The 116662-nt window shown below is 39.2% G+C and overlaps 11 protein-coding genes across 21 annotated transcripts; 3 read left to right on the forward strand and 8 right to left on the reverse strand.

The window, feature by feature from the left end:
- Positions 1 to 1568: 1568 nt before the first annotated feature.
- On the forward strand, positions 1569 to 4130 carry dynll1 (dynein, light chain, LC8-type 1). Of its 2 annotated transcripts, none has more exons than XM_031306014.2 (3): positions 1569 to 1712; positions 2480 to 2618; positions 3748 to 4130. In XM_031306014.2, the coding sequence occupies exons 2-3, from the start codon at positions 2487 to 2489 to the stop codon at positions 3883 to 3885; spliced, it is 270 nt and encodes an 89-aa protein (XP_031161874.1). In that variant the 5' UTR covers positions 1569 to 1712; positions 2480 to 2486; the 3' UTR covers positions 3886 to 4130. The 2 variants fall into 2 exon arrangements, with proteins under 2 accessions (XP_031161874.1, XP_031161873.1); XM_031306013.2 differs by having other exon boundaries at positions 1571 to 1716.
- Positions 4131 to 5037: 907 nt separating this feature from the next.
- Positions 5038 to 11440, reverse strand: rpl6 (ribosomal protein L6). Its single transcript, XM_031306010.2, has 6 exons — positions 11152 to 11440; positions 10958 to 11056; positions 9887 to 10030; positions 5642 to 5690; positions 5348 to 5532; positions 5038 to 5228 (listed from the first exon to the last, which is right to left on the reverse strand). The coding sequence occupies exons 1-6, from the start codon at positions 11320 to 11322 to the stop codon at positions 5076 to 5078; spliced, it is 801 nt and encodes a 266-aa protein (XP_031161870.1). The 5' UTR covers positions 11323 to 11440; the 3' UTR covers positions 5038 to 5075.
- Positions 11441 to 13705: 2265 nt separating this feature from the next.
- On the reverse strand, positions 13706 to 19539 carry acaa2 (acetyl-CoA acyltransferase 2). Its single transcript, XM_031306008.2, has 10 exons — positions 19281 to 19539; positions 17419 to 17585; positions 17169 to 17297; positions 16839 to 16955; positions 16550 to 16697; positions 16222 to 16397; positions 15623 to 15752; positions 15423 to 15493; positions 14121 to 14275; positions 13706 to 14021 (listed from the first exon to the last, which is right to left on the reverse strand). The coding sequence occupies exons 1-10, from the start codon at positions 19294 to 19296 to the stop codon at positions 13940 to 13942; spliced, it is 1191 nt and encodes a 396-aa protein (XP_031161868.1). The 5' UTR covers positions 19297 to 19539; the 3' UTR covers positions 13706 to 13939.
- A 111-nt stretch (positions 19540 to 19650) lies between these two features.
- On the forward strand, positions 19651 to 22770 carry mrpl40 (mitochondrial ribosomal protein L40). 2 transcript variants are annotated; one of them, XM_035991149.1, is made up of 5 exons: positions 19651 to 19823; positions 20022 to 20108; positions 21292 to 21447; positions 22049 to 22130; positions 22259 to 22770. In XM_035991149.1, the coding sequence occupies exons 1-5, from the start codon at positions 19762 to 19764 to the stop codon at positions 22484 to 22486; spliced, it is 615 nt and encodes a 204-aa protein (XP_035847042.1). In that variant the 5' UTR covers positions 19651 to 19761; the 3' UTR covers positions 22487 to 22770. The 2 variants fall into 2 exon arrangements, with proteins under 2 accessions (XP_035847042.1, XP_031161871.1); XM_031306011.2 differs by having other exon boundaries at positions 19652 to 19823; positions 20025 to 20108.
- Positions 22771 to 23013: 243 nt separating this feature from the next.
- c2h22orf39 (chromosome 2 C22orf39 homolog) lies at positions 23014 to 24930 on the reverse strand. Its single transcript, XM_031306012.2, has 3 exons — positions 24754 to 24930; positions 23755 to 23922; positions 23014 to 23641 (listed from the first exon to the last, which is right to left on the reverse strand). The coding sequence occupies exons 1-3, from the start codon at positions 24781 to 24783 to the stop codon at positions 23510 to 23512; spliced, it is 330 nt and encodes a 109-aa protein (XP_031161872.1). The 5' UTR covers positions 24784 to 24930; the 3' UTR covers positions 23014 to 23509.
- A 503-nt stretch (positions 24931 to 25433) lies between these two features.
- Positions 25434 to 29507, reverse strand: ufd1l (ubiquitin recognition factor in ER associated degradation 1). Of its 2 annotated transcripts, XM_031306009.2 has the most exons (12): positions 29334 to 29507; positions 28974 to 29106; positions 28560 to 28592; positions 28345 to 28466; positions 28089 to 28219; positions 27792 to 27864; positions 27615 to 27683; positions 27463 to 27531; positions 27339 to 27389; positions 27144 to 27232; positions 26142 to 26226; positions 25434 to 25895 (listed from the first exon to the last, which is right to left on the reverse strand). In XM_031306009.2, the coding sequence occupies exons 1-12, from the start codon at positions 29334 to 29336 to the stop codon at positions 25821 to 25823; spliced, it is 933 nt and encodes a 310-aa protein (XP_031161869.1). In that variant the 5' UTR covers positions 29337 to 29507; the 3' UTR covers positions 25434 to 25820. The 2 variants fall into 2 exon arrangements, with proteins under 2 accessions (XP_031161869.1, XP_035847026.1); XM_035991133.1 differs by having other exon boundaries at positions 27463 to 27683.
- A 717-nt stretch (positions 29508 to 30224) lies between these two features.
- On the reverse strand, positions 30225 to 42065 carry dhx37 (DEAH (Asp-Glu-Ala-His) box polypeptide 37). Of its 4 annotated transcripts, none has more exons than XM_031306015.1 (27): positions 41959 to 42065; positions 41569 to 41684; positions 41304 to 41473; positions 40172 to 40284; positions 39706 to 40045; positions 39473 to 39621; positions 39262 to 39354; positions 38989 to 39085; positions 38305 to 38418; positions 37958 to 38174; positions 37433 to 37531; positions 37282 to 37352; positions 36633 to 36768; positions 36453 to 36529; positions 35404 to 35636; positions 35206 to 35317; positions 34999 to 35105; positions 34439 to 34627; positions 33872 to 33996; positions 32694 to 32810; positions 32439 to 32611; positions 32234 to 32348; positions 31788 to 31925; positions 31602 to 31696; positions 30938 to 31011; positions 30717 to 30814; positions 30225 to 30629 (listed from the first exon to the last, which is right to left on the reverse strand). In XM_031306015.1, the coding sequence occupies exons 1-27, from the start codon at positions 42048 to 42050 to the stop codon at positions 30553 to 30555; spliced, it is 3537 nt and encodes a 1178-aa protein (XP_031161875.1). In that variant the 5' UTR covers positions 42051 to 42065; the 3' UTR covers positions 30225 to 30552. The 4 variants fall into 4 exon arrangements, with proteins under 4 accessions (XP_031161875.1, XP_031161877.1, XP_031161878.1 ...); XM_031306017.2 differs by having other exon boundaries at positions 41569 to 41691; positions 41954 to 42048; XM_031306018.1 differs by having other exon boundaries at positions 41954 to 42029.
- Positions 42066 to 42784: 719 nt separating this feature from the next.
- Positions 42785 to 45338, reverse strand: gp1bb (glycoprotein Ib platelet subunit beta). Of its 2 annotated transcripts, none has more exons than XM_031306026.2 (2): positions 45174 to 45338; positions 42785 to 44290 (listed from the first exon to the last, which is right to left on the reverse strand). In XM_031306026.2, exon 2 carries the CDS (start codon positions 44276 to 44278, stop codon positions 43655 to 43657), a length of 624 nt encoding a protein of 207 aa, XP_031161886.1. In that variant the 5' UTR covers positions 44279 to 44290; positions 45174 to 45338; the 3' UTR covers positions 42785 to 43654. The 2 variants fall into 2 exon arrangements, with proteins under 2 accessions (XP_031161886.1, XP_031161885.1); XM_031306025.2 differs by having other exon boundaries at positions 42785 to 44294; positions 45174 to 45265.
- Positions 45339 to 46499: 1161 nt separating this feature from the next.
- On the reverse strand, positions 46500 to 66207 carry sept5a (septin 5a). Of its 3 annotated transcripts, XM_031306021.2 has the most exons (12): positions 66063 to 66207; positions 65904 to 65917; positions 52586 to 52676; positions 52322 to 52408; positions 51151 to 51274; positions 50880 to 51014; positions 50593 to 50710; positions 50399 to 50500; positions 49192 to 49288; positions 48947 to 49082; positions 48708 to 48810; positions 46500 to 47550 (listed from the first exon to the last, which is right to left on the reverse strand). In XM_031306021.2, the coding sequence occupies exons 1-12, from the start codon at positions 66106 to 66108 to the stop codon at positions 47491 to 47493; spliced, it is 1113 nt and encodes a 370-aa protein (XP_031161881.1). In that variant the 5' UTR covers positions 66109 to 66207; the 3' UTR covers positions 46500 to 47490. The 3 variants fall into 3 exon arrangements, with proteins under 3 accessions (XP_031161881.1, XP_031161880.1, XP_031161882.1); XM_031306020.2 differs by lacking the exons at positions 65904 to 65917; positions 66063 to 66207 and adding an exon at positions 54553 to 54949; XM_031306022.2 differs by lacking the exons at positions 65904 to 65917; positions 66063 to 66207 and adding an exon at positions 53923 to 54110.
- Positions 66208 to 67074: 867 nt separating this feature from the next.
- Positions 67075 to 101641, reverse strand: zgc:63587 (uncharacterized protein LOC393431 homolog). Of its 2 annotated transcripts, none has more exons than XM_031306024.2 (13): positions 101407 to 101641; positions 88659 to 88714; positions 88144 to 88243; positions 87971 to 88057; positions 87401 to 87524; positions 86112 to 86246; positions 84944 to 85061; positions 73426 to 73527; positions 73138 to 73283; positions 72869 to 72952; positions 72725 to 72782; positions 68859 to 69018; positions 67075 to 68816 (listed from the first exon to the last, which is right to left on the reverse strand). In XM_031306024.2, exons 2-12 carry the CDS (start codon positions 88683 to 88685, stop codon positions 68953 to 68955), a joined length of 1047 nt encoding a protein of 348 aa, XP_031161884.1. In that variant the 5' UTR covers positions 88686 to 88714; positions 101407 to 101641; the 3' UTR covers positions 67075 to 68816; positions 68859 to 68952. The 2 variants fall into 2 exon arrangements, with proteins under 2 accessions (XP_031161884.1, XP_031161883.1); XM_031306023.2 differs by having other exon boundaries at positions 88659 to 88717; positions 101407 to 101591.
- Positions 101642 to 102971: 1330 nt separating this feature from the next.
- cldn5a (claudin 5a) lies at positions 102972 to 104776 on the forward strand. Its single transcript, XM_031305667.2, has one exon. It carries the CDS (start codon positions 103236 to 103238, stop codon positions 103881 to 103883), a length of 648 nt encoding a protein of 215 aa, XP_031161527.1. The 5' UTR covers positions 102972 to 103235; the 3' UTR covers positions 103884 to 104776.
- The last annotated feature ends 11886 nt before the right edge of the window (positions 104777 to 116662 follow it).

Raw genomic sequence — 116662 nt, forward strand, 5'->3', positions numbered from 1 at the left:
TGTACTATGATTTTTGAGGGCATACTTAACTATGACTTATTTGTCAGATGTTTAATGACATACTATACTATGACATTTAATGACATGCTATACTATGACATTTTTATTGCATACTATACTACGACTTGTTATGGCATACTATACTATGACTTTTTTTATGACATACTATAGCCTACTATGACTTTTTTATGGTATACTATACAATTACTTTGATTTTTGAGGGCATACTTAACTATGACTTTTTTATCAGATGTTTAATGACATACTATGACTTTTATCACATTTCTTATGACATACTATGCTTTGACTTTTTTTATCAAATGTTTAATGACATGCTATACTATGACTTGTTATGGCATACTATACTATGACTTTTTTGTATGGCATACTATGTATACTATAACTTTTTATGACATACTATACTATGACTTTTTTTATGAAATACTATACTATGACTTTTTTATGACATACTATACTATGACTTTTTGACACTACATACTATACTGACTTTTTTATAATTTTTTTTATGACTACTATGACTTTTTTAATAACTTTTTTAGACATAGTATACTATGACTTTTTATGACATTTTCTATAACATACTATACTATGACCTTTTCTTAATCACATTTCTTATGACAAACCTTTGGGGTCTGCTTAGCAAATGGAGTAATATTGAAATGTCTAAATACTGTAATTTAATAGTTTTGCCAATTTGTCATTTTTGAGTTTTAAGTTCTCTAAAGCTGTCAGATATGTTTTAAATTCGGAATCTTTAACAATAAGCCAAATCATTTTTTATAATTTTTTCATTGTAGACATTTTGCTAAGATAATTTTTGTGACAACTCAATCTCCCTGGACTGGAGCCAGTTCCGCATCTCGCTCCAGAAAGATTGCACTGATTGTTTTATATATTTTTATTGATCATATTTGAAATATTACAATATAAGAAGACAAATGTCAGTTAATCACATTGAAATTTTTTCACTTTAAAAATTAAAATTATTTGTCTGTTAAGTCACTATCTGAAGCAGGTAACACACTAGTGATTGAGCCCACTGATGAAAGTATTGCAATATATATTTGCAGTATTATGAATGGATGTCTGGCGTGCTGCTTGGCATCTCCCCAAAAAAATCCTGTATTAGTTTTTCTACATTGCATATACACATAAAAATAAACTATGCACACAATTCTGAAAACTTGAAGCTCATGTATCAGGCCATGCTTTTTATTTTCTCCAAACTGCTTAACCATTGATTTCACTCAAATATAAATTATAAATCAACCACTGACTGAAATCTTGCCACTTTAACATCTAATAACAACAATATCAGGCATAACAAAAGAAAACATGAAACAAAAAGCAATACAGACAACATCGAACTGTAAGAGGGAGATGTAAACATATTAGACATATACACGTTATTTATTTTTGCACTGAAGATTCGTAATTTCGCGCCCCGACAACAATCGTGTCGCAAGGCATGATGGTTTGAAATAAAATGCAGGCAGAAATACCAGAAAGATACTCCTGAATCCGCCAATGACAGCGCCCTGTGCATTAATACCAGCCAATGGGAACCCGTCAAGGCAGCAGTCTCTTACACTACACACCCACATTACTTTTGTGTCAGCCACTTCGCGGGAGTTGTCACAACAGGAGCGGTCGTCTCTTTAAAACCTAGCCTAACACTATACGGGAGACTAGTAGGTAAATGTAAACATTTCGCATGTTGAAAATTATCGGTTGGTTAATTGATTCAGTTTTTAAGTATTGTCGAACGGTAACATCTGTGCTTCTTGTTTAACGTTAACTGTTATTCCTTTTGCGGGATGAATGAGCAGCTAACATTAGTTAACAGGCTTTAACGTTAGCAAATCAACAGCTCGCTGAATATGCCTGTGGCAAAACCCTTCTCCCTTTAACATCTGATAATGTTAGCTAGCTAAGTCCTATTTATACCAAACGTTATATTATTGTAAGAATGTGATGTTTATTTTGATATCCTGATGTTGAAGCAAAGCTTGCTTTTTTGCTGCTTGCTTACGTTAATGTTTTTAATACGTTAGTTGGAGAACGTACTTTCATTTTGCAGTCTCAAATTACTGGTATTTTTGTTGAAACCTCGGGTAAAATTGAGACGATAATCTCAAATGTCTTGCGTATCCATAGAAACTACGCAGAGCGCGCATCCACCGAGCTGATGGAAGTTGTTATGCAACACTTGTAGAAATGGCTAGTTTAAATGTTAACGTTATGTGTCAGTTATTATGTAATAACTTCGTCACTAACTAGCTAGCCGTTTTTTTCCCTTGGACGATGAGACCCTGTATCTTCTCCATACAGTATCGTTTTAATCAATTGATGATGAGGACTGTTGAGATGCTCATGCGCTAGAGTGTATTGCATTGTTTGTGTGCCAATGCGCCTATGAAGATGATGATAAATCCTCCGCTGTGTTTTGGTTTCCCAGGGCAACCATGTCTGAAAGAAAGGCAGTGATAAAAAATGCCGACATGTCGGAGGACATGCAGCAGGACGCCGTTGAGTGTGCCACACAGGCCCTGGAGAAGTACAACATCGAGAAAGATATCGCTGCATACATCAAAAAGGTAAAACTACTGCTGAGGCATCTTCCATTTAGTTCAATTCCTTATTGAGTACGTTCACACGGTGTAACTTTAACCTACTGACTTGTAAGCAAAATGTAGTACTTCTATTCAATTGAAAGCAACTAGTGATGTAAAGCTATTTTGCACTCACAGACCAACAACCCTGTGCATAATTAATGTTAACCCAGCCTGGTATTTGTAATTGTTTCCCCTCTTCCTGAGTAAACCAGTTGCCCTAGGACTGACTGTCCTGCAGAAGCCAAATACCACCTTGTATCTCCATTGTCGCATTCCTGATCAGTTTAGTGAGGGACACTGTTAAAAACTTGGGTATAGCTGTATATTATCTTTCATAGTCATGGCAAGTGTACACATTCTAGTTTTACTGGAGGAGTTTTTACACCTAGGGCATGTTTATATAATTGTCATGTTTCTATTTTTGCAAAATTGGCAATATAAGATACAGTATTTTAAACAGAAGATAATTGAAAGAAGAAAAAAATGTATCAAACAAATGTGTTAATTTAAAGTCTTACAAAATGAATAAGCTAGCAAACAGTACCATGTAATTGTATTTTAGCTGTTAAAATCTAAAAGGACATTTTAGAATGATCATAATGGCCAAATTCCCAGACTTGTCAAGATAAATCACCAAGCCTAAGTTGGGGGGTACATACTTTTAAAAATGTAGTGACTAGCTTATATAATATATACAATATAAAACATATTTCCAGTCAGTAACATCATTAAATTTGATTCAATTTTATTTAGTGTCAAATCATTTCCAGATAGAGTAGATCTAGACCATACTCTATATTTTACCGAGACCCAAAAATTGTGTGTTATTGGGAATATTAGTTTAAAAAAAATTAAGTGTGATCATTAGTGATATTATGTAGTAGTATTTAGTCTAAGCTTTGAGGTTGAGGTGAAACAAGTATACTTTCTTCATTTCTCCCAGCAACAACAATCTAGTTCAATCTAGGTATTGTTAGTTGTGATTAAAATCATAAATCTGTGATTTGTCACTTGTTTTTGGCAATAAGCAATGTATTGTTGTCTCTTTTCTTCACACCTCCCAACATGTTGGTTCACAAACATTTGAACACAATGTGTCTTTGTACCACAGGAGTTTGACAAGAAATATAACCCGACCTGGCACTGCATCGTTGGGAGGAACTTTGGCAGCTACGTGACTCATGAGACCAAGCATTTCATATACTTCTACTTGGGTCAGGTGGCCATTCTGCTGTTCAAGTCTGGCTGAGGGAACGCATTTTCTTGACATCAGATGACCACATATACAGTACTGACTGATTTGACAAAGGCACTTATCATTCCTTGGCAAGGGGCCGCTGCCTTTTTCTGTGCTGCTTTCTACTTTGTTCTGTTTTTGAGGATAAAAAACGTGGCCATGTTAAAGAGATGAAACACTTGTATTTATTTTTGTCTTGTTAAATTAGACATGTCTTTTTTAATTAAAGCGTAGCTGTTAAGCTGTCTGGGTCCAAATGTCTGGTGAAGTCATTTCATTGCACTGCCTCATTATACACTAATTGAACCAGGATATTTATAATCCAATATGACCAGATACATCATGTTTTGATATGTATAGATTACCTTGTATTGACAAATGTGCAGTGCATTCAACAAGAGGGATGGAATTATCAATTTGCAGTAGCCAGGCTGGTGTATGCATATGACATTTCTCAGCAATCTTGGAAAGGCATATCACTGGGAAAATAACGGACATATCAAGGAAGTGTCTTCAACACAATGTTAAGGTCTAATTCAATATGATTCAAGTCACTTGCATTATGCGGGCGGCTGTGAGCTTTTTCAGAACAGCATTAGCCTTTGAATTTCGGATGCTCATTTATAGTTAAAGCTCAACTGAGCAAACATCCAGGCAAAAATACTGAACATACATGGTACTTACAAATAGTTTGCATCAGTTTAATCTACAATCTGCATTTAATTTAGTTGCCAGGGATAGTTTTACCTGCAGAAGACAAAACCTGATAATGGTAAATTCATAGATCATAACTAGAAGTTGAACAGGGTTTCCTCCCCAGTGTATTGCATGCCTGGTGGCCCACTGGGCCTAAGTTGACCCCCACCAGGCCTAAGCCACTGGAAATTGTTATGTATTAAGATTTTTATCTAGTTACAGTAGGGCACCTCTGTTAGAAACAGTACATTTTTTTTAACCTCCAGTTATCTTTTAGCACTGACTATATAGGGCCCTAAGATACTGTTTTTGCTTCTTTTTTTTTAAATTCTTAATTTGCAGTTCTGTCCAAGATTCCGTTATCACAGAAACTATTGGGCTCTACATGAATGCTGCCAGGCTAAGCATATTTTCTGGGGGAAACCCTGCCCCCCACACACACACACACTTTCAGAACAAACGAGACAAGAGGGTATTAGACGATGGTACTCTTTATTACAACACATTTAGAAAACCAGCTTGTGTGGGAAGACACCATTAGACAAGCTGAAGGAAGAGCGCAAGTACCCTTTGAGCTGAGGTACTTTCTTGATGAGGGGCAAGAGCTGAGCATCAACAGCCTTCTGGTCCTCCTTCCTCTGCTCTGTCAGCTGGTACTTCTGCAGATGGAGATAAAAGAAAACCAGTGACTCAGGTATCATAAATCCAGAAGTCAATGACCCATAGAAATGGCCAAAATATGCACAGTAGTGTAATATAAGATAATCAGTTAGTTCACCTCTTTCTCTGTATCAAAGATCTCTCCCTCCTGGTGACGTGGCCTCCTCAGCTTCTTCTTCTTGAAGTAAGCATCGTTGAGAGTTTTGGGGATCTTCATGCCAGAGATGTCGATTTTGGTGTTGGTGGCAATGGAAAACTTCTGGTGAGCCCTGCGCAGGGGTACTCTGTTCAAGGCAAGAGGGCCTACAAGTATGCAAGAAACAAGAAAACACTGTTAGAAAAGGAGTATAAAGATGTCCAGCATCTTGCTGTACGACCTGTACAATCTTTACCACCAAAAAGTCATCCTTACCAGTGACGAGCAGGAGACCACTTGAGAGCTGCTTTAGGAACACCACACGCTAAAACACACAAAAACAACTCTTTAGTATTAAGCTATTGTATTGGGGTTTTGCACACTATTCAACTCCAGTAGTGAGCTCATAAACATTCATATTTGTGCCATTTGGATAAGACAGTTCAATAGCGGCAATCCACTTTCATGCCAAGCTATTTAGACGAGGAAAAATAAATCTACTTGACACACTCCTAATTTTATAAGGATGGCGCTCTGCCTGTCAGATTCACTGCTGAAACATTATTTAGGTCAGCTACTGCTCAAAGTGTGTGTGGGCACTAGCATGCCTCCATAACTTGCCAATGTATCGTTTGAGTGTGGGAGGGAGGGACAATGTCTGTGGTACCGAGGGTGTGTGATTATAGTGATGTGTCAAGCATGCTTGTTGTAGAAAATACATTTTTCATGCACAATAAGGACGAACCACGTATTTGTTTTAGGGCCAATATCTTTAAGCACCCTGTCCTATGAGTCTATGAAAGCTGGACTGCACTGCCATCATGTTGTCAATTTAAGACATTTGTGACAGTTCGAGAAAAGTCTGTCTCTAGTCCACCTCTATTACAATTTGTAAAAATACTGCCTTCTACTGTCCGTGTTAAGTGAGATGGTGTACAGTGACGTGTCACAACTGGACATTGGACTAAATAGGCATTTCCATTAGTCCCTCATTTTCTGCATTAGTCCCCTATGGAGGTTATAACTTGTCGATTGTAAAATCGAAATTGTCCAAAAATCGTTTTGTGCCATTTTGGGTTTAATTTAACTGCCAGTACAACCATAAAACTGTATCAGTATTGATGCTATGATTGTCTACTCGATAACTATTGTTGACAAACTATGTTTGAGGTGTTCGACATTTGATTTTAATTGCTTCTACAAGACAATGGAAATCTTTCGCCATGATTAAATTTCATAGTCCCAACAGTAACCATTTTGACAACCTAAAATTTTCAGTTAGATAAAATTGCACATTTTGTTCCACAACTTATAAATAGATTGACTTCTGTTACATACATTGTATGTAAACAAACCTTTTAACTATATTTAACAGATCATGTGTGTTGTCTAGGGACAAGCTTACATTAAAAAACCTGTCAGTCAACGGGAATAAATGCAGGATCATATCCTCAGCTTCAACATTTTGATAGATGTTTTGTTTACATCTGGATTAATTGAACGGGTGAATCGAGATTGCGATTTAATAACAATTTAATTTATAAATGATTTTTATTCTCATTTAATTTTACGAGCCGACTGCATCACAAAACGCTACTACTTTCTTCTGTGAGTTTTAAACAGACGTATAAAATAGGTTTTAAAGCGCTCCCAAGCGCTGCAATGCTCTCCCTTCTAGGTTCTCACAAAGTTCAGGCCTTCACCCTCAGCCAATGACAAAGCGCCTTTTAGTCATGCGTTTCACTTGGCGAGTGAGCGCAGTAGTTCGGAAAGGCTGCAGCATAGTCTAACTAGTGCGACAGGAAATGAACAAAATCAATATTGACGAAAACCCAGGTAATAGGGACGAGAATCAGCCAACCACTCCGTCTCAAACCGAACTTGTTCCGAAAAAAGGTTCGCATTCGGTGGTGTGGAAGTATTTTGGATTCAAGCAAGACGACGGTCAGTCTGATGTGATTTGCAAGGCATGCTTTGCCCTCGCTGCAGCACCGCAAGGTAAAGGTTGGGACACACCGACCAGACGGCCGACCCTCTGCAGTAGGGCTGCACGATATGAGGAAAAGCTGCGATGTGCGATAACATTGCGATGACGATATGACTTGCAATAAATATTCAAATGTGAACGTTAGCTATACTGTTCCCATGTCTTAGTGCTTTAATAGGTTCTTTGCGAACCTAAACATTGAATAGCCTATTCCCACTGAATAAAGAAATCAAATAGATAATTTTTGACATGCTTTTATTGAACAAATTACACATAAATGAGGCATTATAACTATAAGAAATTAACGTTCGACGAAAGTCTTTTAAACTGACCTTTGTTGATCTGAAATGAAGACAGATTCAGCAACTGCACGGCCTATTTCTCTTAAAATGTTTTCAGAAACACGTTTCGGTGAACTATTTTAGTACAATATGAGCTCGTATTCTGAACGAGACGCCATGACAGTCTGGCTGTGAATTTCCGGAGAAAAAAGAACCACGTGACGCGTTCGTCCAATCAGCTGCTGGTTTTCATTTTCTGTGAAATCAGACTGTTAATGGAAACAATACAGAGCAGCGCCGCCTGCTGCTATGGAGACGTATTACACTTCGCGTCGTCTCAGTGTGTAAACCGTTTTCCCTTATTCATCGTGTCAGGCTGTCTGTTGCGATGCGTTCATCGCACTAGTTCATATCGCGATGACGATGAAAATTCGATGCATCGTTCAGCCCTACTCTGCAGAAAAGGCAGTCTCCGCGAGTTGGTCAAAAAAGTGCCTCGGAACACACCAAAGTGACGTAATACTTCTCCATAACAGCAGGTGGTGCTAAGCTGTAGGGCTGCCACCTCTTAGTCGATTAGTCGACTAATCGGTCGTTTTGGTCTTAGTCGACTAAGATTTCTTTAGTTGAGTCATTTTTTTTATGCTTAATTACTCATTTCCAAGAAACTTATGAGCACATTTCTGGTAAACACAAGATTTAAAGTGGTGCTTTTGCAGGATTAATTGTGGAGAAAGTCAGTTTTACAGATGGTTCATTAACTACATTTATATTGTGCTTTTCTAGTCTTAACCACCTCTCAAAGAGCATAGCTCTGTCGATTACATCAACTAAGACAAAATCATATATGTGTTAGTCGACTAAGAATTTCTTTAGTCGAGGACAGCCCTACTAAGCTGTATTGTCGCCCAAAAATGAAAACTGGCAGCTGATTGGACGAACGTGTCACATGGGCCTGGTTTCTCCAGAAATTCACAGCCAGACTGTCATGGCAGCTTGTTCAGAATACGATCACATATTTTACTAAAATAGTTCACTGAAACGTGTTTCTGAAAACATTTTAAGTGAGAAATAGGCCATGCAGTTGCTGAATCTGTCTTCATTTCAGATCGACAAAGGTCAGTTTAAAAGAATTGTCAGATTTTGAGAGACTCTAGTTACGCTCATTCGGCTCCTGTTTCCGGGTTAGCACTCTACCAATCAGATGGCTCATTTGAGTCTGACTGCCGGCAGTGCGCCCCGCCGATTATACATGTCAAATCGGCCAAAATAAAGGACGACGGCACGGAACACACCGAACAGACTCGAGTCACTGACCTCGCCAGACTGTCCGACAGACGATCATCAGCTTTGTGTGTCTGGATCTTAAAACCACAAATCTTTACCAGCACCTCAAACGTCACCACAAAGTGTAATATGATGAAGCCGTACAAGGCAAGAGGTCCGAAAGTCATCCAACAACGCAGGCAGACAGTTCGAGTGTGCTAAGAAATACTGTTTGAAACTGTACTTAAATTGGCAATTGACAAACTCCATTTCTCTAGAGACTGAAGCTGTAGCATGTTGATTGATGTTTTAATTATGTAAAGACATGTTCAACGAGTTCAGATAGAGCCTGTATCAGGGCCAGATTTAGTTCAATGTGTTACGTCACTATTTCTGGTAGCCTACTGTACTTAAATGGCCAGTATGTACTTTATTTTCTTTATTCATTGAAGCCTCCATGTTTACAGGCTTGTGGTGATGTGCAATGTGCTATAGGTGCGCAAAAAAAAAAAAAAAAAAGTCTTATGTTTGGTACTGCCAATTTGTTTTGTCATGGTTCATGTGTGCAAAAAACATGACACTTCGTGAGAAAAAAAAAATCATGGCAGAGAATCGTGACACCAATTCTAAGCTAAAAAATTGTGATTCATATTTTTCCGAATCGTGCCGGCCTAATCTGGATCATAGATTGTGTCTTCAGATTATAATTACCAATACTTGTATGTGATTATGACATCAGTCAAACAAGTTCTGTAAAATATAGAGATGATCCTGTTTAACAAATAAACCCTAACATTGGACTCTAATCTTTATCACTGCTGCGTCATGTATGGCATTTAATGGCTGCTCTGTCATACATGGGGTAGTGCATATTCACCTGTTAAGCTTTTTTCCAACGCACTAGAAGCATTGTGTGTGCCAATCATTTCTACTAATCTGTAAGAACATCAGAAATCCTTGTCAAGACATGCCACAATTGGTTCTCACCTTTCCACGGTGGCGACCAGTGAGCAGAATGAGGACAGTTCCTGGGGTGATGGAGCTGCGCAGCTTCCGCTTGTGCTGGCTGAAGGGTTTCTTCCCATGGCTCTTCAGTTTACGGGGAACATCCTCTGTGGGGTAGTAGCGAGGCTACAATAGCAGCACATGAAAATATATATTAACATTTTAAATCTAGGTTTGCTGCAAAAACCCAGTGGAGACAAGCACAAACAAAACAGGTTCATTCATTTTCACTTAAGGCCCTGACACACCAAGCTGATGGCCGAGAACTAGCGGTGATGAAGGCCGACCGTGGCGTTGCCTAATGTCGGTCCACTTCAACTTTGTCTTGGCCAAAAATTTGTACTGGAACACACTGCTCAGACTACAGCCGATGGCCAAGTATCACGTACGTTGTGGGCATGCATGCAAAGAAATAACTCCATACCAGCAGGCGGCAGTCATCTATTCATCATTCAAAAAGGGAAACCGGATACAAACATTGCTATGCTACCCACAACAATCAACGTTTTGCTCTAATCAGCAGCGGCAGAACCACACAAAGCCTACAGTCCCTCTGCTTCACTGTCCACCGGGAAAACAGCAGACACCGGGAGATGGCTAACCAGACTGTCATCCGTTCTCTAAGCAAAGAACTCTCCCTACGGTGGAAGAGGAGGGACCAAACCCAATACTTTCCCCATTTAACTTTTCATTCAGAACAGAAGACTATAAGTACTTGCAAAACGTAATGTGCAAAATAATCGTTTTGATTCCATTTTAGTGATGATTAAAATTCAATTAATTGCACAGCCCTAAGTTTTTTTTCTTTTACAACATCTTAGTTCTGATAGTACAGTAGAATCGTCTTAATATTGGCATGAGAAAAAAAAAAGTTCATCCCTTTAACCGTTGATATACGATCCTATCGCTAGTCGGCACACAGTTATTTCTCAGTCAGGCACACATCCTAGACGGTTCTCCATGTGTGCTAATTCCATTACTCTGTCAGCACAATGACAGTTACAGTTCCAACTCAAACAATAAGGGGAAAAAAGTAATTCACACATTACTCACCATCTTGCGCAGCTTGACGACACGAGTGCCTCCATTCTTGTCTCCACCAACTGTCTTGACAACAGTTGCCTGGGGTTTCACCTTAAGCTTTTTCTCCATCTGAAACCAAAGCAAATTATCAATACAAGACACCGTCAACAAGTTTGATGTGTATTTATCATTCATTTTGTTGGATATCAGAGATCTGTCCGCACCTTGGTCTCAGTGGTCTTGGTCTTCCTCTTGTACATGGCCCTGCGGGCGTACATAGCGGACCGGGAGTAACGGCCGATGCCCCGGACCAGAACCGGGTTACGGCTCCCGTGCTTCTTCTTGGCAGCCTTTTTGTCTCCCTCTGCCATCTGACACAAAGCAAAGTAAGACATGTTAGTATACCAATTGCAACAATACTGTGTGTAGTGTCAATCTCAAAGGATTTTATTTGTTGTGGTTAATTTTTTAATAATCCTCAGACCACAAACCATATTCCATCTTTGATTGGACAGTTCATTGTATACTGTTTAATAGTACTATGGTTCTGGTATCAACTACAGACGACTAGCACTGTATCAATACTACGTTACAGCCTTCAAGTAACGATAAATCATGTTCTCAATCGAAATTACATACTGCATTTGTAAACAGAAGAATATCCCAACCATATTACACAATTAATTGGTAAACGGCAGAAAACATCACAACCATACCACAAAACAAAATACAAAATAATGTGTTCGGTGGAGCGCTAACACCACAACCACCACCAATGCAGAACAGGCATGACAAGTAACGTAAGCTAGACATTAGCAACATAACACAGAAGAGTCGCTTTACTGGCTAGCCAGCCACTTGTCTTCTCAAACGGACTATTTAATGTTTTAAAAGGAAAATGTAAGTATGTGACAGCGGAATCGCATGGTAACACAGTACAGAAGACTGACGAAGGACAACACGTTTCTATTAGCCAGCTAGCTAACGTTATGGACAGCACGAAGGCTAACCGGCGGCCTAGGACTGCAGATAGAACAAACTTAATTATTATACACATGATGGATGAATCATAGTAATAACGATGTCTAACGCATCGTCTAAATACAAGGATTCGTCTCCTGATATTTGGAGACCATAGTTTTTATTCTGTAACACAGATGCAAACAGATTTTATTCCAACAGAAACACGAAGGCAATGGTGTCTTACCTTTGCTATGAAAAAAAGACCGACATCCGGGGATGTGACGTATATAAGGACGCTGCACGATGACGTTTACGTAATTGCGTCGAGTTTTAAGGATTTGGTGGTCCTTGTTGTCCTAAATATAATTCCCCTTTATCCTCACTGTACATTTTAAAGATTATCAACATTGCAATTGTTTTTAACGAAGAACAACATTTTCACACTTTTCTTTTTTGGTTTGTTTACTAAACAAATGTATTTCTATGTATTATTGTTTTATCTGCTCATACAAACAAAAACACAATTAATGCTTGTATAGAGCTTATTTTTCTTTAAGGAAAATATCATTTTCATAAATAAAGAACAACAAACAATGTTCCTAACTTTGTACTTTTCTTAATGTAAAAAACTAAAGAAAAAAAATTCAACAATCCTTAATCTCTGTTACAGCAGAGCATTAAATATATTTTCTGCATATTCTTTTATTTTTTCAAACTGTACACATCAATTCCAGACTTTTGTTTACTTTTTAGAAAGTTTTAAGGGGGTTGTTACGAGTACATGAATCTCTGATATCAAATATCATTCAGTACATTCAGTAATCCATTATCTATGGTTATGGTTTTGAGCATATGTAACAAAACAATCAAATCTAACTTTCCTAAAGAGATAAAAAAAAAGAAAAAAAAGACACAATTAAAAATATATTTGTAAATAAAAACAACCATTACAACTAAAACAAGAAGTAGTAGTGGTTATCTGGTAAATCTTAATTCCCTGCTAATCTAGGAAAAATACCATTGGCTGCTGTCAAGGGCAGGTCACGGAAGAAAAAAACTTCACTTATTTTTTGAAAAATGTATTTATTGAGATTCTTTGACACAGAAATACAAGATCACCTTTTGCTGGAGCCATCACAAATCAGACAAATACTGATTCCTATGTATGATAATGGACTGATAGAGAACATTTAATGGCAAACATTAGAGTTCAGAGTTCCTTTAAACCTTACAATAACCCAACACAAACTGTACTTTATGAGTTAATGCTATGCTACACAAGTTAATGTGACCAAGGACCTAGCAATGCATCTCAGGCACATCCATAAACAGTCTGGTGCAACAACCACAGAAACATGAGTTAGCTCTTTATCTTCACATGGCTTCCAAGGCAAAACTGGACTGAAACGTTTGTTGTCCATTTTTTTATATAGTGTTGAAGCTATCCTATAAGCCTCGGTATGGATGGCATGGTGTTCTCAACGCGTAGCAAAAAGATCTTAGGTCCAGAGATTAGTTGGTGGTGTTCCCGTTTATTATAAAGGTAGAAAAAGGGTATTTCACATAAAATAGTACTTCACCCAGTGGTGATTACTAAAATGCTGTGGCTTATTGTCGGTGGAGTGGGTACTCGCTCGGCTACGGTAAGAACCGTGTGTTCCCCGCCATCCACACCTTGCCCTCACTGATTGCCACACCTGTAGATATACCTAATTCACAGTGACATACCACACCCAATGCAATACTCCCCCAAGTGGCTAAAATAAGTATTAACTAAATTAATCTAAACAAAAAAGTGGATAGAAATGGCTCTACATATAGGCTGAAAGAAGTTACAAGAGTTACAGCAAAAAATTAATGTTGAGTTTTCTTTGTGTGCCAGGGAAAAACAGACCAGCAGTACCTCATGTTAAGATAATTTTGCCATTGATCTGTACGTGAAGGAAATCTCTTTTTAGCAGGTATGACCTGAGTTTTATTTTATGCGAGTAGACGGTGGGACAAGACATTCTTCTACAGGAATTCCTCTGATATTGGCACCTATTTTAGTCAGTACTTTTCAAGGATGATGGCGATGCCCTGACCACCACCGATGCAGGCAGAGCCAACAGCATACTTGCCTCCTCGTCGCCTACCAAAAACAAAGTTCATTATTCAAAGTTACTTAAACTTAATGTGCAGACATCTTGCCTGATATACTGTACATGTTATAACTAAAGGACAAAATTACCTGAGCTCATGAACCAGGTGGGCAGTGATACGTGCTCCAGAAGCACCGAGAGGATGTCCAATGGCAATAGCTCCACCATTAACGTTGCTTTTTGCTGGATCAAGTCCAAGAGACTTAGCAACAGCCAGGTACTGAGCACCAAAAGCCTCGTTCACCTGTGCAAACCAAATTACATCAATGACACAACTGAGTAATAGCTACCTAAATAAATCAAAACATATGAAATGCAGTTTTCAAAAATAACAATAATAATTTGTAAGTAAAGTACGTAAAAATTGGACTTGGGTATTCCATTGTAAGCTACTCTATACTTCTACTCCACTACATTTCAGAGGATTGAAATGTAGATTTATCTTACGGCTACAGTTACAAGTTACATGTCAGATCAAGACTAAACTACAAAACTGTATATAAAGTATTTAAAACCACCTCAACCAGTTACAACAGTTAATCTAATAATGTCATATATAAATAATTTATCAGTTACAGGGGACATTTTTCTTAAAAGAGAATACTTTTACTTTTGATATTTTAAGTACATTTCACTAACAATACTTCGGTACTTTTGTATAAAAGTACCGAAGTACTTAAAAAACATTTAAGTTTACTTTTGTATAAGTAAACTTTTAAATGCAGGACATTAACTTGTAATGCAGTATTTTGTTTTGATTGCTGTATTGGTGCTTTTAAGTACAGGACCTGAGTACTTCTTCCACCACTAATAAAATGTATGACACAATCTAAGACCAAAGAGATCAACCAACGGCGCTATCTCCCTGGCCCTCTACACTGCCCTCTCTCACCTGGAACCAGACGAACACATATGTGAGAATGCTGTTCATAGACTATAGTTCTGCATTCAACTTGTGCCCTCCAAGCTCATCGCCAAGCTCAGAGACATGGGACTCAACACCACTCTCTGTGATTATATATATTTTTATATATATGCACATACTTCTTATTATGCATATATACATTACATTTCTTTTTACATTCAGTCTTATTCATTTGCAACACTGTCTACACAAATTATATTACTTTATTCACATTTTGTTTATATTTTAACCCCATATCTTAAGAGGCACTATATTTTCTATTGTCTTGGAGTCAGATTTTGCTTTTACTTGTGTTTTTTTCTTCTTCTTTTAGTTATTTAATGAGCATTGTTGGAGGTGCCTGAGGCCAAAGATTGTCATTGCCATCGACTACCTCGGTTATTGTTGTGCACATGACATAAAGAACATTGAACCTTGAACCTTGAGGGATGAAGTCACAGATATTGGCGTTTCACTGAAAACAAACCTCCACAAGATCCATGTCGTTGAGAGTCAGTCCGGCTTTTTTAAGAGCTCCTGTGATTGCTGGAACGGGACCTAAAATGATTTAGGGAAACCAGAAATTCTTACTATAAAGAAACCAATGTCAAATACCACAACTGTTTATTTAGTCATTCATTCCTTTTTATTTCAAAGGGATTAAACTCATCCAAGTTTGTCACTTACCAATTCCCATAATGCTCGGGTCACAGCCTGACACATGATAGGCCACAATTCTGGCCAGTGGAGTGAGCTTGTGTTCATTCAGCGCATCTTCACTCGCAATCACCACACAGGCAGCACCATCAGATACACCCTGGAGATCAAGAAGAGTGTTAGATTTAATAAGAGTAGAAGTAACATTAGTTGCATGATATTGGGGATTGAGATGAGGGTCGCTGGTTCAAATCCCAGTACGGACCAAAGTACAGAGTGTGGATTGGTAGCTGGAGAGATGCCAGTTCAACTCCTGGGCACTGCCAGGTGCTCTTGAGCAAGGCACCGTACCCCCCCAACCGCTCAGGGTGCTGGTCTAGCACTGGCAGCCCACTCACTCTGACATCTCTCCATTTGTGCATGAATAGGTCCTGAGCATGTGTGTGTATTTCAGGCCTGTGTGTAGTGATTTCTAACAAACAGAGTGTAAATTGTAATTTCCCCACTGGGGAGCAATAAACAGTTTAAAATAATAAACATTTTTTTTGATTAAAGTAGAACTGACCACAAAAAATAAACTGACCACCTGAGAACCTCAAGTTAAGTGAACATCGTAGGCGTAAACTCACTGAAGCATTGGCAGCAGTAACAGTCCCTCCCTTCTTGAAGACAGGAGGCAGTTTGGCTAACTGTTCTAGTGTTGTCTGTGGACGAGGGTGTTCATCCTGAGCCATGGACACCTTGCCTTTTCTAGCTTTCACATCGATGGGAGCAATTTCTGCTGTGTAGTAACCAGCCTCATGAGCTGTAAATAGAAAATAGTTACAATTGAACTTTTAAGAATGAGCATAGTTAACTTCTTCACTCCAGCCTTTCTTTTTCAAAAGCAATATCAGTGTTACTATGTGGAAGGTGAGCAGACCATGAAAATATTGAAAAGAATGAAACCCATCTTACCGGCCTTCCACTTTTGTTGCGTCTGGTATGCATAGTTGTCAACTTCTTCTCGTGTGATCTGGTATTTCTCTGCCAGGTTTTCTGCTGTGATGCCCATTGGGATTTTGACATGCAGGTCAGTCAGACCCGCCCACAAGGTGTCCTCTAGCTGTCAGGCAGACCAGCAGAGGTTTTATCTTTGCGTCAAAAGCTTTTGGAGTTTAATAACAAGCTGTCTTTATGGCCACATGTAAATGTATGTGAAATATTCAAAAATAATTTTTTTTTTTAAATAAATAATAATAATAACCTTGAGATCGACTCCAAACTTTGTACCAAATCGTATGTTGCGAACAGCATACGGAGCCTGGCTCATGCTCTCTGAGCCTCCGCACAGGACCACCTCTGACTCCCTAAGGCAAATCTCCTACAAACACACCAAGGAAACAGGGTTTTGTAAGACACATTATGTTGAATTGATATATGTGAAATATTATACTTTTATTATCGTATGGACCATGCTCTTGTTTGACATATCTCCAGTCTTTTACACACACATATACAGTACAGTACAATAGTATGGATAATTCTACATTTGTATTTCCACCAGAATGTTTTTTGTTCTTGGTGGAGTGCTTACTTGAGCGCCATTGATGATGGACTGGAAGCCAGATCCACACAGTCTGTTCACAGTAAGAGCAGGCACTGGGATGGGAACACCACACCTCAAACCCACATGACGAGCAATGTAGGGTGCATCAGCTGAGCTCTGAAATTAGGGGCGTAGATAAAGACAAATGAAAAGGTAGGGACCAAACTGAGGGCACTAGATTCACTTTCATGTGATGGTAGTTGTGATCTGTTAAATATGGCTGTTGGATTTTAAGTACCTGCATGACATTTCCCATGATGACACTGTTCACAAGTTCTGGTGCCACGCTCCCTGCGGCAAGGGCGGCTTTGGCTGCATGCTCAGCCAAGTCTGTTGCACTGTGATCCTTCAGCACGCCACCATAGGTACCAAACGGAGTGCGCTTGGCAGCTACAACAAATACACCTGCAGAGGAACAGAGTATTTTAGTACAGCGACAAAGACTTCAAACCACCCACCACTGAGCCACAGCCAGATCACAGCACCTGTACTGGGCGGTACATACTACAGAGATGGCCGGCATAGCCAGTGCATTGAGATGCAGGAGATAAATATACAGTATAGGGAAACTAACATCAGATGGCTCAAACTGAACTGGAGGGACAAGAGGAGTAACTACTTCTGGATTTTCAATCTTCAAGGTAGACCGGGAATATACAACCAATTCATGTTCAGGGATTATGGAGTTTATTTATATATATATATATATATATATATATATATATATATATATATATATATATATATAATTAGAAATTATGCCTATGGATTAAAGAAATGTATACAAATCTAATTACAACAGTGACCCATGATGTTTTTAATCGGCAAGTTACACAAAATTGTGGTGCCTTCTTTGAAAGAACATACTGTTTAATAGACAACAATGAAAACACTTTTTATTTATACATACTTTTCATTACCCTGGTCAGTTAACTTGATCTAAACCAGAATTGCCTAGAATGGCTTTGAGAAATATGCACACCTCATGCAAAATGTCATCAACACGTGCGCAGTATTTTTATAATAAACAAGTCAATAGTGGTACGTAGCTAGTAGGTATGATAGTTATCTTAATATTCTGTGTTGACATGCCTTTTAGTTTCTAATCAGACATTAAACTATTGGCTATCCTACGATATGTGCCAAAAGTCACTGGATGCCTTAACGTGCCATGACATTTGTCAATAACCTATAGCACCTGACTTGTGCAGGAGGGGTGTTTAGTGTTGTGCAATTTTTCCTGTGTAAACATTGAGTTAAACATTTAGTTTTACTTAAGTAAAACTCAAGTAAAACTTTTTTTAAAACTAAAAAAGTTTTTAGGTATTTGTATTTTACTCTAGTTTTCCCCTTTTATGTTACTTTATAGTTCCACTCCACTAAATGTCAGAGGGTAATATTGTACTTTTTACTTCACTGCACTTATCTGAGATCTGTTGTTACAACTATTTACTTTTTTTTCAAAATGTGTTTTTTCATTCAAATCGTATAATCCAATTTGATAGATTGATAGATAGATAGATACTTAACACTTTTAATGCCTTACATAACTTAATGCCAATTAATTTTAAAGAATAAAATGACAAAAGATTAAGTGGATTAAACTGTGCCTTATTTTCTACAGAAATAGGTCACTTCGTAGCCTAATTAATTTTTTTTTTTTTTTTACTTTTGATAGATTTTTCTGATATTTTTACTTGAATAAACATTACATGAAATGTTTTAAATGCTGTACTTTTACACACATTTTTTTTTTTAAGTAAGGAGTCTTTCCCTCCACCACTAAGAGTATTATTATTTGCACTTAAATGGATCGAAACCACGGACAAACAGCTGTTAATGACTTGACACCATGTTGTCACCTTTCACCTACTTTGCAGTAACATTGTGATCAGAAAACCTTTTTAAACTCTGTTAACATTTACATAAAGTCAACTTTAAATCGATGCCATTCATTTAGCTACACTGCGACAAAAAAAGAAGGAGCAATGTAAAGTTACCCCTAACATTAAACCATAGACTGTTAATATACAGTCTATATGCATTAAACCCACTTGCTTTTTGTTTTGCTTCCTGCTGAATTGAAACGTGTTTGTTTACCTCTGAGAAGCGCCATAATGCAGAATCAACAAACCAGCAGGATCAAACTTGGGCTGATGTCTTCTTGTGGCACTCTGAATCAGTCCGTGATTATTATAAACCTGATTACTGCGACCTTTCCCCTAAATGATGAGAGAGAACACAGTACAGTGCAGCCGCTAACTTTCCACTCGTCCAGCAAGATTCGACAGAAAAGTTACACGTAAATTCAAACTTAGACATTATTAAAATCTTTAAAAAAACAACATTAATGTTACGCATTGTTTTATTATTGATTATATGTACGAAGTATTCTATATTTAACGACTTTAATTTCATTATATGCACAAACAAAATACTCGAAAGTGCGACCTTCAAATTGTGAGCGTAACTGTTCGACAACGTCATCCTCCCGCGTCACGTCAGCTCTGTCACTCAGAAAGCGACGGGCGATACTGTGAGCAATTTTGACCCCGAGTGTGAAAAAACACCCAGTGGCAACATGTCTGTGACTTTATCGCGCTGTCTCTGCAGGGTTTTCTCCCGACAGACCGCTCCGTCAAGGTGAGTGTTTGTAGCACGATGTGAACAGTTAACAAGGCGCATTTACCTGCAGCTAACATAGCTAAAGTTATTCACTAGAGAAATGCTGCTGAATCAGTTCTGTGGGTGCCAAACACTCGGGGTCCAGCATGTGGCTTCTGGTTCTGACCTCTTTATATGCAGTCTATGGGTTTGACCTGTATTCTGTTTGTTGTTTTGCAGCTTCCTGTTGGGAGAACATCACCATACTGTCCAGAGTCCTTGGTTTGCACCAGTGATGACACTGAAGACATCTGCTCCACTGAGGTATGTTCAGGACCCACAGTGAACCCTCAAAAGTTCCAGGTTCACTGCATGTCAATATTTTTTTTATTTTGATTAATTAATCATTTGTTGGGGAACATGCACTACTAAAACGCAGTAGTAACTAAAACAGATCATGCATTAAACTGCTAATCTAGTGGCCCCGTCTTACATAGCCAAAATCTACTTTTAACACCTTTTATTATTTTTGCACTCACTTTATTACTTTTGTATCTCATTTGATGAATATTCTTTGTTTATTAATTATTGCTTAAAAACTGTCTATCATGTGAACATCACATTTCAAGAATCCAAAGTCTACATATTGCCGAAATGTAATTTACAATGATATAAAATGGAGATAAAGCAAAGCAGTCTTCATATTTGAGATGCTGAAACCAGAGAATGACAATGTCATTGTTGCTTCCTGATGATCCAAACAGCTGACTATCAAAATGGTTGGCACTTGAGTTTCTGTTGAACAAATTATCGATTACTCGCCTAAAATTTCAACACCAGTTCAACAAACTAAGTGTGACACAGCAAATCAGGGGCCAGTGTTATTTCAGCAGTAGATGGTTTCTGGATCTCTGTGTGCACTGCACTTAATGGAAATTGGAGGTGGTAGGGTACTGTTCACAATGCAGTGGGCTGGAGGTAGGGGTGGATGGTCAGTGGAACTCCTTACAAGTTAATCCACCAATGGTTTAATGATTTTTAGTCCAGATTGTACAGTTAAGGTGTATTCATACTTCTTAGCAAAACAAAAAAAGCTCTAAATCAGAGTTGATGATACTTATAAAGTCACAGAGGTGTGTCCAACCTTGCTTAACACACAGTTTAGTTTCAAGTCAACTCAGTAATGTAATGTTACTCATGTCTAACTATAGAACTGTTGAGAGAAAAGTCCCGCACACTGACCATTACGCAAGCAATAATTTATTTAGAAAAATACGTTTCACATCCTACGCACCTGCCCGACAAGAGTGCAAAAAAGTTTTATGTAACTATAGAACTGTAAAATGATATCAATATGGCATTTGTTGATTTTTAGAATATTGTGAAAAAAAGTTTAATTTTAATAGTTGTTTTTTTAATATATCATATAAATTATATTTTTATTTCCCAGAATTGTTTCAAAATATATCTTGCGTATGCTCACAAAGAGCTGTGCTTTGTGTTTAAGAGCGGAGCCGAAAAAGAAGAAGAAAGTGGACCCAAGAAGGGAGCAGATGTTGAGAGAGAGGATGAGAAAAAAGCTGAAGAAGCTGGAGAAGGTTCCACCTGAGCTTATCCCCATAGAAGACCTCATCACTCCAGCCAAATGCTTGGATGAAACAAGGTACAGCTCATTTCACTGTTGTCCATATGGCCATTTGCAGGTAACTAGGTTAGATTTGAGTTCAGGCACACCTGGAGGCTGGTAACATACATTAAAGAACAAAGCTGGCGTTATTCAATGTTTTTCTTATTGTCAACAAATGCTGGAAATCCAAACACAGCAAATAGACTGACTCTCGATCTGTTCTCCAGAGATTCAGTCGCATCAGAGTTCGAAATTCTCATGAGTTTGGTTTTAATCTGATGTGTACAAAAATCTATTTTTTGGGGTTCCTAGACTCATGCCAAAATCCTAGCCATCTGAATTGTTATTCTGTCAAGTTTTACATTTCTATTGATCATCTCTAGGATAGGGGTTTTCGGATGGATTTGACATAAATTGTACCGTAACTCGTTGAACAAGATCGCAGAAAGCCCCCTATTGGCTGTTCCAAACATTCATTTGGCATTAACACCCGCAGACATAAACATGTTTTTATGGATATGCTTTTATACATCATTCGTCTTTCTTTGACTTACTGTACCTTTGTTCTTTCCTTGCTAGTGTGGTGCTTGCTGACTTTGAAGTGCTATAAATTGGTGTTTCTTACTCTCTTACAAAGGGAACGCTCTGCGCCAAGGCTGTCATTTGAAGAAAGCGAGGGTCGAGCCCTGCTGCTTAAGGAGTGGTGTCGATACAAACAGGTCACCACTTACTTATAACACCCCCATCACTTAAGCTTTTATTGAAAATCTTGCCTCTGACCTCTGCCCTTCATCATGTACACTTAATGGGCTATATTTGATGTGCTCTTCGGTCTTTGTTCTTGCAGGAGCAGCACTTTGCTGAAGTGGAGGCTGTTGAACTTGCTCTAGAGGCACAGAGGGAGGCACTGGAGGAGCTGAAGTTAGAGTCTGAGGAGCTGTACCAGGCAGCACTGAAGCCAGACCCCCTTCTGTTTCCCTTCACTCATAAAGGTCCTGCCTACACTCCGCCAAAGACCAAGTATGAAGCTCCTGATGGGAAATACAACAACATCACTAAAGTCTACACACAGTGATTGACAGGGAAGGGCTGCGGGGGCAGCCTGCGTTTGTCATGATCCAGTAAGGCAAGATGCAGCCTTTTAAAAGCCTGCATGTGTAGGTGTGAAGGACACTTTGCTACAAATGTTTGTTTTTTTTCTTGAATTGTATAGTCCCCTCAGTGTTTCTCTGTATCAAATGCAAAAACATTCATGGAAATTATGAATTGAATTCCCCCCCACCCCCCCCCAACATTCACATCTCTATATAAAACATAATGGAAGAAAGATGAAAATAAAAATTTACTTTTTTTTTTTTTTTAATTGATCCAATTTGTTTAGAATAATTTAAACCTTTTTGTGTTAAGGTTAAAGCCATAATCAATTACATAAGGCAGAAAACTACTAATGCACAACTCTGTATGGGTTGAAACTGTAAAACCATTTTTGTCTTTATTGCATCAATAACATATTTAATATATTCATTAACAGCACAGGTTAAAGATAAGGTTTTTACAGTCCTAGGGCCAACTCTCCTGTTTGCCATCAAAGGTGTTAGAACGTTCTTGTGCAGCAGCAATTTTTAATTTAACCCTTATCAAAACAATGCATGACAGGTCCTTCATTACTTAGATGGAATACATGAAATGTTTCCTTTGCATATTTTAAACCAATATTCCTTTTCTTACACTAAACAAAAAAAAAACAAGGCATTTAATCTTAAAACTCATTTACAGTGAGTCTGTATGTGCAGTCAGCCTTTGTGCTTCAGTTCACACAAACTTTGAAGAACCAATTTATGACGGGAAAAACAACACTGCCTTTGCACAGATCCAATTGTAATTCTCTGGTTGAATAGATGCTGTCATACTCATCATTGGCCACTAGAGGCTGCCACTAACATCTATTTTCAAACAGAAGCTCACTAAATACAATTTGAGATGGCAATTAGTGATGCCCTGTCTCTCCAGCAAGTGGCTCTCAACGATTTCGTTAAATTCTCAAATTTTCATTTTACTTTGGCCACCATGGAACAGACAGCTGATTAATAGTGACAGTTCAGGAGTCCTGAGGCTTTTCCTGGTTCAAGGGCATGTGCCAGTCTCTGGGAGGGTCTCGCCTCAGTTCCCATACTGGGGTGAAGTTTCTCTGCTCTGCCACTCTGTTCCTCTCACTCTTCTGCAAGGCATCCTGCAATACACATACATTATGTATAAAATGGCTGATTTAACTTTCAAGTGTATTTTTTTTAGACGCCATGAATATTGTCAGAAAGATCACAATGTGACTTCCTGCTGCTGTACCTTAGCCTCGGCGCCTCTGTGTTTCTCCCACTCTTTGCAGTTATGGTAGTCCTCTTTCCACTGCTTGCAAGATGGGGAGGTACCATAAGTGTAATAGTTGTGAAAACAATTCCTCAAGCTTTTGCAATGTCTGAATTCACTCCAATAGTCATCACAGGCCCGGGGTGGCTGTACGAACAGACAAAGGCAGAAATCACCACCAAACCAAGTTGTAAACATATTTTATATATAATGGGTCAACTTGGGGTGTGCTAAACGTGTGCAGCTGGCTGTTATTTGCTTCAGAAAGGTTTAAATTCCAACCTCATTCAAGGCTGTCTTGAATAACTTAATTGGAAATAAATGAGTATTATTAGATAAAACTTATTGGGGGGAAAGTGGCACTGTTAAGACTAGAAAAAGTCCATTCTGAAAATACAAATCGTGGAAATAAAGAAAGAATTGCAATAGTTATTGTAAAAATAAGCAGGATTCAATAATGTCATACCAATGATCCGAATTATTTTACAATTTCTAGCATGTATTTAGTCTATGATTCATAGGAGTATTTATTTCATTATGTCTTATTTATTTAAAACTTTGGGTTTCCAGATACATTATAATGAATGAATCATCCACTAACAAGCGATAGTGTTGACTTAAAGGAGAAAAAGAAAACAAAGCAAAATGTCTAGCGTTACATCTATATTTATATTTACATTTAGTTTTAAATTTGATTAGCAAAGCTAATTTTCAAAGCAAGTTTAGATAAGTAACAGAGCTTCTGACATAAAATTGCTTTCTGATAAAAGCTCCTCGTCTAATAACATTGCTTATTGCTAGCTAACGTTAAGGTTACTTCGGCAATTTAGCAACGATAGCTAATCACCTTGCCAACTATTTGGGTCAGATTTGGCACTTTTTACTCATTATCCGGACTATCAAAAACCAGGCAGATTAAATGAAATCAGGACTTTTAGTCAAGAACGTTTTTTACAGTATAATGTTACGATAAATTACCCTCCACGCTGCTTCTCCAGACCTGTCCATTGCTAGCTGCGCTAGCAATACTTCCGGTTAATTTCATTTCACAATAAAAGCGCTACCACACAGTTTTACAACTATTACTTTGAAAATACCTACTTAAGGCTATAAAGCACTTTCAGCAAACATAAAAAATAAAACAATATGAGTAAGTAATACTACTAGTCCAAAAGTAATGACTAGCAAAATATCCCATAATTTTGACCAATTTCTAATAATCTGCATTTGATAAATCCAAAACCTACTTTCGACAAATATGTACATTTATTGTTTGTGGTTTTTCTATCATCTATTGGTGTTAGAAAGCACTTATTACTTGTGATTTTATCCTGCTATTATCTAACTAAAACTGGACAATCAAACATAAAGCATCTGCGTATTCCTAAATAAATGTGTCTAATTTGAGTTGGGAAAAATGCCATGAATATAGAAACATCCTATCACATAACCAGTTTCATTTGGTAGTTCATATACATGCTTATACATTACGAAAATAACTATTAGCCACAATTAATTAACGTCAAACAGTCCTTTATTAGTCTATAAATAAACCAAGAAAAAAAATGTGAAAATTACTCCTATAACTAAAAACTAAAAAACCCCAAACATAAAATGTTCATTATTTTTCAAAACAAAAGTATTGAGCTATTATTGCACACAAGTATGGGACTCTGGCTTATAATATATTTAAAGTAAATTGTAAAAATGCAACAATTATGGAAAAAGGGGAGAAAAGCTCTAATATCACAACCATACTCCACAAGTTATTCTTTGTGTTGGTGGTGTGGTGATATTATTTATTTTTATTTATCCCACAAACTACAGACAGCATTTTATGGAGCTCAGCTTCTGCTGATCAAGATATTACTGTCAGAGTTTAAATTACATATAATCCCAACTCAACAGCAAAAATCCTATTTCAAAGAGACAGCGAGACAAAATCCCAATGCATCTGAAGGCCAGTTTTTTTTACTTTGCTGTTGAATGTGACAATAGATACGGTGAGTCTGTGTACACTAGCCAGTCTCTGCACTTGAAATCCTTCAAGGCTTTCTGCCCTTCTTGCGTAGTGATTGTCCTTCTCCAGAGAAAGCGATGAATCTGTTCATTGCATCATCCTGGGAGGATTAAGAGATTTAAAAGTAGTTATAATTGGAAAGTATTAGCACAAGTGCTATATGAGAAAATATACTTAGAAATTCAATAAAAACAAATAGAATGAATCACATAATGAAATTGTTTAGTTTAAGTGATATTAACAAAAAGGTTGTATGGGAAAATAATATGAAAAACTGCACTAATACTGTAAATACAGGCTAGTTAAATATGTACAAACGTATGATAAAATCCGTTACACTTCTTACGTCATCTAAAGTTTTCCTGGGCAGAGGCCTCGAGTTTCTGATGAAGGTGATCCTGCCAACTTTGAATTCGTAGTTGGGAATACCTCTGTGAGATGAAAGATTTGAGTTGAAGGTTAGGAATTTACACTCAAGGTTAAAACACTGGTGGAATACTTCAATGTTCACTGATGAGTAGTTAAATAAAGATTTAACAGGTGCAAAAATGACTATCTCAGACTAGCTGACAAATTCTGCAAGTCAAGGTGTGCCTATTGTTACATCTTGCAGTTTGTTGAATGGCCATACTATAAATTACGTCTGCAAGCTGACCATGAAATGTGACACCAAAACAAGATGACATGGGGACACAAGTGAGCAACAGACAGCAGAGAGTTTAATGCCCGGAGAAACCCAAGATATAAAATTAGAAGTGTGTGGACAAAGTCTTGGTTTAGCAGTGACAGACAATAGGCGTTACACTTTAGTATTTACAGCTGTGTGTCACAAACATCATAACCATTTCCTGCCATGCTCTACTGTACCATAGTGGTCACTCATACATAATTATAGCAATAGGTAGCAGCAGCAGCAACAAAGCGAGAAAATGATACAAAATTGCTCACACTTCCAGAACTTTGTCAGAGTCTACACAATTTGCTGTGCCTCCTGTAACATTGTATGTCCAAATTCAGCTCACCACCCGACCTACAACCAACCTATAAAAAAACATGGTCCTATCTGAGAAATCTTGTCTAAGATAGCCAAAGGGCCAAAAATATATAGTGTGGGAGGCCTGTTGGCTTAGAGCTTAAACTGCAACATCCTCAGATCGAGATCACAGTTCTTCTCTCCCCCCTCATTTCCTGTCATCTCTCTACTGTCTGCTGTCTGATAAAGGCATACAATGCCAACAACCTTAGAGGAGGGACATTATAATGTTGCAAAGTTATCATGATGAATAGTTAAACCATTGTGTTACAATATTTAATTTAATTAATGAATTAATGAAATACTGAGCATCACCTTTTGATGTCACTTGGGCCAAGAGGGGCAGGGCTGGGCTCAATTCCTTTTGTTTTACCATCCAAACGATTGCCAGAGCCAGTGAAAGCCTGAGGATAAGAAACAGATTAGAAGTGACATTAGCTCCAATTATTATGGTTATTAGTAGTGGTAAGGGAATTTATTTGTCTCCAACCCACAGAAACATTTACTCACTCTGAATCCCAGGTCCATGTCTTCGTAACTGGGGGGATCTGCTTCTTCCTCCTGTGAAGAAATTAGTTTTAGCAAACTGTTCAGAGCACAAATTGTACAGCTACCTTTATGGTTTGGTCCTTACTGTTGGTTCTTCCTGGTGCTGAGGTCGTCGTTCAGGCTCTTTGTAACCCAAAGGAGCATCAAAATCCACCTGAGAAACAAAGTCACAACACATTTAAATTGGAGAACAACAGAATAATTCACTGTTGTCTGTGATAATGTAGAGGATCTTACGTTCATATCACACTCGATGATGGACACTGCTTTATCTGGCTTGGTCTCCATTACTCGCAGCTCATATATCTGAAACAATAACACAGATTCTATTAGCAGTGGTAATCAGTAGAAAATAATAAAGACAAAAACATTCTTACATATTAATCCAACACCAATTTGAATAAGTTGGTTTACCTTTTCATTGTAGTTGATAGCTACGACATCACCAGTTGTCAAGCAGGCAAAGTTTCTCAATGCATTCTCCAGTCTGTAATAAAGTGACAACTTTGTTAATCACTATAGTTAAACACAATGGGAAAAGGTCAATTTAAAGCAACACTATGTAACTTTTCCCTCTTTGGTCCCCCTACAGGTTGTCTCATTGGAACTACAGCCGTGCGAGCTGTAGTTCCAATGAGACAACCTGTAGGGGGACCAAAGTGGGAAAAGTTACATAGTGTTGCTTTAATGTTCCCAACTGATATTTCTTACACTGCCTTGGGGTTTGTAATGTCTAGGAAGTCGGGGCTCTGTGGCTGGAACTTTGAGTAGGTGGCCACCATAAGGTTAACACTTTCCACTTGGACCAGGCCACCTTCCTCCAGCAGGAGATTCTGCATCATCTGCAGCAAACAAAATAAAGCAAATACCAGTGCTACCTTGATGGATACTTACAAAGCGGCTTTAAAATCATTTAATTAGCAGAGAACATTTGGATTCTGACATTAAACTTCTTTCTGTTTCTCACCCAGTGTGGCAGGTAGCAGATTCCCTCATCTGCCACAAACTCCAGAACACCACAGTGGGTCATTCTGTCTGAGTTCTTGTTGGTCAACTTGAACAGCATTGGATAGGTGATGTTAAGCCTGCCTGTACAATGAAAATGAGTAGAAAGGTAAGATTCATGGAAGGTTCATACAGGACTTTTATGATAAAGAGCTGTTTGATTTAACTTTGACTTACTGAGCTGGTCGAGAGCTGAAGGTGGCATTATTACTGAAAAAGAAACCGTTTATTAGTTGAGACCAACAACAACAAAAAAGAGATCACGTAAAAACCTTTGCTTCCAATTAAAAAAACATTTAAGATACAGGTATGATACCAGTATGCTACCTTAAAATAATTATTCTGGGAAATTACAGAGGAACTGCTGAAAACGTAATGTATCTTTCACCACTGTGGCTTATTGTATCAAAAGGCATCTAGAAATGGGAAAGAGCATGAACTGACAAAACTTTAACAAACCTAGATCCACAGACATGTTCAGGACCCAAACACATTTCTGTATTCACAACACGTTTACAGTATAATTCTCGAGATTTTACTGGCAGTGTCGAAAGTACACGGACATCTTATACGTATGACAATAACGCTTACTTTTGCCTCCTTTCTCCACGTCGGAGCGGTCGTTGGGACCTGCCAGCATGGACACCGAGTAGCAGCGGTACTGAGTGGAGAAGCGGTTCTGAAACCCCCGGGACATCGGGTGGTCAAATACGTGGAAGGAAAACTGTGGAATAAACAAAGTCCTATTAGTAAAACACATGTTTTCGATATTTTAACGTGAGTTTGTTACATCCACGTATGACTTTAATTTCATCATGACAGGGCAGCTTTCTGCTGCTGTCGTGTTGTTGTTAGCCGCTCGCTCGATAGCGTTAGCTAAACTGCTCTTAGTACGATCTGTTTTGATATAAATGTATCGTCAACGTTGAACAAAATCGGAGTGTTACTCACCATGGCGACAGTTTAGGTCTCTTGTTGTCAAAAGACTGAAATAAAAATGTCTGTTTCTGTTTTGTTATTTGAAAACGTTGCATATAAGCTGTGAGTTTTCACTGTTGTCTTCCGCTTCTTCCGGAAGTGTACGAGGTGACTGTAGGAAATGACGGCACGACATACGTTCGCCAATCACAGCAGCCTAATTGAAATATTTATTTGATTCCTGTAAAATCATGCACGATTCTGCATTTTGAGGTGAAAACTTTCATTTAAGCTTCCCATAAGAACATAAAAAATTGCATCATGCTAAGCTATAAAGTTTGATTTAAAAAAAAAAAATTAAAATCGAAGAGGCAACAGAGGCTGTATTCTGACTTTTAGTCTTGAATGAATCTAACTGAGGTCCATTTAGTAGTAATTAAGGAACTTTCAGCTGTTTTGTCAAATGGCTGTCTAAACTTGCAGTCTCAACTTCTAAGAAAACATGGATGTGAAGTCTGTGAAGTGTTAAAAAAAATGAAATGTTAACATCTATATATATTCTGACAACAGGGCAAAATCCATCTGCTGAGGAAGATCACGTGAAACAATCGAAAGCTCCAGGACAGCTACTTAATGGACTAAGTGGAGAGTATTAAAAAATTAACATTCAATCTCAACCAATACCATTTTCTCATTAGTTTGTTTCTCCACCAGTTTGTAACACAGGCTTTCTGTTAAACTATTTATATCTCCATACCCAAGACAAGATTATGTCTCAACCGTCTGTGTACACAGGATGATGAAGACTCCTCATGGCCATTAAACTGAAATTGATGTGTAAAATCAGTGGAGCTGCCCTTTAATATTTACCAACCACAGTTTACATACATACATACATACATAATGAATAAATCACACAGCAGCCTTAATCAGAGCCAGTTTTAATGAGTCTTATGAAGACCAAATCAGACATAACTGACAGCAGCAAACTGATAAGTTAAGTCATTTTAGAGCTCTAGTTGAAAATTTTTTTTACAAGTCACAGATACAGTATTTAAAATACAAAACTGAGAAAAGGCAGTGTTGTGATTTTGTAGTTGCACTTTGAGAGAACATTATAAAAATCCTAAGGTCTGAAGAAGCCATTTGATGTTAAATAGTAGGGGTTGATGATGGAAGGGAGTTTGATGGATCTGTAGATCAACATAAGTCTCTGATCAAGTGTCTTTTTTGTTGTTGTTGATGTAAGCCTTCATATCGGAGGCCAACTTTTGGCTACTTCTTGATGCATAGCTTCAGGTAACCACTGGCAGTATGCAGACAACAGAACTGTAAGAGGAGAAAAATACACAATCACACAACAAAATAAAATGACAAGAACTCATACAAGTCATGCCAAGCACATTAAATCCTCACATTTATCTTCAGTTTTCCAGACAGAGAGGAGGGCATCCCTGCAGTCAACCCTCTTTGACAACAGCACTCCCAGCAAAGCCTCGGTCCTGGGCTGCAGCCTAAAGCAGCAAAGACACAATAGCAAGAGAAAAGTCCTTCTTTAAAACAGTCAATTTGCTGATTGACAAAAACAGAAATGCCTCAAAGAAGGCATATCAGTGTGTGTGAGAGTACCAACTTACTTTGCCCAGGTTTTCTGCATGATGGAGGGGTTTGAGAGAAGGCATCCACTGTGTTTCTTTAGTTTAGGACAAACCTGCAAACCATACAAAGCCAACATTACTACACAGACTTTTTCAAGCTTTTGTGTTTGTGTCAGGATTGAATTTCAGATTTTAGGTTTTTAATATTCTTTTTCCTACTTATAATTTACCTTAAGTGCACATTTATTTGGACTGGCACACAGAGAACAATGCAGATGGAACAACACATCAGTATATAAAGTTTATTCAGACTAAAATGTCTCCAAAGGTATGGACTAGTTAATATGTTTAAAAATGTAAACTTCATTTTTGACATTTGTGGATTGATTTGATTAATACTGATGCTTATTTATGGTTTTGATGTAATTTTATTGGGTTGGGTGTAGCGGTGTAAACTGTTGTATTTACAGTCTGGAATGTAAATGTAAATATTTGCTTATTATACTGTATAGTGTAATATGAACCCCAGAAAGAATAGTTTTTTGCCAATGCAAGGCTACCAACACTGAGGAATATCAGAATTATTTTGGCCTCTAACATTGATCAGGACTGTCAGAATTGTCAGGTTCAAGCTTTCACGCCTAACTGAAACTTGAATGAAGACTGAGCAGAGATGGATAACTTTCAGGTTTTGCTGCAGTACCTGTCCCTCAAGCAGAAACCTGGCAAACAGTTTATAACGCTCGATGTCGTCTGGATATTCCATCTCCACTGCTGGCAGCTGCCAACCTACACGGACTGCAGGACAAACAAAACACTTACACAAATGTAGGCAGAGACACCTTTTTAGCACAAACAGAGCCATGGTGCTCAGCTGTAGAAAACTTACAGAAGGTGCTTGAGCGGTGACATTTGATGGTGCCGGTAGACGAACAGAGCCACGGTGAGGGCGACTCCAGAGGGGAGCCGAAATGACAATACTGAGGCAGAAGTTCAGGGATCCACTCTGCTTCTATTGCTGACACACCTGATGGAGACAGAAATGAAGGCATTTCACCAGGTGAGACAAGCAGCCTGCAAATTTAGACTTCTCAATTCATACAATACAAGAAGTACTTTGTTGTCCTGAAATACGACAGTTTAGAAATTCAGCTTGTCGACAGAATTTACAGGAGATACACAATAAGAAAAAAGGTACAAATACATAACATCCACACAGGCAGTCACTCGAGAAAAAAAAAAAAATGTGTGCATTATAAAAGCCACACCTGCAAAAAGTCTGAGTTATGACTGGCTGGTGGAAATCGATTCCCGGTTTTCACAAAGCTCATTTACCTCTCATGTACATCTTGGTGGTCTCCATGATCTCCTGGTAGACAATGAAGTCCGGCAGCGTTTTGAACAGTGCGGAGGTGGGATGAATGTACACCGGGTCGTCCAGAAGAGGCGTCTATGAACAAAAACGGATAAAGGTGAGACAGTGAAGCAGAGCGATAGTAGAGCCTCCTTAATCACAATTACAGTGTTCAGACCAACTTGCCTTGTATCCATTCTTCCATTTTGGATCCAGTATATCTTCTGCCTGTACACGCCTTGCAAGATGGTCTCCCAGTCCGGCCAGAACAATCTGCCGCAAGCAAACCACCTGGTGCTCTGTCGGCGGAGTCATCTTGGGATTCACAAATACTCCCACCTCTGGACACACTGCATTTACTGGGATGAGAGAAGACGAATGATTTCCCGTTTTGTTTCTGCAGCACATTATGTGTTAGGTTTTCTGTGTGCGTTTGTGTACCTGCGTTGGTAAGTTGTCCTCTGAGCCTCCTGATCTCCACCATGGCTTTATACCTCAGGCCGTTCTCCTCGCAAAACTTAGGAGTACAGCCAGCAAATTCACAAGCACCAACAGCACCTGTTGTCAAATGTGTACAGAAATATAGTATAACCCTATTAATGTGTTAATACAAACATTCTGTACAATAAAAAATGCTTTTATATCTTTCAAAAATTCCACCTTTTACTCTGTAAAGTTTCATTATTTTTTGTTGACACATCTTGTCACAAAATGTGGTTGTAGAATTTTATGGCACCATAACCGGTCGCGGCAATGGCTGCCCACCATATGGCCTGTTTGTTGTTATCAACAGCCCAGTTTGATAGCCAGGCCGGATTGCCAGATATACCTGTAAACACGTAAACCCAGCGCGCTACAGCTGTAACGTTAGTACAGCCATGAAAGCAGCAAACAAACGAACGGGATCAACGGAGATAGATTCTACCCGACATTAAAAAAACAGCATGTTTCTAACAGTTGCGTGACGAGTAAAAATTGGAGATGTATTTGAAAGATGGAGACAGCTTAGAATCGGGAAGAGAGGACCTTGAGTTTGCAGTGTGTTTAGCGATTGTTGCCGTAATTCCAAGGCCAATAAAGTGTGTTCAGTCGGGTGGAAAAGGACGACAAGGTAGTGGTATTTTTAGCGGCTCCTATCGTAATTCTAAGCCGAGGAAGTGTCTGTCTGGCGTGCGGAGAGGACCGCGAGGTTGTGGTATTTTTAGCAGTTCCTACTGTTATTCTAAGCCAAAAAGTGTGTCTGTCAGTTGGGTACAGAGCTCCACGTGAGCACGGGCTTTTATGACGTTAGCTACTCCGCTGTGCTGTGGAGTGATGTCTGGCTATGTGAGACAAGCGTCTAGCAACATTGTTGGATTCTCCGGTCTCAGCCTGGCAACCAACGTGAGCTTTGAGTCTGGGGAGGTGGGGCGGGTAGACGACTCTCTCCAGTATTTTGAATTTGTACTGCAGTAACTATTTTAAACACTAGCTGTCAGTGTTACATATTGCACCTTTAAGTCTCACCCTGAAATCCTGCTTTGAAAATGTTGTTCTTTTTAAGACATGTCTTGGGGACTTTATAAATGTCAACAGTCAAACTGTCCAGTATAGAACCTTAACAAAATCAGCAAGTTTACCCAGCATGACCATGAGGTCTCCCAGCAGGAGCGATGCTCCTTGCCCAGCCCACAACCTCCTCATTTGGGTCAGCCGAGCTCGACGCTGGATGAGTTTGGAGCTCTCATCTTCACTACACGCAGGTCTAAGGAGACACAAAAACGGGTTAAGAAAATAAAAACAAAAGGAAGTATGCAGCATGAGAAGCCAACATCTGTGTCAGTTAGTCTACAAGCAAGACCCTGGAAGCCCCTATTCCAGTTTTCAACATGTTCTATAAAAAACAGATTATAAACAGATATTAAGGCAAATGGAAAATGGACCACTGAAAGCGCTCTACACTACAGGCACCCTTCTCCCCATTCAGATTCATACACTGGTGGCCAAGGCTACCATACAAGGTGCCACCTGCTCATCAGATAAACATTCACACACATTCACACAGCAATGGCACAGCCAACAGGAGTAATTTGGGGTTCAGTATCTTGCCTAAAGACACTTCGACACCACCATCCTTCCGATTGGTAGACGGCCGCTACCAATCGGTGTGCCACAGACGGCCCATAAGAGCAAACGTGTGTCCTCACCTGTCAAGGTCTTCGAAGATCTCCCGAACTGTCATGGCTGCTACCACAGCAATGACGTAAGGCAGGCAATCCTGCTGCCTACCGAGAGCTAACATTTTAGCGTAACGCGGAGCCACAGGGAATGAAGCCATTGCTCTGCCCAGGGGAGTGATGGGACAGCTCAGCCTCGCTTGCTCCATCTCTTTCACCCTTATTAAAAATTAAATAAATAAACCGTTCAAGACACATGATATGACCACTAATTAGCTCAATTTGTAATGTATAAAATATAAAAGGCTGTGTTAATCTCTTAAATGTCCACATAAAAGGGAATTAAATTTTTTTTATATATATATATATATATATATATATATATATATATATATATATATACACACACACACACACAATTATATTAAAATAACCCCTTTTTTCATTGATGTCACTTTAATTTTTAAGACTTCCTTGTAAAAATCAGAGTGTAAGCAGAAACAAATACCCCTCAACACTACCAATACTGTTCTAATAGTTTTATTGGTCAAGGCAGGTAAAGACAGGGACACCCATCAACAGGCAGTTACCTTCCTGTGCGAGGCGGCTCTTTCAGAGCTCCCAACGAGACTAATAACTGCTCTGCTGCAACAAGAGCCTCGGCAGAGGGAGACGTGGGAAAGGGAAAATTGACCACCTGCACAAACAGAAAATATTAAGCGTTTATTTTTTTGGAGGGACGTAGGATTTCACTCAGAAGCCTACTGGTAAGTTTGAGTTGTTCACTTTTTACTGACCTTATCTATGTTGAGGTCCTTCATCTGTAAAACCAGGTCTTCCACAGGCCGGCGAGTGATCTCTGCCTCTGAGAACAAACTGAAGTCTCCAAATACTGCAGACGAGTACAACCTGCAGAAACATCATAGAAACATTTGTGAAGCCTCAAGTACAGAAAACAACCATGTGATGACACATCACAGTTTAGAAGTCCTGACCTATAGCAGTGTCCCGGCTCCGTTCGTCCCGCTCTACCTGCCCTCTGATTGGCTGAGGCCTGTGAAGTCCATGTGACCCTGAAGGACGACACTCCGGTTACTCTGTCGTAGAAACGTTTCTTAACTCGACCGCAGTCGACCACGTACTTGATGCCAGGGATGGTCAGAGAGGTCTCGGCCACGTTAGTGGCTACCACACACGCACGAGTTCCATGTGGAGATGGCCTAAACACCTGCAGCCATGAGACACCAACACATACAGGATATCATAGTAAAAGTTATATTACTGTATTTTACTGCATTATATGGACTCAAACTCAGCTATTGTCTAAAACTACAATCTGTACAGAATAGAATCTGCCATTTTGACTGGGAACTGATTATTTCACCTTTGATCTTATTATCATTTTAGATTATCAAACCACCACTGTCTTTTTTAATAAATCTGATTTACACAATGGCTAATAAAACAGATGGTAGTGGTAGTTACATGATAAAATCACTCTTTCACACCACAACTTAAACCTTACCAACACGTAATGCCAATATATCTATCTTCTTTGTATTTTTGGATCAAATTGTTTTGTTTTCTGGAAAATAGTGGATCTTTAATTCCTCCTTCCTGTAAGACTCATCAAATAAAACTGCCTGTCATCATTCAAAGTTTTATTCCATTTGTTTATATCCTGTTCCAACATTAAGTCAAGATATAATATGTTGAATATTCTCAAAATCCTGTTTCATTATGGATTTAACAGTTACTTCACTTAATTAGTTTATGGACTTGTGAAGTTGTTACAAACATAGCCAAACACCTGAGCTGTTTCCTCTTAATTTACACCTCAATGTGCTTTGGGCTACAAACTAGAACCATTCAGGGGAACAGCATAAATCTTAAATATATTATGTAATAAAGTGGACCCACATCCACACCATGGACACCTTTTCAAGACATTCCCTTTTTCTAGCCCAGCTCATAAATATTTAGCTAGCTAGTTTATTTTTTAGCAGTTTTGTGACATAATGCTGACATAAGATATATATCTCACCTTAGCCTGCTGCTCTGGGGCCAACAGAGAGTACAGAGGGAGAACATAGAGAGGAATAGAGGGGTCAGCCTTCTCCTCTACAGAAACAAAACGGGGCAGAATTAGTAAAAGCACTTATCTGAAATACATTCAACTTGATTTAAAGAATTATTCATGTATTATTCATTTGGAGTAGCTTGCCTATACTGGCGGGATCGTCTCCAATATCCAGGTCAGAGCCTTCATCCTCCTCGTCTCCGATTCCCGCCTCTCTGTCCTCGTCCCCTTCATCCACCGGGAGGGCGGAGTAGTTATCCAGGTCGATTCGGGGCAGAGACTGGAGACAGAGATAACGCTTTTAAAATATGAACACAAGAAATACACTACTGGTCAAAAGATTTGGGGTCACTTAGAAATTTCCATTCCACTCCATTACAGACAGAATACCAGCTGAGATCAGTTGCATTGTTTTTTTTAATCAGGGTAGCAGTTTTCAGATTACATTATGTGCTTACATAATTGCAAAAGGGTTCTCGATTCTGTTTACTAATCTGATATCATTTTAAAAGGCTAACTGAGAAAACATTGGAGAACCCTTTTGCAATTATGTAAGCGCATAATGTAATCTGAAAACTGCTGCCCTGGTTAAAAAAAACAACGCAACTGATCTCAGCTGGTATTCTGTCTATAATGGAGTGGAATGGAAATTTCTAAGTGACCACAAACTTTTGACCGGTAGTGTATCTGTTGAGGTTGGAATTAGCTTTAATGATGTCTCAAAAACACACACAGAAAAGGCTTTTTTAAGTTACAGAAGCTTTTAAGGGCATTTTACTAAAAGTGGACTTACGACAGTCTTCTTCTGTTTGGCCTTCTTAAACTTCCTCATCGTCTCTGAGGTCTCTTCGTCCTCGTCTTCACCTGAACACAAAACATGTAAATATACAAACACAGAGATGTGCCAGAGTGTGAGGGGGGGGAAACGTGTGTGTTAGACTCACCAGTGGTTGTGTTACCCTTTCTGTAGGGGAAAGCTTTTCTCAGTTTTCGACACAGATTGTGAACCTCTGCCTGACCGGTCAGGAACACCAGGATACCACCTGAAGGACAGAGGCATGGCATCAGGTTGGTGGTGGGGTGTGTGTGTGTGTGTGTGTGTGTGTGTGTGTGTGTGTGTGTAAGTTTATCTCCATCAACTGCAGTTTGTCCTGCTTACTTACTGCAAATTACTCCGTATGATATTATTGATCAATGTGCAATTCTTCATGCATTCCACCACAATATCTCAACAAACGCAAAAAGGTCTCCTTGAATCTGTATGAATTAAAAATATTTAACCATTTCCCCCACATTTTCCTAAATTAATAAAAGTCCATCTTTTAAGTCATGTAATAGCCAAAACTGACCATAAAAAGTTGTGTTGAGTTGTTATTATCTTTGATTTCAACCCTATAGGTCAATTTAGTTTTGTAGTAAACAAATCTACAAAGTACAAAATCTGAAAAATGGGTCATGCAAATGTGCACCTGGAGGCAGCATCCGGTGGATCTTGCAGATTTTGTGGAAAACTTCTCCGGTGTAATCCTCCATCGGGGTGCGTTTGTTGAAATGTATAGTGACTGGGAACTGGCGAGCGTCCACTTTGATGACGGGCGGTGGGGTCCGAAAAAGCTTTGTGTTGTCTGTGAAGTCCTCCACTCGCAGAGTAGCCGACATGACCAGCAGCTTCATTGGCATACCTTTCTGCAGAGACGTGAAGAGTGGGAGCATGGTAGTGAAAAAAGAGATTAGATAATATCATGCATGTGCTCTGTAATTCAGGATTTAAAAAGTCAAAGTTTTTACACCAAAAACATGAAGAGCAGTCTCTTACCTTGTTTCTGAGCGGGACGATACGAGATAACAGCCCAATGAGGATGTCAGTGTACACGCTCCTTTCATGCGCCTCGTCTATGATTATCACACTGTATCTCTGGAGCAGGAAATCCTACGAGACAAGACAGAGGCACTGAATAAATTGCAGAAACATTACGGTAATTAAAGGAAATTTAATAAAATGTATATTGAAAACACTTTCAAATCCTCATATGAGGGTGTTTAATCTCTCACATCATCCTTCAAAAGATTAAAGCGGACTATTAATATGGTAGTACTATTATATGAGCAGGATTTGTTTTGTTACAAACATTTATTAGTGAGCAACAATACGAGCACTCCTAGGAACCTTAAAAAAAATTGTTTTATCAAAAAGGAAAAATGTTTCAGGTTAAACCCACTGAGCTGAAATTGAAAAAGTGGATGCAAATCATTTACTTTTTTGAAAGATCTGGTTCCTCTTACATAGACAGACTAAACATAAAACGTTATCACACATTCAACACTCTCCCTGTTGATATCTGTCTGTCTCTCAGTAGTCACAAAGGAAAGCAGTAGTGAACTGGATGTTTCTCCACTGCCTAGCTCCATGGTAAAAATGAAATCAGAAATACCAGTAGGCCAAAGTCTGTCATGTTTATTATATTTTATTAAATGACTCAATTGAGAGTAACAATTATACCTTCTGAATCTCCTTCAGTAGCACACCATCTGTCATGAACTTGATCTTAGTATCGCTGGTCACGTTCCCTTCGTATCGAATCTGGTATGACACCACCCTAAACGCAAACGCACAAACATGTACAATAAAGTTTACAAAATGTTTCCATTATCAGCATAACTTCCCTTCCCAAGCTTGTCATAAGGAGGTTTCAAAAACAAAGTAGTCTTTATACTCTGTCTGTGGAAGTCTGTGGATTTGAAATTGTCTACTGTGAAATTCTTTGAATGTTACCGTGTGGACAGGTTCATCTCTTTGGCCACTCTGTGGGACATGCTGACAGCTGCCACTCTTCTTGGCTCTGTGATTCCTATTATTTCACTGCCACTGAAGGAAATCAGAACGAAGAAGACAACAGTAACCACATGATATCATTTATGAATGCACATCCACATGCAAGCCATTTTTCTAGGTAAATATCAGCACTATAAGGAGGGTGACCTACCTGGCATAGCCGGCTTCATACAGGAACTGAGGCACTTGAGTGGTCTTTCCACTTCCTGTCTCACCACAGATTACGACACAGGGATTTTCTCTCACAGCCTCCATGATGACCTGCTCCTCTGCTAGCACGGGCAGCTTCAGGCGAGCCTCCTGCAGCAACAGATTGAAATACGCTTAAAGCAAGCTCACAAAAAACACATCTGTCTGAATGGAACACCTGTCGTTTTCACACACCTGTATTTCAGGTGATCTGTCAACAGGAATGAAGACAGCCGGCTGTGACGGTGTCTTGTTTTCGACTTTCTCCTGATCTGAAATCTTCTCATTCTGTCCATTTTGTTCCGTTTTGTGTTGTTCTTTCTTCACCTCCTGTTTGTCCTCCTTCTCTGTGGTCTCATCAACTTCTTCTTGATCCTCCTCCTCCTCCTCCTCATCAGAAGAGGTGTCCAGATCACTGCTTTCTTCTGCCTTTTGTTCCTCTTCTTCATCCTCTTTCCATTTTCTTTTTCTGTTCGCTCCACTGACACTGCTGATCTTTGCTCCTGAGTCTCCATCTGTTAATTCCTCTGGTAAACTAAAAATAACCCAAACATATTAAGACCACTGACTCTACCTTCTCCATATCTTCCAATGAGAAATATATACATATATCTATATACCTTTGCTTTTCTTAGCTTATATGTTGCATATGAGCACTTACTGTTTGGTCTGATAAAGTTTTTCTCCTGTTCCCAGTTTGGACGTGGTGTACAGCAGCTTCAGTTCAGACTCTGGAAGCTGCACCTCAGCTAGTTTGGTCAGGATGTCTGCTCTCTGGACGGGACAGACAGCAGGACAGGTGAGTGGGTTACTAAATGTTTAACAATTTATATCCAGTATACCTGATGATCCTATGCAGGAAGAGTTACTGTGAATAACTAAGTAGGAATAAATTAGTTCAATCTTGTGTCTAGGGCTAGGTGTCATATAATAAAATTTCAGTTTTAGCGCCAATAATAACACTTGAGTTTCAGTACCGATCCCAAAACCACTACTTTTTTTTGTCAAGGTCTTCTTTTTTCTCTCTCCCTCATTTACTGTCATCGCTCTACTGTCTGTAATAAAGACATAAAAATGCCCCAAAAGAACATCTTATGTCAACATGTCATAAAAAACATGTTTCTTAATAAATCTTAAATATCTTATATCTAAATATAAACCAAAGTTAAATGATGTATTATCACAAGCAGCTGCACAACACATTCTAAATAAAGTGTTTACATTTTCATGTAAATCAGGAACTATCTGATTAAAGTCTGGATACCTTTTAGCAGATTTCAAAAGACGTGGTATTTTAGGCATCACTATTTTACCATTAAATCCAGATATATGCATATTTAATAATGCTCAAGACTATGGCTTTAACTAACATTTTTTTGATTTTCAATTAATCTCTCAGCTGTTTTTGATGAAAGAAAAACAAACCTTTATTTTACCTTTATATATTTAATCATAAAGTCTATAACATCTTAGAAAAGGTTAAAATAGCCATCACAAGCTCCCAGAGCCAAAGATGAAGTCTTAAAAAACTTGTTTTGCCCGACTGAACGTCCAAGACCCAAAGATATTCAATTTACAGAGAAAAGCAGCAACAATACGTTTTTGACAAATACATTTCTCATTGTTGTCAATCAACTAAACCATTAATCGACCATAAATCTCAGCACTAGTAAAGACATTATTGTGGTCATAACTGTACATGAAGTGGAAAGTTGTGTTATCCCGGATGAACAGATTGTTTTCTTCTTAAAGCTTTACAGCTTTGTGTGAACCTGCATCAAACTGTGTCTCACCTGAGCCTTCTTTTCTTTGCGCTCCAGGACCTTCTGCAGCTCTTTCCTCTGCTTCTTGGTGAGGGGCTTCTTGGTAGAGACAGGTGTCACTGAGGCCTTCTTCTTCTTGGCTTTGCTGGCTGGGAGGACCAAAGCGTTGCTCTGGTCTACACCTTTTAGCCTGGCCCCATCTGATGAAAACAAGTGTTACAACCCAAACAGACAAGACGTTTAAGAGGCAATATAGACCCACTCATTTCACCAGTTTATGGATCCCATTTCTTACCCTGAAGTTCCACAACAATGTTTGTCTTCTCTTCCTCTGCTGGTTGTTGGGTGTCACTTTGCTGTCTTCCCTTCCAGTTGTGTTTCTTCCTTTGTTTTCCCATTTTGAACTGAGGTCTGGAAATTAATAAATAACAATGTATATTCAAAACCACCATCTGATAACTTGTAACGGTAGACACCACGAAACAGCTAAACGTAACAAGAGCTAACTAGCTAACTGTAGATTAACCACTACGGTAAAAATAAATAAAAATAAACGTAATTTACACAACAAACTACATCTTTATGAATATTATAAAATACAAACCTTTTATTTTAATTGTTTAAAGAACGGCATGTGAGATTTAAACACTTTAAGTTGCAAAATACAGCCCCGCACAAACCTCACGTGTAAACATACGAGGGCCCATCAGTTAAAACTGCCCCGCGCTGAACTTTGTCTCCACAGAAAGGTTCCGCTACAAAGACGCATGAAAACATATTCCCCAATACCTACCAACTAGTATTTGGTGTTCTATACACGTTGTGTTGTTTGTTGATACTAATTTATAAACAAATGTGTTTTGTAAGCTGTTGAAAAGAACAATATACCCGATAAAGTGTGTCTGTTTAAATAAATCATTAAAGTTATGCCGCGTTCTATTCACCTCGGAACTCGGTTTTAACGAGGTCAAAGTCGGAAACACGCCCCCTGACCTCGGATTTACGAGCTCGGAACTCGGACAACCTCGCAGTAGCCCGAGAAACTCAAATATCAACTCACTCACAAAAAAGTGCATAGTATCATCTTTTCATTACATTTATTTTTTAATTTCATCCATAGGCCTAATGCATGAATTTAAATAATGTTTTAAACAAAGAAAAGAAATGCACAACTTTGCCATACAGTGTGAATACATTTTAATTTAATCTGTAACATTTGGTGTGGGTTTATAAAATCAGAATACAGTTCCAAACAAATGTCTAAAATTGTATGTGGGACAAACACAAAAAAAAATTCTGATTAACACACACACACACACAGACACACACACACACACACACACACACACACACACACATACATATATATATATATATATATATATATATATATATATATATATATAAACACCCTATCAGCATAAGTACTTCAGACATAACCATTTCTCATTCAGTATTCAGTAAAGATTATTTTTGATTGCTCACAATTACAAACAAAGCATGTCGAGGTGCTAAAACAAATTTTTATTTATTAGTTTTCAACCACATGAGCTTTGGAAATAGAAAATTTAAATTGGATATTTCAACCACATGGCAGAAAGGATCTGTGTTGTCAAACTATACATAGAAATTTGGCGTTTCTTCATGTGATCATTATTATCATGTCCATAAGAAGAGGTTATTGTGAGCAAGTGTAATGAGTACAAATGTGCAGTGCAGGCTAACCAATTTGCAATATTATCATCTGATGTGAAAATAGATAAATCTGTATGAACGTATGGCTGATAAGTAACAAAGTGATATGTTCATAGAAGTTTACAGAGTTTTACACAACACATTACTGGCAAGTTCATTTTTCAATAGCTCAGTACATATTTTGGGTCACAATTGTTTAATAACCACATTGAAAGGATTCTTACCAAAACTGTCAATGTTATTAAAATTAATATCATCCATTATATTGTTACTGGAAATTTTATTCTCAAATAACTACAATGGCATCAGCCTCAAAACTCCAATATCGGACAGGCTCTAGTGCATGTTACGTTTAATCTATCGTTTCATTTTCATTTCATTCTACAGTGTTAAACAGATGGCTGACAAATTAAAGGAAAAACCAACATAAACTGTCTTAGTGAGGTGTTGGGCCATCACAAATCTCCCATAGGTGCTCAGTTTGTAGCATTTGATACATTATTACTTACATACTTCTCAAACCTTTCCACTGGTTCCCTGTTTGTAAGCATTTGCATTTGTTCTTTCTCTACTCATTTATTCAGGGTTTTCCTTTAATTTGTCACCTGATTGTGCATACAAACTAACCTTTATGGTATAGTCTGAAACATAAATGCACGTGAGAGACAAATCATTACAGCTCCATCTCAGATGTTGCTGTCCTTCAAAGGAGCGTACTCGTTCTCCCTCAGACTCTCCCCTGCTGTGAAGCTCTCCTCCGTGGTTCTCTTTGCCTCTTTGGACAGCCTCTCGAACCTCCTCAGGAATACGATGAGAGCCACCAGCAGAGCCGCCTGCACCACAACAAACACAAACAGACACACCTGCGAGGCCAGAGCCAAGTCACAGTACCAGTAATGGCAGGTATCCAGGACCTCCTTCTCTGTTAAGTACACCACCAGCCGCCCTCTCAGGCCAGGAGGGAAGCTGCAGTTGACGCCCAGGTGTGATGTGATTGTTGCAGGCTGACGCAGTAGCCAGGCTCGCAGGTAGAGGATGCCACAGTCACAATCCCAGGGGTTACCATGAAGGGAGACAGAGCGGAGGGAGGTCAAGTCATCCAGGAGCCCATTGGGGAGGCTCGTCAGCCGGTTGTTGTGGAGAAGGAGGGAGGTGGTTCCTGTAGGGAAACTGGTGGGCAGTGAGGAGGAGGTGAGAGACTTGCTGCTGCAGTCCACCTGACTGCCATGACAGGAGCAAAGGTGGGGGCACGCTGATGTCCTTTGAGCTCCAAACAAGAAGAGCAGATACAGGAACAGAAGCCCCTTCATGGTTACCAATCACTGACTTGAGAGGAGAGGAGAGGAGAGGAGAGGAGAGGAGAGGAGAGGAGAGGAGAGGAGAACAAAAAAAGAAGAAAAATAAAGAAAAGAAAAGAACAGAAAAGAGAAGAGAAGAAAAGAAAAGAGACAACTGTGTTGTAACCAATTGAATTATATATTTTCAAGAGCTGTTTGGATTTAAAATGATCAGAAAATAAAAATGAATGCAATCCAAAAAGAGTGCTGCAGTAATTAGCATCTTTATGCAACTTCAGTTTTTAATTTGATACACTTTTAAGTGTTGTTGGAGTGTGCACTTTGTGTACTTTGTATATGATCAGACATTGTTTGTTCAATTTCTCTTAAATTAATATAATAGCCTATGTATGGTGAATTTCATACACATTTAAACAATTAAATATGTGGTACTATACATGTGATGTACTGAGTAATCTAAAACAGTTCGGAACACGTTAGTACCGAACACGTAGCCTACATGTTACAATTTACTAATGTACCACATACAAAACATAGTATTAACATGATATTGTGTTCATATAACTAAGAAGTAATACATTTTGTACATTTTACAATGTTTTGTTATCCAGTGCACTGACATCAAAAAACTCTTCTCCTTTCCATCATGTCTGCTAGTTTGATACTACATTAAAATAATAAAACAAGTTTGAAATGTATCTTTTACAAGCTTCTTTTATGCTTTTAAAAACAGAGTACTTCTGCCAAACTGAACATCACACACCAACTTGATAGCTTTCTATTTGCTTTGATATTTTGAGAGCAAGAAACTGAGCGATGGGCCAGGAATCAATGTCTAAATGTCAATAATGTAAAAGAGAGCTACAGAACAAAAAAAGTCTAATAATGTCTGAGGAGAGTCATTTACCTTCAATGTTGCGTGTCTTTAGGAGAAGGCGTATGTTTCTCTTCTCTGAGAGGCCGAGTGTGTGTTACTACCAGCTGGCCCTCACTGATAAAGACCACTTACAAATATGACACACACGCACAAGCACAGATGTCTAACAGGACATGAAGTATTTCAGTAACTCTTTATCTTAGGGATCCTTCACTTCTAATACATTTCTACTGTAGGAAGTTCTCTGGAAAGAATTGTTTACTAACTAAAAGTAAAATAAATACAGAAAGTGTTCAATTTTTACGCTTACAAAATATATATACTTTTTAATTAATTGATAGTTTACTCTACCACAATTCAGAGGCAACATTTTTACTTTTTACTCCACTACATTTTTTTTTTTAAGATTATTTTTTTGGGCTTTTCCGCCTTTTTTAATGGATAGGACAGCTAGGTGAGAAAGGGGAGAGAGAGAGAGGGGGAAGACATGCAGGAAATCGTCACAGGTCGGACTCAAACCCTGGACCTCTGTGTCGAGGCATAAACCTCTAAGTACATGTACACCTGCTCTACCAACTGAGCCAACCCGGCCACACGCTCCACTACATTTATTTGATAACTTTAGTTACTTTGCATATTCAGATTAATAATATACAATTAATAAATGAATTATGAGGTAATAGAATAATATACGTTTATTGATCCCAGAGGGGGAATTCACAAGCTACCCAGCAGTATATAAAGTACTTAAAATTAGCCCCACATTTACTTGCTGCAACATTAGTGATGTAGTGATACATCAGTTAGTATAATCCAGTGATACAATCTATATTAGATACATTTTGAAATTGCCCATCTTGCATAATGAGTACTTTACTTTTAGTATTTTAAGTATATTTGGACGGTTTTGATGCTTTGTACTTTTACTTAAGTAAGATGTAAGTAAGATTTTGAATGCAGGACTTTTACTTGTAACAGAGTATTTCAACACTGTGGCATTACTAATTTTACTAAGTAAAAGATGTGAGTGCTCGTCCACCAATGAATCTTACATATAAAACAAACATGGATGTGTCAAAGTCCTCATAAAGAAAATACAGATATTTCTATCATTCATACTAATGTTATGTTGGCTTGTGTCTGCTCTGACTGGCAGGGAGAAAACACTGTGTGCAGTGCAGAGGAAGAATGGCTGCAGGAGATAAACATGAATCAGCAGATAATGTTTTCCTGCAGCAGCTCCAGCTCTGAGCGCTGCCGTTGAGAGTGACAGCCAGAAGTGACGGAGGAAGTCAAAGCTGCGCTCACTGGACCTTAATGTACAACTCTGTAATATTCAGAGAAATTATGCAGAGCGACGAGAAACAAGAGTTTATTTGTCACACTTTTATAAATGGGGCACAGGCTGAGCTCAGCTTTCAGGCAAAATAAGTATGTTCCTCAGCACGCACGCACATGCACACACACACACACACACACACACACACACACACACACACCAGCAGCAACAAAGCATACTGTAGGTCATGATGCATTTAATACAAGCAGAGGGCATCAGCTATAAAGCAGTAAAAATAGGCCCACAGCATTTAGCGTATATGAGTAATGGCAGCATGCCTGCACATGCACCCTGCACGCACTGACCCTCGCATTATGTCAAAGGATCGCCATTCACAGTTATAGCCACTGGCAATAAGTGCATTTTCAGCTCAGCCAGCAAATATACAATTGCTGGGAGAGAATATTTTGACTTGCCATATGTGAAAAAAATGACACATGAAGGTATTTATGAGGATCAGAGAGCAAATTAATAAGAGCAAAAGTTGGATAAAAAAAGTAAAGTCACTGTGGATAAAATGGAGTTTTATGGACGGATACCTGTAGGAAATGTCATGAAATACAAACACTCACACACCCAAACACAAACTCACAAACACATAATAAAAAACAATATCCATCAAATCTTAACATTACCAACAAACTAAATTTCTTTACAAAACATCTTGTACACATCATACCCTGACAAAATATCCAAAAAGTTTAGCATTGCATTTATAAATTAGACACACTGAGTAGTAATTTAAATTACGCATTTATATTATATATGTTAAGACTGTTAAACCACAGCGAGGGGCTCAAATTGGGCAAACGGATGGTTTCAGAGACAAAAAAAGCTCTGACAAACAACCGTCCAGGCAGACAAACTATACAAAGCACCAAACTGAGGATAAATGTACAGCCAGAGTTGCCACTAACACGTGATATCCATGTTCAATGTCTGAAGGTCTCACTGTCGGTCAGGGAAGAAACAGCAGGTGGCGCTGCAGCCCAGCTCTGCTCCAGGAGACTAGTCTTTGTCGTGCATCTGCTGCTGCATCTTATTCAGCATCTCCTGCATCCTCTTCAGCTGTAGACAGAGAGGATGTTTGGTTAAACTCATAAATAAATCCTGAATCTAATGCCAGTGTGTGTTCAATTCTAAAATAGATTAAAGATCATACAGACTGGCTTAAAGATAATAATCACTGCTGTGGATTCTAAATATATGGCAGGGACACATATTGTGGGGCTGACCAATAATTCAGAAATACTGGCACTAAATACATAATTTCAGTCAGGATTTTATTGATGAAAGGTTGGATTTTAGTCCCAAATTATACATATTAAGTAACTCCAAAGACGTAGCAGAATCTGTTGTTTCAGACTGGATTCACAAGGGTATAATAATAGGTAGAGAAAAGAACAATATACTTTGAAATGGAGAAACAATTTGATATATATCAATATATAGAGGTATTGTATGTGTACTGTAAAAACACATGCACAAGACTGACTTTGATGTTGTTGACATTTCAGATTGAGTAATTGTTTTGAGTTGTTCAGGTTAATGACTGACAGGGTGTATTTCTTTCATTGTTTTTTAACATTGAACACTACTTTGATAATAGTTGTATGTGAATTTACAAGTATTTGCCATGCCAGGCTGTTCATTGTTAGTAGATGTTCTTACTGGTATTGCAACATATTTGTAGTTTTAGCCACACTAATCAGTTCTGTAAGCCCTACTACGCCCTACTAAGCCCTACTACGCCTTGCTGTGTCCTGCTACGCCCTGAACTGCTACAACTATTATTTTCTCATAGTTCCATTATCTTTATTGTTACTATAATTGCCAGAGCCTGGGTCTGTCGAAGTACTGAATAAGTAATTGATGTAGCACTGAATAGTTTACTTATTAGCGGTTCTAATTTAAAATGATGAGGTGATATGGCTTTTTAAGTTTAATGAACTTAAGTCATTAATTTCAAGTAACAGCTTTTTAGTCACATAACATGTTACTAGTTGGATCTTTAAATAGCTTTCAAGTTACATGAAATATTCCCTCAGTCGGGAATGAGTTTCATGCAATCATTTCACAGTTAAGTTAGCGGCCATCTTGTACTGAGACAGGGAAATCATATTACCCCTCCAGTGAGACCTGTAACTCATCTGGGATACATTCATGAAAAATAGAACATCTTCAAACAGAAATCAAAACATTAAAAATCAAAGTTTGCTTCATACCTCTTCATCTTTCATTTTGATTAGTTTCTCAGTCTCCGCATCTGGGGTGGACAGCGGCAGGATGGGGATGGGACTCTCCATACGGTTGTCCTGAGCCAGTTTACTGGGAAGAAGAAGAAGAAGAAGAAGAAGAAGAAGAAGAAGAAGAAGTGAAGCAGACAAAACTGTACTAAAATCTGTAACATCAGCAGTTATCTGAGATGCTTACAAAACATCCTCTCTCTCACGTCTCCACATACCTGGTCATCTCCTGTATGCACTGCGCTCTGTAGTTTTCGTAGTGGACGTCGCAGGTCACGTCTTTGAGGTCGTGCATGTGTGAACGAATCAGCATGTTCCTCAATTTCACAAAGTCACAGTGCGACTGGTTCTCCACTGAGAAAAGAAATACGTAAAAACAATTAATAATCTCTAAAATGTTATGCCATTCAAACTGTCATGGAGGCTGATGACAGCTGCACAGAGAGTGAACATACAAACATACCTTCAACAATTCCCCAGGGGTACAGTCTCCCTCTCACTCTCTGCCCTCGAGCCTCCACCACTGTGTTACTGCCGATCACAGCGAACGGGGTGCACTCCTGCACACAGAGACATGAGGGTGGGTTTGTTTTTCTTACCCTGATCTATCCAGGGAGAGCTGGCTGAGCAAGCTGCGCCCTGGTTCATATTCACAGAGTTATACACATTCACAAAAGCCTACTTAGCGGCTTCAGAGAGGCGTGACTGTAATTGTTGAGACACGTAAAAAAAAACAACAGTTTGTTGTTTATTTTTCTTGCACATATTTTCCCAGCTGATCAGTGGATTCATGTCACAACATTAACAATGGCTCAGTTGCTGCAGTTATCACAATGCAAAGCAGCAGGCAATAATGTCACCTGTTACACCTGTTTGACAAATTAACGTGTATTTAGCCATGCAGATAGTTTTAGTTTTATGTGCCCACTGCCCAGGTTATGAGGTATGTGTATGTGTATGTATCTTTTTACCAAAATTCAGTCCACAGACCTCTCCTGTTGTTACAAAGTAATTCCTGAGAAAACTGTTTCTGGACAGATATGTTGCTGTTAGGTCTCTCAATGGGACGTTTCAGTGCTTTGAGGGCTAAACTTTATTCACTTCCACTGTAAGTGAAGATTAAGGCAGACCTCTCAAAACCTTGGCACATAAAACTGATATTATCTGGACTGCTGGACATCCCACGAGGAGGTAAGTGAGGACAGGGCTGTAGCTTCCATTGAGAACAGTGAGGTTTTAGCTACCAGCAGAAGTGTGTTTAATCAGCTGATTTTTTTTAGACTCAATATATTTATTTTTAACTACTCTTTAGCCAACAAAATAAAGAAATGTACTATTTCCACAACAGAATTGTATTCCTGGTAGTGAAATTATGACGTTATAACAGCATTTAGACCTGTATGTTGGGAAATAAAACGTAGAAGAAAATATGACCACACAGCTGAACAAATAACATTTGAAAAAATATTTCTTTTGGTGTCTTGTCAGTATTTTCAGAGAGGTTGTGTTCTTTTAATCCTGGTTAGGACCCTGAGTGAGAAAATATGTTTTCCGGCACCCCAGAGAAGTGAAAAGACCTAAATCTGTGTTCATCAAAGTTACAGTGACTTCCACTTAACAGTGAACCAGTTAATTAACTGGACTCTGCCACAGGTCTCTGACTGACTCACCTTCAGCTCTTTGTCAAGTTGTTTAAACTCTTCATCCTCATCTGAGTCACATTCGGGGAACTGGTACACTTTGATCCCAAACTTGTCTATTTCCTCTCGTATCTGAAGATACATCCGATTAATGGTTACAGTGAACAATCTGCATACAGTAAAACATGCTGAATTCACTGTGGGGCTGCTGTCATGGAACTCACTCTGTCTTTGAGCTTTTTTATCTCGTTGGGCGTGAGGCAGTCGGCTTTTGCAATGAGAGGAATTATGTTCACTTTTTCATGCAGAGCCTTCATGAACTCAACATCCACCGGACGCAGCCTGTGGAGAGAAATCCAGAGTGAGAATGAGAGTGAAGTAAGAGTAAAGTCTTTCAAATTAAAACAGGTAGAAAATGTTTTTGAATTGTCATGATACATTATTCCACTTGGTCACTGACTTTAAACATTGTTTTGTGTGTGTGTGTGTGTGTGTGTGTGTTTGTTTTTACCCGTGCCCAAATGGAGGGATGAAGTAAAGGCAGCAGTGGACTCGGTTGTCTTGAATGTTCTTTCTGTTCAGCCCGCTCTCATCCCTGAAGTACTGCTCAAATTGCTGATCTATGTAGTCTGTGATCGGCTTCCAGCTAGGACACACACACACACACACACACACACACACACACATACCACTGACTACATTAACAGCTCCTCTAGGCATTGTGAATTCAAGCGAGCAGGCTAAATCGGGCACATGTCAGAGCAGCAGGTCTTTCAGCTCACCACTCGTTGTTGTTGACTGCGTCTCCGAACCCCGGCGTGTCGACGATGGTCAGCTTGAGCTTGACTCCTTTCTCCTCAATGTCTACAGTGTGTTTGATGATCTCCACAGTTTGGTTGATACGCTCTGCAAAGCACCGACACAGAAGGAGATGGGGAGAAAATGAGGTGAAGCAGCTGAAACAGCATGTCAGGGATAAAGTAGAACAAGACAGTGAATGGTGCAACATAAGCCCTGATGGAGTAATTGAGGGGTGTGCCCTCAGCGATAGTGACACGATTGATAGACATTATTAAACTTATTACAAAGCTGCTTTACAAATGCATCTGGCATAAAGGATAAGGGTTTTGAACAAATCCCACGAAAAGACCAAAATCAACAATGTTTCTCAATATTACACTACAAATCTTTACCAAACAGGTAGTGAATATATTTAATTTTTTAAAGGACTAAATAGTGCATTTGTTGGGGACTATTTTCAGCGAGGAATTGATAGACATTTGGTACTCTAGAGCTGGTTGCACCAGCTGATCCTGAGTTGAAACCTGTTACACTTAACTAAATTAAAATGGGTTGCACCACACAAACTACCTCTTATGTAGCGATTAGGTGTCACTAAATATTTACACCCAGGAAGTGCCTGGTGTAACTGTTGCGTAGCTAACTGAACTAACTGATAAAACCAACGTTATCTTGCTAACACATCTGATCTGTTATTATAATGTAAACGGTGAAAATTTGAAATTACATTTCCCAAAGATCACACAATATATTACAAAATAGTTAGCTAGAAATGTCAGACTAAATAACTGAGTAGCTTTGGTTACATTGGATAATCGGATATTTCCCTCACTCTAAACTGCATGAATATTACTACCTCTATAAAAACAAAGCCATAGCTACATTCACAAAGGATTGGCCACAGATGTATCCTAGTAACAGGTTTACTAAAGGCTTTACTAACTGACACATTTATGATGGTTATGGTGCAGGTTGTCTGCAGATTAATTGCCAGTTAATCAATTAGAAAATGTACAAACTAAACTGGACTTCTTCAGTGCTGCTGCATGACAAAGTAAAATTGTATTATGAACGGTGGTCTGGTTTACTATAATACTAGAGCAGTGCATTCATTACTGGTGCAGAGAGATAATAAATAGCATAAAGACTCACCTTCAGCATTTAGTAACTTCCTGTCTTTGTAGAGGTCTGTGAGGAACAGGCTGTTGACCAGGGTGGATTTACCCATACCAGACTCTCCTGCACAGACAGACGGACGGATGGACAGACAGACGGACAGACAGACAGACAGACAGACAGACAGAAGGTCACAATGTTTACAATTTACAAATAAACTAAGAAGATGATTTATTAGGTAAATTAGCTAGGTGTACAAGTAGGTTTTCTGTCCGTTTGTATCTTTGACTACAAACTGACCTGCCACCATCAGCGTGAAATCGAAGCCTTTCTTCACCGACTTCCTGTGGACCTGGTTGGGCAGAGTTGCAAAACCCACATACTGTTTCTCCTGGGACAGAAAAAGAACAGACACAATAGAAGAAGGAGGTGTTTAGTTTAAAGTCATGCTTTGAGGAAGAAAGTATCAAATCATAGTGCTCCAACTATTTCAATTATCAATGTATTTGAAAATCATTGTAGAGCTAAAGCAACTAGTCAAACGATCAGTAGATAGAACAATAATTGGCAGCTAATTTGATAATCGATTAATTGTTTCATTTTACAATCAAAATGTTCTTGTTACAGCTTCTAATCTGTGACGATCAGATGCTTTTCTTTATAACGTGATAGTTAATTGAACATCTTTGGGTTTGGGACTGTTGGTCGGATGAAACAAGTCATTAGAGGACATTTTTCATTATTTTCTGAAATTTTTAGTCAAAACAGTTAATCCTTGAACAGAAAAAATATTCAACAGATGAATCAGTAATGAATATAATTGTTAATTGCAGCCACGTTGCAGTCACATTTCCTGATTAGGTGAACAGCGAATGGGATGAGAGATGATCGCTGTTAAATAATTCTTGCAGCTTGTGTGTTAGTGCTATCCTGCGGTGTTTAGAGAACACGGCGCTGAAGGACTACACAGTGTTGTTAACAAGATATTCTGATTTTCTTTTTTCTCTTTTTATTTAGGGCATTAATTTACAACTGTGAACAGACAGTTTGACCACAACTAGCCTACTTAGTAGGTGTCCTATACGTATAACCCTTTATTGTATAAATTTGCACAATGCAATATTATAATATATATTATTCTGATATGGGCCATTCTGAATAATGAGTACTTTTACTTAAGGTAGTTTAAGTATTTTTTGCAGCTAATGCACTTTTACTATAACTATAACTATAACTTGTAAATGAGTATTTCTGAACTGTGGTATTGCTTCTTTTACGTCTTACAGTAAAAGTAAAAGATCAAAAAAGTTACTAATACATTTCCACTAATTTAATAATCGATTAATTTTTCCAGCTCTACAATAAAACATCAAAAGCCAACATCTTAAAAATCATAAGCAAAGCACCAGATAATTGTAAGAGTGCTAAGTAAATGTATCTATCAGCTCCTGATGTAATAAAAATGACCTCACCAGACATTCAGAAATATAATACAATACAGAAAATCTATAACTGCATGGAAAAACATGTGCACAGCATTCCACTGCGAGCAGCTGAGAATAAGCCAGTGTCTCAGATTTTCCACTAAAACTCTCACATAAACACACAAAGAGAGCCACAGGATACCAGTCGCTCACTGTGTCACACAGTAGCTCTCAGTCCTGCAGGTTTTCTCTGCTGCATCTGGCAGAACGTCATCTTTACCCGACAGTACGTGTTGACATGTGTAGATATAAATACGCACTCGAGGCCCGTCGAGAGCATTCACACACAGACAGAAGCTACATTCAACAGACCTGAAAAGCTCTTTTTTCACTCTGCAAACACAGAGCCAAACAAACAGTCAGAGCCCTTATAAGCTGTCATAACTTGTCATAGGCATTTCCGACAGCCCTCTCGGGTGAGGATCGGATTTACAAAAACACACACAAAAACCACAGGCAGTGCAATCAGTGCTTGGCAGACACACTTGTCAGAAAGCCAGATATGTGAGAATGAGAAAAGCTGTAGATAAATCAGTGAGTAATCATAAAAAACACTTCACCTCAGCAGTAAATCTGTCACTGGGGATATCACACATCTCCACAGAAAAGCAGAGATAGCACCAAAAGATGCTGGCAGTGAGTCCACAGGTGATAGGGCTTCTTGTTTATGTATTTGTAAAGTAATCCTGAAATCTGTGTCTATATTCTTCATTATTTTGAAATTTTCCTGATCATTTTCCACTCTTTTTGTCTATTTTACCCAAATAAATGCAACTATTTTACCTTCTGCCTGGCTGTTCTCACTCGTGGGCACAGCAGCCGTTCCACCAGTTTTTCTTGCAGCATGATGGCATCCATCCCAAACCACTCCGACACTGACGGACCAAAATAGCCACGGGTCTCAGAAAGTTGAAAAACAGCCCAGCAGGGAGCAGGAAAAAAAAAAGCAAATGCGAAGCCTCGAGACCTTGATAAACTCGTCTCTCGCTCTGTGCCCGTTCCGAAATTGTCTCTAACACACCTCTTTTCCGTTTGTGCTCTTTAAATATGTGCCTTTTGTTCCTCCTACTTTCCTTCTCCTGATTTCCTTTCTTTTCTTTCTATTTCTTTCTTTCCTCTGCCCTACAGCGGTCCGACTCTCCCTGTTCAGACAGGTATGGAGGAATTCTCACTGAGAGGGAGGGAAACGGAGAGAGGGAGTAAGAAAGAGGTGGCAATTTGAGGGAGGAAACAAGGGAGGGATGGAAGTAGCGAACCTCTAAAAGAAACTCATTCATTCAGCCTGTATTCCCTCCCCCAGCTCTAAAACTCTACACCGAGAGAAATGACAACCAGCTCGCAAAGAAATGCAGAACGAGAAGAAACAGACAGAAAGTTTAGATGCAAAAAATAACTTGTTTGAACTTGACTGTGACAAAAGCAGCAAAACAAACAACAGATAAAGACACAAACGCAGCAAGTAAAGGCCTGTAGAGTGAGCGTATCAGATTAACAAGTAAATTAACTTGTCAATCAACGTGTACTCAAATACTGTACTTTTCTTAGTAAAAGTACCAATAAAACAAGTGAGTACAGAATTGACAGCAAAATGTACTTAACAAAAGTAAAAAATAAAGTCTTGTTCTGCAAACAAATGGCCCCTGTGCATGATATCTTATATAAAGTAAGGACATTTAATTCTTCCTAACATAGGGCTCCAACGATTCACAATATAAAACTAATGGAAGAGGAATGATAAATACACTGATACACTAATCTGTATTAATTTTACTTTACTAATTAGCATACATTTTGTATTCATTGTTTATTTTAGGTCTAATATTTATCAGAGAAATCCACACAACAACACAGCCTAAAACTGCTTTTTGTTTGCGTTTTGTTTCTTAGGCATGTATTTGATTAAAAGTAATAGTTTAATATTTTAAAAAACATTTCTTATTCCCTTTTTTGCTGTGAGTTAGATGAGAAATTGATACCACTTTCATCTGTGTACAATAATTATGATGCTACAGCCAGCAGCCGGTTAGCTTAGCACAAAAAGTGGAAATGGCGAAACCTGGCTCTGTCCGGAGGTAACCAAATTAACCTACTATCACGTCTTAATCTTCTCATCACACACAAATAAACATATTTCCCCAAATTCAGTCAAACTATTCCTATTATATTGATATTAATTCACATATGTCACGTTTTTTATTAATCAATCACTCCGGTCTAGACTGTATTGAAAAGGATGTACAGTAAAGGAGCTCACTGTGTGTGTGTGTGTGTGTGTGTGTGTGTGCGCGCGCGCGTGTGTGTGTGTGTGTGTACGAGGTACATTTCATGGCAAAGGTTGCAACTTGCAGCCGATTGCTTCCAGATGTGTCAGTGGTGTGTGTGTGTGTGTGTGTGTATGTGTGGGTGTGTCTGGCTCATACATGATGTTGGGCCGCAGAGCTTAAATGTTCTTTGAAATAAATGACCTGTTTTTTCTCTTTTTTCTTTCCCTAAAGTTAGCACACCCCGCAGTGATGCCACGTACAGGATGTGACAGCCCCACTCCACACCACTGGAGGGCGACACAGGAATCAACTCAGATTAAAAAGAAAGTTTATGGTTTAAGCTTGCTGATGCCTCTATTAAAGGAAACAAACAATCTCAGCCATGGTGGTGCTGATGCAAACATTAGAAAAGATGCTAGATGAAGAGTTGAGGTCATTGTTGACATTAAAGAGTGTGTGAGTGTGTGTGGAGGGGAGTGGGAGGGTCAATCTGAATAAAAGAAAAGAACAGATGTCTTGAAATGGTATTACAATAGCCCCCCGGCTAAACCCCCCACCTTCAGTCTTTTTTAGTGGCCAGCTGTCCCTTTCTCCCATATATCACCAGCCAGACAAACTAAATATAATCTTTGCCAGTCACACGTATTTTGTTACTTTCAAATTCGACATTATGTTCAATTAAACATTTCTCATTGCTAAGTGAAGCCAAAAAATGGTGTCTTGTATAATCCTTTGCATTCATACCCTAATTTCAGACACTTGTCATGTTTTGTTGCTGCTTTCAGCTCTTGGACAGGGCTTCTGTAATAAGGGGTTATTTAGATCACAGAGGTGGATTTAAAATCTGTAGATACAAATTAATCTGATGACAGATGTGGACTACCTGAGGCGTCATTCTCTCATTTATTTTTGTTTTTATTAGCTAAATATACTTGGATGGTATTCTAAAGGGGCTTAATAAAGAGATACAACCAAATGTATTGGTTATTCTGTAACCCATTTCACTTTATTATCTCCTTCTTCTTGGGAAATGGAAATACTGAAAATAAAATGTACAAAAAACTAATGAACAAACAGATCCTCACACACGCACACAGGCAAGCACGCACGCACACACACACACACACACACACACACACACACACACACACACACACACACACACACACACACACACACACACACACACACAGACAAGTTATCCACCTCAGTCTATCATTGCCTAACCATTTGGATAAAAAAGGCTAAAAACTTGCAAGAAATGGTCATAGTTGCTGTTATGCAATCATACTGTATATTATAAGAAAAAAACAAACTTATCATTGGTGTTGTGGAGTGACTAAGTTGTAAAAGTTGCGACTCTGCGTCGCCTCTTTGGCCTCTGCCTTCCCTGTCTGTGTTTGCTCAGCTGGAAGAGTGTACGGCAGGTGCAGAGGGACATTAAGGACAAATTATGAGTCAGGAGTAATGAAGGCCAGCAGGGCAGCAGGATGTCAAGGGGCAACTTAAAAACATCTTCAAACCCTCTTGTTTTCTTTGGCTTTCACATTTGCAGAACTCTATATGTTATGGTTTGTCATGTTTCAGGACATTGTCTTAATTTTCTCTCTTCCGTAAAGCACTTTAAAACTACTTTTGAAGTATGTTCTGTGTCAAATACGTTAATTTTCAGTCTATAAAAGATCAGAAAACATGAAAAATGTCCCCATAACTCTACAGAGTCTTTAACTCGCTTGTTTGATCTGACCAACCGTCTAAACCCCCAAAATGTTTAATTTCCAATCATATAAAACAGAAAAAAGCTAAGTCTTTTCATCTTTTTTGATGTTTAAAAACACAAACCAGAGAATATTTAGCATTTTTGCCCAATAAGCGACTTAAATAATTAATAGATTTTCCTAATTGTTGCTGATCAATTTAACAATTAATCAGCTTATCATTTCAGCACTCAATGCACTTTGTATCTACTGCATTGAAAAGTGCCTTTATATAAGTTTTCTGTATTTTTTGCAATACATTTTTTGTATTAAGTGCAAGAAGAGCTTCATTCACTGTCAGAATATTAATAATAAATGCACCATGACTCTGTCAGTTTGTTTGTCAGTCAGTGTTGGATGGTCCTGCAGCGGCAGAGATCCAGAGATCCGCCACTCAATCAGCAGGCAGCGCTCAGCTTCTTCCTCTCAGTCATACAAAGTCATGGCGTTTAAGGAAATGACTCTCAAAAGGACCCAGCAGTCAACTCCACTGCCAGGGCATGCACGCACACGCACACACAGACACAGAATCACACACACAAATCCGAATAACTCTGGCAACAGCGTACCCATCATTTCCTGCTGCCAAACACTTTCAAGAAGCTACAGTGATGACATCACAACACAGACACACAGACTGAAGAAGATTTTTTAACTGACCATAAAAACACTCATCACACATTTAGATCACAGTTCAAACTGCAGCATCTCTTCAGATTGATCCACTGGTTAACATGTTTGTACAAGGTACAAGGAGTATCCATGACGACATATCCTATTTTGTGCAGGCCAGTGTGCGAATGAGGACTTAAATATCTTCCACAAAGGTCTCATAAAACTTAAAAAAACAACTTGAAAACAAAAGTATAAAAGGACTCTTTGGAAGAGTATGTTGATTCAAAAGTTACTTACTTACTATGCTAATCATTTTAACATGACATCTACCAGCCAATCCCTCTCCATGATGCTCTCCAAAACGGTCTTGTCTGTATGAGAAGGCTTTTCTTAAAGGCGAACTCCACCAATTTAACACATTAGTCAAGTTGTATTGTGGGCAATGTAGGCGAGAAGTTTTGACAGCGAAGAAGAATGTGTGGAATTAAAAACACGATATCTCAGGTTTATTTTTAAACTGTCCATCGTGAGTCTGACAATGTCATAAGAGTGCAATGTTATATTTGTGACAATGTTTCATTTTTGGTGTTATTTGAGGATTATGGTAAATGCTAAAATGTAGCATAACAGAGTATCACAAGTAGAGAAGATAGTATAGTTTATAGTCAGCAACCTGACAGTTATAAAACAATATCTAAAGTTTGCTAACGTTAGCCAAGCTATTGGTACAAAGTCAGGCAATAGCAGCAAAACCGCTCAGTGTAGTAAAATAGGCAAAGGTGCATTATATTTGTAACAGCATAACAGTAAGCTACTCTATAACAATTTCTCAAAAATCTAAATAAAAGAGGAATCGATCCAACTTTAGTAATGAGAGTACTTTCCACCCGTGCTCTGACCAGTGCAATGCTCATGAAATTCAGTCATCTCAGTTAAATCTAGTGATAACTGGGCTTAAAATGGTGTAATGCGTTCCCGGCTTTAAGCAGCCAGACCGTCTGTGATGCAGCAGTGAAAAGCGTGACCTTTACTGATGACTTCTCTGCATCTCCCAGCTGTCCAGCTGACACTTTCACACCATTAACCCTAAATGCTCCACCTAAATGTGTTGCCTGCCCACCAGTGAGTGAGGCAAGAGAGGGTATAAGGGAGAGATAAGAAGGAGAGAGGTACAGAAACAACAGAAATGGACCCTGAGCCCCCCGGCCTCCTCCCTCCTCCTCTGTTTTCTCTCTTTGGAGATGCAAAGTCCTGCGTGCACTCTGCTCTTTAACATGCTAATCTGACAGCATGTAATTGCTCAGGCAACAATAAAATTGTTTCACTGAAGGACACTTGGCTAGCGTAGCCCAGTTTTAGCATTAGCCCATTCAGTGACAATGGACACTTATGGGAGCATAGCTGAAACATTGAATGGTACTATAAACATAGTATCCCTGAACATTTAGCAGAAGGATTCAATCAGCTAAATGTTGTCAGGAAAAAAGGTTTATAGGAAAGTTGGAAACGGCCGGAAATACTCTCTACAGCATCAGATGTGTAGTAATCCACAGTTGAAAATAGTCCCCAACAAATGCACCATTTATTACTTTGTTAAAAACTACAGTGCCCAGCTCTTTTAGAAAATTAAACTACAATTTGTAACCTGTTCTGTCTTCAGTGGGATCGAGTGAGCTTCAGGCTGACTAGGATAATCAGAAGGTATCGGGAGATTAACCAACACATTGTTGGTTTTAGTCTTTTCATGGGATTTGTTGACAATAAGAAAGATATAGTTGTCAAAATAATCTTAAAGTGGCAATCCTTAAGATATTTGTCCTGGTTGATTTAAAATTTCTATTTGAGTAAAAACAATGGTTTAGCAGTCTGGAGCATAAAATAGAATTAATTAGAATTAGAATTAATCTCATTCTATTTCTATGGTCTGGAGTGTTGTTGATACATGAGCTTCAAGTTTTAAGAATTGTGTGCATAGTTAAATTTTTTGTGTGTATAAAAGAAAAAAAATGTAATACAGGATTATTTCCGAGCGATGTCATGCCAGACACCCAGTTTGTAATACTGCATATATATATATCTCATTACTTTCATCAATCAGATGAAAATCTTCCAGATTACAGCTTTAAGGTCCTTCTTCTCATCCATGTCGTCTTAAAAGTTAAGCTCAACTTAACCCGCTATTTTTCAACTGAAAAAAGTCAAAAATGAAAAGTCTTGAGAACTCTGAGAAGTCTTAGAAAAAGTCTATAATTCTATTACAACTGAGCAAACTCAATATGCTGAAGACCATGTAATACGGTCAAAAGCTTCAGAACGGTAAATAGGTGGACTTCAGTTGAGATTGTTTTGTCAACTGTTGTTTCCAAACTGCCAAACTCAATAACAATATAGATAAACACCAACCTATCCCTTATTCTTCAATATGAATTAAATTCAACATTTCAGTATATTCTAGTCTAAAATGGAAATAGATTATTTGCAGTTATACTGAAAGCAGTTATAAAATAATCTCAATTCTCTTCATACGTTTCATTGGATTACTGCTCAGACTCCTGATCTCTATTTCCAAAGAATTTGTAATCCCAAACATATCAAGCCTGACAAAATACTTGAAAAGATTTTTTCACAGATACTCTTTATCTGGGTCACCCACCAGTTACTTTCTAAAAAGCTTCTTGAAATGCAGAGCTGAGAGATGATGAGCACTGCAGTGTTACTGCATATATAAAAGTTAGAAGAAAAGGAGGTGATCTGCTTTAGTTACAAAGACAAAAAACACAAAGCACCACACACACATTTTACAGGATTATTACATGCATGTTTGCAGCATGCTAAATGAAAGAATGTGCATGTGAACACACTGCAGGGCAGAAATGCCTCAAACACATAAACAAGAACAAGGGCACCGACTGTCACCACAGAGGAAAAACACTCCAAAGAAAACGTGTAGAGGCAGAAACTCACACACACAAAGATGACAAAAGCTGCTTTATCCTACGTGGCTGTCTTGCTTTTGTGTATTTCTACAGTCTTTGCAGCGTCTCAAGTGTGTGTTGTTGCTGTAAAAAGTATATTGGGCATGCAGTAGTGTGTCAGTGTGTCCATCATCCATCTTCATCCGCTTATCAGGGATCCCAAAAACGTCAGGCTAAATTTGGGGAAACGCATCTAGAATATGATGAAGCCCTAAAGAGACTCCATGTCTTGGGTTTCAATATTTCACTCTGGTAACATCCCATAGCTTCAATGAAGTGATACAGAAAATGTGATACTGTCAGACAGTGTGGAATAAGATGAAGTTTTCTTAAAAGTACTTAAAGGAGAACAAAAGACAAAAACTGGAAATGAATTCATTAAATAGTTATCAAAGAAAAAGTTAAAAACTTCTTGGATCACTTCTCTTCTGACAACTTTTCTGTTGAATAGCCGGAGCCACAGGGGATTCAAATCCCAGTTTCAATACCCCACCCAACCCCCCGAGATACGCGTATTCCTGCTCTGCAGCTGGTCCACACTGGGAGCTTGTGAGGGTCCCATCTGTGGCAGCGAGAGTATGTTTAAAAAGAGAGAGGGAGCGGAGGGATTGAGAGGAGAGTGCATCCGAAGTAAAGTGACACACATGCACCAACGCAAATGCATCTGACACAACATCTGTTCACTGCTGCAGGGAGAAATCGCCGTGTGTGATGTGACCGCTGACCTGTTTCATTTTCATGACATCTCAGACAGAGGTGACAACGTGGTGCGATAACGCGGTGCGATATTTCCTCATAATTATCTTTAAATCACCACTTTCTAAAAATGTTCTGTTTCTAAAGAGTTGTTTGACTAAATACTGGACAAATATAAAGACGGAACCATTTCTGTTGCAAAAAAGTGGTAAATACTACAAAGTGAACTAGAGACAATCGTTAAGTGTTCTTCACTTTTGGATTGCCAAGTAAAAAAATATCTCTGTCTGCTGAGTCATTAATAGTCAGGTTATTGATAAAGTCATTCAAAAAAGGGGGTTTTACTTTGTAATTACCCATCAAGTCTGCGGTTATAAATGTTAGTAAGTTATTAATAATAACAGATTTCAAATTTTCTGAGGAAACAGCAAAAGTTAGTAAGTCAACTGTAAATAAATGTTAATAATAAAGGGTTATTGTTATGGCTCTAATTGTGAATGTTAATATGTTGTTAATAAAAGGACTTTGGTCCAGATGCTCTGCACACTTTTCCAAAAGGTCAGAGGTCAATTTGGATGAATAAAAGAGCTACAAAGACAAAGAAAGCATCCCACTAAATGAGGATAAACAATAGCCAGAAACTTTCCACGACCTAGCAACCCTATTACTTACCGATCTATAAAGCATTAGTGCAAACATTAATAAAGCCAATCATCATACTACATAAACCATTTTAAATGGTGTCTTATTAGCATGTGGTTCCTTAAATCTTACACTTAGTTCAGCAACTCTGATTTTTTTTTTAGTGGCAATCCAGGGTTTTGTTTTCCAGTACATTTTGTTTATATAGGCTAAAATCACCAATTTTTTGCAATCTGTATTTAAAATACAACAGTATTACTTCTTAGATGCTCAATGCAGATTGGAAAAAAAATGTCACCAGAAAAAGAGAAAAAGCAGGAGGAACGACAGAAGATGGAAAACAAATAAAAATCACACATTCTTCCTTATACGAACAAAAACTTACATTTGTAAGCCATAAAACAGCCACTCAGGGTTTACTCTTGTGTGACCAGTAGCTTATTGTGGCTCTTTTCTACTACTGTTACACTATGTAAGCATTATCCATTATCCCTTAATTGTCACTTGTGGCTACAGTCCCTCACTGTAAGTAAATAAAGTATAAAACATATAATATTAAGTAAATACTAAGTGTAGTTGTGGCTGTGACGTATTCTGGTCCGCTGAGGCACCACTCAGAAGAGAAACTTGTATTGTTTTCTTCTGTCTGTATGATCTATAATGAAGTTGCTGTTTGTCTTAGCTCTGAATCTAAAAACTGATGTGGAACAGCTACATGGACCATACACTAAATGGACCTTGTTTTGTTTTGATTGTAGCAGCACTGGAAATATCTGAAAGTGCTGTCAAGACATGAACATTTGCTCAGGATGTTTTCGCAACGGTGACCATATTATTCTGGATGTGGTTCATACTTCACTATATCTAGGTGACACATCTCAGCTAACTGTTGATAATAAAACTGTGATTGTGATTTTTTTTTCTCTTTCAGTTTTTGATGTGTGATAAAAAATAAAAGCTCAGTAAATACCCACCACCCACACGCAGAATAATCCCAGCACAGTATTGTGGGTAGGTCAGATGGCATCGTTTACTTACTTCGTATCAGAGAAGTGGTGAAAACAGATTAAAAAAATGACTGTTGCCTGGCAACGTAATATCACAGCAAAGGAAGTGAAGGGAACGTTTAGGGCGATATGAGGGAGTGAGACATGGAAAGAGGAAGAGGAGAAGGGAGGGGAATGTTCTAAAAATATTGATTTAGGATTGGTTATCAGTTATGAGTCTTTCAGCAGTTATGATCTCAGCAGAGCACTATTATTATTTTTTTAGTCCTCCTCCACAGCCTGGATGATCCAGAATATGAGGTATTAAAGTGCCCAACAGGGTCAGATGCTGTAGAGTATGTGGGAGCGAAGAGTGGATGAAAGCCAAGAAGCAAAACTCAGAAGGTATACAAACTGTAGTAATCTAAATACTGAGCATGAGTGAGTCACTGCACGTTTGGAGTGGATGAATATTTATAACAGCTTGATTGTAATTTTAGGTTATTTTCACTATTTCTGCACAAACTATAATGCTACATCTGCAAGCACATCACTCTGCAACAATCATACTAATCCAGGTCTTCCAGCAATCCACTCATAAGTGTGTGTGTGTGTGTGTGTGTGTGTCCGCACATGCATCAAGGATGCGTTTTTTTTTTTTTTCAATACTGTTGTGTGATGTGTTCCTCCTGTTCTCCCTTGGTGTTTCTATTGAAAAAACAAAAAAAAAACTTGACACTAAAAAAAGTATTACAATAAAGGAATTAAAAAAAAAAAAAAAGATGCACTGTAGTGGTCACAGTCATTTCAACTGCAACACTAAACTACATCTCACCCTTAGCATACACTTTAGTGCAAAGCAACTTATATGTTTTACCCAAATACTGGTAATGGACCTATGTACACTTTATACTTCTACTCCACTAAGTTTCAAAGGGTAATATTGTAATTTTCTACTCCACTACATTTATTTTACAGCTACTTACTTTGCTGATACAATATACATTATGAAAATAATATACAACTCTATGGTGTCCTGGTGACCTTAAGGGATTCAGTGTCCCACTGGAGTCAATGCTGCATGTTCTCTCTCCCCTCATTTCCTGTCATCTCTGTACTGTATGCTATCTAATATATTACTGTATGCTATCTATCTAAAGGGGGGGGGATAGCTAAATAAAAATAAATGAATATGTTAAAATAATATAACATTCTAAAAAGTTTGATTCTGCATGATGAGTATTTTTACTTTTGAGAATTTTTTTCAACATTTAGTCTATGCATTTATATCAACAAGAGGACTAAATAGCACTAAAACAGTAAAGCAAAAGCAAAACCTGGACATTATAATGTTCATGAAGGTAGGATTTAATGCAGGACTGTTGTATTAGACTGCATTTTAGTTTGTGTATCTAACTGGCAGCTATAGAGTCAATTTGTATGCAGTATAGACATAAAATATGCTATAAGTGTACATGTGTTGTGAAGTAGAGTATTGCTATAACAGCACCTGCATTTTAAGCTTTAAGGTTGACTTTTGGTGCTTCACTCGAATCTAAATCTATTAACAGTCAGGTTCGCTGAATCATCCAAGCACACTCAGCACGTGCAAATACTGCTATACTGTCATCAGACATTATATGCCAAGAGGAAGAGGGGGGAGGAGGAAGGCCCAGGGTCATCAGAGATGCGACCTCCCATGCAGGCTCGTGTGGCAGCTGGATTTCTGAGCTGAACAGTGGTCAGAAAGTGTTCACGAGTCGTGCTTATGTAATGTTGATAATTAGGTCAGTCCATCGGTCGACTTAATCACCGATAATCGCTAATGATTCATGCGAGGAGAGGATGGAGAGGAAGGATGCTGCCATTTGGGTACCATGTTGGCCGCTCGCCTTTTGTGACGCCGGCCTGCTCCACATTTGCGTCTAAAAATGAAACCTGACCCCCACCGCCTGTCAGTCTGGTGATCACAGCTCAGCCTGTGATGGCATGGCTGCCCGGAGATCTTGCGTTTATAAAACTGACAGAAAAACGCGCACATCGGGAGGGGAAGTAAAATGTACGATCTGAAAGGTAAATATTGCTGATGCTGCTGCAACCGACGCCGTCCAGTTCGAGGCTATATTCTGAACACGCACTATGTTGAAAATGCATTCTCAACAGCACTTGAATAAATACATTAAAAAATATGTCTCTTACCTCTGCGCTATCCTCTATTGGCCATTGCAGGATGGATGAGGAGGAAGCGCAGGTGCAGGGATGCAGAGCGACGCCCAGGGAGACAGAAACATGAAGCAGTCATTGAAATGATTCTCAATAAACACATGGCTGTAAATAAAATCCAGAAACCACGCTCACCTGTTTTCACCGGGATCCGGCTTTTGTACCTGATGTTGGTCGTCATATTGACCGCTCTCCTCCCTCGATTTTACCGAAGCGACGGCTCACAGAAAGCGGCCCCTCGCCTCGCCTCCAAACCCCGGACAGACAGCAGGAGGGCGGGCTGATCTGACAGATGAAAGCCCCTCCTCCTCCTCCTCACACTCAGCCAGTCACACTGCACGGTTTCCTACAAGCAGGGGTCCTACGGGATGCCACGAGGGGGTTAGGGTCCAAACCAACCTCACTTTGACATCAATCTCTATATATTCTTTATAACTTCTCTCCAGTGTCCAGTCAGAAATAGATTTTAGGTTTTGAAAAAGGAGCCCAAAAGGTTGCAATTTTCATTTGTTTTAGAGATATTTTACAATCAATTATAGGTGAATATTCATACATATCATGGACCCACAATAAAAAAACATATAATAAACTACAACACTTAGCTTATTTACACTTATTTCCCTTTGTCAGGTGTTAGTATTGTAGTGTTTCTTTTTTACTTTATTACACCCTGAAGAAGGCTTTTGCCATAACACGCCATATTGAAGGCTTTTTATTGTAGCATACGGTCGATGATATTTTGGTATCTCAGGCCCACATCTCCTCAACAAGACTGAACAAAAATAAAAAAAACATCTTGAATATCTATGAATTGTGTTGCTAAGAAAACGCATGGAGTCTAGTTGAAGCTCTTACAGGCAGGGTGCAAAATTAACTTTTTTGTCCACCAGCCAAATGGCTAGTGAATGTTAAAATTTTACCAGCCAACCAACTCAATAGATTTCCATTGTTATTTTGGCTGGTTAGTGAAGCAATCTACCAGCCACTTGCATATTTTACCAGCATTTGGCTGGTGGATGGTGCTAATTTTATAAAAATGTTTCCCATAGAAATATGTCAACAATTAAATGCTTGTTCCACCATCTTTTAACTTTTAAGCATTAAAAATGTAAGTCATTCAAAAGTAAGTCCAGGATGCACAAGCATCAACTTTCTTTTCTTTAAACAAATTTTATTTCAGAGAAAAATACAAAAAAATGTTTACGCCTTAAAACAAGTCTTTACTGACATATGGTTAAGAAATAATAAAAATGTGTGTCTCAATAAGTTCAAAAGACAGATTTGCATACAAAAGCAAAAAGATAGAAAAACTAAAATATTGCCAACAACACATCAATGACAGCACAGTTAGATAGCACTGCTAAACAGAAGGTTGGAGGGCGCAGTTAAATATATATTATTCCTAAATGGGCCCAAATACAGTATGATGAAAGGCTGCACATGTAGTTAGACAGTTCTACACATTTAAAGGTTCAGTAGGTACAATTTTTTTAAAACAACTTTTTGCCATATTTGCTGAAAACAGTAGCACATTACGCAGACAATCTTTGAAAAAAATCATGTTCCTCTGCCTTCCTAAGTTTCCAAGATTAACTACCAATCAGAGCAGAGGAATCTCTACGCAGTGTCAATGACTGTTCATGAACTGCAGTCAAACTGATTAAATATGAATCAATATTCTGTTTTCAGAAACATATTTTAGTGTGCAGTTTAGCTGAAGTTTGGTTGTTTTCTTAATGCCATTAGGAACACCAGGAGGAGGCAGAGGGAGGTGGATTTTTGTCCACAGATGATCTGATTCGTGTAAGCAAATTTTAAAATATTTTTTATCAAAGTTGCCTACTGTAGCTTTAAATGTCATCACTGAAACAAATATGGACACATTAAGTGACTGGACTGAATAGTGCGATTAGTTTTCAGTCTGTAGTTGTACTATGGCATTGACATTGAGATCATGCAGCTCTTGATGATAAATACAGAAAATATTAACAAGATGGCACTTTAATTCAACTATAACATGATCCTAAGGGCTGGTGTGTCTCTTTATAACAAAATAGTATTAGTTTGACTACTTGCATAGTAGCTTTTCAGCTTAAAGGCCTAATAAAATGCCTAGACTTAAGTTTGTAGTGTTGGCTACAAAATAAGGTTTCTAGTAGCACAATTAGGGACAAAGCATTCCTCGTTCTCTGCATGGACAGTTTACATCATTCACAACCACACTTGCATTTCACTGTGATAATATTTATAGTTATTGCAGTATTAGACTAACGCAGTGAAGGTCTGAAACCATCCAGAGGTAAAGGTGATGGGCTGATGGGTGATGTGCTCATAAGCTAACAGAAAACATGTTAAATTAAAATATGTTCAAAACCGGTCTGGACCTGATAGCAATATAAATGGAAAATGGTGCCATCTGAAGCTTGCACTTCAGCAAAATGCATAATTCATACATATATTTTTGTAAATAAGATAGTGTGATGGCAAAACATCTTAGTACCATTATCACTGGCAGCTCTTTGGAGTCATAGTTAAGATCAAAGACTAAATAATGGATATGTCTATGATAGTCATCCAGTATTAAAACATTGTTGTGTTCACTTTTTTATTTTTTATTTTCCCAGTCCAACTCGGCAAACTTGTAACTTATACAAAAAATAAGATATGTGGATTGTAACTGGAGTCTTGACAAGATGTTCAAGAAGCTTATGAACAGCTGATGGATGGATGTTTGGAGGGAAGAAGAAGTGGTGTGCAGATAAAGATGATTTGATCCTGGATACCTTGACTCCTGGTGGACCTGCAGCGTGGCAGCAGGCAGTGATTGATTCAGAGGACCAGGTATGTGCACGTGTGTTTGTGTGCGTGCGTATGTGTGTGTGTGTGTGTCTATATATATATATATATATATATACACACACATATATGTACGTGTGTGTGTGTGTGTGTGTGTGTGTGTGTGTGTGTGTGTGTGTGTGTGTTGAGGGGGTTGGTATCACCGTGTTTCCCTTCTGCTCTGACTCTTTCATTCATCTGATTTAATCTTCATCTGTGCCTGCATCTGAGCGATCATCTGCTGCATGCGTCTCAGCTACAGAGAAAGAGGAAAAATGTTAACAAAATCACAGCGGAGTTTTTTTCATGTAACCATTATAATTTTCCACCAATACATTTCAATATTGTTCCTCACTTGATTGATATCTCTCATGTTTTAACATGTTTCAACAATTACAGTCTAAAATGTTTCCCTTTTTCTTTCTCAACATAGTGTTTGCTTATATCGGTGAATGATCAGAAATTATCTTGGAACATAATTCAGAAACAATTCAGTAAACTTTATATTTCCAAAACATCCAGTAGTGTGTAGATCTTTGCATGGAAAATCCTTGCAGGGAAGTGAAGTGTTTCATGTCTTCTGGCAGCAGAAAAAGCAATCTTATTTGGAAAAAAACAGAAGAACTGAGTAGGCAAATTCACTGATATTTAAAGTGTTCAAGAGTAGAGTTACTCCAAAAAAACAAACAGAAGAATATCTGCTGAATCAATCTTTTGGTTTTACTTTATAACCAGCACATAGTGATGATAGTTTAAGACCTAATGTTTGTTCTAAAGTAAAACCAAAAGCTTGAAACAGGAAATATGTATCGGTCTATTCTTACACTTACTCTGCTCTTATGATCTGCCTAGTAGGCACAACGTTGCTGTCCTGTGAAAACTACATCTCCAAAATGTTTTCATTAGCAGAGAAAATCAGCCTTGTTTTCTGCTTTGTGACAATGTATTTTTCAGATAATCTAATGGGTTTTTAAAATGGTTTATTTAGCTTAATAAATAGGAGAATTGTCTCAACCCATAAAGGAACATTTAATCTTTAAGTTTAATAGATTTTTTTTTAAAGAAGCACAAACTATAGAGAGAGTAACAGGCCAATTAAGAGCAATCAGGAAACAAGTTCATGTCGTTTCTTTTTCTAAATTAAATAAAGCCAAACTGAAGAGCTAATGGGATTCCTGGTTTGACTTGCTGGTAAAACACTCCCTTAATAGGTTTAAACCTTCAACAGTTGGAGTGAATATAAATGTAAGCTCCACAGTATAACCAATCAGATACTCCCCTCTGGCAGGAGGCTGAGGTCCATCAGGACCAAAACCTCACGTCACATGAACAGCTTTTTCCCCTCCGTCACTAGCTTTATTAACAAGGCCCGGAAACCACCATGACACTCTCCACACTCCACCCCTGACTCTTCATGCCACTGTTCTCTCTCTGCTGTAATGCTCTTCATTTTTTATTTTTATCTTTATTTTTTATTTAATACATACTGTGTACATATACTTATATTTATACTTATATTGTTTATACCTATACTTATATTGTTTAATGTTCCATCTAGAGAATGTGTGACATGCACCAACAACACCAAAACAAATTCCTTGTATGTGTTAAAAAACGTACTTGGCAATAAAACCCTTTCTGACTTCTGAGATGCTTGAGTTCTTAAAGGTTCAGTATGCTTGAAAGTTGTATAACATGTCATCCAACCACGTATTAAGGCAAACCACAATGGCTGAACAAACAAAGAAAGGAAGTGCAATCTACAGAAAGACAAACTTCAATAGAGAACATACACTGACTAATTGGCAGGTGCAAAAACAACAAGGCAATGACAAAAGACATCACCAACATGAAAAAGCATCTCATGGACTTCCACTTGAAATAGGTTTCAAGTGTTGTAACTTGAGATTTTCTTTACCATTACACAAAACAGAGGTTTGCAGATGGTCATTATTCAATCAAATGGAGTAAATCAATATGTTGATGTAATGATAAAATCTATATTTATATCAGCACAGCGACTGTAATAGCAGATGAATAAAGTGTTTTAAAATAAATAAAGCATAGAATCAATGTCAAACAATAAATTAATAATGGTTGAAAGGTTAATAAGGTAAAAAAAAATGGGCCCATCAATAAGTGAATGATCTATTGAGACAGATAAGGAGGATGTAAAGCTTTTAAAACTATCATGAGTCCCACTGTTAAACAATAAACTCTTCTGTAGCGTTCTATGATGTCTATCGCCATCTTGTGGCTGATAACAGACATTCAAACGACTCATCTTCAGAGAAGTTTTTCTTATCAAACCTATGTAGCCCTCTCTCATCTGGTCTTATGTGTTTAGAGAGAGAGAGAGAGAGAGAGAGAGAGAGAGAGAGAGAGAGAGAGAGAGAGAGAGAGAGAGAGAGAGAGAGAGAGAGAGAGAGAGAGAGAGAGAGAGAGAGAAGATTGCACCTGGCTAAACTTGAAAATGAATATTAATTCTAAGTTTAACATTGATTTAAAATGTTTATATTCAACCCAGATTTAATACAAATAAAATAAGGTAAGATTACTTACTTACCTAGGAAGTGTATACTGTATATATATATATATATATATATATACTGTGATCTTACCTCCCACCCCAAACACTGACAACACGTAAACAAATGTCTCTCCAGCTTTGTGTTTCAGGATACCTACATAACTGAGGTCATTCCCACCATAAAACTGGTCCCGGACATCCAGACAGGATGTGATGGCATATCCTGCCTGGGCACATTGTTTACAAACAGCTCTGATTGGACCCCGCCCGCTCTCTATGGTGCGCTGCACCAGCAACACAAACAGGCCAATCAAGAGCAATCAGGAAACAAGTTATTGCCTGGTGACATGCAGGCTCCGTTGCCCAAAATGTAAACAATACAAATAGAAGATCATGGGGTGAAAATAAATAAAACTTTTTTTCTCTTTCTAAAATATATAACACTGAAGAATTGGCCGTCAGTAAAACCAGGGCCATAACGTTAATGTTATAATGCCGTATGTACAACAAAGATGACAAAGCCGTTTTTCTACACAGTCAGGCGGAGTCTTCATTTACATTTCATTATAGGCGGTGCTCAGGGTACACATGTACTTACTAACACAGGTTACTGTGGTTACAGATACTTGTGTGTTTTTAAAGGATAGGTTTGATCTTAATCTGTCTTAATACAATACTCATATGTACACTAAAATAGAGATATAGTTCATTGCACAGATATTTATACCTTTCATAAGTACCAATTTACCAAAGCATGCAGGCATATTTAACCATTTGAAATATTTTGCCGAATTGTTTAAGTTTTCAAAATGAGATGTTCAGGTGATACAACCACCTACAATTCATAACTCACTGTAATTATGATTTTGCTCATAAAACAATATTTTCTCCTGGAACTAATTTAAATAGCGGAGATTTACATTCCTTCTGTGTAGTTCTGTAACTTTAATGGAAACCAGTGCGGATGCGTGTTTAATTATAATGCATTAGCTATGTTGAGCAGGTTCAAGGTGTCTATGGGTAGATTTTGATAGTGTACTAAAATGAATTGAAACCAATCTGCTCCACGAGCATGAATTGGGTAATAGTTTAGTTGTCAGTAACGTTGAGTTGTATGCACACATTAACTTGGCTGTACAAAAGCAGTGACATGGTCATTTAGCTGTTAACTGTCCTTTAACTTAATGCTGTTGCCTAGTATTAAACCTTGGAAAATGTTCTACAATTTAACTTGTTTTATCTTGTTGCACAGAACGATGGAAGAACTGTTGATTTTGTCCCCTATTTCCTAAACTACAGTTGCACATTTCACAGCCCCTAAGGAGAGGAGGAATTATTACGCCGACCAATAACTCTTAACTAATACTGTACATATAGCATATTAATATGAACTTGAAAAAATCTACCCTCTAATGTGTTTGTGTGTTCTTACCTCGGCCTCTTTCTGTAGCAGGATCTGGTCCTTGTCCATCACATCCTCATCCGCATCCCTGCAAAGAAACAAAACACTTTAGTTTAAAAACCTGGTGAAATAGAGCAACATGTGCTGTTTAAGTGATATAAAACAGTGTCTCACCTGCCCACTCTCTTCAGCCTCTCTGAACGGAAGTTCTCATAATGCAGATCCTGAGTTACCTCCTGGAGGTCTTGCATGTGGGTCCTGCAACAAACAGACATGCAATCCTTTCTTCACACACTGGGAGGCAGTAGAGACTCACTGCAAACGTTCTTTTTAATGGACCTTTAAAACCAGCTTAAAAGAAGATAAAGTTCTGTCAAGGTTTTAAAAGACGTTCTTTCCGAAAATCCTATTACTTAAGCAGTTTTGTTGCCAAGGAGACTCACACAAGCATGGTGCGGAGTTTGAGGAAGTCATTGTGCTCAGGGTTCTCCACTTCAACAACTCCCCAGGGGTAGAGACGACCACGGATCTTCTTCCCCTTCACCTCAATCAGCTGGTTGGAACCAATCACAGCAAAGGGAATGCTCGCCTGGGAGAGGAAGATAAATGTCAGAGGATCCCCAGAGAGAAACAAAGTCAGAAAAAGGGTTTGGAAAATAAATGTATCAGAGAGAACGGGGGTGAAATAAAGCACAACAATGATGAACAGGAAGAGAATGGTATCTATATACCTTCAGGACTCTGGTCTGCTCCTTGAACTCCTCGTCCTCGTCAGAGTCGGCGTCAGGTAGCTGATAAATTCTGATCCCATGCTCTGCGATCTCATCCAGGATCTGGACACAAGAGAAACCTAGGGTGAGCCGGCAGGGTCGTGACCTACTGACACGTCCCATTGCACAGGGAAAACGCGACCGTTGAACCCTGCAGAGGTGTCACTGCAGACACTACCGGAGGGGCAGCTTGACTTTCTATTAACAATCTGTACTCAAACAGTGCAGAAACCAAGGATGTAGAAAAGCACTTGATTGAAAAACAGTAAAACATCTTCACCTTCACAACCACTAAGGACCAGTCTCCTCACAAAATATCTTTTAATAAAAATATCTCCATTTGTAAAACTTTTTTTGTACCTTTCAATTTTGTATTCATGTTTAATTTTGTGTGTACTCGATGCTCATAATGTATATAGTATTCTAGTTTTTTAAAGTTACTAATCCACACACTATGCATCTGTTCTTGTACTGTGGTTTACTTTTAGTTGTGCTGTACTTGTAGTTTATCTTACAGTATCTTAAAGAATACTTGACAATAAAAGATAATTAAAATCTACAGCCAATTCCAGAATGGCACAGACTTCCGTAATTTATCTAAATATATGTATATAAAATGTGTGTATTCACTGTAAAGTGTGAGTCATATGGACAAAATAACAGCTGCCACGCTGACCTATAAACAGAAAGTAAGAGAGCTCTATAGACTAATAGGAGGGTATGAGAGAGTACTAGTTGTTGCAGCAACACATTTAATTAAAGTCCCCCATGGATAAAAAGAAGGGTGAGACAGAAAGGGTAGACAGGTGAAAAATAATAATGGTCTGTGTGTGTTTCAGAGTCAGAAACAAAGTTCTCACCCTCCTTTATTCACAGGCCGACCGGTGAAGAAACAAGTTAAAACAAAGGCGCTTTCTTCCCTGCTACCTCGGGGACAGATGTCCGTATTTATTATTCTAAACATCAAAGCTGCATTTTTCTTTTGTTTTCCCAAGAGCAGCGTTTTTAAATCCACAATGCATTCTTATGTAATGGAGCCAAAAAATGTCAAATGTTGTTTTACTGACTTTTGGGGGGACTTTCATGTACTGTAGTGTATAAAAGGACAGTGGTCAGTCAGCCAGGAGCCTGGGAAGTGAGTACAGGTTTTCCTACAGAGCGCAGCTCCTGTTTGAGCCCTTGTTATGGCTGTCGCTTGTTTTCTCAGTGAGCTCTGTGCGCAGTGTGTGTGAGATAGCGTGTGTGCGGGGAGACTCGGGTATTGTTGTGGGGCAGATCTAAAAACAAACAGGCTTTGCAGGACTCAGAGGACAGCATGACTCAGGAGCAGAGCCTCTTCTTCCTTCATTCACTCAAACACACATGATTTACAGATCTGTCGAACATGGAGGCTTGATAAACATCACTCTGGTGGGGCAGAGCATAAAGAATTTTGAGAAACTCTGCACTGGGAAAATAAAAAACATTTGTGACACAATAGCAGGAAAAAATGAAACAAACAACAAATCCAGTCACACAAGTAGATAAGGTAGAGACAAACTTAGACAAAAATCCGATAAAACAGGAAAAATCTAACTGAAAGACCACTAATTAACCAGTTAACTGAACAACCAACGAAGATAGTGTAACATATTTTATGAATCCAAACCACAATTAAACATCCAGAAACAATATCTGGTCATAACACAAGCATGAGTCCGTTGTCTGCCATCATCTGTTTCCAGACCCTGGTAAGCCAAAAGCTGCAAAATGGCTGTTTACCTGAATTATTCTGTTCCGTAACATGTGCTTAGTACAGCCTGACACCTATAATCAAGACTTTCAGGGATCATCAGAAGTCAAAATCACTGCCTGCTCCAAATCCCTGTAGTCTCCTGTTGATTTACTGTACACAATGTAGGCCGTAATCCCTAATGTTACGCCAGCCTCCTTCTCAAAGTTGTGTATTTTTATTGGCACGGACATGTTGGCATTGGAAGCCATTTTGATTTTATGACCATCCTGTGTGGCTATAATACAGCCCCCCCCCACCCCCATCCCTCCCTGTGCTGTTATGGTTGGCCGTGCAGGTCCACTCAATGCTGTCAGGGCAGGGGACAAACAATGCCACACAAGATTCAGCCTCAGTATTAATTAGAAAAGGAAGCCGAAGATTTATCGCCTCATGTTCGGCTCACATTGCTGAATATGAAGCATTGTTTGTGGAAATGATTGAGAGGGTGGAGGCCGATGTCGTCGAGCTAAAAATGGGTTAGATATGAGACAAATTGCAGGTGAAGCATGCATTTCCAATGTAAAGTCATGGTTATTTCAGTTCTAGGAATAGCAGTATTAAATAAACTGTACTGGTTATGTGTAGCCCAAATATAGCATCCCCGCAGGTCTATACATAGATATAATTACACAGGGTGAAGTCGTGGGAGTGAGGCTAAGCAGTTTTTCTGCAATGGCACAGCAGGTTTAACCAAAACCTCCAATCATAAAGAAACAGGGTGCAAAACACATCATTACGGGGATCAACCGTTTCATCACATGAACCTGACGAGGGAATAATATTTTTAAGATTTGTTCATTCTCACAAGCAAACCCACAAAAATATGAATGACTCAAACACCTCCTACGCAATGACAAATGGACCCTGGACAAACAACATTGGCAGAAAACAAAGAGCTGCCGAAGAAAAGAGCAAAGAGACAAAAGAGGGGATTGTGGTGAGTACTGCAGACCTGACATTCAACAGGCAACCACGTGCACAAGCACACTTACAATAATACAGTTGTAGTATAACTGTTGAGGGCAGAACTGAGCCTCCTCTGGCCTGGCATGGTGTTTGTATCCATTAAACTAAAACTCTTACAGGGAACAATACTTGGAAGTACAAACATGTACCAGAGCATTCTTAGGAAATAAACAATGCAGAGAGAAAGACAAAAAAATTCTACAAAGCAAAACAATCAAACTGTGTCTCGACACCCATAGGCTCGACACTAATCAACCCTGATTGAGAAGAGCAAAGATCTCGAATTCAGAGGTAATGTTTATGTAACCTCACAGCTGCCTGCCAGCTTCTGCAGTGGCCATGGGAAGGAAACAGTGCATCATTGCCATTAGAAGTAGTAGATCTGATCAGCTTTCAGTCGCTTTAAAACCCTTTTCATACTGAGAAAACACATTGAGGGACAGGGGCCCTCTTTTTTTCAAGACTGCAGTTTATTAAAAGGAAAATCCCGGCCATGGTGAACGTTAAATCCGTTCTACTGAGTGCTCTCTATCCCTTGTGAGACTCCTGTAGGTTCAACTACAGTATGTGTCTACATATCAGTGAATAAAACAACTGCTTACTTTCCCCCTACTAAATCCATTTCATTGACACAGAAATCTCTGCACTTACACTCTGCAAAGAGTTAACTTAAAGCGTAACTCTCGCCAAAATGCAACCTAGGGTCTTTTTGTGAATGTACCCGAGTCAAACTTTTGTTTAAAAGCATATTTAGGACGGAATCGCCACTTTTAAGATTTACCGTATTCTCGTTTTTCGGTCAAATGGCCTTTTGAATGGGAGTGCTAGGGGCACTTTTATGCTAGCCTCAAAATAGCTATTTTTAAAACACTAAGAACGCTCGACACAACATGAGACATTGCTCGAAGTATCACAAGGGGCTCTACACCTTAATGAAAGCATTGAGAACATTGTTTGTGTACCCAGAGTTTACTAAAAAGAAAGGTTTTGAACAACTCACCATAGGTCTTGTTGTTTCCGGCCGCAGCCATTTTATCAGTCAAAAACAATCGGGAGGAGAGTAAAGATGGAAAGCTCCTAAAGCTTAGTTCCATATAAATGCACAGATTATTTCTTGTTTTGTCTTACTGAAAAACAATATTGACCTCGTAGTTGAAAAAGGAGCGTCATATGGAGTCTGTTCATTCGCATTCAGATATCGACTCGTTTTGACTGCCGAGGTGGTAGCGGCCGGAAACAACAAGAGATACAGTGAGTTGTTCAAAACCTTTTTTAGTAAACTCTGGGCACACAAACAATGTTCTCAATGCTTTCATTAAGGTGTAGAGCCCCTTGTGATACTTCGAGCAATGTCTCATGTTGTATCGAGCCTTCTGGCCATTTGACCAAAAAATGAAAATACGGTAAATCTTAAAAGTGGCGATTCCATCCTAAATATGCTTTTAAACGAAAGTTTGACTTGGGTACATTCACAAAAAGACCCTAGGTTGCATTATGGCGAGAGTTACGCTTTAAGGTGATATGTTACCACCATATGCAACAGGCAGTATTTAATAGTAATAAAAAGTTACAATCCAGGTGAGTTCTTACATTTCATAAACGCTGGACCAATGGGTCTGATGAATTCCAACTGTCCAGCCAATAAACTATGTAAAATATGAGTTCTGGGCATGTAGAAATATGGTCTCTTCCCAGATAAAATAAAGGGCCAAAGCACTTTTTGATAAAAAATAAAGTACCGTTATGAGTACCGGCATCTCCACCATCTTCTGCCAACAAAGCAAGACAAGAATTCTCTATATAAAAAAGGTACAATTTAGTCAGTCTCTCACACAATGCATCAATGTGGCTTTTAAGTACATTTGCAAGGAAATATACATATTTACACTTACTGAAGAGTACTGAGCTGTGCGTCACTGTAATTCATATTTCAAACAACACATATTAACATACTTCAATTACAAAATTATTAGACAAACAACAGCGATCTGGCAGCACGAAAAGACAAAGCTGATTTCTACAACTATTCTTTAGTTTCCAAACTTAATTTGCTAACCTTAAGACACATGAGAACAAATGCTTCTCTCTTGCCAGGAAACGCCTTTCAACTAACCGGCTCTCTCCTGCCTGCAGAGAGTCTGAGGGGGTGAGGGAGCCCCAACAATACCTGAACTAGGGGAGTCGGAGGGATTTAGACCTCATACCAGCCTCTCTCTCTCACACACACACACACACACACACACACACACACACACACACACACACACACACACACACACACACACACACACACACACACACACACACACACACACACACACACACACTTTGTGAACTGGTATAATCTGGCGAGTAGGAGTTTACGCGTTACGTTTATGGAGCTTTGTAACTCCAGGAGGCCAGTGGATCACCACATATGGAGAATGATCTTCAGACCATCTACAGAGCAAATCCCTCTGACTGTTCAAATATCATCTCCTTCTAAAAGTACCCATACAGCACAGACTCTGACATGCAGCAGCACTGGGAAAACAATACCTTTTTGTTCACGGGATTAAAGACACTTGCATGCATGCACAGAAACACATTCCAGATATATTCAGTCAGAGTCTGAGACTGAGTGGACGGTCCAGACTGGAACAGACTGGGCGAGAACAGCTGGATTTGTCCTAAGGCACTGACGGAAAGTACAGAGGAAGTCACCACAACCATGGCAACGCGAACGCATCATACGAGTTATGGTGATCAACACACGTGCACGCATACACATGCACAAACACACCCGCACTCCTATTGTCTGGGCTAAGTAGTAGTACAGTTAAGACCACCCACCTCTCTCTCTGATCAAAGAGCATGGGGAGGAACAATCAAGCTATTCATGTAATCTTGTCTAAATGAGATTTACAAGGGGATAGTGAGAGTTTAGTATTTCAACCACACATCAGGTTTTTGTAACTTGGTCTGGTAATCAAAAAGGGTTCTCAACAGCAAACTCAACAGCAAAAAGTGACTCATTAGCAGCACTGAAAAGTCCGGAAACCATCTTTTCAGGTTGGCCCTCTAACAATGAAACTTGTTGTTTTCACACTGTTGCTGGCTTGTACTTTCTTTACTTGAGAACAGGTGATTGTGTGTAATAGAGCTGCTTGCTCCATGAGGAAAAACGCATATTTATTGTTTTAAAATCTGCAGAGACATGGAGCATGCCCTGGCACAATGACTGCTTGAGGGCAGAAAAATAAATACACCCGGGTGTTTGAAACAGTGGCAGGAAAAGGACCGGGCATAAACCAACCAAGGACTCATAAACTAACTTATACACAAACACAAACACACAAAAGGAGCAGTGAATTAATCACCATTTAACTTTTACTCATGGGGCGCCTGCCTAGACGTGTACAAAGAAAGAATATTAAGAAAATAATTGAACATCAAATTCACATAATTACACATCATTGATCAGCTGCCTATACCTGCCTCATAATTTCCCTTTCGAGCTTTACTGATCTGACCGCTGACGTTTACCCTCTGAGCTACAACTGCTTAACTTTATGTTATTGCTAAAAACTGGTGATAATACTGGCCGGTACGAGCAGTCCAGCACGGATAATGTGTCCCAGTGGGGCCGTAAAGCTGGTTCACACAACGGGGGTATGGTGGTGGAGCGGCTGGGGGAGAAGACAGCGAGTTAGACAATGAGAGGAAAACTGTGACAGTGAGGTCTGTGGCAAAAATGCTTCTGGTCTTCAGATAACCTTTGATCATAATTAAAGTGTTGAATACAATTTTCTTACACTTTTTAAACTTCAGTTTTTTATATCAAAAAGGCAACCACATCAGTGTTTTTGTACACTGCTGCACTTAACATTATTGCTGACTGTAAAAAAAAAGAAGAAGAAAAAAGCACACAAGCTTGATTACTTGATAGAAATACTAATATTTGGACACATTTTTACCTTGTGAAATAAAGTTTTTTCTCAAATAAACATTCTGTCACAATTTCCTAAAGCTTAAAGTTTTGTCTGAATAACTATCTGAAGATATTCAGTTAAAGCAATATTATGTTATCATTTTACCTTAAAAATAACCGTCTGAAAATCATTTTGATGCTACACTGACTTGAAATAGGGAGAATGGTGCCTCTGTCATTCCCACTGTGCGCCCTTGAACGCCTGTTCTTGTACTATGTAACTTTGGCAATCGTGTACGATCTCCCGGAAGAAGCGCTATAACACTTTACGGCACTACCACTGATATTGGTTAAACTGGATCATATTTTATGGAGAAAATGTTTTCTGGTTTTCCCTCTGACGTCCTCCGGCTGCTCTGCCTTGACTCTCCGTGATTTATGGAGCTTTCTGATGGACAGAAAGCTTTACTCATTGCTAAAGTAACCACTAACTGCTGATAACTACCAAATCACAAAAAAATGCAATGTTGCACAATGTTGCTTTAACTATCACATAAGACAAGAATAGCAGCCAGTGTTTTCCCTAGCGTTGTGGAAGATGTACAGTAGGTGCACAAATATGCAATTTCAGATCATTTTGGACCATTATTATTACCATATTTGTGTCTAAAACGTTGGAAAAGCTAGAGCAGATAATAAATAACACTCTTAAAAGCTTAAAGACAAAACTTGCTAAAGAAGTCCACTGGGGACTGACTGCAACCATTAGATCTGAGAAAAGTCACTAGGTTAGTTTTGATGCTAACACTGATTTTACATTCATTCAACTTAGGTGGTCCCCAAAACGGCTTGGGTGCCGCACCTAAGCCTGAAAGGGAAAACTCTGGCAGCAAATACTCACAATTGAGAAGCTGTAATTATTTTATTTATTTTAAATGAGACTGCAGATTCATTTTATAGCTATAAAATATTTTTTTTAAAACAGATGCAAAAGTACCCATTTGTACGTTTTTGCTTCCATCAGGATTCCAGTCCAAACATTAATCAATCTGGTCCTTTATGTTCAAACAGAAAACAGCCAGTAAAGCAGTTTAAGACTAAAGCCCTGCACAGGATATGACTTTAAGGTCCCAGACTGAGAGGATCAGTCCCTCAATATACCCTCCTCAGGGCAACTTATGAGCTAGAGACCAAAGTGACCCCGGTGAAGGAAATTGGCATTAGAGCAAATAAAAAAAAAAGGAGGACACAAAGACGCAGAGGAAGAAAGTAAGAGGCAGCTGAATGAGGCACTGTCAGGAGAGGAAGGACTGAGCAAGATGCAAGCAGAACTAAGGGGATGAAAGCATGATGAGAGGTTTGTTAACTTTGTTTGTGAGCCTGAGTTGCAAAGGGCAGCAGGTTGTGTCTTGTCAGTAAAACACTCTTGACACATTGCAGGAAACTTATATTGTTCTGTACAAGCTGTGCTCTGCCTTGAGAGAGGTGGTGGGGGGGCCTATTTACTGAGAGACAAATGGCTCCGAACGGTGAGAAAGTGCCCAGTAAAAAACAACAACTAATAAATACTGTTGGAAAAACGCAGGTTATTAATCATCCTCCAGCACTCGGCTTTGTGGCAGGTTCTTGGCTGCTGGTGCTCTGATCTCAAAGGAAGGCTTGATGCCCCGCTACACTGTACTGGACTGTAGGGAAGGACTCAGGCACGTATACATGAGAGCCACTTCAACTAATCTGATCTAACCAACAAATACTCAAGCCAGATACATTTGTTCTCCTGAGAGACACTTGAAGAGATAAATGAGCATGACTATGACGCTTACCATTTACAATGACTACGTTTACAAGCACACAAGAAACCAGACTACTGTGATAAATCAGTAAAGGCAGGAAGAGTGCATTTTCGATAGCTACTATTGTCTGAAATTAGTGAAGAATCTGATCTTTTGTAAAAGCTCTGGAATCATTACATATATTAAGTGTAAAATGTCATAAGAAACCTATTTACTAGTATTTAGTGATGTGACGCTGCCATTTTTTTAATAGTCAGAGAATTTGTACTGTGTACTAGTGTTTAGATTTTACACAAAGCCTAGCGGTTCAGCTGTGAAAAACAACTTATGTAATGATTGAACTCAACAAGAAGATGAGTACAGTTTTGTACAGGTTCAATCATAGCTTCGACTGAATAATTTTGGGAAGATGCACAGCAATGAGAAGTGATTTATCCTGCGGCTGATGGATTGCTCCCTGTGCTGGCATTTGTTTTACACACATTTGCATGTAAAAGAACATTCACAAACCTGTTTGAGGATATACATGGTTAACTTTTCAGGTTTCTACATCAGGAATTCAGTTGCATTAAAAATGTGTCTCGTAATCCCATTGCCTGTTAAAGCGAAACAGGAATTTAAAAGCCAGGAATAATCATATTAATTAAATGCAGCGAGTTCTGTTGATTAAATTCAGGGCTACTGTGTAGATTTGAAATACACGGAGGGGAACGGAAACAAATTCGGACCGCACAGAAGCACCACTGAAGCATACTTACTTTTACAAATTGAGATGAAGATAAAAAGTTGTGTATGCCCAACATGTGCAGAAACAGGAGATAATGTGCCCTCTTTAGGGACACATGGTGCCGTTTCTAATGTGGGGCAAATTAACCATCTGCATTTCCTGACAATAATGGCTTGTCCAGGACCTCATCATCAGATACAGTCAAACTAACTTTTTGTTTGTGTAACTAGTATAAAAAATACCAGTGTGTAAATTTAGTTAAGAAATAAACATGTTTTCTTCATTGCTAGAATTGGAAAGCGTATGGATTTGGGTAGTGTGTGTGTGTGAGTTTACAGTTCATAGTGTTCAGCGGGAAATGTCTGTTAAGGGAACACTTAGCAGAGCATGTGAAAAAACTGTTAGATAGTGTTGTGGACAGGTCAGCAGTAAAGAGGTCAGATCAGAGTGATAATTTTACAGTATTTACGCTGCCCTACTTTTATTGACTATTGTGTTTATAGTATAGGATGTCTATCAGTGATTTGAATGAAAAGCAAAACATGAACAAAATTAAACAAGCGTTATGTTTATAACTGTAATCAAGACAGCTGACCTACTGCATGCTGCCAGCTGGATCAGAAAGCCAACAAGCTTGGGGGTTTTCTGGAGATTAGGGCGGGGGCCGGTGGTGGCAGGAAACATAGTTTTGTTCATCGTAAGTGCCAGAGGAACACTCAGAAGGTTTGAGGAAGGTCAAATCACAAAACAACTCTACAGGGCACAATTCAACTGGCAGGCCCCTTAAGGACAATGCAGTGGAGGATTTTCACCTTTGATGCTGGCGAAATACTAGCGAAAATACAAAATAAATAGAGCTACTGAGTTCTTGTATTGTCTTAATGAAGCACATGTGAAATCTTGTCTTAGGAAATTCAGAAGGAAAGACTGTGTGTGTCCTGAATCTGTGACCCTGTCTGCCTAAGATGCTACATCAGCAATTTCAGTCAATCTGACTGTGTGAGCCTTGAACAAAGCAGACTCGCTGCTGAAGGGAACAGAGCTGAGCTGGACCCCGGTCAGCCTGACACCCTGCCAGACCACTGGCTCCAAACCTGAATGAGAGGCAGGTGGGAGGTCTGGGCATGAACAAGCAGGTGGGGAGACAGGCTGACTTCCAATTAAAAACAGTAATGAAAATGAAAAGTAATTTGCAACACCAGGCCATACCCTGCCCACATTTTTTCTGAACTAAAACTAATGCTTATTTTCCATTTTTAGTTGGTCTTACTTTCTCAATAACCATTAAGAAATAAAATAAAATGTCAGAAAAGAGTGAAAAATGCCCAACACAAGTTTCACATGGTGAAGTCTGACCAACATCTAAAACCCAAAGATATTTCATTTAGGATGACATGAATCAGAGAAAAGCAAAATACTCACATTTTTTAAGCTGGAGCCAAAGAACGTTTTCCATTTTTGCTTAAAAAATGGCTCAAATACTTAATGAAATATTAAAATAGTTGCCAATTAATCTTCCATTGTTCGACTGATTGACTAAATTTTCAGCTCTATTCTGAATCAAGAAATTGAGACCAGAGCAAGCATGGCAAGCTCCACTTTAAGCAATGAATTTCTTTGGAATTTAATTTTCAAAGTTTTTAGATGAGTAGAGTAGAGGTTATCAGCTGCACATGTTGCAGCGAGGTGTATGTGTGTTGTATTGCACTACTGTGTCTTTCCCCCTCTGGACAGCAGGAAGCTAAGGAGCTTACAGCCAGGCAGACATTTGGGTCACGTCCAGCAGGAAGTATCTGGGATGGGTTGAGACTGGATGAGATGTTCTGCTTCTACATTATATACAACACTCTTTTCCTACGTATGTTCCTCCTAATGTTTCCTCTGTTATGTCGTCCCTCCCTTTACTTTTAAACAATCTGGCGGTATCATCAAGAACACAAAATGTAAGCCATAAATCACTGCAATTAACTCGGGGAAGTAGACGTGTGCTTTCTCACATGAACACACGGATGTCTGACATACCAGGTTGCCAATAAGGATGGATACGTGATTTTGCTATGTATTATTCAGTGATCCACTTTCTAATGGCTAAACCATATAACTGTAGATGTGACAAAAACAAACACATAATACACCACAAAAGTCCCCAACATCCTGACAATATGTGCTTAGACAATTCAGCTTTTTCCTTGTGCCAAGAATCAAATCTAGGAGAAAGAAGATTACATATCCTGTATATAGAACAGCTACAGATAAAAATTGTGTGTGTGTTTTGTTTGTGTGTGCGCGTGTGTAGACATCAAACTCACCCTCCTCTTCAGGCGATCCCTCTCCCTCAGTGTCAGTGTGTCAGCCTTGGCAATGACTGGGACTATGTTGACTTTGCTGTGGATGGCCTTCATGAACTCCACATCCAGAGGCTTTAGACTAGCGAAGAAAAAGAAGAAGACAAAGAACAATTAGGACACAGTGGGAAACCGAGGATAGCGGACACAGAGGAGGGGACCATTTTGAGAAAAGAAAAAATTAGGGGGAAAGACAAAAATCAGAGGTGACACCAAAGGCCAAATAATAAATATAACTTTACTTTAAAGTGTGTTTCAGAAGTGGAAACATACTTTTTTAGTCTTCTTTGAGGTAATCTTGAATGTACTGGAATAGACTGAGACAGAGAGTGTAATACCTCTTTAACATGACATGATATATGAAATGACCAGGGTTATCTGACCCGTGTTCCGGCCTTCTTTTGTCAATTCAAACCAAGCCAGTCAACACGGACTGATCCCTGGTCATGACAGAATTCAGATGCAACCTGGGTCACAACCCGGGAGCGATGCATACCAGTTACCTCAGTGCTGAAAATGGCGGGGAGATTTATACTCATTTAATGAATAGCTAACATTGTTGCATACTCCAGTCCAGCTGTACACCACCAGAACTAGTGTTTTGTACTTCCTCATTGTACAGTAGGCTCTCAGCAGCCTGCAGTTTGAACTGCAGGCTGCAAATCATATTTTCTGATTGTTTCACAGCAGTTACGTTTTAAAGCACAAATAACCACAAAACACTCAACAGATGATTTCTTCACTTAATTCTCCTCTGCATTTTATTAATTGCAGGTGCAGCAGTAAACAAGAAAGTAAGCTACTCTAGTATCGATGTATGACCATTTTAGGATGAGGGAATTAAATTTAAAAGTTAAGTTAGGCTTTGCTGTTGGCTTCCCGACTCATTTTAAAAAAGACAGAGAGAAAAAGGGAGATTCGCTGCTGGCTGCAGACGCGAGTGGCAGTGGTGTGAATGAGAAATAAATGTTTTTTCTATTTTTTCCCAGTGGTTATATTCTAAAGCACAGTGAGCTTTACACAAAAAGCTTTACACAACATCCATGTTGTCCAGTGAGCACGACTGTGCGACCCTGGTTCAACCCTGGTTGAGCACTCAGTGTGAAAGGGGTATAAGAGTGTGTCTGTTTACCCATGTCCAAATGGAGATATGAAGTAGAAGCAGCAGTGCACCCTGTTGTCCACTATGTGTCTTCGGTTCAGCCCGCTCTCATCATGGAGGTATCGCTCAAACTGATTGTCAATGTACTGGATGATGGTCTTGAAGCTAAGGGACACAAGCAGATAAAGATATGTAAACCTCTTTAATTACACCAAATAACCATGTAAACACTATTTAACATCAACACGGAGTATGATATTGTCAGTTTAAGGAAAGGAAATCATACACATCATTTTGAAGGCTATCGAGTAATACATGTAAATCTAGGAGGATCTTTACTGTCAGTGAGAAACTGTGAGCCAAATGGTTTTGGGCTCCAACAATGACTCAGTAGTGTGGTTTTATGTCAGGTGATATATACCACTGTTGTTGTAAAATTCTGTATCTCAGTTTTGTGATTAGATGGATTCATTTTATTTGAGGAGGTTTATGTTCCTCTATGAGCTGAGAAACTCTTTAAACTCTACACTACAAACTTTCAAAATACAGGTGGTCGAAGTAAAATTACAGCTGCTGTTTGTATAGTTGCAGAAAAGTTGACATCTTGATATAGGCTTTATAACAAAAAAAAACAGGATATAAGCTATTTTCACACCTTCTGTTAATGACTGCTCAGCTGGTTTGATAAAGACAAAGTTTAACCAATGAACACATTAAATTATCTTCTAGGAAGACGGCATAGTATGAAAATCAAGTTGTAAGAAAGGATATCTTTATTTTGGAGCAAAAACCCCACTATATTTTTTTGTTAAAAGCCCTACTACTGCACCTAACTTAACTGATCTCTGTCCAGTTAAAGAGCCTAAAGTGCACTGTTGATTCACTTTTAAACATTATTTATCAAATTATTGAGAATGTGACATCAGACACATTCTGCAGTGAGAAATAAAAGGTTTCTGTTATTTCATCTCTTTTGCTGTTGTGTCCTTTTTGGTAGCCTTTGTAGGATGACTGCAGGGGTTTAAAAGCTATATCAGGACATCAACAAGAAATACACATACAGACACACACACACACACACACACACACACACCCACACACACACACACCCACACCCTATCCACACACACACACACACACACACACACACAAATCTAGACCTAGGGAATGCAGAGGGAGGAGATGCATGAAATAGGGAGTTTGGGATAGAACTTGAGAAAGGGAGTTGTTGAGAAAAGGAGGGAAGGATGAGAGAGCATTCTGGGCAGGAAACATGTCCCGAGATTAATTTCCTACTCCTACACAGCACATAAACACACCAGTCCTGGCTATTGATGGCATCGCCGTATCCAGGGGTGTCAACCACGGTGAGGCGAAGCTTTACTCCTCTCTCCTCGATCTCCACAGTTGATGCCTCAATCTGCACCGTCCTCTCAATCTTCTCTGTAGAGTGGAAGTACACAAACAAATGATGGTTGGCATAAACAGAGGAGTCATCTCAGTAGCCAAGTGGAACATTAATATCCCAAATTCCTGCCTGAGCTACTGTATGTGCTTTCACAAGACACTGAGCTGCCACAACAGTAGGCTTCAAGAAGGTGGATACACCTTAAAAGATGAAATCATGGGTACGCTTTTTCTTATCTGCACAAAGACCGTGGACCAGGGAGGGCTTGGATAATTGTTTTCAAGCCAGCACAAGTCCTATCCTAAGCCAAGTCATAAGAAGGCCAGGGTCATATTTTGAGACTAAGGCATTCCCAACATTCCTCTTGAAATAATGCGCTGCTGGAGACATTGCAGTAGACGTTTCTCTAGTATTACAGTGTGCACTTTTGTGTATGTGTATGCATGCGTATGTGTCTGTGTGTGTGCACTGGGGAGTATACCTGCGGCACCAGGGATGTAGCGTTCAGGGTAGAGATCAGTGAGAAACAGGCTGTTTATAAGTGTTGATTTTCCCAAGCCAGACTCCCCTGAAAAACAAAGAGAATGAAAATAAAGCTCTATTCTTTAAAGAAATCATACTGTCTACATTAAAAGAAAAAAAGTGATCACTCACCAACAACCATAAGGGTAAATTCAAACCCTTTTTTCACTGATTTTCGGTGCACTTGGTTTGGGAGGTTGGCAAACCCTACATAACCTGCTGCATCTGGGAACTGTGGAGCACAATATACATACAAATTGCACATAAGGACGTTTTGAACTAGTCAATATATGAAATGTAATTAAAGGGGTCAGTAATTTTATGTGATTTCCTACACTATGTTTTACTACTCGTTTTTCATTGTTTATGAGGTGTGTAAAGGTGCAAGTGAGTGTATAAGAGTGAGATTGATGATGATGCATATCATTGAGAAATTCCAACGGGCAATAAAGCCTAGCCATGAAACACTTACACATTTATACAGGATATCCTCTCTAGATGCCGGGGCAAGCATGTGTGCATGAGATTACGAGTACCATGAGTCTTAATCACAACTGCCTTTTTAGAAACCCCTGCTGAATACTCTGTAATCTGTCATAGTTTAGTTTAAAAACTGTAATGTAGTGATATTTCAGCCTGTTACTCACCTTCCCTTTCTCTCCAGACTGAGACATCGCTACTGTTTACTGGATGGCTGACGAGCCTGCTGGTGGAAAAAATAAGAGATATAGCGGTGAAAGAAATCAAATAAAATCCCCTTAAAAACAGTTGAGAGTAACTTCCCCCTACTAGCAGCAAAACACTACTTCCAGGCATCTTGATTAAAAGCTTTCTCAAGAATTCACTAAAGATTTTCTCAAAATAAAAAAGTTACTTACACTTATATTGTAATGTAATTCTCATGTTTTATCTATCCAAAGTAAAAGTGATAAGATTTTGTGGCCGGGTTAGCTCAGTTGGTAGAGCAGGCGCACATATATAGAGGTTTACTCCTCAGCGGCCGCGGGTTCGACTCCGACCTGCGGCCCTTTGCTGCATGTCATTCCCGCTCTCTCTCCCCTTTCATGTCTTCATCTGTCCTATGGAAATAAAGGCCTAAAATGCCCGAAAAAAAGTGATACAATTTTGAACAATCATACAGCATGTGAGAAAAAAACAATAAACACCCATAAAGACAAGTCCTGGTTGCGACATTTGTGACAAATGACCTGCCACATTAATAACAATGCTAATCAGGAATATTTTGTGCTTCCCAACACGACACAAGGGTTTTGATTTTCTTCCTTTGTTCAGTTTGAACCAATTTTCTTTTGATTTTCAAATATTGCTGCTGTGACTCGCAAACCCTCCTGGTTACATCTTGTGTTAGCTAGACAAAGATATTCGGCAAATGTGAGATTTTGCTTTAAATTGGTTGGTGAAGTTCTCTTTGTAAAAATAAACTTTAAAGTGCTCATATTATGCTCAATTTCAGGTTCATAATTGTATTTAGAGGTTATATCAGAATAGATTTACATGGTTTAATTTTCAAAAAACACCATATTTTTGTTGTACTGCACATTGCTGCAGCTCCTCTTTTCACCCTGTGTGTTGAGGTCTCTGTTTTAGCTACCGAGTGAGGCATCACACTTTTGTTCCATCTTTGTTGGGAGTCGCACATGCGCAGTACCTAGGTAAGCACTACTGTACTAGCTAGTCAGTTGCAAAGTATGAAGGCGTGCCACGAGGGAATGACGCACGTTTGTCTCTGAAGTAAAGGCTGGACTACTATAGAGCTGTTTGGAGCAGTTTGTGAACAGTGTTTTCTTTTGGAGATGGCAAGTCCCTCTGGGGTGGACTTTGGGCTTTTTCACTTTGTAAACCTATTACATGCACAAAAAAGATAACACATTAAAAGGAAAGGGAAAAAGTAAAAAGCATAATATGAGCACTTCAGAAGTCAAATCTTTGGTATAAATAGGTCTATGTAATTATCGAAATTAGACTAGGGGTTGGTAATATGGATAAAATCCTTTCTCGCAGTATATGTTATTTTATATCATGACATTAATATACATCTCAAGATTCAGTAAATTTCTTCAGAGACTTTGTTTATGGATAAAAAGTTTTTGGCAAATCCAGCAAATTAAGTACCTGACAAATCATGGTGCTTTATTACAAAAATCATATTAAAAATGATATACTGTGTGGCCGGTTAGCTCAGTTGGTAGAGCAGGTGCACATATATAGAGGTTTATTCCTCGATGCAGAAGGTCCAGGGTTTGAGTCTGACCTGTGACGGTTTTCCTGCATGTCTTCCCCCTCTCTCTCTCTACCCTTTCATGTCTGAGCTGTCCTATCATTAAAGGCGGAAATGCCCATTTTTTTAAAAATGATATACTGCTGTTTATAAAGCTGTTCTGCGCAAATACTATGGCAAAATATGTTTTTTTGGTATATACATTGTCCTAAAATTGACTTTGCAAGACTTCCATATAGCCATAAGATAGCAATTAGACAGGTGTTAAGGACCCGCAGTTATCTTGACATCACAAATTTTCCTTAGGCTCATTTTTCTCAAGCAGGAATCACAAAAGACCACCTCAGGATATTTATGTTGTAAATTGTAGCAACTCTGCCCATTGAGTCCAAGTTGAGACATTCATTCAGGCTAATGACTACACTGTATGTTCTTTACCACTATCGCAAGGAAGGAGCAGAGATTAAAAGCTCTGGGCAACATGTGTTCCCAGACTGCCATTAAACTGTCTTATATACCCCGTGCTCCTACCCCATGACCCTGAGCAGACAACAGAGCAACAAGCCCGCTTGATAAATTAGCTACATAATGACTGAGCAGGAAGAACAGGCTCCATTTTATCACCAACACACTGGCCCTTGACAGGTGGAGTGTGATAAGCATTAGAAAGAGGAAGGCTGTCGTGCGCTGCCAAACAGAGATGCACTCTGGTTATGTAATGTTAGTTAGGGGGAAAAGAGGTGGCATGGGAAACTGGATTGCCCTTTCTCCATTGGCATGCAACAAACGTACATTTGTGGACACTTGTGGAACCATTTGACACTGTTAAATCTATTAGATCAGTCATTCCCAAACTGTGGTCCGCGGACCACTAGTGGTCTGTGAGGGTACTGCAGGTGGTCCGTGGTAAAACAAAATAAAATATAAAATAATAGTTTTTTAACCTTCATTTTACCAGTAAATTCCCATAAACAATTTTTTTTATTTTTAACCAGGAGTAGGCATACTGTGTTTCTATTAAATGTGTATAGGGCCAAAGGCAAAGAATGTTGTCATGATCACATCACACGCATAGCATAGGCCTACATTAAAATGATGTACACATTAATGCTTCCACTAATTATAATCCAATAATATAAATAGACATCGTTCTAAAATGGGACATTCTGCATAATGAGTACTTTTACTTTTTGTACTTTAAGTATATTGTTGTGCCGTCTTCGGTATTGCTCTCTATACACTGACAGCCAGCTAAACTCTCTCCTAACATCAAGACTCTGAAGACAGTCGTTCCCACATCCACAGGTTTAATGACGTTGCAAGGAAAGTGTGAAACTGTAACATACAAAGACAGACTAATCAATTCTATGCTAGCTTTTAACATACAATATAGCCTAATGTTCAGAATGTAATTTCATCAATTCAAATATTTCCTTTCTACCGTTACACCATATAATTCATGACTATTAAACTGAGTGTGAGTGTGATTATGCTGTACAAAGACATTTTTACATGTAAACAATATTACGTTCATTCATACGAGTGTAGCCTGTCCTATGACTTATAGTTGCCTAGCAACCATGCAACGTTAGTCACAGCATTTCTAATATAAACGTAGCACAAAATAACACTGACATCAAATTAATGATCTATCAACCAATGTCATTATTTAAAAACAGTGAATGAATATATACCAGCGATGCTACTCTAGGCATAAATGTAGGCAAATGTAACTGTAGTTGGCTTGCTACACTACAACCATAAATCACTGAACCGTTTGTAGCGTTTGTTTCCTTCCTAACTACGGCTCACGCGACATAGCGGTTACCAGCTGAGAGTCTTAGTTACAGCATCGTAAATAGAGAACTCATTAAGACTAGAGGCAAATTAACTTCTTACTTTTAACAGCTTATTTATAACAAAACAATTGTATTGCTAATACTTTTGTATTTTTTCTTGAGTAATATTTTGAATGCATGACTTTTACTTGTAACAGAGTATTTTTACACTGTGGTACTGCTACTTTTACTTAAATGAAATATCTCAGTACTTCTTCCACCACTGCTTACGTTTATCTTAAGTACACATTTATGTTGTGTATTTAAGCTGTGCCATACACTAAGATTAACATTAATTATTTTTAGTAAGTCCACAGTGTAATGTTGGGCTGTTGCTGAGTTATGTTTTATCATTGTTATCACTCATGTAGTTATTATTTCATCAAGATAATTAAGTTTGACAATTATTCCAAAAGTGGAGAACAAAACACATTAATAATCCCAGGCTACATCAATGTCTGAAATACGATGGGATCATCGCTCTCACCTCAGTGGCCTATTTGAGGTGATGGCCAACACTCGCGTTTTACAAGTCTAACCCACTGAGCTTTGTGGTGTGGGCCCAAGGTGCTTTCTTCAGGTCATCAGGTGGGTACCCTCCTTCAACAGTGTTTCGTCAATTAACCCACAACACCTCCAGAGGGCTTGACAGCCTTGAACCCCTGCATCCTGGGGCAGCCCCCTCGGCCCCCTGGGCTCCACAGCCAGTGCTCTTTTATGTTCCCTCCCTACCCGGTGGGTTGTTCCATTGCTCGCAGCGCTTCAGCCACAGCCATCTCAATGCGGTCTCTGCTTGTCTTGTGATATTCGCCACGAGCTGTCTCCTCCTAATAATTTTTTTACCTTTATTTATCCAGGTAAGTCAATTGAGAACAATTTCTCATTTGCAACGACGACCTGTCACATTCACACATTCATACCTGGAAGCTGCCCAGTACAACCACAGTCTGATCTGCTGGCCACTGAGCAGCTCCACTGGAGCGGGTGGGGTTAAGGGCCTTGCTCAAGGGCACCTCAGTGGTATTTCAGTGGTGGTAATGAGGAAGGGACAAGCACTGCTCTTTCACTTTCCCCACCCAGATTTTATCCTGCCGGTCTGGGGATTGAACCGGCGACCTTCCGGTCCCAGGTTCTCTAACCTTTAGACCACCACTGCCCAACCAGTGCCAACCTTGCCTCTGCGTCCGCCACAGCCCTGCTTGCTGACCATTTCCGTCCTGTGCAGATGGTGATATCTGCTTGGTGGACCAATTCACTACTGTCGCGAAGCATTATTACCTGCCGGGCTTTGGCCACCTTAAACTCTTCAACAACAGATGTTAATGGCAGCTGTAGTTTGCTTTCTGTACAGGCCGATACAGCTCAGGAAGCAAGCTACAGCTGCCATTAACATCATCAATATAAATACTCATTATATTTCTGTATTAAAATGAACTAAATTAAAAATACAAAACTTTTATCAGCAAAATGTACTTATCAAAAGTACTAATTATGCAGAAGGGCCATTTTCAATAGTGTTATATCATTATATATAATTTAACCTGTAACTGATGCAGTAATATTTAAGCAATATGTCAGTGCCATATCTGGCCAAGGTTCATCTAATTTATAAACTTTTTAAAACATTTAATTGATTTTGGGGTAGAACTCTATGACAGTGTATCATATTTCATTACATTACATTACATGTCATTTAGCTGACGCTTTTATCCAAAGCGACTTACAATTAAGTGCTTTCAACTGTGAAGGTTCAAACTCCAGACCACAAGTAGTAAGTGCAAATACAGTAGCTTTAAATAGGCAAAGCTTTTTTTTTTAATTTTTATTTATCCGAGGTGTAGTCGGAAATGATGTGTTTTTAGCCTTCGGTGGAAGATGTGTAGGCTTTCGGCCATCCTGATATCGATGGGGAGCTTGTTCCACCATTTGGGAGCCAGGACAGTGAACTTCGTCGGGATTTCGTTGAGTGATTAGTTCTCCCTCGCTGTGACGGGGCAGCCAGCAGTTTGGCTGATGCAGAACGAAGTGGGCGGGTTGGGGTATATGGTTTGACCATGTCCTGGATGTAAGCGGGTGCTGATCCGTTCGTGGCCCTGTACGTAAGTACTAGTGTCTTGAAGCGGATGCGGGCCGCAATTGGTAACCAGTGAAGAGAGCGGAGGAGCGGTGTAGTGTGAGAGAACTTGGGGAGGTTGAAGACAAGTCGAGCTGCTGCATTCTGAATGAGCTGCAGGGGTCGGATGGCACATGCAGGCAGGCCAATCAGGAGGGAGTTGCAGTAGTCTAGACGTGAGATGACTAGAGCCTGAACCAGAACCTGAGCCGCCTTCTGCGTTAGAAGGGGACGTATCCTTCTGATGTTATGCAGCATGTATCTACACGATCGGGTGGTTGCAGCAATGTTAGCAGTGAAGGAGAGTTGGTCGTCAAGTGTTACACCCAGGTTTCTAGCAGTCTGGGTGGGGGCTACCACAGAGTTGTCTATTGTTATAGTCAGGTCTTGGGTAGGAGAGCCCTTCCCTGGAAGGAAAAGGAGCTCAGTCTTGTCGAGATTGAGTTTCAGATGGTGTGTGGACATCCAAGAAGAGATGTCAGACAGACAGGCCGAGATACGTGCTGCTACCTGAGTTTCAGACTCAGGAAAGGAGAGAATTAGTTGGGTGTCATCTGCGTAGCTGTGATAAGAAAAGCCGTGCGACTGAATGACAGACCCGAGAGAGTTGGTGTACAGAGAGAAGAGGAGGGGACCCAGGACTGATCCCTGAGGAACGCCAGTTTCAAGTGGGCAAGGTTCTGAGCTAGATCCTCTCCAGGTTACCCGGTAGGTTCGGTCTGCCAGGTAAGATGTGAGCAATGAGAGCGCAGAGCCTGAGACACCCAGATTTCGGAGTGTCGAAATGAGGATCTGGTGGTTCACTGTGTCAAAGGCAGCAGAAAGATCCAGAAGGATGATAATGGAAGAGAGAGAGGTTGTTCTAGCGATCTATTTCATAATCTAAAGATATATTTTCTATGTAAAACAATCTGTAGTAATAATGATCAAATATATGGTTGTAGAGAATAAAGTTTATATCATCCTCTGATGTGGGGTGGAAGTATTAAGTGGCATGAAATGGTACAAGTAGCCTATCCCTCAAAATTGTACTTAAGTATATAATACAGTACTTAAGTAAATGTACTTAGCTCCTTTTCATCAATAGACATCAATATTAGGATCCTGCTATTTTTTATAGATACCATTAATTAATTAATACCATACGGCTAGTGTATGCACAATCACAAATCACAATTTTAAACAGAAATGCATCTAATCAAACTGCATGTGAAATAAGTGCTAATTATTCAATTGCTGCAAGAACAGCTTTCCATATACATCAGCTTGCAGTAATCTATACAGTGGTACAGCACAACATTGAAGAGTCTGATGCTGACAGAGCATCTGCCTGGATGGGTAAAACCAATCCATCGCATCAAACTGTGCCATGCAAAGAGCTCAAAAAAGGTTATTGAGAAGTGGTCTGTATAGAACAGAGGAACACTAGCCAAGCCAACATAGACTTCATAATGTTACCAACATTTTCTCCTCAGACAGACCCAGGCTCTTGGTGGGCAGCCATCTGCTGCTGCCAGCTGGGACACAGAGACGGATACAGATATACAGATAAAGAGAAGATTCATAATAATTATACCAGTTGGTATGATGAACGGTGGTAATTATAGTAACAACAAAGATAATGGAACTATGACTAGAAATAATAGTTGTAGCAGTTCAGGGCGTAGCAGGGTGTTGCGGGGCATAGTAGGGCATAGCAGTGTGTTTACATATGGGGGTTCCCATGTACCGTCTTCCCCTGCCACCCTGCCAAGATCTCTCGCTACCCCTTGCCACATCATGTAAAATTTTCTAGATCCACCACTGGCGCTCGGGCCCTAATGAATAAGGCCTATTATGATTTTAATTTCCAGTTAGTTTCTTGATCTCGCGTTTCTGAAATGTTTTGTGGATGTGCTGTTAAGTGGACAATTTCACATAGCCTACTTTTTGAGGATTTGTAAAACTCTGAAGATTAATAATCCCCTAAAATCACCAAAGGTTTTGAAATTTTGACTATATCCAAGTGTTCTTATTACTGTATAGATTTAATACTCCATTGCTATGGAAATAAGCCTGTTGTTCAAATGAACCTGATTATGCCCGCTCGGGCGCTTGAGTAAATAAATAAATTAAATATGTGGCAGCCGTTGTGTGCAGTAAATTTTCTTTTCTTTAAACTTTTCTTTTAACAAGCCTGTACTGATGCGATGACCAGTTGTAGTTTTAGTGCTAGTAGATCTATTAAGAGGTGCAGATTAATTCAGGTAGGACGGTGTGTAGACATATTTTATTATGTGTCTTATGAGGTGGTCTGTGAAAATTTTTGATTACAAATAGTGGTCCACACACACAAAAAGTTTGAAAACCCCTGTATTACATGATAATAATAATAATTCATTACATTTTATATAGCGCTTTATCATAAACACTCAAAGCGCTTTGGGGGGGGGGGGGGACACGGACTACTCTCTAACACCACCAATGTGTAGCACCCACCTGGGTGATGCACGGCAGCCTTACAACGCCAGACACTCACCACACATTAGCTTGGTAGAGAGGGAGGGGAACATATTTTTAGTGGTGGGGAAAACCGGAGTACCCAGAGAAAACCCACGTAGACACGATGAGAACATGCAAACTCCACACAGAAAGGCCCGGGATGACCAGGGTTTGAACCCGGTACCTTCTTGCTGTGAGGCCACAGTGCTAACCATTGGGCCACCATAGTCGGAGGGCCCTCTGTATCTATATGAAAGTGGGCAAAGATCTCTCTTACTGACAGGGTGGTTTCACCGAGCCCACAGGGAGAACAATGGTTGTTTATCCCTCTGGTTCCTGGAGCCTTTCCTATACAGGGCAGCTCAGCTATGGGGAGAAGGGAGAACACGTGCCGCAACCCTGATTACATTCAGCTCCGACTACATATTTGGACAGAAAGGAGAGATACCAATAATATTGGGTGGAGGGGTGCCAGGTTAGGGCCGTAGAGGTCTAAAGGTTAACATTAAAGTAATTTTTAAGCAAAGATTAACTGGTTCTAGCTTATTAAATGTGAATATTTGCTGGTTTTCCATGACAGTAGAATTAATATCTTGGAACGGTTGGTCAGTCAAAACAAGACATTTGAATATGTAAAATTGGGCTCTAGGAAAGTGTGATGGACATTTTCTTGACATTTTATAGACCAAATGATTCATTGTTTAATTGAGGAAATAATCGGCAGATGAATCAATAATGAAAACAGAGTCTACACCCACACTAGCAGCTCTGTGAGGCTGTAAATGTGTATGTCATGCTAACATACTGAGGTTTAGCAGGTATAATGTTTACCACGTTTACCATCTTTCACAACCATTTGGACTTGATGATGGAGCTGAATGAAAAGTCAGGGAATCACCAAAGTTATCAAAATTCATCCTGTGTGTGGAAAATATGAATGGTTGTACGAAATCTCATGGCAGTCTAATAGTTGTTGAGACATTTCTCTTAAAAAAACACAAATGTCAACCTCATGGGGATGCTACAGGAAGATTCAGAAGATCACCACAGACATTAGGATACATCCTCTGGGGAACATGAATATCTGTACAAAATATGTGCCAGGACCAGGATAAAACTTTGATCTGCTGGTGGCATGAGAGGAAAAGTCACAGGATCACCAAGTCATTAGGATTCATCTTCTGGGCAGCATGGTGGTATCACATTTCATAGCAATCCATCTAATATTTGTTGAGACATTTCACACAAAACCCTAAAATGTCAGCCTCATGGTGGCGCTAAAGAAAGGCTTGGAGCAAAGTGATGGACTGACCCTCCCTAGAGCCTCAACACTAGTGTGGCTTAATCATTAGTTTTAGTCCTAAAAACACAACAAAGACGATAATAAATATGCTTTCATTGTAAATCAACTTCTCATTTAATGTAGCGGCCCACACAGGCGTATTCATGTGTATCACACACACCCCAAGTGTTATTTCTCTGTGGGAACCAGCATTAGTCCAGCAGCAGATTAATTAAACCGTTCCATTATCGCAGTTGTAATATCACAAAGACAACACTACAGGACAGACAGGCGGGAGGCACACTTCAAAAATGCTCTCTTAATACTGGCCACTTAATCGGCCAAGCTGCTGAGCTGCTTACAGACACAGCTATCAACAGGCCAGACGTAGGGGAGATTAAACAGTTTGGGCCAAAAGGGAAAAAATGCCACCTTAGTAAAGCCAAAGCTCTTGGCATGTAATGCATTTATAGTTGATTTATTGGTTGGACTGAAGCCATTAAAGGCAGCAGTGCTGAAAGAACTATTCACCTTCCTGACAGGCAGTGTCAAGGGTCCGCACACCCACTCTCTGTGGATTAAAGTCTTTCTGCTTTTATTGGAAACATTGAAACAATAATTTCACACCATGGAGATTTAGTGAACTTGGTGGCACAACAACAAAAATGGTAATTTACTGGCAACTGATCACAGCAACAGGGACCCCAAAGCTACTGACTGAACATAATAAAACTATGTTTGGCACATGTAAAGACACACACACAACACACACATAAACAGGGGGGCTTGACAGTAATTAAGTAGCCCTTGGGGACCAAACGTAGTGGTGGTGGGCAACAACAATAAAGATATGATACTGTTTTTTAGGTTTTGGTTTTAAAAACCCTTTATAATATGAACAAAAAAAGCAACAATAAGTGGTATGAAAAAGCCTTTCAACCATGAGGAAACCAGCAGGCCTGTTCAAAACAAACACACACAGTTTAAAGCACAGGATGGACCGTTTATGATGATGGGGAACAAGTGGGAGTCATGCAGCAACAAAATAGCTGCTGAACACAGTACAATGACATTTAGGTGTAAAAAATAAAGCTCTATGATTCATTGTGAAACTAACAATGTGGTGCAGTTAAAGGAGAATTCCGGTCAATTTCAACATGTAGCTCTGTTGTTTGGAAATTTGGAGGGCTGGCAGTAGCAAAAAAAAAAAACGAAAACAATCTGTGTCTCGAAATGTCATTACAAGTGCCTGCCCATCTGCAGTGATTCCTTCCGAGGGAACACAGCGAATCTGACTGCAGTAGATGTGACAGAAAGTCATAAAAGTTGTGTTAATCCAGCCAGTGCACATACCTCTGTTTATTTCCTGTTTTCCGGTCAAGTCCACACTAGTCGATTGTCAAACTCATATAATCTAATATTCCAGTCAAATTTGCTGTGTTCCCTCGGAAGGAATCACTGCACATGGGTAGGCACTTGTAATGACATTTCGAGCATGTTTAGAGGCTAAAAACATGTTTAAAACTTGCCCTGTTTAAGCCTGTTGGGTGCTAACGCTAGCAGGGGGATAACAAGGTGTAGGCAGCACCGATTGTTTTAGTTTTTCTTGCTACTGACAGCACTCCACATTTCCAAACAACAGAGCTACGTGTTGAAATCGACCAGAATTCTCCTTTAAGGTTGCAAATTAAAAAAATGAAATCTACATGCTCGTTTCTGGCCATCTGTATAATTTGGTTAACGGGCATTTGAATGTGAGAATATTACAAATGAATGAATTAATAAATTACTATTTTTAATAACAAGTGTTGAATCTCAACACAAATCACTTGATTATAACTTAGATTCATTACTCATACATGATCAAGTAAGAAACCATCAATCAACAGAAAATTAGAAATTGATAGTTCATTTTCTTTAATGTGAGGACGTACTGCTCTTTTCTGTTTCATTACGCCTACATTTAGTGAGGGCAAACATATTTACTTGACTGACTACAGCATTGTAAAACAAAGTAAAACAAATGTCAAAATCACAATATATCTGATACTTGTAGGGATCAAAGTCATTTCGTACATGCATTTCTTCACCCTGTGTTTCTAGTGAACAAAGGTATCTTGCTGTGTAACACCATCATTCAAACCTGACACAATAGTTCAGGTCCACTTCGGTCTGTCATTGGGAATCAAGTTTTGTTTTTCCATTTACACCACAGACAAAACGGGAGGAAACATCCCCTTGTAGTTTATAGTGTAAGACAGATGTCTTCTCTGGCGCTCCTGTGCTGGCCAGTGTTTGTGAGACAAGGTCACAGGAAGGGGAAAGGTCAGAGAACGGTGAAGGTGCTGGACCACAAGCCTGAGACATCTTTCAGTAAGAGATGTTGTCCTTCTGATAGCAAACTGATCTGTGTCCAGATGGTTAAAAAGGGAAATTGTTTCTGAAGTAAAGGGCAGCTGCTAGCCTGAGATTACAGCTCACACAGTCTGCCATCGTGCCCATAGTGTTCACCACTCAGCAAGAAAGGAAGTGAAATATGCATGTTTTCACTGAGCCAAAAACACAAGCAAAGATGGATGATAATTCTTCAATAGTGGCCCTCCGCCACCATCTTAGACAGACACATAATAAGAATATGTTATTATTTCCCACTGTTATTGTGAAGTTGTCTAAACACAAAATTTATTTTGTGCAAATGTGCCTTTACAATCAAAAGGTCAAGGATTAGTCGGATGTTAGAAAGCGATTTCAGAGTTCAGGAATGTTGCACAAGAGGGATTTACAGGAAATGTGTGGAAGTCAATGCTTTGAAAGGCACGTCTGATGCAGATTTTATATGGAGCTGATTTAGGAATATGAGGCCCACTGAAGTGTAGCTAGAGTTTCCCTGCAATGAACTGGGACAATAGGACTGTAAACCAGTTCAAAAGCACTGAGTGTTTTCAAAAAAGGTATTGGGATATCATCATTGTTATGAAAATCTGAGGACGAAATGTTTACTTGGACATTTGTGTCAAATATTTAAGGAGATTATAAATCAATGCTTCAGTCATTGGATATGGGAGATTGAAACGTGTGTGAAGGCCTCTGTGGATGTCTAACGTTACCACACCCAGTCTGACACTGACTGAGTTTACAAAACATCAACTGGGACAATGGCCTTAAGTTATAAGTTGTACGTACGCAGTTAAATACCATAGTTCCTAAAACTGTAATTCACTCTTTTAAAACTCGTTTAATAAACCGAATTTGCGTGTAATACAGCACTGGAAGTTTGTTAACGTTACATGTCAAACTTTAGCAAGCAACAGTTGTCACCGCGGCTGGTGTCATGTTTCCAGCAAGCCTTCAACTGACTCTCCAGTGTGTCTTCTTCCCCCTGCTCTTTCTAATTCAAACAGTCTCTAAAAAAACAAACAATAAACACTGAGCAGTGCCTTACCTGGACGTAACTTTGAATTATTGTTAATCAACTGGAGCTTTTGCCTCTTGCCGCTGTCCCAGCCCAGGAAGGGAAACCCGGAAACCGTCTCTGTGAGTCCGCCCCCGCCCTCGTCCCAGAAGCTTTTCATTACCACCAGCTATCTTGCTGCGCCACTGACGCCATTACGGCTCAACGGTCAGGACGGCTGACCCGCAAAACATCATTCCTTATTAGATCCAACATGGCTGCCTGAGTGTTACAGTTTCTTCCGCCCAGGTATTTTCCCTTATCGACTCAAAACTTCGTGGGAAAAGTTTATTGTAACCTAATATTGAACTATTTGCATATTGCATTTAAAACGGGCAGCTGGCAAACTGTATTTGGCTTGGTGAAAATACATTTTATATTGGTCATATTAGCCTATGTTTTCTTACATTTCAGAATAGTCTAGGCGCCTGCGTATACAAAAAGTGTCCATAAACCACTGGATATCTTTTGTTATAATCTGCTATCCAGTGGTGGAAAATAAGTAGCCTACTATTCTTAAATATTTACAAATTTTGTGCAATTTTAGGTCCTGGTATTTCCACATTTCCGTTTATTCTACTTATACTTTCGGAAGATAATGTTCTTTAAATTCAAATAGCCCATATGTTCATTTAACAGTCGCACATAGGCCTACTTTACACATTAAGATTTTTCAGGCAAAACACAGCCTAATGAGGTTTTAAAATATTCGAGATGAATTGAGATGAATATACATTAGATATAGCAAATAACGCATTTAAAATTAATTGAAATTATTGAAATTAATTGATTGATACTTCATGAAGTAAGCTTTAAATAAATGCACAACGTAATTTATTATTTTACATTGTGATGTTGCCAGGTTGTATAAAAACACCATCAAGGGCACACATCAAGGGAATATTTCTGGTGTAAATTTGAACAAATGTAGGCCTATTGTTTAGAATAAAGGCCCTGATAAGTCATTACATTTCACAAATTCTGTCCTTGTGTGTGGTGCATAATAAGTTATGTGTGAAGGAAAATTGTTTCAGTCAAAGGAAGGCTTTACACATTTTACATGTTTCTGTAGACAACAGAAATGATCTGGCTTTCTTAGTAAACACACTGAGATAGGGCTGTAAAAACTGCTTCAAACTGAAGTGAATAGGCTACATTTAAAATGAATATAAGATTTTCTTTTCTTTCTTCTTTTCTGGCATTTTAAGACAGCCAATGAAGAGTATTATACACATCACAGTGGGTGTGAAATGGTCTTTTAAGGGCTATAGGTCTACCGCAGACAAGTGGCATTAGCCTCCATGTCTGAAAAATCAATAACAAGTGCCGTGAGTCACCCAACCACTGCATTTTAGCTGCTCCATACCCTTAAAACACTCCCGTGCGCCTTCACCCCCTCTCCTGCCCCCCTCTATTCATTGTAAATAACTGTTCAAACGCACAATGCAATCTGGACCGCTTTATTCAGCCTCACAACTTCCCTGCGTTTTCATTGGTCCCTTGAGGATGCGGCGACATCTGATTGGAGGAAAGTTTCTCCTCTAGTCCATACACCCCCCACCCCGCAGATATTCATGGTACGGTGCTTCTGTGATTCCAGTTGTTTTCACAACCCCTTACTAACAAAGAGACTCAGCTGCTGTCTCTTACATCTCCGAGTAAATGTGGTGAGTGATGCGCAACTAACGATTGACGCTCCTGTATATCGAGGCGAGAACGAAGAGATAAAGAGTAGAAATACAACTTGCTCTCAAGAAGATAAATTAAGGGAAGAGTTGGAAAAGTTTCAGACAGGCTTTGACTAAACGTATAGAGCGAAAATGGTGTCGGCCGGACTGGAGATCGTGGGACTATCGCTGTGCGTAATTGGCTCGTTCCTGGTGATGGTTTCGTGCGGGCTGCCCATGTGGAAGGTGACGGCTTTCATCGAAGCCAACATCGTGGTGGCTCAGACAATCTGGGACGGCTTGTGGATGACGTGTGTGGTGCAAAGTACGGGACAGATGCAGTGCAAGGTGCACGATTCCGTCCTCTCCCTCAGCCACGACCTGCAGGCGGCCAGAGCGCTCACCATCATCTCCTCGGTGATGGGCGTGCTGGGGCTCATGGTTGTGATTGCGGGGGCACAGTGCACCAACTGTATCCGCGCTGAGTACGTCAAAGCCCGGGTGGTGAACGCCGGAGGGGTCATCTACATCATCAGTGGTGTGTTTGTGTTGGTGCCTCTCTGCTGGATGGCCAACAGCATCATATCGGACTTTTACAACCCGCAGGTACCCGCATCAAAGAAGAGGGAGATCGGCGCTGCGCTCTACATCGGCTGGGCGGCCTCAGCGATGCTGCTGCTCGGAGGATCGCTGCTGTGCTGCTCCTGTCCCTCCAGCGGGAACTCTGGATACTCGGTAAAGTACGCACCGACTAAGAGAGCCACGCCGAACGGGGACTATGACAAGAGGAATTATGTGTAGCTATGTGCCCATAGCAGGCGGTGCGTAAAAGTGACCTGCAGCTTTTGAAAAACTGTTTTTTGACGGACGATTTCTTTGCACCTGCAGTTTTTGTTTTTAGAAATATGAACTCTGAAAATCAATGGAAGCACATATGTTGTTTTTACACTGGCCCTTCAATACGCTCGGACCACAAATTCACAAATCCTTTTTGCATATTCAGGAGATTAAAAAAGACTATCTACTAAAAAAGGCAGCACACGAGAAAGGGAGTATCTGTGTTAGGTACCTGCTTGTTGTAAGTCTTCGACATTATTATAGGCTATTTTAAATTCTTTACCGTTGTAACTGCAAATGTTTCCTTTCTAGAGGAACTCTTGCCATCGAATATATAGCTCTGTTCTGTTCTTTTGCCTTGATGTGCATTGTGAGCACACACTTGTACAGTAACTGAGAATGATTGCACTCTCGCACATTCAAAGAACCATTTCCTTTAGTGGAACTACGCCGACATGTTGAGGACTCCAACAATGTCTAAAAGCAATAAAGACCGAAAAATAAAAGTCTAGACATGTTAAAGTCCCAATAAATCTCGGGCAGGCTTTTTTTGTTGTTCAGAAGTTGATGGCGGTGACTTTAAAGTGTGCAGTTTGCAGTCTAATTTTGGACCTGTAGATTCGGAGAGCCTGGGATCTGTAGGTCACAACCTGAAATGTTACAGTCCGTTATTCGGCTGCACTGAACACCTGTAACGTTTTTGCATCGTCGGAAGTCTTTTCTTTTCAGAAATTCTAGGAATAAACTTTGTTTTCTGTTGGTTTGTTGACGTTTGATGTATTGATTCATTATTCCTCTATATGAAGATGCCATATTGTGTCATTTTATTAAGATTAAACTGAATATATTGTCTGAAATATTTAGTCAAAGTGTGTTCTTAAACTAAACAACTGAAAAGTGAGTTGTGATAGTCTGCAGAAGCAGGAGAGCTCTCCACGGCTGTGCGTAATGCATGCCGTTCCCACCGTGAATCCATAAACCCCCACGGCGGGAGAAAGTATTTTGGTTAGCCATAGAAATCCAGATGACAATGCCCATTCAGCTAGAGTGGGGCTCTGCTGTTCAACTCACAATACTCCACAACCTCAGACCCCCACCCCCACCCCCTTGTCCGCAGTCAATGAAAGCCGTTCAAATTAGAGCCATGGAGAAGTTGGTGGAATAGTCTTCCCGCAAGTCACCATTCATTTGTCGTCACAACCCCGTCTCCTTCCATCAGGGCGGTGCTAAAATACATTGGCTTTACCACTAAAGATTACACACCATCACTTTGAAGCAATTAGTTTATCCACAGCTGCTTCATGGGCCCCACATCTATCTGTACACTGGAGATAATTTACAATGTTGTGATATAGGTATTACATACAAGATTGAACATCAATAGAACAACAATAGAAAAACATATTTCACTTTATGAGTATCAGTCCTCTGGACTGGATTACAAAAGCTTATCATACTTGTTTTGCTGGTCACTTAAGAATCTTAGCAGGTCATATGCCTTCTTAAAAGTTGAAAACATTGCTGTGCAGAAAGTCTGAATACAGTCAGGGGAGTGTGTGACTTGTGCACTTCACAAGAGAACTTCTAATTAAATCAATAATCAATCATTTTTATTTTCTGTAGGCTAATTGTATTATTTACCAGAGAATATCCTCCGCATTCAAAACAAATACTCACTGCCCATTTACTGTTTTACATTTGACATCGAACACAATACTGGTTATGTCATATTAAATTAAGATATAGGTTTAACAAAAAATCCTAACTCCACTTTATGGTGCAAACATTTTCCAGAGCTTTCAACCATATAACACAGCTTTCATCAGTGGATGGAGATGGATCCGTCATGATCTCACCCACAGCACTTTCAAGACTTCTCACCATGCACTGATGACCATGTGAATTTGGATGAAAGGTCTGAAAAAAGTGTAGTAAGTAAGTGTCAAATTATATCATAATTATAAACTACATATTTAATACTTCCAAGGTCAAGAATGATCTTTCATGTAGAGCTGAAACAGGCGATTAATGAAGTATATCAACAACAAATTAATCAGCAAGTGTTTTTATAAAGAAAACAATGGCAAAAATTCACTGGTTCCAGCTTCTCAAATGTGAATATTTGCTGGTTTATTAGTCTTATTTGATATTGAACTGAATATTTATATCATTGGTTGAACAAAATTATTTTATTATTTTAACTTGGGCTCTAACATCTGACATAAGCAAACAAATAACCAATTGAGAAAATAATTGAGAGTAATTGGTAATGAAAATAATTGCTTATATACTTTCATGTTTATGTCAACTGACAGATAGTGTTTTTTAAACTATTTAGATTGTTGTAACTGACTGAAATGACTACATATAGTAATGCTATCAAGAATACTAGGATATGTGATTTTGTCAGTACTGCTCAGCACTCTCAGCACAGTTGGCTACAGTAGGCGTTCCTAATTTGGGACCTGTATGGGTTTTTCTACACAAAGACTCTCCCTGTAAGGTCCAGTCTGGTCTGCCTCAGTGAGATGTTTTTGTGGGATTGTTAGTTCCACTCCTCTAGTCACCACACAGAGGGTGACGAAGCGCAGGGTATGTGTGTGTGTGTGTGTGTGTGTGTGTGTGTGTGTGTGTGTGTGTGTGTGTGTGTGAGCAAGGGGTTAAGTGAGTGTATGTGTGTGTTGAAAGAGTTGAGGGGGTGCACCTTTAAAAAGGCCCTCATTCCAATAAGGAGAGAGGCAAATAGGGCCAGCAACGTCACTCAATGGGCGCTCGCCATGGTAACCAGCCAGAACCTGCAGTTGCCTGGTTACGGGAGCCTATAATGTGGTGGTATGGATGAGCCTAATAAAAGACATTCCTGCAAGCATGGACACATGGACACACACACACACACACACACACACACACACACACACACACACACACACACACACACACACACACACACACACCAGTCTTGAAGATGAAGAAGGGATTTACTCAAAGCTTGTAATGATCACTGCAAAAAGAGCTGTGACAGCAGAAACACATTGTGTTTCATTTTAAGAGCAAATGTTGTTGGTTGTTTGTGTTGCCATAAATGTTGCACATTAGAAACTCTAGCTCCAGTCAAAAGGAGTGAAAGCATGAACATAAACAAATGAGAAATAAATGTTGCTGCTATCTCAGAAACGTCTCACAGAAATAAATGACATAACAAAACAGACCTGTAAACTTGACCTCCCTGAGCCCGGCGGAGCGAGGGCCACATGGTTAAGGTCATGTCAGAAGTCGGTCAGGTTGCGTACTGGTTTCAGATTTGTGCTGCAGCCAGTGAGCGTTGTGCATTTTTTTTGGGGTGGTTGAGCTTGGGGAGTTTTTTCTCATGACACGAACTTTGAACTCTGAATCTGGCCTCAGGTCAGGCAAATCGAAAGTCACTTCCCTCTATTGACCAGGCATGATTTCATCCAAGCAGAATCCCCTGCATTTCAACGGGGTACACAACCTTCAACCCAGAGCTTCCCAAACCATCGGCTACATGGTCAGCTTATGGAAAGTTTGCCAATTTGAAGTTTTAATTTCATATGACATAGATTCTTCAAAGCAACCATGAATGTAGCAGTGAGTCATAGATAATTGAGACTTGATTAATGTTATTATTGATTGACTCAGACTTACATCAGAGCCAGCAGATGCATACAGTCCACAGACGTCCCAGCTGGATGGAGCTTACTAACAGATAGCAAAGCCAAGAGTCAGCAGGTGGTTAAACATGAAGAACAAAAGTGGCTTTGTGTACAGAGTTAAAGCCCCAATGAGCCGTTTGTTTGAGAAACAATGTTAGAGGTAAGAGATCAGAACAAAAAACATCACGTTTCTTTTCTCATGCATGTTCGCAAAGTTTGTGGCTCCATGACTCACAGGTTTTTGTCACAGCCCAGTAGCACGACCAGGCTTCCTGTGGAGCGGACAGCGGAACAAGAAACAGGAAGGAACATGGAGGGTGTGGGAGAGGACGAGGGGTGCATGTGAAGTTTGCTGGTTAAAGCACTCCCAAAGGCAGACGCAGACGCAGAGACACACACACACACACACGCACACACACAGGAATTATGTTTGTAACTTCTAACTTTCATTTGTTAGGTAACATCTTTTTCATCAGTTTGATTTAACCCTTACAAAAACCCACATGTATCCTTTGTGGCTGTCCAATGAAAACCATGTATGAACAATTTTGATGATTGAGATAATTCTCCTACTTATTAAACTATATAAACCATTTTGAAATGTCACCAAACTGAAAGACAAGGCTGTTTCTCAGCTCATGACAAGTTGACATATTTGGAGATCCAACACAGTCTCTTGGAAATACATGGTTTCCATAGGACGTCAACATGTGAAATGCATTTCCCCTTTTTATCACATGTGAATAACCATTTCATGCAAAATAATTCAGGGTATAGGGACATTTCGTTTTCAGAAATTAGGATTTTAGAAAAGTTTCACGGGATTTTTTTTTTGTGAGCGAATGAGGAATAAAATCTAACAATTAAATTACCCTATATACCATTTTAAAATACTAATTGCAGAGATTAAAACACATCCCATTATTCCACACTTGTGTTGTGTAAACGAGTATAGTTTAAATCCACATAATGTTACTTCAAATTGTAGTCAAGTTCCACAGGTTTCAAGCTGAGTACCACAAAATGATCAATGGTGGGTCTTTAGACAACATAGCAACTTGGATTAGAGTATTTCACTCTGAATATGAAAAAGCATTAATAGTGTCTCATAGAGTAGTTTTCTGCCACAGTAGGCAGCTATTTTCAGTGAAAAATCTCTTAAAAACCCACTGTACATGACACTACTGCTCTGCACCAAATGGCAGACAGACACAGTTGGAGACTATCTGGTGAACATAGTGGAGCATTTAGAGCTCAGGAGTTGGTGGAGACCAAAGCAGAGCAAAACGGAGAGTGAATATTGGACTTCATTCATCAGGTGAAAAGAAACACGACTCCAAATAAGTTATTTTACTCCGTATCTGCTGTATATGTAAAAAAGCATCTCTTTGCTAACAGGTTCGTCATATAAAACTTAAAGGGTTATATGTCAATGTTGTGTTCACAACTTGTTTTCAGATGTCCCCAAGTGGCCTAAAAACATCTATTATAACTATATAAAGCTACCTCAAGGTTGTAAACCGAACAGTAAGGAGTTAAAAGTGCTGCTTTTTAATGCAGGGTGACTTAGATTGATACAATTGTAGCATCACACGTAAACAGCCCAACATAACCTTAATATTTTTAAAAACTGCTGCCAAGTATTCAATCACACTTTCCCAAAACTACACAATATTTAAGTACTGATGTTTAATTTGAGACAAGCCAACAACAGTTTTACAGCAACAGATGATGTGTTTTCTTAACAGAATAATAGAGTGCACAGTGAAGGTTTTATCTCAAAAACATGAGAGAGGAGAAGGGAGTATGAACTCCTTTCATGCCTGAGTGAGTGAGATCATGTTTCCATACAGTATATCGTTGGCAATTTCAAATAAATACTCACACACAAACAGACACAGACACAGACCCAAAGGTAAGTTGGAGCAGACAAAGAGGTGAATGACAGCCCTCTGCTGAGATGAAGAGGAGGCCTGGCAGCATGAGGAATGTCTGGGTGGGATTAGGAGACATTTCTGATTTGGCATGGTTAGCAAGATGTATGTGATGTCAAGTCAGGACAAAATAAAAACTCCCTTTCTTTATACACCATGTTTGCAATCACAGGTTGCTTTTAGCTTCAGCCTCTTCTGGTAATTTGGAGTCCCATATTAACATAGGATATGGCAATCAGTGGCTAAGTAAACAAACAGCCTAAAACACAGACACACAAACAGGATTTCGAGGTGTACTAAGTGTATTGTTTCCACACTAATTGCATCTTGCAGGAGAACTCTTGCTTGTTATTCTCAGGACTGTTTAAATAAATCAACACTTGATATGTGAAAAAACTCGGATATATAACAAAACAAACCCATGTTAAAGTGTTTTTGTCTTTCTCTTTCTGAGCTCTGTCTTTGTGCATGAGACTGCAGTGTATTTTCAAGAATGAAAGTTGTTGTGCATGTCATCCACTAAAGGGAGTCCAGCATGACTAAGCCACCTACCGCTGAGAGTGAAAGAAAAGACCCGACCGCAGAATGAAGCTGTTTTCAGCCTGGCCTCCTTCAGTTTTCCTCCCTGGCATCCCAGTGTCTGTGTAAAATGAAATGTGAACGACATGCCAGCTGATGTTTTTTCCCCCACTGTGGCTTAAAAAGCAAGCTGTGGAAAACATATTTACAAACAAACATATGCCATCTTGAATACAGAAGCAGCAACTGCCCAGAGTCCCAGGAGCCTAAAACGCTCCATCAATGACAGTTAGTTATGGTCATTTCATTAATTGTAATTCTGTTAGAAAATAGGGGAATATTGTGCACTAAAGCACAACATTAACTGGCATGATAAAGGCCTTCTATGTCTTGAGGGTCTTGAAGAGCGTCAAAGTCTAAGCTTATTTACAGAGACAGGGAGGGGTGGGTGGTTATTGAGGCTACAAAACACGTTAATCTGGACACACAAGGACTGATAACTCGCACAGGATTTATAAGATGTCACTAATGATTTTATTGATATTAATGTGAAATGCATCAGGATGTTGCAAGACAAAAAAACAAACATTGGATTGCCTGCAGGTTGAGAGCATAAAGGTTTAAGGATTGTCAATACATTGGGAAATGCACTTATTTGCTTTCTTGCCAAGAGTTAGATGAGAAGAATGATACCACTATCATGTCTGTACTGTAAATATACAGCTAGTAGATAGCTAGCTTAGCTTAGAATAAAGACTGAAAATAAGGGGAAACAGTTAGTCTGGCACTGTCCAAAGGTAACAAAATATGCTGACCAGCATCTAAAGCTCACAAATAAACATGAGAGTGAATAAGCGTGTTTCCCAAAATGTCAAACTATTCCTTTAAATGTGGCGTCACAGCCAGGCCACTAAACCTTTCTTTTCATTTATGCATTATAATGGATTATTACTGACCTGTATTTCTTATGAATTTGTATTTATAAAAGGTGGGTGAGAGGATGTTTGTCACAGTATTTAAGCAGAAGAAGTCAGATTACAGGCTTGTCATTTTCACAAGTCTGTGGATCAGGTTTCTCAATCATTAGCTTGTCTCTAAATTACAACATTTCAAAATCTGACACCATTCACATGGCATGGTGCAGAACAGTGGAAATGAATATGCAGTTGAATAAAAATGAAATAAATGATATCCAGTACAGTATATATTTAATATGTAATTATGTATTGAAATAAATGACACCTACACAACTCAGTGAACTTGCAGTATGTTTGAATTAAGCTGATTCAGCCACAGAATTCAGTCATCAATAAGTATCAAATTCATGCAACTATTTCCCAGGCAATATTAATCTCTTTTGCCTGAAAGCACTTTAAAACAATGAAAACGAGGAATAACACCCCAACTGTGAGAGGTCTCGAGGGGTTAAAGGTCACAAGGGTTAGGGATCATTAAGGGCATCTGTGGGCTGACAGGCTGACATAAAGCTGCCAGCAGCAGCAGGTCTGAAGCGAAGCTGATTTTGAGGGTTTTAGTGAAATGTTTGTTTATGAAGTTGTGTGGGGTTTCCCGTATACTGAGCTTCTGTGTGTGAGTGTAGTGTATTATATATGTGTGAGTGTGTATGTGTGTGAGTGTAAGTGTGTATGTGTATGTGTGTGTGTGTGTGTGTGTGTGTGTGTGTGTGTGTGTGTGTGTGTGTGAGCATCCTCTCCATCACAGCATGATGGGGAGACAGGCAGCAGGCAGAAACAGTCAGCTGTAGTTCTTTGTCTCCGGCTGTCCTAAAAACTAATCCTATCTGGAATCTGAGATTGTTAGAGACAGAGAGACACGAGAGGCATAGAGAGGGATAAAAACAACTGAATCTGTTCGAGAAGGAAGCAGAGAAAAAGGAAGTGAAGCAATTTTTTCTAATTCTCAGACAGACATTTTTGGTCCATAAATAAAATAAAATAGTACTTTATTTTGTTATTGGTATTCTTGTGGTAAAATGCTCATGTGCTTGTAGTTCCCAAAACTAATAATAATAACATTAATAATAATAATGAATTATAGCCTAAATAAGAGGGACTGTTGTGAAACTGCAATAAAGCCAGCAGAAGTATTAGGCTTCTTGCTGTCTTTCTGTGAAAATGACACACTGTGTAAAAGTAGTCCATTTCAATTTGCATAATCAACTATATTACAACTGTTGTCAGGTGAAGACTGTGAGCATGTAAAGGCGCAGGGAGCAGAGAGCGGCCTTCAAAGTGTAACAAAGTGTCATGAAAAACAGTATCCCGGAAAGGGAAGACTGGGTAGCCTGTGTTTTGACCTTGTTGATTATCACGCACCTGTTTGTAACAAAGAATGATATTCAAATATAATTTGCAATGCAACCAATTTTCCTTTACTCTCATGTGCATCTTACCCTGGCGTACATGGAGGCTGTTTTTTGCAAGCAATAAATAATCCTTAGCAATAAGATACAAAGACAGATATTGTGTGTACAGAGTAGGAAACAGTTCAAATATAAATATTAATAAAATGTGCAATTATAAAATATGAAAGCCGAAATATAAACAAAGTTAACAGTAAGGATCATAAGATGCTCATATCTCAAGTTGCTTCTTGGTGAGTTGCATGTATAACAAGCATATAGCTACTGTATGTACACCCCTTACATTTTAGTAAATATTTCATTATATCTTTTAATGGGACAACACTGAAGAAATTACACTTTGCTACAATGTAAAGTATTAAGTGTACAGCTTGTATAACAGTGTAAATGTGCTGTCCCCTCAAAATAACTCAACACACAGCCATTGATGTCTAAACCGCTGGCAACAAAAGTGAGTACACCCCTATGTTAAATTCCCATAGAGGCAGGCAGATTTTTATTTTTAAAGGCCAGTTATTTCATGGATCCAGGATACTATGCATCCTGATAAAGTTCCCTTGGCCTTTGGAATTAAAGTAGCCCCACATCATCACATACCCTTCACCATACCTAGAGATTGGCATGGTTTTATGTCAGTTAACCTAATAACTGGTTTGATTTGCATTGAGAGATGATTTTATGGAAAGTACCCCATGCCAATCTCTAGGTATGGTGAAGGGTATGTGATGATGTAGGGCTACTTTAATTCCAAAGGCCAAGGGAACTTTATCAGGATGCATAGTATCCTGGATCCATGAAATAACTGGCCTTTAAAAATAAAAATCTGCCTGCCTCTATGGGAATTTAACATAGGGGTGTACTCACTTTTGTTGCCAGCGGTTTAGACATTAATGGCTGTGTGTTGAGTTATTTTGAGGGGACAGCACATTTACACTGTTATACAAGCTGTACATTTAATACTTTACATTGTAGCAAAGTGTAATTTCTTCAGTGTTGTCCCATTAAAATATATAATGAAATATTTACTAAAATGTGAGGGGTGTACTCACTTTTGTAAGATACTGTATACACGACATCAAAGCTTAAGTACAGGTAGTTATGAAGTTCAGCGTAAATTCTTTCAGGAAGACTTCTAAGCTTTCATTCACCTCTCTCTCTTTCCTAAACTGATCAGCTGATTCTGGGCGTTCACTCTTCAAGTTAACGCGAATTGGCCATGAATTCCATGAGCCAATCACATCATAGCATCCCTGCTTTAAATCTGTTCTTCTCTCTGCTGCTGTCAGTTGTCATTTTAGGCAAAGCGTGCAACCCTCCTCCTCCTCATTCACCTCCGGTCATCGTCATCCACGGATCACGGCACCCTAGGTCCCCCTTCGGAAGACGGCTACTGTACTTCCATCCAGTCTTCAGGCTCCTTCACCACCACCAGTGTCTAGACTCCATCGGGGGATATGCCAACTCTTGGCTTCTCTATCCCTTATAAAATTATTTACATAGCGATGAAGTCTAATCGCTAAAGACTCTGTACATTTCAATATTGTGTGATGTGATGAATACATTTATTTATTTTTGCACCTTTCAACGAAGTCTCTCCTGATTGAAATGTGGTTAATATGGTAAAATACTGCATCATATAAGCCAGAACATATTGTATCAGCGACCCCCATCCAGGGTTCAAAATTAACTTTTTCGTCCATCAGCCAAATGGCTAGTCAATGTTCACATTTTACCAGCCACTCAATAGAGTACCATTGTTTTTTTGGCTGGTGAGTGTAGCAAATCTACCAGCCACTTGCATATTTTACCAGCATTTGGCGATGGTGCTAATTTGGATCCCTGCCCCCATCACCACATCATTACCCCCATTAAAGCTCTACTCAGCAGCTCACCCTTGAGGAGTAAAAGGCAACATGACTGTTTGAGTGTGAGGCCTTCAAAAATACCGCTGGCCACATTTACACATCGGCTGTATGATCCTGCCTATGGGGGGGTATGTTTACTTCAGTGTGTGTGCCTGTGTGTGTTGGGTCTGTTGCATGCCACATTCCTCAGATGCAGAGTGGCGGAAAGGGACGTGGCTCCACTTCAGCAGAGGTGCAAGAGGGGGGATAGAGAGCAAAGTGATTGACGGCTGAGAGGAGAAGGCCAATGAAGGGCTGAACAGGTGGATCTCCTCACTGGGTTATCAACAGACCGACTGACGCTACCATCGTCTCTACTCATCCACCAGGTAAGGGTTAGGTGATTTAAAACAACAGCTGTTGAGGCTTGATCCTGTCCTCAACAGCCAACAGGGACAATACTTGAAAAACACATGGGGACACAGAGGAAAACTAAACTAAGGCTGCGTTTTATTAGTTGTTCAACATGCCCTCGTTCCCTTCCACTCAGGGGAATCCCCGCCGCCGTCATACAGTAAGTGTTGTTGCATTTATCTGAAAACCTGAAGTCAACTTGGTGAGATCGACCCTCAGATAGGGATGGGAGTATCGATCCTGTGGTATCGATAGATCGATATACTCACGCTACTCATTTGGCATTGATTTCCTTAAATAAATATCGATATAAACTAAAAAAAAATAATAATTGGGGGTGTATGCATCACTTTCAGCTATTTTAGATTACTTACTTAAATTACTATGTGCCGGGACACCCCTGTACCTGGCGGCGTATTGAGCTGGCCCATGTCACGTGACAGGAGACGAGCGAATGAGCGTCAAAGTGCGACACAGCCGACAGCGACACAGCCAAGGGCCTGAAAATGTGTATGTTTTTGTTCATATTTAATTTATTTAATTCATATTTATGTTATTTATTTTAATTTTAATTTTATTATATATTGACCATAATACATTTTGTATAAATGGTCTGTATTTGTCTTGTGATTTGTCTTAAATGTAATAATATTTTTACTGACAAAAATTGCCAATAAGAAATTAACGGTATCGGTATTGATGAAAATACAAGAAAAAGTATCGGTATCATATCGAATCCTAAAAGTGTGGTATCGCCCATCCCTACCCTCAGAGGGCTGAGGGAGCGAATGAATGGTGGTCTTTCCAGAGGTGTGTATCACCCACAATGCATTGCAGTTGGAGAAGATAAAATTAAATAAATTACTTTCATATTTGTTAGCACAGTTTAAGAAAACCTCATTGATAGCTTGATATTTTACTGAAAAAAAAAATATATATATATATATAAAAATTTAAATATGCAATATTAACCCATAGCAAAATTGTTATGATCAATCACGATACAAATATCAAAACTTTCTAAATCAGAAACTCATACCGCTAATTACCAAGTCTGATTGAAATAAGTCTGCAGCTATTTCTTATGATTTGTGAAAAGCAGTAATGTTAAATATGTTTAAAACTTGCACACTCACCAGAAACAAACAAAAAACAAGTAGCTAAAAAGAGATAAGTGAAAAACAGAGAGGCCGCTGAAGAGGCATTTATCAGCAATTCATAATAATTATGTCTCAAACTAACCAGTCTCTCCGCCCTGTTAATTGTTTAAATGTGTCTTCCTTTCTAACAAAGTTTGGGAGATTATTTCTCCTGGATAACTTCACTCTGCTGTGACTATAAACAATATCATTATGAATGTAAATAGTTCTCAAACAGTTGACACAGGGGAAGCAGCAAGATGTACACATTCATACACAATCAAGTGATGATGATGCACACAACCTCAACTGGTGACAACAAAACCATTTGCATTAACATCCCCTTGCTGCAGCTCAATGTAGATAACGGCATGTTTCAGTCCCACTGCTGCCACTCAGTCCGGACTTTCCTGCAAAACCTAAAACCCCTCCACTGTGGAGGTCACAATCACATCCTGATCCAAGAGCGATAAGCATCTTAATCACACCGCAGAGAGCAGCTCATGCTCCACCTTTCCAGTCACTCTCTGGGCCGGCATTAAATCACCACCAGGAGGCCTGGCCTACATTCTCCAATGTGGGGCAAGGCCACAGCTCTCACCTTTGCCCCACATGAGCGGGCTGAGTTCAGGAGAAGAAGTTCATTACATCTAAAATACTTTTACTAGAAGTCTCACAAATACAATGAGGGGTTGTACTTTCTGTGGAACCACAAGTTGTGCGTCAGCAAAACAAAAGATTGGATTAAGATGAAAAGACTGTAATCAGTTTGGATCACTCTCTGCCACCACCGGCTGTGACTGCCAACAGCCAACACTCTGCCAGATCTTTGTTAAGTG

This window comes from Sander lucioperca, chromosome 2 (genome assembly GCF_008315115.2).
Source record: "Sander lucioperca isolate FBNREF2018 chromosome 2, SLUC_FBN_1.2, whole genome shotgun sequence".
Taxonomy (NCBI): domain Eukaryota; kingdom Metazoa; phylum Chordata; class Actinopteri; order Perciformes; family Percidae; genus Sander; species Sander lucioperca.

Coding starts and splice junctions, on each gene's coding strand:
- dynll1 (XM_031306014.2), top strand. CDS start 2,487: ATGTCTGAAAGAAAGGCAGTGATAAAAAATGCCGACATGTCGGAGGAC. Junction 2,619..3,747: donor TCGCTGCATACATCAAAAAG/GTAAAACTACTG, acceptor TTTGTACCACAG/GAGTTTGACAAGAAATATAA.
- cldn5a (XM_031305667.2), top strand. CDS start 103,236: ATGGTGTCGGCCGGACTGGAGATCGTGGGACTATCGCTGTGCGTAATT.
- mrpl40 (XM_035991149.1), top strand. CDS start 19,762: ATGTCTGTGACTTTATCGCGCTGTCTCTGCAGGGTTTTCTCCCGACAG. Junction 20,109..21,291: donor AAGACATCTGCTCCACTGAG/GTATGTTCAGGA, acceptor TTTGTGTTTAAG/AGCGGAGCCGAAAAAGAAGA. Junction 21,448..22,048: donor AAATGCTTGGATGAAACAAG/GTACAGCTCATT, acceptor TCTCTTACAAAG/GGAACGCTCTGCGCCAAGGC.
- gp1bb (XM_031306026.2), bottom strand. CDS start 44,278: ATGAAGGGGCTTCTGTTCCTGTATCTGCTCTTCTTGTTTGGAGCTCAA.
- zgc:63587 (XM_031306024.2), bottom strand. CDS start 88,685: ATGTCTCAGTCTGGAGAGAAAGGGAAG. Junction 88,058..88,143: donor ATTTACCCTTATGGTTGTTG/GTGAGTGATCAC, acceptor TTTGTTTTTCAG/GGGAGTCTGGCTTGGGAAAA. Junction 73,284..73,425: donor AGCAGACCAGAGTCCTGAAG/GTATATAGATAC, acceptor TTCCTCTCCCAG/GCGAGCATTCCCTTTGCTGT.
- c2h22orf39 (XM_031306012.2), bottom strand. CDS start 24,783: ATGGACAGGTCTGGAGAAGCAGCGTGGAGG. Junction 23,923..24,753: donor CTGGAGAAGCAGCGTGGAGG/GTAATTTATCGT, acceptor CTGTTCGTACAG/CCACCCCGGGCCTGTGATGA. Junction 23,642..23,754: donor ACAGAGGCGCCGAGGCTAAG/GTACAGCAGCAG, acceptor TGTGTATTGCAG/GATGCCTTGCAGAAGAGTGA.
- dhx37 (XM_031306015.1), bottom strand. CDS start 42,050: ATGTTTTCATGCGTCTTTGTAGCGGAACCTTTCTGTGGAGACAAAGTT. Junction 41,685..41,958: donor GGGCCCTCGTATGTTTACAC/GTGAGGTTTGTG, acceptor ATTAATTTCCAG/ACCTCAGTTCAAAATGGGAA. Junction 33,997..34,438: donor ATCTTCGAAGACCTTGACAG/GTGAGGACACAC, acceptor GTGTCTCCTTAG/ACCTGCGTGTAGTGAAGATG.
- acaa2 (XM_031306008.2), bottom strand. Junction 16,698..16,838: donor AGTTTGGAGTCGATCTCAAG/GTTATTATTATT, acceptor TCTGCCTGACAG/CTAGAGGACACCTTGTGGGC. Junction 15,494..15,622: donor CCCGAGCATTATGGGAATTG/GTAAGTGACAAA, acceptor AAATCATTTTAG/GTCCCGTTCCAGCAATCACA.
- rpl6 (XM_031306010.2), bottom strand. CDS start 11,322: ATGTCTTACTTTGCTTTGTGTCAGATGGCAGAGGGAGACAAAAAGGCT. Junction 10,031..10,957: donor TCGTCAAGCTGCGCAAGATG/GTGAGTAATGTG, acceptor CTGCTATTGTAG/CCTCGCTACTACCCCACAGA. Junction 5,229..5,347: donor TCTTTGATACAGAGAAAGAG/GTGAACTAACTG, acceptor CTCCATCTGCAG/AAGTACCAGCTGACAGAGCA.
- sept5a (XM_031306020.2), bottom strand. CDS start 54,627: ATGGATGCCATCATGCTGCAAGAAAAACTGGTGGAACGGCTGCTGTGC. Junction 51,275..52,321: donor GAAGTTACTAAATGCTGAAG/GTGAGTCTTTAT, acceptor GGTGCTTTGCAG/AGCGTATCAACCAAACTGTG. Junction 47,551..48,707: donor TCAAAATGAAAGATGAAGAG/GTATGAAGCAAA, acceptor CTCTGTCTACAG/CTGAAGAGGATGCAGGAGAT.
- ufd1l (XM_035991133.1), bottom strand. Junction 28,220..28,344: donor TCTGCTACCTGCCACACTGG/GTGAGAAACAGA, acceptor TGTTTGCTGCAG/ATGATGCAGAATCTCCTGCT. Junction 26,227..27,143: donor GGCCCAAGTGACATCAAAAG/GTGATGCTCAGT, acceptor TTCATCTCACAG/AGGTATTCCCAACTACGAAT.